General features: G+C 42.5%; 6 protein-coding genes and 1 long non-coding RNA gene across 10 annotated transcripts; 5 read left to right on the top strand and 2 right to left on the bottom strand.

Moving 5' to 3' along the window:
* Nucleotides 1–11004: 11004 nt before the first annotated feature.
* Nucleotides 11005–15930, top strand: LOC124046421 (GTP cyclohydrolase 1 feedback regulatory protein-like). Its single transcript, XM_046366768.1, has 3 exons — nucleotides 11005–11164; nucleotides 14528–14622; nucleotides 15061–15930. Exons 1-3 carry the CDS (start codon nucleotides 11129–11131, stop codon nucleotides 15197–15199), a joined length of 270 nt encoding a protein of 89 aa, XP_046222724.1. The 5' UTR covers nucleotides 11005–11128; the 3' UTR covers nucleotides 15200–15930.
* A 2465-nt stretch (nucleotides 15931–18395) lies between these two features.
* On the bottom strand, nucleotides 18396–68331 carry LOC124046418 (dnaJ homolog subfamily C member 17-like). The gene is made up of 11 exons (XM_046366766.1): nucleotides 68111–68331; nucleotides 58556–58625; nucleotides 56927–56985; nucleotides 56722–56809; nucleotides 56526–56602; nucleotides 55133–55259; nucleotides 50701–50750; nucleotides 45356–45433; nucleotides 43127–43207; nucleotides 42415–42552; nucleotides 18396–18829 (listed from the first exon to the last, which is right to left on the bottom strand). Exons 1-11 carry the CDS (start codon nucleotides 68192–68194, stop codon nucleotides 18710–18712), a joined length of 972 nt encoding a protein of 323 aa, XP_046222722.1. The 5' UTR covers nucleotides 68195–68331; the 3' UTR covers nucleotides 18396–18709.
* Nucleotides 31391–37718, top strand: LOC124046420 (cdc42 effector protein 2-like). The gene is made up of 2 exons (XM_046366767.1): nucleotides 31391–33668; nucleotides 35738–37718. Exon 2 carries the CDS (start codon nucleotides 35786–35788, stop codon nucleotides 36398–36400), a length of 615 nt encoding a protein of 204 aa, XP_046222723.1. The 5' UTR covers nucleotides 31391–33668; nucleotides 35738–35785; the 3' UTR covers nucleotides 36401–37718.
* A 1779-nt stretch (nucleotides 68332–70110) lies between the features above and the next one.
* Nucleotides 70111–92252, top strand: LOC124046415 (inverted formin-2-like). 4 transcript variants are annotated; one of them, XM_046366761.1, is made up of 23 exons: nucleotides 70111–70345; nucleotides 76442–76853; nucleotides 77848–77963; nucleotides 78450–78609; nucleotides 82174–82207; nucleotides 82464–82605; nucleotides 82738–82870; nucleotides 83039–83533; nucleotides 83708–83850; nucleotides 83972–84033; nucleotides 84125–84227; nucleotides 84366–84451; nucleotides 84652–84752; nucleotides 85029–85099; nucleotides 85201–85308; nucleotides 85461–85531; nucleotides 85642–85762; nucleotides 85918–86082; nucleotides 86205–86307; nucleotides 87907–88059; nucleotides 88388–89134; nucleotides 89418–89471; nucleotides 90291–92252. In XM_046366761.1, the coding sequence occupies exons 2-22, from the start codon at nucleotides 76457–76459 to the stop codon at nucleotides 89468–89470; spliced, it is 3564 nt and encodes a 1187-aa protein (XP_046222717.1). In that variant the 5' UTR covers nucleotides 70111–70345; nucleotides 76442–76456; the 3' UTR covers nucleotide 89471; nucleotides 90291–92252. The 4 variants fall into 4 exon arrangements, with proteins under 4 accessions (XP_046222717.1, XP_046222718.1, XP_046222719.1 ...); XM_046366762.1 differs by lacking the exon at nucleotides 89418–89471; XM_046366763.1 differs by lacking the exons at nucleotides 89418–89471; nucleotides 90291–92252 and having other exon boundaries at nucleotides 87907–88003; nucleotides 88388–88584.
* On the bottom strand, nucleotides 75223–99432 carry LOC124046417. The gene is made up of 4 exons (XR_006841012.1): nucleotides 98176–99432; nucleotides 88958–89070; nucleotides 78419–78572; nucleotides 75223–76871 (listed from the first exon to the last, which is right to left on the bottom strand). It is a non-coding gene; the product is annotated as an uncharacterized LOC124046417 (long non-coding RNA).
* On the top strand, nucleotides 92375–102937 carry LOC124046416 (adenylosuccinate synthetase isozyme 1 C-like). The gene is made up of 13 exons (XM_046366765.1): nucleotides 92375–92651; nucleotides 94208–94310; nucleotides 94411–94473; nucleotides 94569–94619; nucleotides 94765–94831; nucleotides 95243–95350; nucleotides 95471–95552; nucleotides 95641–95767; nucleotides 95891–96045; nucleotides 99294–99418; nucleotides 99578–99675; nucleotides 99835–99984; nucleotides 100392–102937. The coding sequence occupies exons 1-13, from the start codon at nucleotides 92454–92456 to the stop codon at nucleotides 100442–100444; spliced, it is 1380 nt and encodes a 459-aa protein (XP_046222721.1). The 5' UTR covers nucleotides 92375–92453; the 3' UTR covers nucleotides 100445–102937.
* A 7544-nt stretch (nucleotides 102938–110481) lies between these two features.
* LOC124046414 (apoptosis regulatory protein Siva-like) lies at nucleotides 110482–122858 on the top strand. The gene is made up of 4 exons (XM_046366760.1): nucleotides 110482–110679; nucleotides 118189–118371; nucleotides 121606–121759; nucleotides 122627–122858. Exons 1-4 carry the CDS (start codon nucleotides 110529–110531, stop codon nucleotides 122673–122675), a joined length of 537 nt encoding a protein of 178 aa, XP_046222716.1. The 5' UTR covers nucleotides 110482–110528; the 3' UTR covers nucleotides 122676–122858.
* Nucleotides 122859–127488: the final 4630 nt, after the last annotated feature.

Below are 127488 nucleotides of genomic sequence, written 5' to 3'. Positions count from 1 at the left end.
ATTTAACGTCTCATAGTCAAATCATAGTGTGAAAGCAGGTGAGCTGGTTCTACTCTTTTTGGCCTTTTTCTGGTGTTTTGTGGTGGAAAACTGAACGGGTCGAGCATAACACCTCAAACCTATTAACCCAAAGATAGACAGACTCCTCACAAGGGGATTTATGTTTCATTTATGATGAAATCATCAACCCTGTTACTGTCAACCCTGTTACTTTATTTGTAACTTAATAGGCACTATAGTGTTTGTTTTTCATTTAACCTCTTGAGACGTTTTTTTTATGAAGCTGAAACTATGCTCTTAATGACACGTTTTTTTTATTAGGTGAAATCAAATGTTTTTTGGACCCAAGTTACACTTCTCAAAAGCCACCGAATTGGTGGAACGACCAAAATACAGTTTTGGGCCCCTGCAAAAGAGAGAAGAGGAGGAGACAAAGAGGAGAATAGACATGAGTAGATAGCAGTTTAGGGCTCAGTTTAGGGATCACGGGAGACAGTTATATAATCCATAACAGTGACCAATCCAAATATTCTTGCAACAAAGGCTCCTTCAAAAGTGGAAGGTGCTCAGTCATCTCATTATCTAGACTGATGGCCTTCTCTCCGTTAGTTCTGGAGACGTTTCCAACTGAATGACATGAGAAACGCTCTTCACGAGGACTGATTCCCGGATAAAGAGAGATCTTAGAGTGAAAAGTAGTGGAATATGGGCAAGAGGACAGTCAATCAAAGAAAAACACAGAGATTTAGGATAACTGCGTGTGTGTTGGCCAGAGAATGAGCTGGGTTCAACATGTCAGAGAGAACGAGAGCGAGAGAGAGAGAGAGAGAGAGAGAGAGAGAGAGAGAGAGAGAGAGAGAGAGAGAGAGAGAGAGAGAGAGAGAGAGAGAGAGAGAGAGAGACAGTCAGCACAATCCTCAGCTGTGTCTGCATCCAGAAATGATACGCCCTAGCTACTAGGCAGGCCTGGGATTGGGCAACATGCAGACCCTCGTTTATAACAAAGTTGGAGTAAGGAAAGCTATCTGTCAGCTGTGCCAGCCCCCATGGCAACTGGTACACACAGATTGAGGAAATGGCCCTGTTATTGATGGGAATCCATGTGTGCTGAGGACATGTATTATTGGAGGTGGCCAGACTGAATACAAGGAAGGTTCGCTGCCAAAACCACTAATTTCCTAGGCAAGTTATTGTGGCATAGTGCATTGGAAGAAAACTCGCATGCAGGGGGGAAATAAAAGAAACTTAAAGCACACTGAACGTTGGCAGATCTTCATATTGGTAATGTAAGAATGCTCAAAAAGCTGAAGAATTGTGCAGTGCTCTTGAGTAGCTGGCAGTTAAGCCAACAATTGCACGGCAAATTCCAGGAGAGATTGCGCTGGTCTGCTGTTGTGTTTGGATTTAAATCCAAAAAGCTTTGAATACAACCCTATACTTGCTTTCAAGCTTTTAGTCAAAAACACTATTATTTTGATAGAGTCAAACAAATGTAGAGGAAAATATTGTATTTTTTCTACTGAAACAGATACATGAATCTGTGTTTGTGACTTGAGAGGGTTACGTTATCTGGTTGGTTTAAAATAAAAAAATGTTTTCATGTTGGGAGAAGAGCGATAACTGCAGGCCCATTACAGGGCAATTTTCCAGGTGGACCATGACACTGACTCTCCGATTGGAGCAGTGGGGTCCAGGTCCAGGCTGTGGAAAGCAACAGGACATCAGGGTTAAGCAAAGCTCTTGTTGTGGGATTCAGTTTCACTATTGCCTCATCCTTGGGCCCAGCTGCCTGCCATGGACCACAATGACACTGAGTTAGAAGAGTGGGCTGGGGATTGTAAATGAGGGGTTCCAAGGCATCAACATAATACATGCATGAAAATAGTCCTAAAACTGTACCGTGACGACTGGGACATGAGTCTGGACAGATCAGGGCAGGCTGCCAAGCCACACAGACCAGTGGGGCAGAGGACAAGGCCCCTATAAGGGACTGTGTGTGGGGAAGCCATACATAGCTGTGGAGGGGAGTTAACATGAACAGCAGGGGAACAGGGACCATTACAGCATCAATGAGAATCTGAGGAGGGAATCAGTGTTCAGGAATATTCCCCCAGTGTGGGGAGTTTGAGTCTAGTTACACAGTAATATACAGTATACCTGTGTCACGGAGCTGTGCTGTAGCATGTAACCCCACCATATCTCTCTCTCTCTCTCTCTCTCTCTCTCTCTCTCTCTCTCTCTCTCTCTCTCTCTCTCACACACACACGCACACGCACACGCACACGCACACACAGTGACCTCCCGGGTGCTGTGTACTGTGCTGTGGAGAGAGAGCTGCCAAGTCACACAGCTTGAGAAGCAGGGAGGTCCAGGAACCCAGGGGGAGATGGTACGTGACAGAGAGCAAGCTGCCGCCGTATGTGTGTGGGGGGGGGGGTGTGTTTGTAGGGGGTAAGGAGGGTGACCTGGGCCGCGTGATCCTCTGTAGCCCCCAGGGGTGTAGAAGGGGGGGGCACACCATTAGAGAGGACCAAGCATAAACATTTTAAGTCACATCTGATTTCCACACTCACATGCTCATTTGGTTCTTGAGTATCGTATTTAACAAATTTGTGGCATCAAAGAAACAACACAGCACAAGAAAATACATTATACAACCTTCTCTGCTTTGCTGGCTCTGTACTGCAATTCACCACATGATTGGCTGATTGGCTCATTCCCACAGAAGGAGAGGAGAGGAGAGGAGAGGAGAGGAGAGGAGAGGAGAGGAGAGGAGAGGAGAGGAGAGGAGAGGAGAGGCGAGGCGAGGCGAGGCGAGGCGTGGCGAGGAGAGGAGAGGAGAGGAGAGAGGGAGAGGAGAGGAGAGGAGAGGAGAGGAGAGGAGAGGAGAGGAGAGGAGAGAACGCTCCACACTGAATCAGTCCCCTACCCCAAAACTCTGAAAGTGATTTTCTCACAGTATGTTGGAGGAAGTGATTCATTAGGCTGTGGCCCAGTTTGGATGGCCATTACCCAGAATCAGAAGCAGCCGCTCACCCCAGGCTGGTGCATGTGTTCTGTGATGAGTGGATGGAGGAAGCGAGGGATGAGGAAAGAAGGAATGGAGAAGAGGAGCGGGGGCCCGCTATGGTGCTGAGTCAACTACATAACAGCAGTCTCCAAACTCAGGGACACACTCCTCTTTCCTGGAAAGCCACAGAAATACTCTGCATGCTACAGGGACAGGAGTCTTACTTCACCAGAACAACAGAACTTCAGGTCCTAAAGTCTTAAAACGTGCGCCCACTGTTGTTGCTGGTCAGGATAGCAGATAGACCAGACCTCATGGGCAGAAAAATAATCTCTGGCTCTATGCTTGGTGGAGGCATGGCAGAGTTATTTTATCACCCTTTGGTTCCTGTTATAAAGGTTGTGGGGGGGGTGTGAATACTTTAAATGGAGCAAGGACAAGATGGAATGGAATGCATTGCTGTCTGACGTAACAATGGGAGTTTTATGCATGTGGTACCTCTCCCATGAGTGAGAGATGGAGAAAAGAGGAGGGAAGGTCGAGAATATAAATGGAGCCTATGTATTGTGGCCCTCGTTACTCAACCTCCCCAGTCCCTCTGCACACTTATTACAATACGTGTGTGTGTGCGTATGTGTGTTTTCCATGACCTTGCACCTCAGAGCTTGTAAAATGGGAGCAAATAATGAACTAGATAAGTGTCTGTGAGGTATTGGTCTTGGACCAGTTGGGACAGTGCAGCCCTCCCAACACAGTGAAGAATGTGACTCTTACCTCAACAGCATGAATCATGTTGTGAAACCACATAGAAAATACACATTTTCCTGGAAGTGAAACGAGTTACAGTACTAACTCATGGGTTACGTACTTCCCAAGTATTCCAATGTGTTAATGGTGAGTTCGCAGAAGTCTTTTTGCAACGATACAATTGCAACAATAAATCACATCTACCTACCACAAAAACGTAGTGAAACAGAATTGTTGACAGATTGTCAGTAATCCCAGCCTATACTGTATACATGTGGTGCAATGCAGAATGGAACCTCTATTCTACACACCGTAGCTGTTCAATCTAAACATCTCATGTCTCTGAAACTCTACAATAAATCCCATTCAGGAGTTATAACTATTACAGTACCTCCTGCACATTCTATCCTAATTTCATAAAGACATGTATAATGCTGAGAGGTCATAGGTCTTGGTAATGGTCAGTTCTCTCCAGCGGTGCTGTGGTCACGTTCTCTGGGTTTTCTTTCTAGGGGGGGGGGGGGGGGGTACAGCGTATGGTTCCTCATTTGAAAGGTACCAGAGAGAACTTGTTCCATTTGAACCCCCCAGACATATGGACTTCATCAAAGCCAGTAGTCCAATGACATCATTGTCACATAATTTACTCATTTTATCCTCTACGCCTCTAAATCGAGAGCTGAAGCTACAGTAAGGCTGCAACCCTTCAAGCCTTTTTTTCACCTCATAATACAGTATGCTGTTGTGAGCCTCTCTCTCTCTAGCCCTGTTTACACCCGGTGCTAACATGGGTCCTTTGTCCTGATCTTGTCCACATTCTGATTGTGCCACATTTTCAAGGGACCACATTTTCAATGTGTCTACACATGGTATTACAACGTGTCTCTTATCCACCCACTGTGTCTGCATTGTGACCAGATTTTCATGTCCCTTCCTTTAAGGAAATTATTTCACTGCTATTTTTCCAAATAATATTTACTTATTTAGTTTAAGACACATATTGATGGCATAAGTGAATGGTGACATTTGTCAACGGGCGGGATAATGAGGATTTAAATGGTTTCACTGCCAAGATCTGTCTACACTTGTAAGTTATACAGACACAATGCGTGTCTGACTACCTCCATAGGTGGTCAGGAAGATCGGATCACAATCAGATCACAATGCATCTTTTCATTGTTAGTAAAAATGTGGGCACAATCAGAAAGTGGACAGGAACAGGACAAAGGATGCATGTTAGAACCAGGTATAAACAGGTCTTCTCTCTCTGTGGTCTGATATGTCACACAGTGCAGGGCCACAGCTATCTGGGTTCACCAACCACCACTGTTTTTCCACTTGGTCACTCTTAGACTGAGTGGTGTCTTGTTAAGTGGAGATGAACCAGAGGCCATTTGTTATAATGGGCTCCAGAACACAATGATTTATTAAAGGAAAATAAAGGCAGGCTATGTTGAGAAGAACCATTTTATGTCAGCCTCTGTAGCTGGCAAATCAGTTATTGGTTTATCAGTCTTAATAAATCACAAACACTTACATGGCTTTCACAAGGGGAAGCAAGACATTATCACAGACATTAGTATCTGGAGTATGACAATATTTGGTCAGGTGACGTCACCAGACCAGACCTGAAGAGGTTTCCCACAAAGATAGAATGTGTTTTCATCTCAATGTGCCTGTATCCCCTCTTTATTCTGTCCTCTGTTAAAACTACTGTTCCTCTTCTCACGCTCTGTTTGGAGCGAAGCTGCTCCAGCTGTTGTCCAAAATGGCGTCATGCAAAAACACCTCACATAACCTTAAGTGTGGAACATGGTGGCCAGCCAGACATATTTTCACTGTAAACCAGGGGACCTCTCCCTGCTTCCTGCGATGTGGAAGGCCAGGTGTCTGGACAACTAATTTGCCGTCTTGTTGTTATAGGTTTAACAAAATCAATCTGTCCCTTTGGGTTTTTCTGCAGATTGTTGTTGCTGTTTTTTAAGAGCGTCCATGTTCTATCCCGAGACGATCCACGGAACAGATTAACTCTGCAGGCTGGTTAATAAACAACAACCACATGCTGCACCATAATAAAAAGCATGATGTCAACGCCAGCGCTTTATGGGAATCAGCACTCATGGCATTATGCATGGGTCCAGGTTGTCCTGCTTCATCCTCTGTCCCTCAGTCTCATCTGCTCCTTGATGGAGGAGAAGCTAAACTAGATCGCTACGGGGTCAAAACTTCACAAAGGGGCTGAGAGACCTGGATGTTTCCCACTATCAACACACACTTGTCAAACGGTCATGTGCTCCCTGGTATTTCCTTGATTCAAAGGCTTCCTCTGAGATGCTCGTTTTCCTCTTCAACAAACTGAAGTCTAATGCCAATATCCTGTGGTGGTTAGATAACTTGGAATAAAGGCTTCAACCACTTGTGGCACTTGTTTTTTATCTAGTTTTGGGCATGCTGAGGTGTTGAAGAGACAATATAGTCTAATCGGCTTGTTAAATGTATCATAGGGCAATTCCACAGTGAGGGAATTACACGGAGACTTTTCATTTTTAAAGGTATGCCAAACAAAAACATTGATTTCAAAGTTTAACAAACTATACAACTCTATGCATAATGAGTACTTTGAACAATTTACATGATACATTTGAAAAATTCCTGGAAAAATCTCCTGGTAAAATCTCCCTCAAATAAATTCTGTTACCAAACTTTGTATCTGCATAGTTCTTCCTGTAAATGTGTTTTTGTAAAATGTTAAGGGGAAATTGTTAAAAGTAGTCATTTGTTAAACTTTGAAATTAATGTTTTTTGTTTGGTATACATTTTAAGAGTCTCAACGTAATTCCTTGATCATGTAATTGCCCTATACTAAAACCCACTCACAATCATCAATTGACAGATGTGGAGGACATGCTGTATAGTCCACTTCCTAGCCTTCAATGAAACCAACTGCTCCCAATAAAGCCTTTAACTGGACTTTTCCTGCATTTTTAAGGCATTAAAGCAAAAGGAAATGTTACTTGTACATAATTACTTGAACTAATTTTTGTTTCATTTCCCCCTTTTTCAAACTATCATGTCAAAATATGTATTTAAAAAATATATATTCTTTCTGTTTTATGATTGCCTTCAGCAAAACAACTCCCTCATTCTGTATTTTTGAGGGGAGATTTTTATTAAATGAATTACTAGCAAGTGGCTGCCAGGACTGTTGTGTTGAAATAACACAGAGGATCAGAAGAGTGTTCTGTGCTCTCAGAAGCATCCAGAACCACCTCAAGCCAGCAGACTGTTGATAATTAACCCTGCTGAATGCAGACCAGACCCGAGGTCAGACTCAGGCCCAGAATATTGAGGGAACAGATACTGAAGGAGGAGAATGATACTATAAATTGCCCGTTCTCCAAAAAGCTATATGCCAGCCATTATTCCCAATACCATAACAGTATAGCAATGGAGGAGGATAGTAAAAAAAATGACGTTATTTTGTTGTCCAGTGCAAAACAAATCACAGTCTATGGATAGTACACAAAAACCAGGTAGGATACATTGAACAGCCACAGGAGAGAGAGCACAGTGGTCTGTAGGAGACAGGAGTCCCCAAGAGTGTTACTAGACTGCTGGGTAATATTTATGGCAGAGGGCTACTTTATGTAAGCTGTTGAGCATAATTAGGAAAGTTACTGAGCAGAAATTAGGTCAAGGATAAATCTCCTTTCAGAGCCTCTCCACATGTCAGATAGGAGGAAACACCGGGCTGCACAGGGATTGTGGCGCAGGCCTTAGGGGAACCACACACACTTATACACACACGCATTGGTTATTGGTCTGCTTTTATTAAAGACCCAATGCAACAAAAAGTATAAAGTTCACCACACCTTTCTCTTTCTTATATCTCCACCTCAGTCTGGTTCGATTTAAAGCTGTTGGACACTCACTCGCGGAGGCTTTGCGAAGCGAGCAGACGCATGTCTCAATAAAGAGATTTTCCCATGTTCATTTCTACTCCAGCTACAATAAACGTGCTTTTAGATATGAATTATGACAAACACTGAATCGAGCTGGCGCTAATGTCATGTGGGGTTTAAGGAGAGACTGTAGCTTTGTCTACACCATGATCTTTCGCTGTACAAGTGGAGGTTTGCCTGCTTATGTTGTCTCATAATTGAATCTCTTATCTTGCAGCTGGATGCTTATTGCTGACTATTTGATTTCTCTTTCAGTGAGCACTTAGTGTACATCTTTCATGTCCTTAGCCGTCTCGTATAATTCATCCCAGCCCACAAAAAAACGGCCATGATTTAAACAGATCACTTTAGCATCTAGGTCTAGTATGGTAGCTTCGTCTCTGGTCCCCACCCACTGATCCTCACAGCAAATAAATCCCTCAGCCATTGGCTTCCTGCATTGCTCCATGGGAAGCTGGGGCCTCATAAGTATCATGTGAAGTGTTCTCCCTCTGTCCAAAGGTACGTCTTGTGAGATGTCAGGGTGAAGCCAATCAATTAAAGAGAATTGTTCAACTCATCCAAAAGAGGACTACTCCTCCATGTCTCATTGACTTGTGAACAATGAACAGTGAAAGCTGCTGAAAGAAGCAACAAATCAAATCAAGTATATTTAAAAAGCCATTTTGACATGAGCAGATGTCACAAAGTGTTATATATAAACCCAGCCTATGCAGATGTAGAATCATTCATTTGGGTTTGGTCCATTATAAGGGTAGGTTATTAAAAAAAACTATATAGAAAGTGCTTCCTATATCCAACATTTGTGACTTTTCATTTGGAGACGTCATATGGTTCAAGGCAAAGCATTCTAATACTAATGTATTGCAATCGATTTACATATCAATAACAATGTCATGATAAATACAATGCCATTATCAAAAACAAGTAAACAACCGCACACCAGAAACGGCAGGCGACCAACTATCGACCGATTATCAGTGCAATGCCTTGTGCACCAATCATACTTCTGCAAAGGACAAGCACGTGTATTTTAGATTTTGTTTTGTGGCAGGAAACATAAATGTGTCTTTTGCAACCATAGAGGAAGCAAACATCTAGACATTGGCATTGTAGGTGGCAGGACGTAGCAAGCCAAAAAGTTGTGAAATATGGGCTTCCTCTGCATTCAGCAAAGAAACATGATTGAGTGTGTGAGAGTGAGAATGTGTGTGTGAGTTTGTGGTATTCGCAAAGATGGACTGAGCTACTGCTGTTTTGGGGCCAAGGGGAGCCTCACATTTACTCATCATGTGACAGTATTCTCTTCTTACTGCCGTCTGTGGGGAAATACTCCTCAGGCAGTAATTCATATCTCTCCCCTCATCACTGCTTCTCCGTGGTGAGAAGGTGAAGAAGAGATCCTTGTCAAAGAAGTAGACTGCTCCCTACGGCTGGGTAGGTTGTTCTTAGAATGAGCCCTGCTGTCCCTCCAAGTCACAGTAAAGGTGACCCTGGGCTCTAACAACGCACAACAGAAGAGCTAGATCAGGAAGTCCCTCAGAGAACCACAGGATGTTCAGAGGGCCCCAGGAACACATTCTAGGAGAGTTTTTTTTGGCAGGAGGAGTCGTTCATTTGTTTTTGGACAACAGCAGCGACATCCCCACTGGTTTCCAGTTTTCCTTTGTGAATCAAGTCTCCTCTGCTCTTCAGGGGGCTATAAAAATACAAAAAAGACATTCTGGGAAACCACCTTTCCCTTTTAACACTACTACTAATACTATAATAAGCCTATTGATGGCATTGGTCTACAAAGCCAGCAGGTGGCAATCTTCTCAACAAACCTCCCACCTGTGTGAATGGGAATGCATAGCCTGTATTCATCAGCCTGGGTTAGGGTTAGTATGCACTGTGTAATGCAGTGTAGAAAACACTCTTTGATAAAGACATCAACTACATTTGAGACAGCATGGTTCTAATTAGTCAGTGATATATCATACGTGCTGTTCAAATTGAGTTCCAGGAAATGTATAAAATCGCAAATCAACATGTTACGTCTTTTTAATAACGTGTTTTTCACAATAACAATAACAGCCTAAATCACATGTAAGCCCGGTTCACTGCCATTCATCTCTTCCCATCAGAGCAATACCAAGCTGTGATCACACTATAAATGACCAGCCCTGCTGAGCATGACATGCAAAGCCAAACTGATTGTCAAGTCCTCTTGTCGTCAAAAGGACAATACATTCATATTGCTGATTTGATCAATGTCCCCATCCATTGTTCTTTGGCTATTAGGTTGTCTTTCATTTCCCCCACAGCCTTAGAAGACTAATGCAAATGAGTTGTTGCTGCTCTTAAAAGAGAAATGAATACATCTCAGAACAGGAAATGAGAGTTCTAGACAGTAAAAATATGGTTGAGTACTGCACGCAGACAAAATCACAGTGCAGGCTGTGTACTAAAACATGTCGATGAGGACTGTGTAGTAGCAGCACCTTGATGTATATTGGATCGAAATGTATTTTGTGACAAAACTTTAAAAAAACAATATAATAGCCTAATATTTAGGACCTGTAAATACTGTCACCATTCATCATTACAGTGAGGATATTGAAAGGAGCTAAATATATATTTGGAGTAGGCTATAGATAAAAATAATTAGTGTTTGACTATGGAAAGTCGAAAGTTCATATTTCACAATTTAAAAAAAACAGGAGACATGCCACAGAGACAGAAGAACTCGGTCCACCTCTTAGAACTTTGACAGACAGGGTTTCTATTTTAGTTGTGAGAGCCAATGTATTTGTTGCCTAAAGAAGCTCTTCACATACGAAACCACTACGATTGCTACACATGCATGTCTTGGCTGAAGCCACATAATTAAAATAAACCACTTTAGTCGAACTGAGAGAAAAAAAATGAACATGGCATTATGTTCAGAGTCAGACGGGAAGCATTGCTACTCTGATTGCAACATGACCAGAGTTCACTTCCCAGATAGCATCTCCATGAAATGTAAACAAACCTATATATGTAAACAAATAGTCGTGCTACATTTATGATTGCCGCTGATTTAATAGGTCTAACAAAAATCGTTAAACATGATCAGATATTATTTTAATGTATAGCATGTTCACATTAAGTCCAGATTGTCATGTAAATTGGTTTCATTGCGTGTCAAATGTAATAGCTTTTACACTTTATTTTGCTCTTATATTGGACACGCGAGCACACTGTGCATACACCAGCTGTGTTGACAGCTGTTGAGAGTGAGAGTTGTGATTTGTCCATTGCGATGGGTGTTTCCGCATTCGCTGTCAGTGCGAGCGCAACTTGGAAAGGGGACTGTCGTGTCTCTGAAGTAACCGTCTAAAAATCATCCTTTCCCGGGGGACTACCCGTTAAACGGTTGAGATCCACGATGCCCTATGTACTCGTTAGTACTCAGATCCGTCTGGTTAGTATTCCTCTTCTCGTCATGTCATACAGTATGCATGCTTGTAGTTGACGCACGCGATATTAGACTCAAAATATGTTGTGAAGGCAGGCAATGGCTCTGCAACAATGTAGCCGATTTGACATTTTTCGCTTAGTACATTGCAACATATGTTCTGTTATGCAACATTGTAACATTTGCAAACTTGGAAGCAAAACAAATAAGTCTAACTACAGGACAATGTTGTGCACCAAATTAAAAACACATGTTCGCTGTTCAGTCAAATATTTTGGCCAATTTGTGTGCATATTGGGTCAATTGATTTTGAGATTGTGGATGGCCTGCCATGCAATCCGCGATGCGGACATAATCTCAATCACAGAATCCAGACATTAAAACTGAATTCAACAATATTCAAAAATGTATTGAAATGTAATTAATCTGCACAAGTTTATTATAAGAAAGACGTCAACAGAACGCATCAGTGATTCGTATTTCTTGCAACTTTTGGACGAGACAATGGCATGAAAATGCCCCGTCTGTGGGCGCGTTCGAGTGGATCACTCTTATTATTTAGTCACGCCTGTCAAAGTGTATTGAAGGTTTTCAAAATTGTCCGAATTGTGACTGATGGTCATCGACTGCATGAACACGTGATAAAAATAATGTGATCAAAGGTCATGTAGTTTTTGATGAAGTCGCTGCACTGTCTTTATTTGACATCATTTATCAGATGCTCTTATCCAGAGTGACACAGTAGTCAGTGCATACATTTTCATACTTGTCGCCCTTGGGAGCCAGACCTGTATAGCCGTAACAGACATGTTGGTGAGCACAACCCTGGCGTTGCAAGCGCCATGCTCTACCAACTGAGCTACACGGGACTGCTTCTCACCAACTGCACCTTGCAGCCATCACCTGCATTGTGGGAGGCACTATATGTCAACACACTTTGCACATTCTAAAACTACAGGGGGATACAAATGAAAGTGATATTTCAGACCTCTCTAACCAATTAATTGTGTTCATTTTGTGAGTGTGTGGTATAGAAAAGTCTAGTTCTTGCTTTTTGATTGCATGTTACTGTTGGCCTATCGGGAAGATAGGCCATGGAGATGTCAAAACATATTTTATTAAAGTTATCTTTCATAAGATTAGCACAGATATTCTCAGGGGACCCCACATGGGGCACTGACACAAAGTTTGGGAGCCACATACTAACCTCTCTGTCTCCTATGCCTTTCACCTGAATGTATTGCAGCCTGCCTCAGCACTGAACGCCACATCATTGATAGAATATAATAGCACACTGTATTCCATTTAGCATACACTTTTATCCAAATGTCTACTCTCTGTAAAGCAAAGTTGAGAACTTCGTAGCGTATTTCTTGCTCCGGCTGAGGTAGACCCCGTTTAACGTTAGCTTCTTACTTTATCCTTTTAGCTGCCCAGAGTCTTTCAACTTTACGACAATTAAAGTCTCTGCCGACAGATAGCCACCTGACTGACTCATTCTCCGAGGATCGTTTTGTTTGTTAGTACGGCAGTCGGCAGGAGTCGCAGGACGGTTTTAAAATGGCCTTTTGTCCAGCACCTCGCAAACACTGCCAGTAGCGTCTCTATTTGTCTACTTGATCCGCCTCCGAGTTGGGGTAGTTCGTTTCATGTCTCCGGCCCTCGGCCTGTACCGCGAGTCCGGAGGACGCAGGCGAACATAACGAGCTACCCACTGTTAATGATTCTAGTCGTTCGAAGAGGCTGGCACAATTCAGATCAGTCAGATCAAGAATATAAGCGTCCTGAGCTTGGGAGCAATATTTAAAATGTTGACCCGTAATTGATTTTCGTTATTGTGTACAAAATCTATTTGTATTCTTTTTTGGGGGGGGGACGAGGTTTCAAAAAATTACCCAGGTCCGAACCTCGGTGTCCTCATATGTAGTTACGGCCATGGTCATAAATATCTAATTAATGAACGAAATTGCATGAAAATGTATCGAGGCTGATGCAGGTGAGCTGGGGTACAAAGGAATCCTCAGGCCAGCAAGGACATCTCTCTTTAGTATGTCTGCCACACTGAATGCTGTAAAAAGAAGAGACAGTGGCAATAATGTACAGTTGAAGTCAGAAGTTTACCAAACACCGTAGCCAAATGCATTTAAACTCAGTTTTTCACAATTCCTGACATTTAATCAATGTAAAAATTCCCTGTTTTAAGTCAGTTAGGATCACCACTTTATTTTAAGAATGTAAAATGTCAGAATAATAGTAAAGACAATGATTTCAGCTTTTATTTCTTTCATCACATTCCCAGTGGGTCAGAAGTTTACATACACTCAATTAGTATTTTGTAGCACTGCTTTTATATTGTTTAACATGGGTCGAACGTTTCAGGTAACCTTCCAACAATAAGTTGGGTGAGTGGCCCATTCCTCCTGACAGAGCTGGTGTAATAGAGTCAGGTTTGTAGGCCTCCTTGCTCACACACACTTTTTCAGTTCTGCCCACAATTTTCTATAGGATTGAGATCAGGGCTTTGTGATGGCCACTCCAATACCTTGACTTTGTTGTCCTTAAGCCATTTTGCCACAACTTTAGAAGTATGCTTGGGGTCATTGTCCATTTGGAAGACCCAGTTGCGACCAAGCTTTAACTTCCTGAATGATGTGTTGAGATGTTGCTTCAATATATCCACATCATTTTCCTGCCTCATGATTCTATTTATTTCGTGAAGTGCACCAGTCCTTCCTGCAGCAAAGTAAAGCACCCCGACAACATGATGCTGTCCCCATGTGCAGTTGCAAATTGTAGTCTGGCTTTTTTATGGCTGTTTTGGAGCAGTGGTTTCTTCCTTGCTGAGCGGCCTTTCAGGTTATGTCGATATAGGACTCGTTTTACTGTGGATATAGATATTCCAACATCGTCACAAGGTCCTTTGCTGTTGTTCTAGGATTGATTTGCACTTTTCACACAAAGTATGTTCATCTCTAGGAGCCAGAACGCGTCTCCTTCCTGAGCGGTATGACGGCTGCATGGTCCCATGTGTTCATACTTGCGTACTATTGTTTTGTACAGATGAACGTGGTACCGTCAGGCGTTTGGAAAATGCTCCCAAGGATGAACCAGACTTTTGTAGATCTACAATACAAAAAAATACAAAAACAGACCCATTGGAATTGTCATATAATGAATTATAAGTGAAAACAATTCTGTAAAGAATTGTTGGAAAAATTACTTGTCATGCACAAAGTAGATGTCCTAACCGACTTGCCAAAACTATAGTTTGTTAACAAGAAAATGTGGAATAGTTGAAAAATGAGTTTTAATGACTCCAACCGAAGTGTATGTAAACTTCCAACTTCAACTGTAGGTGTTGTTTTTCAGGAGACTGGGCCAACCATGGTAGGAGATGAATACTCTGACCCAGCCATAATGAACTACCTGGGAGCCAGGAAAACCACCATGCTGGGGAACAATTTGTGAGTGTTCAGTGTGTCACAAGTGACATCAAATCAAATCTTATTGGTCACATACACTTATTTAGCAGATGTTATTGCGGGTGTAGCGAAATCCATCCTTATTGTTGTCAGGAAATGGTTCTTACTTTCATAGTCACAGAGCCATGGAACAATGGTGTAGCAGTGAAAGATAAGTTGTACCAGAGCAGAAAGGAGACTGCTGTTCTTTAGTTTGGGAGCAGACCAGCAGAGCTGATGGAACGCAGAACAGGGAAGTGTTGTCGTTGTGGATCTGCCACGGGTTGCTTTTGTGAAATTAACCAAAAGGTGTTGAGGGACTAATCACAAAAGCAAAATCCTGACTCATTGAGTCCTCCTGCGTGTGTTAGCACTCCAGACGACAGAGTTTACAATGGGTTTTACAGGTCGCGAAAAAACAACGCTTTGTGCCTCTTGCAGCTCGGAGTACCACGTGGACGACACTCCGCGGTTGGTGTTGGACAAGCTGGAGAAGATTGGCTTCCGTGTGGTGACCATGACTGGCGTGGGACAGACGCTGGTGTGGTGCATGTACAAGGAGACAGGCTACATAACCTGACCGGGGGTCAGTGTGAGTGTGTCCTCCTGGGCGATGAGGTTGTGATTGTAGTGTCCTCCGTCCAATGAGGGGCCACAGAGAAAACCTATACTATACATTTAACATTACAAATCAAGGCAGAGAATTCTATTCATTCATCCTGCTACTGTTTTCTCAGTGATGTAATGGTTCTCTCTACCTTCTAGTCATTTTTGAGCAAAGGGAGCAAAGTACAGAATTTGACATAAAGGACCTTAAATTAGTTAATTTATATAATGACGCTACTTGTCAAACATTTGTACTTCCGTTCAGACGCACTCCAATGTTTTGGAGAAGCTACCAAATAGATATGCGAGTAGTGGCTTGTTCATAATCTATCATACCAATTGGTAAACAGACTTCAGGGAAATAGATGACAATGTACATTCCAGAAAGAATTACAGCTCAAATGACCAAGATTAATTTTACCTGAGTAGAGAGTATAGTTCATGTCATTTCAACTATCTGTAACTGAACCTGAATGTCAACTGTGAGATTAATCAGTTTCAAAGTTTATTTTACTTTGTCTTTAGGCCAAACAAATATTTACCTTTTAATTTTACCAATCGACAAACATTCCTTTATCCTGACTCCATCATGGCACAACAATCTATTCCATTACATTAGAGCTATTGATGTAGTTTTCTTGTAATTAGTGATATAAATTAATGAGAAGCACGTGAGGCAATTATAATAAAAGGTGACTTATTTGATGTCATTTGTATCCGATTTGTTCCAAGGCACGTCTCAACTCTCAAGGAGGTACAGTTTAGTAAAAGGACAGGTTGGAAGTCTGATCTCCCCATCTGCCAGTAGAATATGGTTAGCATTACATTTGTTGGATAAATCAGATACTGTTTTCTTAGGAAAGAGAGTAAGAACAGTGCCTTCTCGCCTCAGGCCCAGGAGAAATATGGTGTCTCTGCAGCGTTTAGGTGATTTCTGAGACTCAAAGTGGGCCGGTCACAGCTCAGTACACAGGGCGAGGTCAGAGTCAGGTTGTGTCCTGTGAGTGTGACGAGTGCTGCAGGAGGCCTGTCCGAGGCCCGGCCGGAGAGAGACCGTGTGAGGCAGCCCTTTTGCTGCTGGGTGGTTTCATTAGAGGCTCATTTGCAGCTCCTGGGTTGCCAGCGCGTGTCTGAGGCTAACCCCAGATCACTGAGCCTTCACCAGGCCTGCCCCCTCTGCCGTGACTTTGCCACCATTTAGCTATCAAAAGGGTCCCTAATTTATCCATGCAGGTGTAACTGTGACAGTTCCAGGTTCCGCTCGTGTCCGAGGAGCTGCCAGTTTCCACACGGACAGAAAATCCTAGGAAGAGGAGGAGAGAATGCTGTGAAGATGCCGCCGGGGGCTTCTCCTGTTGATTGGATGGACTTTGTTGGGACGCTGTGTCTTCCCGTTTAATTTGCATGCAGCACAGTCTGCTGGCACAGGGCACAGTCAGGATGTGTTTCTGGAAGGGGAATTGTAATTGTATTTCCTCTGCTGTAATTTGGACAATGAATGTTTGGCCTTTTTTTCTCTCCGGGATATGAAAAGGCGGGATATGAAAGGCAGACCGTCAAATGCATAAACAGAACCATCTGATGAGCGTATATTGCAGTAGGAGAGGAGGGGGAGAAGAGCAGCGTAGGGACCAGATGGCTCACACCACACCGTGCCACACCACAGCTGGTTGTTGTGTAAGAGTTGCGGCAGGCCGGGAGTGCCGGGAAGCTAGATCACTGGGATGGACCGCCTGGCTCCTAAATAACACAATGACAGGAGGAAACGCCACAACCCCACAAATTGAGACACCATTACGCCATAGTTCCCCGAAGGACAAAATATATATATATATATATATATTTTGAATTTGGGATGTTCCACAGAGAGAGGAGACTGTTACAAAAGCCTGTTTCCCCATCAGACTGACCACAGTCTGGCTCAGTGTGACAGGTCCTGACCACAGCAGTAGCCTGTCAAATCAGGAGACCTCTTCCTCCATGAGCAACTCCTTTAGTAGCCTCTATTGGGAAACTCATCTGAAATTGGAACCTCAACAAACCGGAAGAGAGCAACTTAGTGCAATGGTCATGACACTGTATGAGCATATGGTTCATGAATGCCATTGATGTACAGAAATGACATATTATTGATTTTGGGGACTGAAGTTGGTTTCACTGCCTTCGGTGGGCCAACCAGTCATCCAATGACCTCTTCAGTGTTCAGGTACTTTCAAGGTCCAGTGTAGCTCAGTTGGTAGAGCATGGCGCTTGTAACGCCAGGGTAGTGGGTTTGATCCCCGGGACCACCCATACGTAGAATGTATGCACACATGACTGTAAGTCGCTTTGGATAAAAGCGTCTGCTAAATGGCATATATTATATATTAAGGGAACTTATGTATTTACTATAACACAACCTCTAAACATGTGACAAAGGAGACATAAGGGTGAATCAAACTTAAGAGTAAGCATTTTTTAAATACTAAATACAACAGTACAGTTTACAGCCTTGAAGTTGTACAGCACTGTACAGTACTGCCTCTGTAAATTGGTACAAAGCCTTAGATATAGAAAATCCCAGGAACAATCATAACCAGCGCTGCGATAAGGGCCTCCATACTATATTCCCTTTATCACGTGAGCCCACAAGCATTCCCTTAAAACCTGCCTACAGTACTACCACTCCAGGCTAATTGCCGATTAAACATGGAACAGCCATGACTTTCCCATCTTCTGATCACACGGTCGTGGTTTGGACTGTTGGAAGACTCAACTAGTTTCTCTCACACACACACACACACCAAAAATTGCATTCAAGGGAAACGACTCAGTCTCTTGGCTGCAAAGATATGGTAATGAAAGAACGTTTCACAGTTAGAGCGAGGGTGACAGACGCAAATCACATGGTTGCAGCATTTAGATCTGGTGTCGTTGTGTTGGATGGCCCAACTCTTTGGGTTCTTTTGAAATATAAATCTTGTTCCCCTGTTTTGTCTTAGAAGAGGTTTGGATGAAAAAGTACATTGGTTGAGATTACATTACAGTAGTAGCTGGAAACATATAAACTATGTCATTTAGCAGATGCTTTTAATCAAACCCCCCCCCAACCCTGGCAGTGCAAGCACCATGCTCTACCAGCGGAGCCGTACCGGTAGTAATTCAGTGAATGACAAACAAGAAAACACACATTCTGTAAAGGAGATGTTTATTCAATAGATAATTCATAATAAAACTACGAGATGTGCTTTATGAAACTAAAGCATCGGGTGTGTAGTAGAGTTAGGGTTGTGGCTGGACTGGGGCCAGGATTCATAGAACGGCTTGTTAAAGCGCTGTGCCCTGCACTACTGACAACGTGTCTTTTAAAAGGCAATTTCCCAGACGTTCGCAGAGGTCGCAGATGTCGGCTCAAATGGAAATTACCTTTAAAATGTCAAGCACTGTGCACTTATAGACCTTATAGACAACACAACTTGGATTGAATCCCGGCCTGGGCCTGGTACTAAGCAGCATTCTCCTCGTCCTCCCTCTGCATCTCCTCTATAAGTCTCTGTCTCTCTGCTGCCTGTCTCATCTTCATCAGCACCACACTCTCGTAGTCCCGCTCGCTGCTCAGGGCGCCCTGCAGGGAAAGACAGACACAGACACAGGCAGGTAGATGAAGGACAGGTACAAAGATATAACAACCAGTGATCCTTACCATGGTCTTTTAAAAAGGCTTTACTTCAGTTACCAGTGTAAAACATTCAAAAGGAAGAAGAAACCATCTGCTAAGCCGTTGCATTAATAATGGGATAACACGGGTAAAGAGTGCAAATGCAAAAATACAATGTTACATAGGTGGAACAAATGATAACACTGTCTGTCACTGCTGCCGTCTGTGTATCTGTCTGACCAGAGAGAGGAGAGAACCGCTTCAGATGCACACAGAGTACAAAACATTAAGAACGCCTTCCTAATATTAATGTCCCCTTTTGCCCTCAGAACAGCCTCAATTTGTCGGGGCATGGACTCTACAAGGTGTCGAAAGTGTTCAACAGGGATGGTGGCCCATGTGGACTCCAATGCCTCCTACATTTGTGTCAAGTTGGCTGGATGTCCATTGGGTGGTGGACCATTCTTGATATACATGGGAAACTGTTGAGCGTGAAAAACCCAGCAGGGTTTCAGTTCTTGACACAAACTGGTGCGCCTGGCACCTACTACCATACCCCTTTCAAAAGGCACTGAAATATTTTGTCTTGCCCATACGCCTTATGAACAGCGCACAGATACACAATCCATGTCTCAATAATCTCAAGGCTTAAAAATCCTTATTAAACCTGTCTCCTCCCCTTCATCTACACTGATTGAAGTGGATTGAACAAGTGACATTAATAAGGGATCATAGTTTACACCTGGTCAGTCAATGTCATGGAAAGAGCAGGTGTTCCTAATCTTTTGTACACTCAGTTTACATCCGAGTCTCAGTTACAAATAGGATGACAGCGGGTTAGCATGCATTAGACGGGCCGGAGGAACTATGACAAAATAATTCACTGCCCGAGGTCAGTAAGCTGGGATGCTGCCTGCCTGCGTGGTCGTCCTTGTGTGATTGCTTTGAAGGGCTGGGGTGGGAGAGCTGTACAGGGATTCCCTTACTGAGGGAAATTAGAGAGGCCAGAGTGAGCCAGCCACCGGCTAATGGCTAATCAGCCGGGCTGGAACAGACGCAGGCTAGCCTCAGCTCAGCCTGTACTCCAGCCCTCTACGGTCACACACACACATACACACACACACGGTACTGGTATTCCTTGTATACAGTCTCATTGTTGTTTTATTGTGCTACTATTTACTTTTGTTGTTAATTTTGTCCATTTTTAACTCAGCATTTTTGGGAAAGGGCTTGTCAGTAAGCATTTCATGGTCAAGTCTACACCTGTTGTATTCGGCGCATGTGACAAATACCATTTGATTTGATTTTTGGATTTGACACACACACACACACACACACACACACACACACACACACACACACACACACACAGATAAGCTTAGGCTGCACAGTCAGCACTAGGTGCCGAGACACTTTAAAAAAAAAAGCATGCAAAGACACATTCTTATGCATGTATACACAGTCAGTCACACACACTGCCCGTAATCCTGACATGGAGGGGGAAGGAGGCTCAGTGTCCACGGAATAAACCTTTTGTTTTATAGGATTAGATCGAGGAAGTCTGCTGTGCCAAGGAAGTATCTCCTTAAGACCGCGAGGGGAGAGAAGAGAGGGAGTGTGTGTGGATGTGTGAGAGAGTGAGACAGAAGAGAAAGTGGGAGACAGAAGAGAAAGAAAGGGGGAGAGAGACAAAGTGAAATGAGAAGAAGAGAATGAGGGAGGTTCAGAGAGTGGCTCGGCGAGGTAAACCATCTGGAAGAGATCACTGGGACTCCAGCATCCACCCATGTGTGCGAGAGAGAGGAAAGAAGATAGGAGAGAAGGAGGGATGGTGTGCGGATGCAGGCTCCCTCGCCCTGCTGTTGGATAGAGGGCTGTGATTATCATTCCAGTAATGTGAGCTCAAGTCCTTGACTAACATGTAACTATGAAATACCACGCAAGCTCAATTAAGTGTTGCATCTTCAATTAAACAAAACAAATGGTGTAACTGTGGGCCGGAGGAAATGCAGTCCCCCTTTTCCACCTCTACTCCACACTGACCTCTACTGGCCACTCTCTGAAATGCTCATTAAAAAAAACAGCCTATATGACAGAGTGGTCTCCATTGATTTCCCATGTATGGTCAATAGAAACTCTAGTGGTTCACTGCCCATGGCTCAGAACACAAACAGGTGTCTATGAGTGGTGTGGTGCACTTCTCTGGCTGAGAGCTGTTTCCTTTCTTGGGGACTTGGGCACTCAACGTACATGTTTAGCCTGTGCATCACACTAACCAAACACTTGGGGAGATGTGTTTGTATGTACAAGTCTGTGTGTGTGTGGGCCGGAGGGAGTCTAGGGAAACCGCAGAACACAAACAATAGGACCCACAACAAAGCCAGGAGAAGAAGACAGGGCCAGCACAGAGACAGGATGACAAACACACACTGCCCCGGTCCTCGCTTGCTTGCTTACAGCACTGATATCACTCACGGGCCAGGCCTCCCAACAGCACGCAACAAATTGACCCCAGGCCAGCCGTGACATCACCATACACCAGGCAGAGCTGTGAGTTAGGGTGCTCCCCTGGAAGAGGCAGGCCATGTTGCAGATGGCCAGGCACTGTGTTCCCCACACAGACAGATGGGATCAAGAGATCGGCTCTACATTAGACCCACCGGTCTCTGTGTGTGTGTGTGTTCGCATCTTGAGTTACACATATTACACACTTTTGTTGATGAGAAAGGAGAACAAAAAGTGGTATCTGATCTGGCAGATGATCACAGAAGGACTGATCTGAAAACATAGCAGTATCGTCTAAGGGTATTCATTCCTTCAACCTACTGCAGGGTAGAAATTAGAGTCATCAAGAGAAAGAGACTAATTTTCTCCCCCTCCTAAATCTCTCTCTCTCTCCAGCTCATGACAGATGTGTGCTTCTCGGGCTGTGATGGCCTGATGATGTCATTAAAGGCCCAATGCAGCCTTTTCTATACCAAATCATTTCTAGGTATCAATTAAATACCTTATTGTAATAGATTTCCATTAAAAAGGGAAACATTGCTTTTTAGCAAACAATTCTCAAGCAAGAACTTTCCTAGGACTGTCTTGGGAGTAGTCTGAGTGGGGTGGGTAAAACTACTATAGCTGGAGCATATCAGCCAATGAAAAGTGTCAAATTTACTTGCATGTGACAATGCTAAATTATTGCTGGCCCCATCAGATAACATGGCACACATTATGCTAACCTCATCAGGTGGAACTGATTATATGCTTGCACGAGAGGGATATTTTGAACCTACAAATTCAAGGTTTAGTTGTTCCATTGATCTGTAATAAAATGGTGTGTGCCAATATTGCGCCGAATCATCCTTGACTTGGCTACTTACTACGTTAGACAACATTTTCTCATATATAACAAAATCCCATGTTTTTGTTTATGAGTTTCACACACATCCATGTGCTTTTATTGAAAAATATAAGTTAGGTCCTTACAACATGCAAGTTTATCATACATAAAATATACATAATATATATATATATATTTTTTTTTTTTAAAGAGACTCACGGATTTGTCAAATAGCAGTCATATAGGCGATCATTGTCATCATCGCTTCTTGGTGGCACCAATGCTAAAGCGGTTAACTCACAATTGATAGTGCACTTTAACCCTGTGGCTTTTTTGTTGAGGAACAAACCTTCACTGCCGCTCCTTGACGCTCAATTAAAAACATGTGCGACAAAGTGGATGATTATAATAATGCATAGCCTATAAACCGTTGTAGCCCTACATTTAGGTGTACACGTCCATGTATTATAGCCTGTGCATTATGATTATTAGGAAATAGCAGTGCGTTTGTGTGAATATCAAAAGGTGGGGGGAAAAAAAACTAAAAATGAACATGTGGCAATTACGTGGACTAGGCACTTTACACAGAGAGCAATTTGACCAGTCAATCAAATATACTTTGATGATAGTTGCTTTGATGATCAGAACATGCTGTTGGACATCATTAAAAAGTGTTGGAACACATCCAATTCTTTGAATTGGTTGATGCACTTGTGCCAGGATATAACCTGTTGAAGTTAGCATAGGGCTAACTTGTACCATGTTATCTGATGGGAACAGCTACAATTTAGCGTTCAGTCACATGCAAGTAAATCAACGCTTTTCATTGGATGATATGCATTTTGTGCGGGAGAACCCATTTGACTTTAAATGTTTGCTTATGTTCACAAGTACAGCCCCGCTGTCACTGGGAGAGGTTTGGAACTCATTGTTATTGGTCTATTCACCAATTTACCACATATTGGATGTCCCCATGGAAAGCTGAAACTCCCAGGTATGCAAACCTTCTGATTAGAAGGTCATTTGTAGACTGTATTTTCAAAATTAGCAACTAACTGATACAATTATTATTTGAAAAAAATTAATCACACTTTTACAGTGTTAGTTTCATCAGCTGTTGTACGATATGATATAAAACACAGGGAAATTGAATTTTGACAGCACTGCGTCATGGACATGAGACGGAGCTTGTCTGCCTCCTTAACTGGCAGTCCAGAAACAGACTGGAAGCCATCAGCCCTCATTAGCCTAAAGAGAGAGATCACGAGGAGAGATGTGTGTTTGTGTACAGCGTTGATAAACATAGAAGTCTTTGAATGATTTGGACAAGACTGAAAAGACTTGAAGCCATCACCTCCTTTCAGAACATTCTGATCAACATCTCTTCAGTTTGCTTTGATTTCCTGCTCTCCAAGATCCACTGTAAACAATGACACACATCCCGCTCCAAGGTGTCTGAGACAAATAGGTCAGACAGCTCCTCCTATAGACTACTTTACTTCTACCACAGAACTACCACACCATAGTGGTTGTACAGGTAAATTACTGCTAGGTCTAGATGTGGATTTCATCCTTGACAATAAAAACTGTACAGTACATATGGCATTTCAAAAAATGTCATTAAATGAACACAAGGGGTTAAGATTTGTTGAATATCTGCCAAGTTGGTCTCTTTCTGGCCATGCTGTGGTTCAAGATAAAATGTTCTACTTGCACTGCAGTCTGGTGAAACTAATCAAGGGGCCATTTCTCTGCAGTGCATGTGTGTGCGTGAGTGTATGCATGTGTGTCAGTGGGCTATGGACCCAGTGATTTATGAGAGCCAAATACTTATGTAGAGATCATTAGGGGTGTGTGTGATATGTGCGAGAGTGTGCCCAGGCGCTCCCGCATAGTCAAACAAACACACACTGGGCAGGAGGATCGCATATGCCACAGTCAAACTGTGATTCCTCATAAGAGTAAATTCACACTTTATAAATGGGAGAAGATCAATCATCATCATCATTATTTTTTGAGAACAGACATAACACAAAAGGAATCCAGGTCTATAGACAGACTTTGTAATGAAGGAGCAAATATTAGATCATAATACTGCAGTAAGCGCTACAGAAATGGGCCCCAAGTCAACTTCCTGTGTTATTCAGTTAAGGCCACAATCAGAATTGAACACCTAGTTTCTTAATGTCATTCAGAGTTTGGGGAAAGGCACGTTTCCCTCTAAAGAAAAGCTAAGCTATAGAAATAAAAACATACTGTATGTATGTACGCTGAAGCAAAATATTAAACACAACATGTAACATTTTCAAAGATTTTACTGAGTTACAGTTCATATAAGAAAATCTGAAATGAAATACATTTCATTAGGCCCTAATCTATGGAAAACTGGAAAACGCATATCCTGGGACTATATTTATTGTAGCTGGGGACTTTAACAAAGCAAATCTGAGGAAAACGCTATTGAAGTTTTACCAACACATGCTACTCACACATAAAAAAATTCTCGACCATTGCTACTCTCCCTTCCGGGCTGGCTACAAGGGCTTCACCCGCCCTCCCTTCGACAAATCAGATCACGCCTCCATTCTGCTCCTCCCTTCCTATAGATTGAAACTCAAACAGGAAATACCTGTGATAAGGACTGTTCAACGCTGGTCTGACCAATCGGAATCAATGCTTCAAGATTGCATGATCAAAACAGACTGGGATATGTTCCGGGTTGCCTCTAGAAATATCCGCTTCCGAGGACTGTGAGCTCTCGTTCTCCGTGGCCGACATGAGTAAGACATTTAAGCGTGTTAAACCTCACAAGGCTGCCAGCCCAGACGGCATCCCTAGCCATGTCTTCAGAGCATGCGCAGACCAGCTGGCTGGAGTGTTAACAGACATTCAATCTCTCCCAATCCCAGTTTGCTGTCCCCACTTGCTTCAAGATGTCCACCATCGTTCCTGCACACAAGAAAGCGACGGTAACTGAACTAAATGACTATCGTCCCGTAGCACTCAAATATGTCATCATGAAGTGCTTTGAGAGGCTCGCTAAGGATCGTATCACCTCCACCTTACCCAATACCCTAGACTCACTGCAATTTGCATACGGCCCCAATAGATCCATGGATGACAATCACCATCGCACTGCACACTGCCCCATCACATTTGATCAAGAGAAATACCTACACTACATGACCAGAAGTATGTGGACACCTGCTCGTCAAACATCTCATTCCAAAATCATCATCAATAAAATATGGAGATGGAGTTGGTCCTCTCCCTTTGCTGCTATAACAGCCACCATTCTTTTGTGAAGGCGTTCCACAAGATGCTGGAACATTGCTGCCACAAAAGCATTAGTGAGGTCGGGCACTGATGTTGGGCGAATAGACCTGACTCGCAGTCAGCAATCCAATTCATCCCAAAGGTGTTCAATGGGGTTGAGGTCAGGGCTCTGTGCAGGCCAGTGAAGTTCTTCCACACCGATCTTGACAAGCCATTTTTGTATGGACCTTGCTTTGTGCATGGGGGCATTATCATGCTTAAACAGGAAAGGGCCTTCCTCAAACTGTTGCCACAAAGTTGGAAGCACAGAATATTCTAGAATGACATTGTATGCTGTAGCGTTAATATTTCCCTTCCCTGGAACTATGTGGCCTAGCTCAAACAATGAAAAACAGCACCAGACTATTATTCCTACTCAATCAAACCTTACAGTTGACACTATGCATTCGGGCAGGTAGCGTTCTCCTGGCATCCGCCAAACCCAGATTTGTCCGTCAGACTGCCAGATGATGAAGTGTGATTCATCACTCCAGAGAACCCGTTTCCACTGCTCCAGAGTCCAATGGCGGCAAGCTTTACACCACTCCAGCAGTCGCTTGGCATTGGCATGGTGATCTTAGGCTTCTGTGCGACTGCTTGTCCATGGAAATTAAGTTCCCGACAAACAGTTCTTGTGCTGATGTTACTTCGGTAGTGAGTGTTGCAACCGAGAACAGACCATGTTTTTAGTGCTTCAGCACTCGGTGGCCCCATTCTGCGAGCTTGTGTGGCCTGCCACTTCGCGGCTGAGCCGTTTCCACTTCACAACAACAGCACTTACAGTTGCCTGGGGCAGCTCTAGCAGGGCAGAAATTTGACGAACTGACTAGTTGGAAAAGGTGGCATCCTATGACGGTGCCACGTTGAAAGTCACTGAGCGCTTCAATAAGGCCATTCTATTGCCAATGTTAGTCTTTGGAGATTGCATGGCTGTGTGCTCAATTTCATACACTTGTCAGCAACGGGTGTGGCTGAAATAGCCAAATCCACTCATTTAAAAAGGGCCCACATACTTTTGAATATATAGTGTATGTAAGAATGCTGTTCATTGACTACAGCTCAGCCTTCAACACAATAGTACCCTCCAAATTCATCATTAAGCTTGGGGCCCTGGGCCGGAACCCCGCCCTGTGCAACTAGGTCTGGACTTCCTGATGGGCCGACCAAAGGTGGTGAAGGTAGGCAACAAAAACTCCACTACGCTGATCCTCAACACAAAGGCCCCACAAGAGTTAGTGCTCAGCCCCCTCCTGTACTCCCTGTTCAACAATGTCTGCATGGCCACACACACGTCTCCAACTCAGTCATCAAGTTTGCAGATGACACAACAGCGGTAGGCCTGATTACCAACAATGACGAGACAGCCTACAGGGAGGAGGTGAGGACTCTGGCAGAGTGGTGCCAGGAATATAACCTCTTCCTCAACTAAATGAAAGAGCTAATCATGGACTTCAGAAGACAGAGGGAGCACGCCCCATCCACATCAAAAAGCTTCAAGTTCCTCGGCGTACACGTCACTGAGTCTGAAATGGTCCACCAAACAGGTGAAGGCGCAATAGCGCCTCTTCATGCTCAGGAGGTTGAAGAAATTAGTCTTGGCCGCACAAGACCCCACAAACTTTTACAGATGGACCATTAAGAGCATACTGTCGGTCTGTATCACCGCCTGGTACAGTAACTGCACCATACGCAACCGCAGGGCACTCCAGAGGGTGGTGTGGTCTGCTCAGCTCATCACCTGGGGCAAATGTCTGCCCTCCAGGACATCTACAGCACCCGGTGTCGCAGGAAAGCCAAAAAGATCATCAAGGACCTCAGACACGGCCTGTTAACCCCGTTACCATCCACAAGGCGAGATCAGAACAGGTGCATCAAAGCTGGGACAGAGCCACTGAAAAACAGCTTCTATCTCGGCGATCAGACTGTTAAATAGTCACCACAAGCCAGCCTCCGCCCAGTACCCTGCCCTGAACTTTAGTCACTGCCGCTAGCTGGCTACCACCGGATTACCCAACCCTGCACCTTAGAGGCTGCTGACTATGTACATAGACATGGAACACTGGTCACTTTAATAAGGTTTACATACTTTTTTTTACCCACTTCCTATGTATATGCTGTATTCTAGTCACAAAAAGTGTACCTATACTATTGTATCCTACATATTCTTGAGATGAACTACATATTATATCCATCTACTGTCAATATACAGTACCAGTCAACAGTTTGGACACCCACTCATTCAAGGGTTCTTTATTTTTTACTATTTTCTACATTGTAGCATAATAGTGAAAACATCAAAACTATGAAATAACCCATATGGAATCATGTAGTAACCAAAAAAAGTGTTAAACAAACTATATTTTATATGAGATTCTTCAAATAGCCCCCTTTTGCCTTGATGACAGCTTTGCACACTAAATAGGGATATTGAAGTATATAGTATATGCCATTTAGCAGACGCTTTTATCCAAAGCGACTTACAGTCATGTGTGCATAAATTCTACGTATGGGTGGTCCCGGGAATCGAACCCACTACCCTGGCGTTACAAGTGCCATGCTCTACCAACTGAGCTACAGAAGGACCACTATATTGACACACACACAAAAGCATTCATAAAATATACAGACCCCTTGACTTCTCTCACGTTACAGCCTTATTCTAAAATGTCATCAATCTAAACAACACCCCATAATGGCAAAGTTTAGACATTTTTACACATTTAAAAACAAAACGACCTTATTTACATAAGTATTCAGACCCTTTGCTATGAGACTTGAAATTGAGCTCAGATGCATCCTGTTTCCATTGATCATCCTTGAGATGTTTCTACAACTTCATTGGAGTCCACCTGTGGTAAATTCAATTGATTGGACAGGATTTGGAAAGGCACACACCTGTCTATATAACATCCCACAGTTGACAGTGCATGTAAGAGCAAAAATCAAGATGTGAGGTTCAAGTAACTGTCCGTAGAGCGTCGAGACAGGATTGTGTCAAGGTACAGAACTGGGGAACTTGACCAAAAAAAGTCTGCATCATTTTAGGTCCCCAAGAACACAGTGGCCTCCATTATTCTTAAATGGAAGAAGCTTGGAACTCTTCCTAGAGCTGGCCGCCCGGCTAAACTGAGCAATCGAGGGAGAAGGGCCTTGGTAAGAGAAGTGACCAATAACCCGATGGTCACTCTGACAGAGCTCCAGAGTTCCTCAGTGGTGATGGGAGAACCTTCCAGAAGGACAACCATCTCGGCAGCACTCCACCAAATCAGGCCTTTTATTGTAGAGTGGCCAGACAGAAACCACTCCTCCATAAGAAGCACATGACAGCCCACTTGGAGTTTGCCAAAAGGTATCTAAAGGACTCTCAGACCATGAGAAACAAGATTATCTGGTCTCTTTAGCTTTAATGCCAAGCGTCATATCTGGAAGAAACCTGGCACCATCCCTACAGTGAAGCATGGTGGTGGCAGCATCATGCTGTGGGGATGTTTTTCAGCGGCAGTGAATGGGAGACTAGTCAGGATCGAGGGAAAGATGAACGGAGCAAAGTACAAAAGAGATCCTTGATGAAAACCTGCAGCACTCAGGACCTTAGACCCAGGTGGCGGTTCACCTTCCAACAGGACAACGACCCTAAGCACGCACACTGAAAATAGCTGTGCAGCGACACTCCCCATCCAACGTGACAGGGCTTGAAAGGATCTGCAGACAAGAATGGTGAGAAACTCCCAAAATACAGGTGTGCCCAGCTTTAAGCGTCATACCCAAGAAGACTTGAGGATGTATTACTGTGAGTACACACACACACACACACGGCTTATCCTAATATTTCTATACTGAACAAAAATAAAAACGCAACTATTTCAACAATTTAACTGAGTTAGAGTTCATAGAAAGGAAAAAAGTCAACTGAAATAAATTCATTAGGCCATTTTCTTTAGATTTCACATGACTGGGCAGGGGCGCAGCCATGGGTGGGCCTGGTAGTGCATAGGCCCACTGACTGGGGAGCCAAGCCAAGAAAATCAGAAGGAGCTTTTCCCCCACAAAAGGGCTTTATTACAGGCAGAAATACTCCTGTGTCATCAGCTGTCCAGGTGGCTGGTCTCACACGATCCCACAGGTGAAGAAGCTAAAATGACATTGGAGGCGGCATATGGTAGAGAAATTAACATAAAATTCAGTAAAAAAAAATATCTTTATTTAACTAGGCAAGTCAGTTAAGAACAAATTCTTATTTTCAATGATGGCCTAGGAACAGTGGGTTAACTGCCTGTTCAGGGGCAGAACGACAGATTTGTACCTTGTCAGCTCGGGGATTTGAACTTGCAACCTTCCGGTTACTAGTCCAACACTCTAACCACTAGGCTACCCTACCGCCCCAGTTCTGGTGGACATTCCTGCAGTCAGCATGGCAATTGCAAGCTCCCTCAACTTGAGACATCTGTGGCATCGTGTTGTGTGACAAAACTACACATTTTAGAGTGGCCTTTTATTGTCCCAAGCACAAGGTGCAGCTGTGTAATGATCATGCCGTTTAATCAGCTTCTTGATAATCCATTCACCTGACAGGTGTGGATTATCTTTGCAAAGGAGAAATGCTCACTATAAGGGATGCAAACAAATTTGTGCACAAAATTTGAGAGAAATAAGCTTTTTGTGCAGATGTAACATTTTTGGGATCTTTTATTTCAGCTCATGAAACATGGAACCAACACTTAACATGTTGTGTTAATATTTTTTGTTCAGTGTAATAACGTCTGGAATGTAGCGAGCAGAAAAAATGGACTTCTCTGAATGAGGTTTTACAGTTTTGACAGGGCCAAACCACACAATCACAAACATGATTGACGATGAATGTAAAAATAGCAACTAAAACTTACAGGAGCAGCAGGTGACAACTGACTGAGTAAGCTGTGTGCAGGTGTTTGTAGGCTACATGTAGAGGTCTTGGTGTCTAGTTGAAAGCTCTGGTCAGGGAGTTAGATTAGTGTAAAGGAAAAGCCAGTCAGCACTGGGTTCAGGGGGCGAGGGGAGGGGCTGTAAAAGGCTGGATTTGAGCCTGCTGGATCGAGAGAGTGCCTTTTGGAAACCCTAAACAAAATGAAAGAGAAATGGAAGTTGAGACGTGAACTCCCTGTGTTCTGGCATTTCTCTGTATGATGGATGAGTTGGGGGTTCATATAATAGATAGATGGGGAAGACGGCTGTTCAACTATATAATAATATTCAACAATACATCTTTGTAATACCAGAATTATGTATTTCATATCAGGGCCTTCTGGGAAAAGCCCTCTGATTGCAACAGATTTTCTATTAAAACACTGGGGCCACAGAACCAGCAATAATGTAGTTTAAATCCTCAATATTCCCCAAAAAGAAAGTGAACCGAAGGTTAAAGTTCAAATACACAAATGAAACAATGTGCTAATTTCTACTATGCATGCATGCGTCTGAACAAGCTGGTGTTTTGTGTGTGTGTCTGGTGTAGGGCCTGAGGAGAAGTCTGTACTGCTGCTTCAAACATGTGTAACAGTTCTTTATCTGCCTAATGTGCTGCACAAACAGCAACTGGAATGCAGCCCTCCACACACTGTTTATTTCAGAGCCCAAACGTTCAAAGAAACCAAATTATCAAACCCTTAATTTAATAATTACAAATAATTCAGTGCCAGGAGACACAAGGAAGTAAACATTCTCAGACTTCCCTGACCTCCCACGTCCAGCGAGAACACCACGCACAAATACACACACCTCTGGTCTGCTAGTCTACAAACACAGCAATTAAACATTACTTCTACAAATCACACAGTGGGGAAGAAGTCTGTGTGTTCCTTCCAATCAAAACAATATACAAGGACTTGAAATGAAACAAACGGTGTGTTTCAGAGGGCCTGACACCAGTTACCCCTCTTATCTTTTAAGATCCCCCAGGCAAAAGGTCTGGGGGGGGAGGGGAAGGGCATAGAAGGCCACACTAGAACAACAAGACAACAAGATCACTTTGTTATGTCACGCAATGAAACGTCTCCAGAGACAGAGGTATAACGATTCAGACAGGTGATTCAGACAAGGCTCATCACTGTCTGTCTGACTGACTCATCATTGTAGAGAGACAATGACGACACGGCTCTCTCACCATCGAATGACGGATTTCACTTGTTGATGGACATCCACAACACTGGTTTGCATCCAATGTTTCAGTCCTGTACAGATCATCATACACTATTAGAGTCACGACCGAACCTTTGTGTTTCCTTCCATGTGAGTGGAAATAGCTTACAACAGTGAAAAACTACTCTGTTGTCCACAAGACAAGAACACACAAAACGCCAAATGAATATTCTACAAAAACCTCCATTTGGGTTTCTAGCCAGTCAAAGAAATCAGTATCTGGAAGCACATTTTCATGCAACAAAAAACAAGCATCCTAGGATTGAAGGAGAACGTAGTCGGCCCAGACAGACCACAGTACCAGCACTGCCCTGAGACGGGAGAGGGAGGAGGAGAGAGGAAGCCAATCAGACACCTACTCTGCCCCTACAGTCAGGGTCCAGCGCCAACGTAGTCACCTCAGATTCTGGACAACATACTGTACAAACACAAACATGGGAGTAAGCCAACTCGAACCCCTGGTCAAATAGGCCATGTGTGACCACATCACCACAAATAACACACGCTATCCCCTATGACTGTCTGCTAGCATGAACAGATTTCTTCCCAACAAAACAAAATAGTGTGGATGGGGTGAGGTGGATAGTCTGACTGACACCAGCGCTCGAAAGCTTTTCCTTGCTGTGTAGTCATGTGGATCGAGGTGGAGGCTATGAAGTGGAGCGGTGGGGGGGGAGAAAACAATTATCGAATTGGAGTTGTTCAAAAGCTCAGTTCCAGTCTTGGATACATGTTATGAGAAGGCAATTATTACATTTGTAATTGCATCTGTTAAAAGCAGAAAGGCCTGTTCTGGTGTTGGGGAGTGAATGAGGAATGAATGGCGGCTGGCCTTTGGTTTTTGGAGCCATTTGAAAGGATCTGATCAGTAATCCTAGAGAATGAATCTAGCCAATCCCGTAGACGTTTCAGTTCAGAGACCCCGGAGCAGAGTGCTATGTTGTCTGGAGCCAGACAGACGACCACTAACGTTCTCTCCAGGTCAAAGCCATTGCTAGGAGGCACCAAAATGTTTCAGAGGATGCTGGTGTGCAGAGCGGACTGTGACTCTGCTGCGGAGACCAGATAATGTTAGGAGATGTGTACACTAGGCGTTGAGCAGAGTGGGGTGGCCACTGCTAAAACTTTAGCTCTCAGGGGAAAAGTAGGTCTGTGGGCATCATCACACAGCATATATAAACACTGATTATCGATAAGCCTAATGGTTACTACAGTAGGCCAATAAGCGTCATCCTAAATTCCATGACTGTCACAGCCCTAACGCTGAAGGCGTGAGAATTGGAACAGGTTATCTTGTGCAACTTAGCCTGCCTGTACATACATGTCTGTGTGTGAGTCAGTGGCTTTATCAGATACCACAGTCTATTGGCCTCTACTCTGCCAGAACGGCCTGCGTTGGCCCAGCGCTTTACACGCGTTAACAAAGCTCAGGAAATCAACAGAGTAGAGACAATGAAATTAAGATGACTAGCACACAGACAAGTCACTGTGGCCCTGTTTGTGTGTTGTGTGTTGTGTGTGTGTGTGTGTGTGTGTGAGGAATATGCTGTGCTCTTTCACCAGCTCAGCTTTAACTTGTTCCGTGTGTCAAGCAGTAAATCAGTGGGGACTACAACAGCTCCTGCTCTGTCCTTTCACTCAGGTAGTGGGTGCAGCAAGCAGGATTCACGCCCATGATTCAGACTCCCACGACAGGGAGAGTGACATCATCCGAGGGTAAACACACTCTCTGCCGTTAGGTAGGGAGAGGTGGAGGAAACAAAGAAGGAAACAAAACTTCACCTGGTCGTCTCTATACACTGACCTCACCTGGGTTACTTCGTCAGAGGAGACTTTCTCAAACAACACACCTGCTGGGTCCTAGAAGGAATATACTTGTACTATTGAACTGAACTTTGAGAAGATAAGAGGGAAGCACGGGATCAAATTGGCAAGGTCTACAGGACATGATAGGTACCCTTTATTGAGAAGGATTCTAAGACTCGGGTAAGAGACAGTTATTTTTAGTGCTACATTTGATATTACTGCATTGTTGGGTTTGGAGCTTGCAAGAAAGGCATTTCACTGTACTTGTGCACATGACATTAACACTTGAAACTGAGTGTTTGGGCTGTTAAATCTGGGATTTAGAGAATTTGGGGGGGTGAAGTAGCTCCAGTTCTCTCTCAGGGATGTTCACTGTGCTTCTCCCGCTGCAGTTGAACAAGCCCAATCATGTCGGGAGAAACGGTGTCAGTCTCCAGGTACCAGCCCCAGCCTGGCTTCCTGATAGAGACAGACACGTGGGTGTGGGATACAGACACCCTGTGTACACAGCAGTACAGAAAATAACTAAACAGATATCACACTACATTCTGTTATTACAAACCGTATCCATCAACTTACTCAAAATATTGGTTATGAAACACACATATGCCAACATCTAAACAACACCTGCTCTTGAGAATATATTTTAGGCATCTCCCTCAAAAAGGTGCTCAGCGAGAGGAGGTTTGGAGGAGGAAGATTATTTAGTAACTGTAAATTGTCTTGGCAAAGCGGTTTTTACTAGGCTTATTTCATTTGGACTTGGAAGAGAAGTGTTTCCTTAATGTGATCCTCACCGCTGCAATTCTAACACTCCTCCTTCGTCCAACTGACATGTTTGGAAAGGAATGCTGGTGTGTCCACACTCTCCCCATCTCCCGCTGCTACTAAAGTACCGATAAAACCTTTACGGGCCAACAAAACCCGTTTGCCGTAGTGCCTTACAAATTTACAAAGTGAGTGTTTCAAGTCACGAACGCAAATCTAATATGGGCAAAGCTGTTAGGAGCCTGTAAAAATCACAGATACCACTGAGATCGTCCATTTGACCTGCCAGAGATGAACTGCATTCTGTGTTACTCAATAAAATGATTACAACTCACAAAACACTAAATTACTGGAACCATACTCAACTAGATTAGAATAAGGTGCATTTTATTTTGCGCTTTCGGCCTAGCTCTTATACAAACTATAATGGATTTAAACTATCTTTTCAGAGCCACACGTTCTCAGTTTGTACAGTTGTTTTACGTAATATATTGTATGCCTTTGCTTTTTAAAATGGTGGTAGCTGTTCAAGGCCCATTGTTTACAGATAACAGATTGATAATGTACAGATGAACTTCTAAAATTACTATTGTACAAAGTGTGCTGTCTGAGAAGAAAACAAGACAGTTTGACACCATTTATAGCAGATGAAAGGCATATTCCAGTTCAATTCTACATAAATCACAGTCACAACAATGGCAGGTATTGCCACACATCTCTCTAATCAAGAGTTGTAGAATTTGATCTTATCTGGATCCAGCAATAAAAGGAAAGGCTGACTGTCTGTGACCAGTAAACCAGATCAACAGATCTAAAGGTGAGGAGAAATAAATAAAGACAAATACACGTACTGTGTCTCTGAGCTTTGTCTCTCAACACGTAACAAATTACACCTCATTCATAAAAGAACTACTGTTTAAGAAGTGAAAGCAAAGCCTGGAGTTGCCTGACAAAATGACAGGAAAGGGGGCCAGAGGGTATGGTGACATGGCTTATATAGATATAGAGGATGCTGTGTCTGCTTAGAATGTGCATATTTGGAGCATGGTTGCTGGAAGTCAGAATCAGGCTTAGCCATTCCTTTGGTGCATTCAGCAGACCAGACCTGCATTTATGGGAATAAACTGGATTTGAAAAGTAAACATTTGAAATCAAAACCCTTCTAAGTATGTATTGGACCCTCTCCCAGGAGACAAATGACGCCGAATCATATTAACATAAAACCAAGCAGAGCTGCTGCCTTGTCACATTAAACTTGACATAATCCAAGGTTTACATCTGGTGTTGGAAAGCAGAGGGAAACAAATAATGCCCATCCAGTAGGCTGCAGCATGATGAAAGTAAGCCTGGATAATCATATCAGAGATGTATGATGTGTTGTTGATGGGAAACCACATGATCTGACATGAACCTAACCTCGAAGTGAAACGATTTTAATATTTCTTCTATATTTTTCTTTTTTATTGTAAACTGCCTTTAAGCTTCGTCTCAGAAGTGAACCAAAGGACATCTCAACAGGACCTGGTAAGATGCCACTGACGACGTCTCTGTACCGTAAGCCAGCCTCGGCCCGCTGGTCCAGAAGGACACAGAAGCGCAGGGAGGTGCTCTCTGTCAACATGATCAGCCTCCCATTGGCCGACTTCCGCCATGTTTCCCACATCGGGAACAACGACCACAGCGACAGCTTCGGGGACCTGTCCTTTCTGAAGGGGGGCAACAGCCTGGTGCTGCAAAGCTCTCAGAGTGAGCAGAACCTCTTGCTGGCCTGCTACCCTCCACCCAAACCCTTACGCCTTAACCTGGACGAGGCCACGGAGAGCCCCGAGTGGACCAGGGCCCACATGAGCCACAGTGCCTCAGAGAGGAGGAAGAAGTGCAGCTCCTTGCCCCTGCTGGACAGCGAGGAGGGTGAGGGGAATGGAGAGATGGAGGGCAGGGTTAGCCCCAGCCACAGGGTCATGGTCAGCAGCCCCAGTCCTGCCCGTGGCAGCCTGAGTTCTGGCCGGGATGGAGACTCCACTCAGACCTGCTCTGAGGACACGCAGCAGCTGGATGAGGTAGACAATAGCTTCTCCTTCAGCCTGGACCTGGGCCCCTCCATCCTGGACGACGTGCTGCAGGTCATGGACAGGCTCCACTAGAGGAACAGCCAGACAGAGACCTTACTAACGTCATCATTGTGACTGGTATTAGAACACTCAGCTGCCATAAGACTGTGAACGGCTGACATAAAATAGAGTACGGTTACATGCACACAATAATATGATTATTGTGAATAGTCAGATTAATATAGTAGTTCAAATAAACATTTACATGCTTTGCAAGAAGAAAAATTTCCCTAATAATCCTGTTGACATAGACCCATCTGAAATCAGGCTATTTGATGGGCCTTTAATAAACACAGAAAATCACCAATCAAAACAAACGTTCTACCACAGCGACCATGTTATATTTGTGAAGCATATTAGATTCTGAGTTTACACGTGAAAACTATTTCTAATATGAATGCTTTCAGTTTTTCCGAAGGCACTTCACTCAAAAGAAGGAAGCTTACACTGCTCGTGCTGGCACAGATCAAATACACCGCTAGAACTCTGATTAAGGCATTGCATGGCCTAATATTTTGAAAGATTGCTCAGAAAACAAGGTGTTTTAATCGTCGTACATTTACTTCAATTATGACCTTACACCGATTAAGATAGTCATGTAAACACCTTACTCTGCTTAATCTGCCAATTAGTTTAATATTGAATTATTGGTGCATGTAAACACACTCCAGTGTCAGAGCATTTGAAACACCATGGAGATATAACCTACAAAGGGATCTCTTCCATTTCATACGAGGTCATCGACAAGAATAAGAGTGCACATGGACTTCTACTTTAACTTACTCCTTCTCTCATTTTACTTAGAAAATTGTTTGCTACCTATAGTAGATTATTATGACAGAACGCTTCTCATGATGGAGTTCTACGCTAATTTGAACATTTCTTGACTGTATCTGTTGTTTCTATGATACAGTAATAGAATCAGAATGAGTGTCTGTTGTCTATTGATGTTTAAGGGTTAACGTTGGAATTCTCCTCTCTCCTTTCAACCAGTCTATGGTGCAAAGTTCATGTTCTTCTAGCATTACCTGTTGCAGCGGTAAATAAAATGTTACATAGTCTAGTTAATAATTTAGCACCTTATTTATCTTAAAGGCCCAGTGCATTCAAAAACCAAATTTTCTTGTGTTTTATATATATTTTCACACTATGAGGTTGGAATAATACCTGTGAAATGCCCTTTTGGTGTAAGAGCCGGGTTTGGGCCTGCCTGGGGACATCACCAAGTGGTAAATTAGTTAATAGACCAATAAGAAAGAGTTCCAAACCTTTCTGCCAATAACAGCTAGTTTCCCCCTTCCCACTCAGACCACTCCCAGACAGTCCAAGCAAAAGTCTTGCTTGAGAAATTGCTCTTTGCTAAGAAGCTATTTTTCTTTCTTTTTGACCATTTTAATTTAAAACAAATAACAGTAAGGTACTTAATTGTTACCAAGACATTATTTGATATTGAGATAAAAACAGCTGCATTGGACCTTTAATCTGTTAAAAAAGTAAAGTAGGCATCTTCAGATGGCTGCTTTTTGTCCTTTCTCAGTTTAAAACCCAGTTCCTTTCTACAGATCTCTTGATGAGACTAATGTTAGACTTTAGAGTGTAATGTTAAATAAATAAATAAGAATGAAGGCTTAGTTTTCAAGGTCCTGAAGCTGTGAGGTATTGGCATCCTTACCATCATGTTGTGTGGGGAGGGCAATCTCTCCTCCGCACGCATCTTAGAGGCCCCACTCGAAGGTGCACGAAGGTACCCCCGTCTCTCTTTCCCAACAACACAGTGAAAACAAACACTTAGCTCTGCTTCTAATAAAGCCGGCGGTTGGGGGGCTGCAACCTCAGCCAGGCCGCAGGTCCGAGCCCCAAAACCCCAGCACTGTTTTCTTAGCTGTAAATCGGAGTCCCTCGCTCTGATGAGTGGCACGAGAGGGGAAAGTGGCGAGGGGTAATGTGATACTTCCACATGTGCTGCTAGGACCCAAGGAGGCTGGGGACCAGAGCCATCCATTACCAGCAAGGCTCCTGATGAGAGTTTAAACTATACCTGCTGAACCAACAGGGCTTGACGCACCCCTCACCACCCCCAGTCCTAGGCCCACTCACCCACCTGCCAGGGGAGCTGGGAGAGAGCCACATCCAGCACCACAGCAGGGGGTTGTCAGGAAAGGAAAGCAGTGGGGCAAAGCCAAAAGCAGTCACATTCCAGGGGTCCCTGAGGCGCTACAGAGAACTTCACTAGCCATGAGTGTCCTGCTGCTGGCAGGCAGTTAAACAGTGTTTGCACGTTAACAATCCACTGATTTTTGTGGGTACATCTGTACTTTATATCCGTTCCATGCATCTTTCAGGAAAACCAATTGTTATGGCTTTCAGTGTATTGTATGTTTTATGAGAATAATAACACATTGGGTAAGACTGGTAGACCAGTGTGTACTGTAACTTTTCTTTAACTGTGTGGAAGACCAGTGGTTTGGAATTGCTCGCATCAACATTTTAGATGGCTTGTATAATAATACTGTTTAGACACTGATGGACTGACAGAGATGTTTAGTTTTCTAACAGTGATGAGCTGCCATAGAGGCCATATTGAAGCCTTGTCTGTCACACTTTACACTATCTGTTTGAAGAGGAATTACACCTTACATTACACGAGACAACTAGAGGTAGCTAGTTCATGTCAAACACAAATTAGACAGACATTCCAAGCCAACTGAACCATCCATTCATTCAGACGGGTTTACTTTGAAAGTTACAGCTATTATATAAACTGGAACTTGAGGGAAGCACTGAATTGCTATGATGAACAGCGCGGATCACACCTACATCACAGAGAGGTTACTGAATAGCCTAAGGTGTGGCTTGACAAAGTCAACCTTTATTCTGCATCAACAGAAAACATTCATTATGAATGGATTGCTATAACTGTGACTGTTTACCTAAATGTCACATCTTGGCATTCTAGGTTAAGGACTTTGATATCATTTGCTCAGGAGAAGAATGAGCAAACCTGGTGCCCAGATCTACATGGCCGCTTACCCAGACTCTCCGCCATGGCATAACACGCCTCTGGGACAGTGGGCGTACTGTCTTCTTCCTCCTCCATCATACCATAGTAATCAGACACAAACAGAACTCCCACACAGACACACGCCACACAGACTGTCTAAAGACCGTATGACAACCCCATCGTCTGCAATGGGTTTCTCCACACGAGGAGTCACAAAGGTATTCTCAACAAAACGCCCAAACTCACACAGCTGATGTGAGAAGAGTCTGTAATTGGAAGACACATTACGTTGGCGCTGTGCATCACTGACCAAACAGTTTAAACTGAGGTACCCCATCCCATCTGGAACCACTTTTCCCCCCAAATTCCAAACTTGCCATCATACAGAATACAACAAAAGCCTGCCATCATACAGAATACAACAAAAGCCTGCCATATTCCAAAAGACAGTGGATTTTATTTATTTTTATGCTGCACATTTTTTGAGGGGGAAATATTGTTTTTGCCAACTGATACATTCCTACTCCTGTTGAAATTGCATCTGGCAGTGCAACCTAATGCTACTGAAAATATGCAACATGCTTCACTGGGGTACGCAGCGTGGAGGACCGTTTCTGAAACTGCATAGTGTCAGGACACACAACAGAGCTACCGAGTCGCACATTTCTCCCCCATTTAAAAGATCAATTAGGTCCAAGGCAGCACAATACCACAGCTTCACATGATATCCATGATACACTTGGGCATCGTAAGACCTTGGGAAGAAGACAAAACTATCAAAGATCTCAAAAGTTCAACATCCAGTGATTAAAACAAGCAAGCGATTTAATCAAGTTCACATGCAATGTCCTACAGTACGTAATGTGCAACTTTAGTCCAGAGGAAAAGCACCGAGTCAGCAACGTAGAAACATGCCCCTCTCCCATGCCTCTCTGCTCTTTTTACCTGTCCCATGAAGAACAATGCAGGCAGGGGTTTACAGTGCTCCCAGATCTCATTGAGATAGTTCTCTCGCCACCTCCTTCTCTACTCCCTGTCCAAGCTAAAGCTCAGTTAAATGAATTCATGCTGATAACAGCTGGCAACAGATGTAAATTAACCAATCTGTTACACGAGTCCTTTTGATCTCTAAACGGCCTCTTCCAGGAAGTCAGAACACTAGAAGTTGTTATCTCCGTCCGGAAAGAGCCCAGCACTACAGCCAGCTGCAGCAAGACTACATTCAGCATACCAGGGCCCAGACAGATGCAGGGCCATTTTAGGTGAGCCTGCACTTTATTCAGCAGAAGGAAGCTAGCCATTCTGATATGATGGAAAAACCATCCCAGAAAAGATGAGGTTCATGTCGTGACAGGCTCCAAGTCGGAGATTCCTCGAAAATGAAATAGAGTTGTATCAAGCACGGAAGATGATGCTTTATCAGAATAAACACTAAAAATACAATACTAAACTATTGTTCTAAATTGGGGACACAATGACTTCAAAAACACATGACGATGCTACAAGTCCTTCTGATAGGGAATAGGATACAGATGGTTGAATGTGGACAGCAAACTCCAGAGATTCTTGGAGGGAAGGGCTGAACTATGAATCATATTGACACTTTGTGAATCCCTGTAGTCTGACAGCAGATGTGAGGAGTTCTGGAGGACAGCTCCAACACTTAATTTACCATAATTTAACTCTGTGTACTTTCCATTGTCATGTAAACCACCATTAACACACATCCCACAGTTGTCCCTGCCATTACATCCATGTAGCTACAGTATAGTTCCTTCTTTGTTTGGATCTACGTATACCACGTAGCTGTGTACATCACACTGCCATTCAGTAAAACTCAAAACGTCAGAGACCGAGAGAAGACATTGACAGTTTAAAAAAACAGCACTATACCACAGAATGATTTACTGTACATATATTTCATAAACCTACTCATTTCATAACCTCTCACTATGAGAATGTTTTATCCTGAGTGGCGCAGCGGTCTAAGTGCTAGAGGCGTCACTACGCTTCCCGGGTTTGATCCCGGGCTGTATCACAACCGGAAGTGATCGGGAGTCCCATAGGGCGGCGCACAATTGGCCCAGCATCATCCGTGCTAGGGTAGGGTTTGACCGGGGGGGCTTTACAAGTAGGCCGTCATTGTAACCAGTGTAAGCAGATTCTCTTATTAAACGGAGTGGAGCAGAGTGTGAAATCATGCGTGATGGTCCCTGGGCTCCCTACTCTGCTGGGGCTGGACTGCTAAGGTTAAAAAGCAGGTATCAGCACAGCTGCTCCTCTGTGATCGCAACTATCACAGTGAAGGAGAGGGAACAAGGAAGGGATAAAGAGGGAAAAGAAGAGGGCAAGTGAGGGGGGATTGATAGGAAGAGAGGGGAGAAAAAGAGAGACAGAGAAAGAGAGGATGAGAAATAAAGAGAGGAGGCAGAGGAAGAGCGAGAGATGTAGTGTTCTGGAACCCAGACAAACTCCTCAGGACCTCCATGGTTCTCCCCAGTCTCCAGTGACCAGGGCCAGATGGGACAACATTACTAATATTCACTGGATCCCATTATGTCATGTTGGCCTCTTTAGTGAGGAACGTTCTCACTGAGGGCTAATGGGGAAATTACACTACCATAATCATGTTTTCCTTCTCTGCCCTGAAAAGCTCTGCGAGAGATGAAGCTATCTGCGTCGGATATGCGTAAGGCGAAACCGGTTACCATAATAACATGCTACTCCGACAAATCCAAGTGCGCGGGTCAGGCTGTGAACCCTGAGCGCCGTGCTAACCCTGACGAGGGGCCTGAGTCGCTGAGCTGTGGTGGGTTGAGAGGTGAAACACAGTTTATCAGCAGCTCTGGGGAGGTATAGTCTACTGGTCCCAAACCATGCAGACCCAAACACAAATACAGCACAGCTTAAAGGAAATGTATGGAAAATGTGGGATTTTTGGTAACATACGACTTACGTTATCGTTGATGTGAGAGAAGGAGAATTAGGACTAAGCACATTGGAGAGGTTGCCCTGCTCGTGGTGAAGGTTGCCCCTGGTTACATACCTGTATAGGTGGGAAGTACTGTCCAGTTGTTTGCTGAACCTGCGACACCACTGGGGTGATGACTTCAGGTCGTCCCTCAAGCCACGAGATCTTCAGTGGGTTTGCTGTAAGGCCACTCTCGTTCTTATATGCCAGTTCCTGGAGAGCAACAACGGAGTAACGTTAGACCCAGTGCGACATGACCTGCCCCAGCACCACTTATGGAGCATCAACCTCTCTACTCCTTTCAGTTCCATCAAGTTTGTGTGGGGGTTTGTATTTGAAACACACATATGAACTTTGGATACCCCAACCAGCGCAGGGACCCTGAGATCTCCAGACAGAGAGACGGAGACCACAGGCCCCGAGTCTGGCTCCCCAGGGGACAGCAGATATGTTCTGTTGAGGGGAACCACACGGCACACCAGAGCCCACAACAAAACAGCACGCGACAACAAAGGGGCAGAGGACTCAGACGGTCTGAACAATGAGGCAGCTCAGCCGTCCTGTTCTCCTGGTTCCCATCAGAACACTCCTCTGTTCCGGCAACTCACAAAGAGACTCTTCAAAATGTCATCATGTGGGGCCTTGGGCTGGGAAGTTGGTGAGACGCATAATGCTCAGTGCAAACCAAATAGTAAAAGAATAAGCTGGTGGGTATTGATTGATTTCGGTGACTTTTCAATATAAGATGAAATTAAATGTGTGTATCATTTCTGAACCAAATACTTACAGCTGCTTTGACGGTTTCAAATTCTACCACAGCACTTCCTCGCTTCTTACTTGATATGAGAACATTTAAAACGTCGCCATACTGAAAGAAACAGAGAAACAGAGACAGAGAGAGTTGGTACACAATGTTTTCTGAAAGTGGATCACGTAAAATTTGAATAATACAATTTTTTTTAAATCAGCAATAAAAACAATAGATGACTGGACGGGACTGTAAAACCTTAAATTCTATCGTATCAGAACGCCACCTCCAATGGCAATATTAGATGTTTTAATTGCTGAGTTTAAGTTACAAATTAACTATCAAATCAAAAGTTATTTGTCACATGCGCTGAATACAACAGGTGTAGGTAGACCTTACCGTGAAATGCTTACTGACAAGCCCTTAACCAAGTGCAGTTAAGAAAATAGAGATAAGAAAATATTTACTAAATAAACTAAAGTAACAATAAAATAACAACAATGAGGCTATATACAGGGGGTAACGGTACCGGGTCAATGTGCGGGGGTACAGGTTAGTCGAGGTCATTTGTACATGTAGGTAGGGGTAAAGTGACTGACTATACATAGATAAAACAGCAAGAAGCAGCAGTGGAAAAACAAAGGGGGGACATACTGTGATTTGGCCCTTGAGGGAGAGTGGATGGGACACATTTTGTTCAAGAGAATGAAAAACATCACATTATCCTGGAATGTGGCTCTAAAATTACATGAACCCTACCCGAATGTATTGGTTTTATTATTCATTTACAGAAAAACATTCACCTCAATAACATTTTGAATACAATCAACTGGGACACTTCATCATCAACTGCTACTTTTACTTCTTCAGTTAGCCTGCTCTATATGTGGTGAGAGAACTCAATAAAAAAATCATGTTCTGGTATGAGCTGAAATTAGCTGTGGCCTTTGTCCAGCTGCCTGCCAGAACAAGTCAGAGACAGGAGAGTACAGGGTAGGAGGAGTCCAGCCTGGGTCAACCACTGACACTCACACACACCGAGGAGCTGGAGACAGGACTTGGACTGGGTCTCTGACTGCAGTAAAAGCTGATCCTTCTCAGCTGCACTAATTACAGAGAGGCTCTTGGCTGATGGAGGCTGGGATCCTCTGGGTAAAGGCATGCAGCAGAGAGAAGGCCCGATGGCTGATACAGTATGTCACCTGAAATACAGGGCTTCTCTCACTAAGCCCACTCCTAAAGAGCAGAGTCCCAGCAAGGAAGCCTCTAAGAATCCCATTCCCAGGAATCTCTGGGAAAAGGACAGGCCTGGAATGCTAATGGACACTGAGGACACTCCACAGCATGCCAAGTGACAAACAGTCTCTGTAGACCCCTATTTCATAACTCGAAATGTGTTTCCCTCCAGAGCAGACGTACGGTTGTGTGAGTCCAAAACACACACACAGACCCCATTCCCACACATGGGCGGCTACTCCTACTCAAGCATTACCTGCCACTCATAAGAGCAGCTCGCCATTTCAAATAGCATCAAGTTGTTTTTTAAATTTCACTCCCTTTATTTAAGAAAAAAAGCATAATTTGTTTTCCCACAATCCTTTGACCCAGCCTCCCACGCCTGACTGATTGCGTGCGGAGGAGAAATTGAAAGTTCAACCTTTTTTCGATCTTTTGACGTCAGTGACACTTTCCCTATCCTCATTCCTGCCCAACCTAAGCCCCACCAAAATGCTCCTTAGCTGGGTGCAGTTCGAGGTGGTACACGGTTGCATGAGAAAAGCACATTTCCTAGCGACTCCCCTGGCACTGCTAAACCTGCCCGGTAACAGGGGCACTAACAATGGCGTGCACCACTTTAAGAGGGCACTGCATTGCCCCCAGCACTTTCACTGCTACTAAACTTAAATGGGGCTTGTATAAAGTGGAAAATAAACCATCTATAACACTGATGTCATGCAGAGCTCAAACGTGAGCTGGGCACCAGGCAGGTCTCATTACAGGAGAGTTGGGGTGAGATACAGGTCTGTGATACAGCAGGGGACAAGCCTTCAGATAAATATTCTACAAGTATGATTATATAACCAGTGTCTCTTCTGCTACATTACACATTCAAATAGGAACATCTGACATGAGACATACGGTATGAGTCATAGCTCCTTCCAAACGATGCAGGTGTGAGAAACTGTTGCTCTTCGTAACTTAAAGCCGGTGGCCTTTGGAATCTCAGCCATGCGGTGGTATCTGGTGATTCACGTTCAGGGCACCCACCTTTGATAGAAGGCTAAAAATGAAGTCTTGAGAGTAGCCCCCGTTGGTGTCATCCTCTTTACTACACTTCCACTTTAACTGAAGAGAAAAATAAAAAGAGTTAGGAGAGAAAAACAGAGAGACAAATAACCCATCTTTGGTTATAGAAGTAACTTACTTAATCCTCTTGGGTCCTGGAGGAACATAGGGCCTGAACTAAAGTGTTTCAACCCTGCCAGTCTTGGGTTATTGATCACCGGATAGAATTCATGAATGTCATAAAACTTGTTGAACCCATGTGAACACATCAGCACTGAAGTTTAATTTCTTCACTATCAAAAACTGTCTAACCAGCGGATATTGGAGTAATGGGATAATGGAGTTCCAGCCTAGCTGAGAGAAGAGTGTGGCAAGAACACACTGGCACTGTCACGTTCTAATGGCATGCGTAGATTTAAGCAGGAAATAGCCTCTGCACCAGGCCAAGGAGCAGAGTGGTGCTCCAGGGGGATATTGTTCAGGTCTTGGAGCATACCCACCACCACCTGGGAGACCTGCAGTCAATTTCCATTCAGCTTTACGTGCATTCGAGAGGGCTGAAATTAACACAGGGCTGACTGGGCCCTGGACCGGAGACAGCACATTGACTCACCTGCTGCTAGCCACAACGCAACACACATCACCAGGCCTTTTAATGAGCACCTAATGCAAAACAGACGGATCCAGAGAAGTATATATGTGTGGCATGTATCTAACGTGAGGGTCACTCATTCACTCAGAAATATGTGAGATTTATTCTGAGAACCCCTTGTTAGCTCTGGACATAATTAGCAAATACAATGTAATGAAGCCATGATCTCTATAATGTTTGATTTTATTTGGATGTCTTAGTCCCCATTTGGACTAATCTTCCTAGAGTCTTTAAACATTAAAATACAATTTATAATGCAAACACATTTGCACATATAACACACTATTACAAACATACATAATATAGTAACATAATGACCCAATAAATACTCAATCTAAAAAAATATAGATTCTTCATCTACTATAGCCCCACAACAGTTCTATGTAGTATATTTAAATCATTTTAAAATAAATGTTTACATTTATATATTGAAAGGTTTCTAGTTTGCTCAGTTAATTTATTCAATTTCTTTATTCCTCCAAATTGAATCTTTTGCCTATTTCTCTTTTCTGTCTGGATAACGCATAGATGGTGGACAATCTATTCCTAGTATTTACGGAATGTCTGTCTCTTACCAACTGAATACCGCTGTGAATAGAACTTGACCGTTTTAAATTACGTATATTATGAAATAAAATAAACATGTTTTTTTTCAATTATCTTGTCGATTGATGACCAACCAAGAACATTGCACATGACTGCAACAGAAGAACCATATCTCCGCCTTAAAACAATCCTTGCTGCTTTGTTCTGTGCATTCTGCAGCCTCCTAACTTCACTTGATGATGCATTTCCCAAGACCACAGAACAGTAGTTCACCTGACTCAATTAATGCTTGTGTTATTTGCTGAAGAAGTTTTCCTGGTAAATATTTAGCTATGCATGCTGTTTAAATTCTTTTTTTTTTTACATAGATTAGTTATTTGAGACGACTATGATAAGCAGTTGTCTAGCTGCACTCCCAATAGTTTGGTTTCTGCCACTTCTTCAATTTGTACTCCTGTCCTATTCGGTGTCCTGTCTGAATTTAAGTGTGCTCTCTCTAATTCTCTCTTTCTTTCGCTCTCTCAGAGGACCTGAGCCCTAGGACCATGCCTCAGGACTACCTGACATGATGACTCCTTGCTGTCCCCAGTCCACCTGGCCGTGCTGCTGCTCCAGTTTCAACTGTTCTGCCTTATTATTATTGGACCATGCTGGTCATTTATGAACATTTGAACATCTTGGCCATGTTCTATTATAATCACCACCCGGCACAGCCAGAAGAGGACTGGCCACCCCACATAGCCTGGTTCATCTCTAGGTTTCTTCCTAGGTTTTGGCCTTTCTAAGGAGTTTTTCCTAGCCACCGTGCTTCTACACCTGCATTGCTTGCTGTTTGGGGTTTTAGGCTGGGTTTCTGTACAGCACTTTGAGATATCAGCTGATGTAAGAAGGGCTATATAAATACATTTGATTTGATTACTCCATACTTAAATGTATCCCATGCTGTTTTGGCCTTTTCTTAGTTGAACAGACCAACAAAACTTTTGTTTTCTTGGTGTTTAAAACAAGTTTGTTTTGGCAATCCCACTCCGATATTCTCCAAATCTCCTTGTAAAGCATGCTGTACCTGTTGAACTGATTGTCTTGCTGCATAAATTGTAGTATCATCTGCAAATATAGTAGCTTGAGTTTCAGCTAAGGCATAGGGAAGATCGTTGGTATATATTAAATAAAGAAGTGGCCCAAGGCAGCTGCCCTGCGGTATTCCACAGTGTAACGAGGGGAAGAAAATGAACCATTGATATAGGTGGACTGTTTCCTGTCAGTTAGATATGACTGTACCCAATTCAATGCTACCTCCTTAAAACCATAATGCGTTAATTTTGTCAAACTTATTTCATGATCCACTAAATCAAATGATGCACTAAAATCAAAAAAAATAGTACACCCACAAACTTGCCATTATCCATAGAATTGAGCCACTGGTCAGTCATGTCAACCAATGCAGTGGTAGTGGAATTGTTTTTGCGATAAGCATGCTGATTGGCTGTAATCAGATCATTCTTTTCCATGTATTCCCACATTTGTCTACTCACAATATCCTCCAATATCTTACTGAGTGTAGGGGGTATAATAATTGGTCGACTATTGGCAGGAGTAATGGGTTCTTTGCTGTCTTTCGGAATAGTACACTGTTTCGCATGCTTCCATACATTTGCAAACATCCCCTTTTCCAGTGACCAATGTATCTCAGTGGAACTGCAATCAGGGGAGCAGCACAGCGAAGCAAAAAATTGTCCATAAGACCATAACCTGTAGATTTACCATCAGGTAATGACTTCAATAGGTTTAACACCTCCTCCACTGACACTGTTTGTAGACTAAAAGAGCAGATCTTGTTGCTCATAATATGATCATCAATCCATTGGACAATAGCTTGTTTGGAAGAATGTATGTTTACATTGTTGCTCAGTAATTTAATTATTCTTTGTAAAAAAAAAATCTGCAAAATCAACTGATTTTGTCATTATTCTCCGTCAACCTCCACACTAGATGGGCATGATGAGATAGATGTACCAAGTAAGCCCTTAACTGTGTTCCATACCTTTTTAGAATCATTTTTACAATCAATAAACGCATTGTTGTAAAATAACTTTTTTCTCTCTTTTGATTCAATTTAACTGCATAATTACATAATGTTCTATAATTCTGTTCATCAATTTCTAATTTTGACTTGGCTGCTAAGACTTTTGCCATATTTCTTTGAGAAAAAGCCTCACCAGTTCATCAATCCATGGAGATGGACAAGCACCAACTGTACTCTTTCTTATAGGGGCATGATGGTCCATTACCTCAGTGAGCAAATCAATAAAACATTCCTGTAGCGTGATTTAAATCATCCTCTAGATAAATCAGCTCCCAGTGTACAGCAGCCAAATCATTTAGAAATAGCTCATGATTAAATGTTTTCAAATGCATTTTGACCACAATCCTAGGGGGTTTCTTTGGAACCTTGGTGTTCATGGTTATGGTCACAATATTATGGTCTGTCCAGCCCACTGGCATTGATCTGGCTTTTAAGCATTGCAATGGTATATTACAGAAAATCAGATCAATGCATGTGTCTGTTGGCTGGCATGTTGGCTGACAGCTAAAAGTTGACTCAGGTTTACGTACAGTAAATTATCTGAATTGTACATAATTTCAGTTGCAAATGCTTCTTCTTCCCAGTGCTTAGCTCTCTGAGTAAGATGTTATGTAACAGGCTAATTCCATTCATAACCCTGCAGGGTCAAGACTTTATCTCGCTAACTATCTGGAGCAGAATTATCAAAGGCAAGCGGCCAGAGTAGGTCCAGACCAACACTCTGTTCACTGTCAGAGGGAGCCTTTCTGGGAATTCACCATTCTACACACCATTCTTTTTCAAACAATTATTTTGAAAATGTGCTTTCTCCTTTCAAGGCAGTTCTCCCCTACCCAACGATAACCTTGTATCCCATTAATCTTCTAACAAGGCAGAGCCGATCTTGGATGATACCCAAATTTCAGACTGCTCCAGCACATTGCTGCTGTATATGTTGCTGGTAGTCTAAACAACTCTAAAGAGATTGGAGTTTCCTGGCAGTTCCCAACTGCTCTGGTACATTTGATACGCACGCTTGGAAGCCGCAAATACCTAAATATTTTAGAACAAAAACAAATACCCTCACACGAAAAATAACAGTCTTGTCAAAGAATCTGCCACAGTAGGGAGGACAACAATGGTTTATGATGAACTTCCAAATAGCACTGTTGAAATCAATGAGGAGTATTAGAAATGTAAGGGTCAATGTCCCCCAGTAGTTTTGGAATATATTCTATACCAAAATAACATCAACAAAATTATTCAATTTCTGTCAGATTGAAAGATGAAAAGACTGATAAGATACCAAAAATTGAGCCTGTTGTATTAGAATACTGAAGGAAAGAACAATGCTATAGGGCCAGGAACAATACGGCTTGAACGTTGTAATATGAAAATGATACAGATGTCATTAATTTACATCTATCAATACTGCAAAATCTGACTGACTGACTTCTTGCATGTGCCCAACTATCAGATACAACTACCCCTTAGAGCAATGTATGGAACAATATTCACACGTACAGTACGTGAATATGATATGTTTAATACCGTAGCAAGACTCAGCCCTCAACCCTGATGTTTGTTTTCCTAACACAAACGGATTCTTTAGGGGATACACCGCTCTTGATGGGTATCAGACATTTTAACAAGATGAAATATATAAAGACATTAGCTAACATCCCCCGTGTCCTTTAATAGATGTGGATTGAGTGGTTTCCAAAGGAAATATAATAACCCTCTATTTACGTAGTTACAGCTCTCCTGACGATGGACTACAGTACACTGGAGGAGAGGAACAGACAGGAACAGGGCACATACGCACTTGGGGAGGAGTGTATGTGCTCTCTACTATATCCCAAATGTCTTGGTTTCCATCATAAACCCCTTACTAATGAAATACTTTGGAGGTTCTGGCCATGGTTTAACTCCCGTCAAAGATTCCTCAGGAGGACACCAGTACGGAGACTCTTCTCCCTCTCTTCCCATGTTCCTTCTTCAAGAATCTCAACCCTAAAAACACTGACCCCTCTTCCAATCCCGACTAAAAGCAATATAACTTACTTTTAATTTGGGGGTCACGTTGCTCTTGGAATGCCTTCCAACAGCTGAGTCTGCAAGAGAGCGAGGGAAAGGGAGAGACAGAGAAAGACAAAAGAAACTATTATTTATTCAGGCAGACAAAAAAAATGTCAAAAAAAAAAAAATGAGAAGTGCGGTTGGTCGGGGAGGGCTCCGTCACAGTAGTCAAGAAATTGTTGTCCCGTCGTTGGGAGACGGACAGGACCGCTTGCCTCGCATCACTGCAGGTCATACATGATCAGCCTTTGGTTGTTCATCCCCCCCACCGTACTGTACTGGTCCCAAGCCGGCTGACCCGTTGGGCGCCTCTGGAGCCATAACAGGGCATTGTTCCAGGAAGGCCTCACCGCAGAGGCCCAATAGCATGCGAGCAGAGAGGGTCTCGGTGAAGACGTGCTGACCCTGCATGACTTAGTGAATAGCCGCAAAGGGGGGCCAGGCCAAGCCCTCATCTCCCACAACCTTGACTTCCATCACATCCCTTTATTAGACATTTAGACAACGGTTTATCATGGCTACAGCCCAGAACCCGCATATTTTCCCCCCAAATGCAAATATGATAATAAGAGTTAGAATACTAGTCGACCAGATGATGAAGCTGTATATGTTTCTGTTAGGTCTGTATTATGTAGTTAGGTCATTTCTTTGCCAAAGGACAAAAATAGGTCTTTCATACTAATATTCCAAACAGTTGTGTTCCTAAGCAACATACTGTAACAAATTCTAAGTCAAAGACAAGCCATTGTTGTTCTGTCCAGGCGGGGTGTGTACTGTATAATATATGTCCGACTGGCTGCTCACTGCCCTGTTGACTGGCCTGGTTCAGTAGACAGGATTGGCAGTGGGTCTGACAGACAGCACCAGAGGCAAAAAAAAGCATAGAATTAGAGAAGGTAGAATGAACTGTCAGAGGCGCGCTCGTATTGTTACATCACCAACATTTCAAGAATAAAGTTCTATAAGGGCACTGGAGTACCACATTGGCCTGAGCAGCTCAGACTGTTATGTGGCCTGCTGCCCGGCAGGAGACTGTTGATTAACCTGAAAAAACACAAGTGCTTGCCGGGGGGTGGACCGTGCTTGTAGCTTGGCACAAGCTTGTAACAGGGTGGTGGACCGTGAATATATATATATATATATGTGTGTGTGTTATGGACAGACGAATCTAAGTTTGAGGTGTTCGGATCGGATCACAAGGAAGAACATTCGTGAGACGCAGAAAAAAAACTAAAAATATGCTCGAGGAGTGCTTGACATCATCGGTCAAGCATGGTGGAGGTAATGTGATGGTCTGGGGGTTCTTTGGTGGTAAAGTGGGAGATTTGTACAGGGTAAAAAGGGACCTCGAAGAAGGAACGCTGTCACTCCATTTTGCAACGCCATACCATGTGGACGGCGCTTAATTGGAGCCAATTTCCTCATACAAGAGGACAATGACCCAAAGCACAGCTCCAAACTATGCAAGAACTATTCAGTTGGTATTCTGTCTATAATAGAGTGGCCAGCACAGACACCAGATCTCAACCCTATTGAGCTGTTGTGGAAACAGCTAGACCATATGGTATGTAAGAAGTGCCCATCAAGATAATCCAACTTGTGAGAGAGAGAGATATATATATATATATATATATATATAGTTGAAGTTGGAAGTTTACATACACCTTAGCAAATACATTTAAACTCAGTTTCACAATTCCTGACATTTAATCCTAGTAAAACTTCCCTGTCTTCAGTCAGTTAGGATCACCAGTTTATTTTAAGAATGTGAAATGTCAGAATAATAGTAGCGAGATTTATTTCAGCTTTTATTTCTTTCATCACATTCCCAGTGGGTCAGAATTTTACATGCAGTCAATTAGTATTTGGTAGCATTGCCTTTAAATTGTTTAACTTGGGTCAAACGTTTTGGGTAGCCCTCCACAAGCTTCCCACGATAAGTTCGGTGAATTTTGGCCCATTCCTCCTGACAGAGCTGGTGTAACTGAGTTAAGTTTGTAGGCCTTCTTGCTCACACACTTTTTCAGTTCTGCCCACAAATTGTCTATAGGATTGAGGTCAGGGCTTTGTGATGGCCACTCCAATACCTTGACTTTGTTGTCCTTAAGCCATTTTGCCACAACTTTGGAAGTATGCTTGGGGTCATTGTCCATTTGGATGACCCATTTGCGACCAAGCTTTAACTTCCTGACTGATGTCTTGAGATGTTGCCATCTTTGTCCCCATGTGCAGTCTCAAACCGTAGTCTGGCTTTTTTATGGTGGTTTTAGAGCAGTGGCTTCTTCCTTGCTGAGCAGCCTTTCAGGTTATGTCGATATAGGACTTGTTTTACTGTGGATATACAGTGCCTTGCGAAAGTATTCGGCCCCCTTGAACTTTGCGACCTTTTGCCACATTTCAGGCTTCAAACATAAAGATATAAAACTGTATTTTTTTGTGAAGAATCAACAACAAGTGGGACACAATCATGACGTGGAACGACATTTATTGGATATTTCAAACTTTTTTAACAAATCAAAAACTGAAAAATTAGGCGTGCAAAATTATTCAGCCCCTTTACTTTCAGTGCAGCAAACTCTCTCCAGAAGTTCAGTGAGGATCTCTGAATGATCCAATGTTGACCTAAATGACTAATGATGATAAATACAATCCACCTGTGTGTAATCAAGTCTCCGTATAAATGCACCTGCACTGTGATAGTCTCAGAGGTCCGTTAAAAGCGCAGAGAGCATCATGAAGAACAAGGAACACACCAGGCAGGTCTGAGATAGTTTAAAGCCGGATTTGGATACAAAAAGATTTCCCAAGCTGTAAACATCTCAAGGAGCACTGTGCAAGCGATAATATTGAAATGGAAGGAGTATCAGACCACTGCAAATCTACCAAGACCTGGCCGTCCCTCTAAACTTTCAGCTCATACAAGGAGAAGACTGATCAGAGATGCAGCCAAGAGGCCCATGATCACTCTGGATGAACTGCAGAGATCTACAGCTGACGTGGGAGACTCTGTCCATAGGACAACAATCAGTCGTATATTGCACAAATCTGGCCTTTATGGAAAAGTGGCAAGAAGAAAGCCATTTCTTAAAGATATCCATAAAAAGTGTTGTTTAAAGTTTGCCACAAGCCACCTGGGAGACACACCAAACATGTGGAAGAAGGTGCTCTGGTCAGATGAAACCGAAATTTTACTTTTTGGCAACAATGCAAAATGTTATGTTTGGCGTAAAAGCAACACAGCTCATCACCCTGAACACACCATCCCCACTGTCAAACATGGTGGTGGCAGCATCATGGTTTGGGCCTGCTTTTCTTCAGCAGGGACAGGCAAGATGGTTAAAATTGATGGGAAGATGGATGGAGCCAAATACAGGACCATTCTGGAAGAAAACCTGATGGAGTCTGCAAAAGACCTGAGACTGGGACGGAGATTTGTCTTCCAACAAGACAATGATCCAAAACATAAAGCAAAATCTACAATGGAATGGTTCAAAAATAAACATATCCAGGTGTTAGAATGGCCAAGTCAAAGTCCAGACCTGAATCCAATCGAGAATCTGTGGAAAGAACTGAAAACTGCTGTTCACAAATGCTCTCCATCCAACCTCACTGAGCTCGAGCTGTTTTGCAAGGAGGAATGGGAAAAAAATTCAGTCTCTCGATGTGCAAAACTGATAGAGACATACCCCAAGCGACTTACAGCTGTAATCGCAGCAAAAGGTGGCGCTACAAAGTATTAACTTAAGGGGGCTGAATAATTTTTCAGTTTTTGATTTGTTAAAAAAGTTTGTAATATCCAATAAATGATGTTCCACTTCATGATTGTGTCCAACTTGTTGTTGATTCTTCAAAAAAAAATACAGTTTTATATCTTTATGTTTGAAGCCTGAAATGTGGCAACAGGTCGCAAAGTTCAAGGGGGGCGAATACTTTCGCAAGGCACTGTATATACTTTTGTACCGGCTTCCTCCAGCATCTTCACAAGGTCCTCTGCTGTTGTTCTGGGATTGATTCGCACTTCTCGCACCAAAGTACGTTCATCTCTAGGAGACAGAATGAGTCTCTTTCCTGAGCGGTATGGCGGCTGCGTGGTCCAATGGAGTTTATACTTGTATACTATTGTTTGTACAGATGAACGTGGTACCTTCGGCGTTTGGAAATTGCTCCCAAGGATGAACCAGATTTGTGGAGGTCTAAAAAAACAATTCTGAGGTATTGGCTGATTTCTTTTGACTTGATGTCAAGCAAAGAGGCACTGAGTTTGAAGGTAGGCCTTGAAATACATCCACACGTACACCTCCATTTGACTCAAATTATGTCAATTAGCCTATCAGAAGCTTCTAAAGCCATGACATCCTTTTCAGGAATTTTCCAAGCTGTTTAACTTAGTGTAATAATCTGTCTGTGAGTGCAGTACCTGTAGATGTGTAGTCTGATGTGCTTGTGTGGTGGAGCTGTGTCTCTCTCTCCCTCTGGATCTGTTCCTTGATCAGCCTCTGTTCCTCCTGCAGCTGCCTGGAGCCCTCCTCCCTCAGACGGGCAATCTGACAGAACAATAACCCCAGGGTTAACAAGGAACATCATTCTCCCAAGGATGGTTTCTGGGCCGATATTCACAAAACGTCTTAAGAGTACCAGTGATAAACTAGGATAAGTTATTATTTTTTACATTATTATTATTTATTTTTTAGAAAGACCAGCTACGGTGCAGTACCAACAGCTCAATAGAACACTACCACCTACTGGTGATCACTCCCAGTCAGTCAGTCACAACACACACAGCCCATAACTACATGCATTTAACAGGCTGAGTGCAAGTCATCATGACTCACATGAAAAGCATCCCAAACCTTTTATTTACCATTGACTTTATGAGCAAAGTGTATCAAGTCATGCAATGTTGCCTAATGGAAATAATAATGATATGGCAAGGAATGAAAACGCTTCTATGGCCTCCTGAGTGGTGCAGCGGTCTAAGGCCTTGCATAGCAGTGCTAGAGGCGTCACTACAGACCCGGGTTTGATCCCGGGCGGTATCACAACCGGCCGTGATTGGGTGTCCCATAGGGCAGCGCACAATTGGCCCAGCATCGTCCGGGCTAGAGGAGGGTTTGGCCAGTGGGGCTTTACTTGGCTCATCGCACTCTAGCGACTCCTTGTGGCGGGCCGGGACCCTGCAGGCTGACCTCGGTCATCAGGTGAACAATGTTTCCCTCCAACATATTGGTATAGCTGGCTTCCGGGTTAAGCAAGGGGGTGTTAAGAAGCTCGGTTTGGCGGGTCATGTTTCAGAGGAGGCGTGACTCGACCTTCGCCTCCCGAGGCTGAGTTGCAGCGGTGAGACAAGATCGAAATTGGGGAGAGGGGAAAAAATTATAATAAATAATAGTAAACAGGTTTCGTGAGATATGGCTGCAGCTTTGTTGTTTGCCCATGTCTTTAGTGAATTTCAAGGTCAATCAAGGAAAACACGTGAAAGTGTGCATTATAATAACAGTGGTAGGCTCAACTGTTTGAGAGGGTGTGGGGGCCGAGAATAAAGATGGCTGTGTGTGTTACCTTCACTAAGCCAGTGATTGGAACAGCTGTACTCTGGGGCTGACTGTGTGCGATGCAGCATTCACGAGGTTGAGCAGGTGAGCTGAGCATGTGTTGTATATTCTGATTCATCTACCCTCCAGGATGCCGATTGTTTTAGCCACCTGACTGTGTGTAGATGAGGGATTGGCATTCAAGTGAAACGTGCCTGTATGATCTGTTCTACGGTCAGAGTAGGAAACTAGGATGCTGTGGAGTTGTATCTCTCTTACCTCCTCCTCTAGAGTTCTGGTGTTTTGGAACTGTTCTGCACTATGGGCCTCAGCCTGGCGTTCTCTGGCCTCCAAGTCTGTGAAAATCACACACACACACACACACACACACACACACACACACATCATCCTAAATAGCCAGTTTTGTGAAACTGAGAGAAGTGCTTGTTGAGATGGCACAGGTTTGAGGGCTCACCTAGCTTGATCTTCCTCCTCTTAGCATCTAGCTTGTTATTCCTCTCCTCCGCATGTTTCTTGGCAGCACAGATCTTATCGTAAGCAGCCTGACACAGAAGAGAGTAGGACAGTCTGATGTGATGAACAGTTGGAGAGAAGAGAGAAAAAGGGCCTGGAGGGGGGTATGGATGATGGGTGAGTATCAGACAGACAGAGAGTCTTACCCTGGCAGCAGCATCAGTCAGCACCTCTAGGGCCTGGGACAGCTGGTGGAAGAGATCAGCTGGGGAGGAAACACCAAGGACACTCATGTTCTAGAGATAATAAATACTGTACAGTACATCGAAACATACACTCTTTCATAGTCCTGCTCAGTGGGGACTTAAGATGTGGTTAAGGGGACCATAGTGCATGTGTAGAATGTTAGCTTTAAAAAACAGCAACCAAATGGGACAAAGGTTAACAACGCAAGGTAATGATACCTTAGTGAGCTGCTAACACGCGAGGGGAGGTTAGAGAGGAGGAGGAGGAGGAGAGAGAGAGCGTTGCGTGTGGAGGAGAGGACCGAAAATGAGGCAAGGTTCAAAAAACGAGCAGGCGTGTGCTCTGTGATGTCTCCTTGCCAACGCAGGACCCGGGGCTGACATAAACGGAGACATTTCCTGCGTTAAAATGTGCCTGGAGTCTCACGAAACCTGGTTCCCCAATGATCCACTCGCACTTTTCCCACATAAATCCACCCAGACCTCTCAATCCATCTCCCATTTGCGAGCCCTACGGGGCCACAGGGGCAATCACAAGTACCACACAAATCCCTGGCGCTCGCCTCTATCCACCCCCCCAGCACCGCAAACCCCCAGCTCATAACAGCCCCACTACTGCACGCTTAAATCACTCACTTATGGGAGTTTTTTTCTTCTATCTAACGGACCTCTACTGTTACTCCCTGTGAGAAAAGCAGCACACAAACAGAAGGCTAGAGACTGTGGTGGAAGTGGACGGGTCAAGTTACCTACGCACATGGAGCAGGGCTGGCTGAATGAAAGCCTGCTGGAGTGCCACATTGGCCGGAGCAGCTCAGACTATTACAGCACAGGGGGTGCAATATTGGGGGGTGGAACTTGACCCCCCCATCCCTTGGGGCTACAGTCTCAGGGCTCTTAACCTCTCGTGCGAGTGTGTAAATCAGTGCATGTGATGTGAAAGAGAACATTCTTCAACCTCTCCTTTTCATTTCTGGTCAATTTCATTGTTTTATTCCACTCAGCCCCCCCATTACCCCCTTGTTTCCCATTTTTGACTTAATCAGGGATAGTAAGAGGAATCCAGCAACCGCACAAACCTCACTTTTAAACATGCCTTACGACGGGCCTTTGCCACAGTGATTTTTTTTTCCCCTGACACAGAATTATACTGAAACTTCCGAAACTGGTTGTTGACGTTTGTTGGCGACAAGCCGCATAGTGCCAAAGGAGCTGACTGGAGAAATGCTAGTCATGCTGTCTGGCTGGGACCGGCCCGCATGGCTGGAGGGCTTGTGGGAAGCCTTTGCTCTGGTTAGCCATGGAGGTCCATCTGGCAGCAAGGTCAGACTCTAGAGGGTTTCGTGGAGGAGATTTCAGCATGTAATGTTGTGGGTTAGGAGAGGAGATGCAAGCTTGTTGCCTGTTGACAGGGCCACACTGCACATGAATACCCATGTTAACCTCCCAGTCATACAAGACACCAAACACACGCACACTATATTCTCTCAGCGTGTGTCAGGTCACAATGATGGACGTAGCTAGTGTCGATGGAGTTCAGGTATACGAGGTGAGGAGAAATGGACATCGTGCCATGTCATTTTCATTCACCTGCTTTTGGGTTGTCTGGGTTCTTGTCTGGATGGCATGTCAAGGCCTTCTGTCGGTAGGCTTTCTTGATCTACAGAAAAAAAGGGGATAATGAAATCAGAGTCAGAGTGTTTACTCTTTTAGTATGCATGGACTTAGGTCAGCACATTGTTATTCACATTATGTCCCAGTTCACTATGTTCAAACCAATAACCTAGAAGGGCCAGATCCTCCATCACTGTGTTGTGTTGTTGTTATTAACTGCCCCCAGAGTGGATTCATATTTTTGGAGATGCATGCAGTTAGTTCTTCATTTTGTGCACCTTGGTTGGACTTTGTGGTAGAGACTGTACTATGTTGTTGTTTCGAAAGAATGCCTTCAGGGTTGTTTTTCCAGAATATTCCAAACCGCTGTATGCATCTTGCCAATCTAGAATCTCTGAAATATATTTCCAACACGATTATTGTTTTTCATGCCATCACTGGCCCGAAAAGGGAAATGTGTATAAAAAATGATGGTCTCCTGGAAACATAACGAAAATATGAGTAGAAGTTTGATATGACGGTACAGGGGGTGGAAATGGGTTTAGTAGTTGATAGGGAGTTTAGGCTCTGTTTCACTGGGGCCACATCTTTACTGCTGTCACCTTAATGCTGACAAACCTTTTTCAAGAAAGATAAATATGGATTGACAGCAGAGGAAAGAAATGACAATAACACACAAACAGTGTAACATTGTCAGTCACTAAATTGGGATGGCAGCCATTAATTTATTGTGTCTCAAGCCAAAACATTTTAAAATATGAGTGACAAACTTAGGGGGGAAAAATACTTTGGAGCATTGTAATCTTTAAAAATCAGGTTTTAGTCCGTTACTTTTTTTTTATACTCAGTTGTTCTCTGGAATGTTAACCGCATTTCTTGGGTCCTTCTGGGCGAGTTAATGACAACGTGTTTTTCATTAGGCGATGTCTACTCCTCCAGAGAGGAAGCAGGACCCATTGAGAGAGAAAGCAGCTTTTCAAACCGCTCCTCCAAGCCCAATGAAGACCTCACGTCCTAATCAGCCCTGCCAGCATTCTGCATGCTCTCACCTCCCCCTTTCTAGTCATGCGGGAAAAATCAATAGTTACATATAGCAAATTATATTGATACTTTGACTGCAAATATTTTTTTTGTTGCTAGGTAGCATTAGTTAGTGCTAGTCAGCAGTATCTGTGCCAAAACTCTGGTATTTTTCATCTTATAGCTTGTTCTACATCTTCTTCACGTGAGCCAACATGTTTTCCCCAGGACCACCCATACGTAGAATGTATGCACACATGACTGTAAGTCGCTTTGGATAAAAGCGTCTGCTAAATGGCATATATTATTTTCAGCACTTATTTCCTTGACTGATCAAAACTAATTTTCTCATGCTCTCTCGTCTCTCTGCAGCAGACATATGGTGAGCATTATGTTTGGAACATCAAATCGCAATATAATTGCAGTATCGAATCGCAATAAATCATGAGAATCTCAATATATATTGTATCAGCAGCTAAGTATCAGGCGGCAGGTAGCCTAGTGGTTAGAGCGTTGGGCCAGATCGAATCCCCGAGCTGACAAGGTAGAAATCTGTCATTCTGCCCCTGAACAAGGCAGGTAACCCACTGTTCCGAGGCCGTCATTGTAAATAAGAATTTGTTCATAGCCGACTTGCCTAGTTAAATAAAAGTTAAATTAAAAAAACATACGGTCGTATCGTGAGGTCCCTGGCAATTCCCAGCCCCCCTTTCATCACAACCTCATCTCTTCCGTGCTGCCAATCAATCAGAACCGGTCCATTACAACTGGATAGATCAAGGGCCCCTTTCTGCTCTGTTTTGCATTGGACACCATCAACTCCGGGCAACGGTTGCATTTTTTTTGCACTATTGGATCTGAGGAATGTGCCAAAACAGACAGCGCAGACCGACTGACTGACTGGCTGTTAGTGAACTGAAGAGGATGTGGTAATGCATCAGCAGTCAGAGAAGACATTTTAACTATCTGGGGATGAGCCTATTCTGGTGTAAAGTAGTCTGGTCTGGACCTGGTGTGCTGTACAGAGAGGGATAGACAGGGTGGGATCGCTCTGTGAGGCTACACATTATTACAGCCCTTCACTCAGAGAGCTTCCTGCATAGAGTAACATTCAGGTCAGTAGAACTATTTCAAGCGGCAACGCTTCCCCCTCAGCTTCCTACCACCTCTCCTCTCTACTATCCAGTCACTTTCTGCTCTGCTGCATTTCTTGTCTCACCTCTCCTGGACCACCTAATCCTACTCAGTCTCTTCTCATAGTCCCCCCCGATCAGGTGGACCACTTCTTGACCAGCGACCCCTCTCATGTCATGAGAAGCTCCTGAGTTACGCAGCACTGCCACTGCCCAAGAGAAACACATCAGCCGGTTGAGAGGTCAGGTCGTGACCTCAACTCACATAGTGGCTTTGGCCATCATCAGACCAATCTGATAAGTTTACATGTCTCTGTCATTTTGTAAGGTCAAAGTAGGTTTCTCCAGCTGCCCGGACACCTACCGAGCTCTTGAACAAGAGCAACCTGTCATCAAGCACGCTGTGCTGAAAAACATCCACGCTAGTAATTGTAACACCATCAGTAAATCAAATCCCTCAGAGTGGTTACCTCACCTCCCTTTAACAAGCTCCACAGAGGCCCTTATTCTCATCGCCTTGAGAAGAACTGGGCTCAGGGGCTGGAGGATGGGGTGGGGGAGAGATCCCCTCTGTGTTAATAACAGCCTATTTGGTAAATGCGTGCAAGCACTCCAACAGCAGAAGGACACCCCCTTGGGGATTACTGACTGTGGGTTTCATAGTGCTGTGCTCGACACTGGGGCTCCATAAGACAAGCCAGTCTAGTGCCACCCCCCCCCCCCCCCCACTCTGCCCCATCTCCCTCATCTACTGCTGGCAAGTGAATACTGCTCCCGTAGCCCTGAATTTAGTTAAATACATCATTGGTCCCATCACTGATGTAACACGCAAGCCCCAATTGAGGTAGACCCAGTGTCATCTGTACATGCCAATGTGGCAACTTTAGAGTGAGCTAATTCAGTGATAAGGGGAAGTAGAAATCTCAGGTCGGGACAGGTCCTCTTGAGTGAGGAGAATCAATAACAGTGGCAACTACAGGTCTACTACTCATTACTGTTTTTCCAGTGCTGGATATCTTAAATAAATTATGACAATGAGACTTCTTAAAGGAGCAATTAACCATAAGACTAACAGGGCACGGTGAGGACAGCCCAGTACATCACTGGGGCCAAGCTCCCTGCCATCCAGGACCTCTATATAAGATGGTATCAGAGCAAGGCCTGAGAAGATTGCCAAAGACTCCAACCACCTAAGCCATAGACCGTTCACTGCTACCATCCAGCTCAGAGACGGCTTCTACCCCCAAGCCATGGCTGCTAAATAGCCATAAGACTGCTAACTTGTTAAGGGTAATTGCACCATGACGGATTTTTCACTTAAAATGTAGGCCAAACTAAAAACATTGATTTCATTTTACAAAAACACATTTAGTGGAAGAACTGCACAGATGCAAATTTTGATAACAGAATTTCAGTAAAATCTCCCTCCGTTTTTTGCTATTATTTTAATGAACTCTGCCCCCAAACAAAAACAAGAAGTTAAAGATGCACTAAAATGTTAATAGTTCTCCTAATTTCAAGTATAGTGTAGAAAATCATTGTACCATCTAAACTAAACTTGCAACCTTACAGTTAACTAGTCCAATGCTCTAACCACCTGATTACATTGATTGAATCCCCGAGCTGACAACGTAAAAATCTGTCATTCTGCCCCTGAACGAGGCAGTTAACCCACCATTCCTAGGCCGTCATTGAAAATAAGAATGTGTTCTTAACTGACTTGCCTAGTTAAATAAAGATTAAATAAAGGTGTAAAAAAAAATGTTTTTTTAAATACATAAAAAAAAAAAAATGGTGTCCAAAAATACAGAGTTAACTAGTCCAATGCTCTAACAACCTGATTACATTGCACTCCACGAGGAGCCTGTCTGTTACGCAAATGCAATAAGCCAAGGTAAGTTGCTAGCTAGCATTAAACTTCTTAGAAAAAAACAATCAAATCAATCATAATCACAAGTTAACTACACATGGTTGATGATATTACTAGTTTATCTAGCGTGTCCTGCGTTGCATATAATCGATGCGGTGCGTATTCGCGAAAAAGAACTGTCATTGCTCCAATGTGTACCTAACCATAAACATCAATGCCTTTCTTAAAATCAATACACAGAAGTAGATATTTTTAAACCTGCATATTTAGCTAAAAGAAATCCAGGTTAGCAGGCAATATTAACCAGGTGAAATTGTGTCACTTCTCTTGCGTTCATTGCACGCAGGTTCAGGGCATATGCAACAGTTTGGGCTACCTGGCTCGTTGCGAACTAATGTGCCAGAATTTTACATAATTATGACATAACATTGAAGGTTGTGCAATGTAATAGCAATATTTAGACTTATAGATGCCACCCACTTCCATCATCATGAGTGCTTTGAGAGACTAGTCAAGGACCATATCACCTCCACCCTACCTGACACCCTAGACCCACTCCAATTTGCTTACCGCCCAAATAGGTCCACAGACGATGCAATCTCAACCACACTGCACACTGCCCTAACCCATCTGGACAAGAGGAATACCTATGTGAGAATGCTGTTCATCGACTACAGCTCGGCATTCAACACCATAGTACCCTCCAAGCTCGTCATCAAGCTCGAGACCCTGGGTCTCGACCCCGCCCTGTGCAACTGGGTACTGGACTTCCTGACGGGCCGCCCCCAGGTGGTGAGGGTAGGCAACAACATCTCCACCCCGCTGATCCTCAACACTGGGGCCCCACAAGGGTGCGTTCTGAGCCCTCTCCTGTACTCCCTGTTCACCCACGACTGCGTGGCCACGCACGACTCCAACTCAATCATCAAGTTTGCGGACGACACAACAGTGGTAGGCTTGATTACCAACAACGACAAGACGGCCTACAGGGAGGAGGTAAGGGCCCTCGGAGTGTGGTGTCAGGAAAATAACCTCACACTCAACGTCAACAAAACTAAGGAGATGATTGTGGACTTCAGGAAACAGCAGAGGGAACACCCCCCTATCCACATCGATGGAACAGTAGTGGAGAGGGTAGTAAGTTAAGTTCCTCGGCATACACATCACAGACAAACTGAATTGGTCCACTCACACAGACAGCATCGTGAAGAAGGCGCAGCAGCGCCTCTTCAACCTCAGGAGGCTGAAGAAATTTGGCTTGTCACCAAAAGCACTCACAAACTTCTACAGATGCACAATCGAGAGCATCCTGGCGGGCTGTATCACCGCCTGGTACGGCAACTGCTCCGCCCACAACCGTAAGGCTCTCCAGAGGGTAATGAGGTCTGCACAACGCATCACCGGGGGCAAATTACCTGCCCTCCAGGACACCTACACCACCCGATGTTACAGGAAGGCCATAAAGATCATCAAGGACAACAACCACCCGAGCCACTGCCTGTTCACCCCGCTATCATCCAGAAGGCGAGGTCAGTACAGGTGCATCAAAGCTGGGACCGAGAGACTGAAAAACAGCTTCTATCTCAAGGCCATCAGACTGTTAAACAGCCACCACTAACATTGAGTGGCTGCTGCCAACACACTGACTCAACTCCAGCCACTTTAATAATGGGAATTGATGGGAAATTATGTAAAATATATCACTAGCCACTTTAAACAATGCTACCTAATATAATGTTTACATACCCTACATTATTCATCTCATATGTATACGTATATACTGTACTCTATATCATCTACTGCATCCTTACGTAATACATGTATCACTAGCCACTTTAACTATGCCACTTTGTTTACATACTCATCTCATATGTATATACTGTACTCGATACCATCTACTGTATCTTGCCTATGCTGCTCTGTACCATCACTCATTCATATATCTTTATGTACATATTCTTTATCCCCTTACACTGTGTATGCGACAGTAGTTTTGGAATTGTTAGTTAGATTACTTGTTGGTTATTACTGCATTGTCGGAACTAGAAGCACAAGCATTTCGCTACACTCGCATTAACATCTGCTAACCTTGTGTATGTGACAAATAAAATTGGATTTGATTTGATAGAAAACAATTAGCAGAAAAAGTATTATAAGACCCCTTTTCCCATCTGTTTGACCAGAAATCAAATCCTTTGTCTATTCCTTATTTTTAGGATGGCTAATGGTTCTCTTATCTTTCATTTGACACCCAATTTAACAGGCTCCTATGAACTTCATGTTGGTGCTCATGGGTCATTTTACGTGGAAATGTTTTAATTAAATGGTTATCCGGACAATCTGCACTGACCCTATCTTGCACTGACTCCATGCACACTCACAACACTATACATGACTATATAAACACTCACTACACTGACACTCTCACACAGAACCCAAACACATTCACAAACACTGCATACGCACGCACACACACACACACACAGACACACACTTTTAAACTCATATACTCCTGCCTAGTTACTTTACCCTGCCTTCATGCACATATCTACCTCAAATACCTTGTACCTCTGTACATTGATCTGGTACTGGTATTCCCTGTATATAACGCCATTTTTGTGTGACTATTTTTCGACTGCATCGTTAGGAAGGGCTCGTAAGCAAGCACTTCACAGTAACATCTACACCTGTCGTATTCGGGCATGTGACATAAATTTGAATTTGATTTGATAATCAAGCCCATCCCTCCCTCCTTAGCAGTGGGCTACTTACTTACAATACCAGCAGGCAAACAGTAGCCTAATGGTTGGTGCCTGGTGAAATCAAGCTCTCTCTGCCACCCGCTGCCTGCCACAGTCTTTACTGCATGCCCACATCTTGTACTCATTACCCGTCTGTAGTACCTATTACAGCTGACAACTGGCCCCAACACAGCCACAGCAGGACCCACATGGGTGGCTGATTAACTACCTGCTCTGTAACTGGGCCGTCCTCCTAAATTACACTGATCTGGCATTATTAGAAAATTATCCGCTGGAGAAAACACATGCAAGGAAGAAAGAGAGAGAGAAAAGGAGAGACGGAGTGAAAGAAGAAGGGAGTGGTGCAGGGGGAGAAAGAAAATGAAATTATAAAATATGTACAGAGGTCGGAGGTATAAAGCAGAACGTGTGTGTGTGTGTGTGTGTCTACTAAGATGTAATTGCGGTTCAGCTTCCAAAAATGTGCCCTGAGCTGAGCATAACTCGCCTGACAGGAACATTTGTTTGGGACAGTGATACAATTATCATGATTGGGGCCTGCCAAGGGCCAGCTGAGTTACTCACCTACCCGAGGAAAGTGTATTCTGAATGGATGCAGGCAGGCAGCAGAGTGCAACGGTAGGATGCACAGTGAAACGCAGCCAGCCTGGCAGGGGGTCACTCTATTCAGTCCCACAGCTAGCTAAGCTACAGTACCATGAGCTGTTTTAGGCACTGAGGCCTAACATTACTACAGTCAGGGAGCCAGAAACGAAGAGCAATGAGAAGGAGATGAAGGAGCTCCACGTGTAAACGCTGCGCTGTCATGATAAAGTCCATAAAGACATCTGCTGGTGAATAATGTCTGCACATAACTCAGATATATGGAGACACAATCTATCTGTCTTAAACAATCACACTATAGGTAGGCTATATTCTGCTTTATTAGCCAAAATAAATAGCACCAGGCAGCCACATTGCTGAATCTTATTGAATTTTTTGGTGCCTAAACTGTGTTCGGTCTATTCCCTTCCTCTGTAAAACAGCCACTTCTTTATCCCTGCTGATATGCAGGAGCATGTGGCTGAAAAGTGATAACTGGTCTGTTTAACTGTCAGCTACAGGAGAACTCCGTGGCAAAAATAACTCCAGATAATGATTCACTCAGTGATGTGCATGAACCACAGGTTCCAAGCCACCATCTCCCTAACTAAAATATCTGGAATCCAAAATGAGAGGAATTTCAAAACCAGAGATAACGACAGAGGTAATTCATACCAGGAGGAGTAACAGGAAGCCGAGATTCATCAGGGAATGGTTTACAAGCTGTTGCTAAGTCCACATTAACATGATCTTGAAAGAGTATTTCCTCTCTCAATGATAAAACAGCAGTCCTCCTGGTGTAACAGTGAGAGAAAACAACTGTGACATCTGACATTGTAGATTGCACCACCTGGTTCCACAAATTCTACCAGTCCCCACACACACACACTGGTGTATGCACTACTGCTCACTATCTTTCCTGACCATCAGCAAACCTCACAAAACTCAGCTCCCCATTTCAGGGACTCTTTCTGGCCAAGCCACAACCACTAACTTCCCTAAAATGCTCCTCTGGGGTGGATGAGACTTTGAAATCCAATTAAGAAATTGAATTCTTCCCACAATTTGGCAGCAATGTTAATTTCCTTCTGGCCTGCAGATTTTAGGAGCTGAAAATGTAGCACGGAGGTGGTCGTGAAAATGACTGGATTTGGGGACACACATGTAGCAGGCCTGTCACCCATGGAGCATGGGCAGGGAAAATAGGACAAGGGAAGGGGAATCTTACCAGAGCAAACCAAATACCCATGTCTGCACATAATGTCATTCAGACTATGTTTCAATTAGGTGGAGCAGCCTTTTGTTTGAGCAAGCAATCAAACATGATACTTGTTTAACATGCAGACTGCAGTACACTTTCTGATTGGCAAACAATAAGAGATATTGAGGAAGATAATTTGTTTCTTGAACTTATCCAAATGCTGGCTCAGCCGGTACTTGTTGGTATCCCTTGGGTGAATCAAACAGGACCTTCTTATAGTACTAGACAAGGAGGCAACGTGATGCATTGGCTTATGAGTCTGATTTATAATTTCAGAAGACATCTGTTCCAGGAGGTGTTGCACTTCATCTGCATGCTTCCTTCAGATACAACCCACATCTACAGAAATGGCTGGCTCTGTGTTATCTTAATAAAACTGTCATAGGACCACGAGACACATTGAATTTTGAACAGTACTATGCCGCCACTTAGTGGCAATTTGGAGATACTTTACTTATAACACACAAAACCTACAGGCTTGGTAAAAATATTTCTAATGACATTATCCATGATGTACAAATTCTGACCTAAAAAAATATTAGGTAACTAACGTTAGCTTGCTTTGTTCATAACCAACCTAGCTGGTAGCTCTGGTCCAGGGCTAAGTGCTCGTCCCTCTACTAACACAACAGAGACAACTCGTTGTTGTCGTCGGGTGACTGGATCAGAGCTAGCTGGCTTAAGTATAACAACCCACTTCCGTCTGTGCTAGCACATTTTGGAAGAGCAGAGATAGGAGGTCTTTAGCTATGTTATTATGTACCAACTTCAAAGCAACTAGCTAACTAACCTACTGCTAAGTTACACAAGGCGTCAAAGTTTGTAAGCTAGCTAGTTAACTTTAGTTGTCTAAAGTAGCTAGTTAGCAAGCTAGCTCCTTATTGCTAACTAGCCATCACTCACCTCTTTCGCTGTCGCTGTGTCTTTAATACCCAGTAGACCATATAGGTCCATCTGTAAAAGGTCTTTCGCTGTCTTTCCTGTCATGTTATCTTTCTTTCGTACAATATAATAGCTACCAAAACAAACGTTAAATCAACGTCCTAAATATGTTTGTTGTTGTAGCACGTATGGGTTGAACGTTTCGAACGTCCAATTCGGACTCATTCACTTCCTGAAAACATATTATGGGAGGTGTAGTTTAAGTGCACTACACGTAATTTATTATCGAACTTGCACGATATTGTGGATTTAAAAGTATACGTATTGAATTACAATGATATGCAAGCATGTTGATCTATTTGGTCAAGTGTGGCATATTCAAATACTTTTTGCTGACTTTAAAGTGATCCATTTGGGATATCATTGTGATATGAAAATGTTGTAAATAATTAACAAATATTAACTTTTTGGTGTCAAAGTGTAATATTTATTTACTTATGCAAACTGTACCAGACTGGCCATTATAATATGGTAATTGTTATGTATGGAACGACGTGCTGTAAATCGTACTGTATGTTGTTATGGTTTATGACAGTGTGCTGCTTTATGGATTAATTGGTTGTGAGAATGAGCGTACATGTCATTAAACAAGATTGATGTAAAATGTGAAACCGTGCAGATGTGTGTTCTCTACAGCTACGCTAGATATAACAGTAATATTAGGACATCGTTTAAAAAATAATAATAATAATATTTGAAACAAAGGTAAGAGAGGGTACATTCATGAACATTTCATATGGGTTATTATGGCATAATAAACTCTGGTTTCACTTCTGGATGTCTGGATGTGGGCTTGTGGCTTACAGAGGAAGGTAATGCAGCCAGTTTCATGGAAAGCCCGTTATTGCAGCATTCCCTGAGAGGCTGGTAGTACCCCTGGAGGTAGGTGCCCTGGGGCCCCAAATTAGTTAGTCCGGCCCTGTAAACAATGCCAGTCTGTTCAGTTCCTATAATGATTTAGAGCTTTCTGAGAAGAGAACAATCACACACCCACACAAAGACAGGGGCAGACTGGCCATCTAACATTTCGGTCAAATGCAAGATGGACTGGTCCGTTTTTGGCTTATTTGTACTGTCTACATTTATTTGCATGTGTTTTATTTTTTTCTGATCATTATCTGGTTAATAATGGGGGCCTCAAGGAAAGAAATGGGTTAGAAATGCCAAAGCCGATTTCTGGTCCCAGTCCGCAAAGCATACACATGTGTGTGTAATTAACTCTACGATTGATCATTTACCAGTTCTAAATGATGAAGTAGTCAATCAAAGAGTTACTCTATAAACTAGAAATTTACTCAAACCAATTAATAGATGTATTAGTTATGAATGAATTAACACTCAAAACAGTAACAGCATACATGGAAGACATGATACTGTCACGTCCTGACCATAGAAAGCCTATATTTTCAATGGTAAAGTAGGTCAGGGTGTGACTAGGGGTTTTAGTCTAGGTTATTATTTCTATGTGGGGTTCTAGGTTTTATTTTCTATGTTAGGGTTTGTGTATGAACTAGTTATCCTTGTGTTTTGGAGCAATGATGGATAGACTAATTAACCCTGGTTTGGCCCTTGGTTTAAGATAATTATTATCTTTAATCTTCAAACTAAGTTAGGCCTGGCCGGCTTGGGTTTACCACGTGGTCAGGGTAATCAGGCTAAAAGACTGTAATCCTGAGGCAGATAACGTTTTTGTAAGCATAGCTAAGTGACATTCCAATAAGAAACCATAGGCATGCCTGGTATTACCTTTTCCCATGGAGACTTTTGAAAGACAAGATTCCTATGCAAATAGAATACAACAAAATAGAATACAACAGAATAGTAGGCTACAAAATAGAATATGATATATTGGCTACTTTATTGCAACCTGTTGGGACATTTGTCTTCTACCTATCTCAACCCCATGCCACAATAAAGCATGCTGTCCAGCTGGGCCAGCTGAGTTCAGGGCGTGGGAGGGGCCATCCAGCTGTGCCTGCAACATCGTCACACTCATGTGTAAACTGCAAGGAGATCCAGGTCTAAACTGAAATCTTCCTAACCATCCCCATCCATTTTCCACTACATACATTGCAGAGAGGTATCCTGGTAAAGTACGAAAGAAAAAGGATCGTGGAGGCTGGAAAGGGACGTTCGTTATCTGGCCACAATCGGAGGACGCGATTCTTCAAGTGGTTATTTCTGACATAATCTCAGGTAAAGCAGCGCAACTGGAAACGGTTTAAATGTAAATGTATTTTAGCGCATCGGTAGGCTATTTATGAGAACTTCAGACAACGACCTGTTTAGATGTCTTGAAAGGGAAATTAGTGTTCTGAAGACAATTATTCCATTAGGCAATCTAAACGAGTTATCGGAATTCGCCATTATAAGCCGCGGACAGGAGCGCAAAATAAAGACGGTCCTAAAACATTGGAATCCTCCGGACTAGGGCAGGCTACTTCACATGATTATCAACCAGAAACATATTTTCACATCTGTTCCAAAGAATAATCTAAGGCTACTGACAAAACATTAACTACCTGTAAGGCCTATTGAACATTTATCCAACAGATGGTTATTGGCATCACATCCCCCATTATCTCCTATTTATCATAACATATTGTTACAACAGGAGTGAATATCCTGACATAATGCATATTCATCTTTTTGGAAATGGTCAAACATTCTCTTAGTATTTCCCATAGAATGGAGGACTGCTTGTGTGTGATGCAGGACAGGTTACATCAGTGAAGTCAGCTGGTCTCTGTTAACAGAAACACAGACAGATGTGGTCCAATAGAATATAAATGAAAGTTATTACAAATTTAATACATTTGTTAATATTCACATCCAGCTAATAACATCATTTTGGGGTGGCAGGGTAGCCTAGTGGTTAGAGTGTTGGACTAGTACCCAGAAGGTTGCAAGTTCAAATCCCTGAGCTGACAAGGTTCAAATCCGTCGTTCTGCCCCTGAACAGGCAGTTAACCCACTGTTCCTAGGCTGTCATTGAAAATAAGAATTTGTTCTTAACTGACTTGCCTAGTTAAATAAAGTAAAAAAATGTGTTTTGCATTGAACTGTTTAATAGTAACAAGGTTGGGATACACTGCCCAAATTCCATTTACATTAGGCTCTGCTTATTATATACATATGTTTTAAACATTTTAGTAAATTAGTAGTGAGTGCAGACATTTACATACTTTCTTCATACTTTACATCAGTCTCTGTGGGCCCGTTCATGCAACAAGGAGTGCAGGAGCATCACATGGATTTATTGTTCAAGGCAAGTCACGCTCAAAGTCATCATTAGAACCAGGATGAGAGGGCTCTGAAATATCACTCTGTATAATTGCCACTAAGAAAAAGCAACCCACTCAGGGCTTTGTGACTCACAGCATACCCTCATAGCTGTGGAGTGCAACAGTATTCACTGGGCTATACTGCAGCCCTCAAAATGCATTGCCATAACAACACGGTCATAATGTCTTAAAGTCCATGGCCAAATATCTGAGACTATAAAAACCAGAATCAAGACCATGAGAAATTATTCCTAATAGTTCCGTCAGACATCTGCTCTGGTGAACTCACAGGTCTGAACTTATAGGTCTTAAAACATTGTCAGTCAATAACATCAACAGGATTTAAATTCAACCACTTCAAAGAAGAAACATCAATGAAGATAGCAAATGAAGCGAGGAATTCATAACAGGCTACTAGTTCTAGAAAATGAATACCAGATGTGAAGAGAGGGACATGGCCAACACATTGGCTGTTTTGGGCAAATATGTTACAAATATGTTACAAATATGTTACAGATGCTTAATTGAATGTTTAGAAATGAATGTGAGATGTTATCAATGACAATTCAAGATTTTTACAAGAGTTCCAGGGAGCTCTGTTTTTAAATAAGCTTTTCTTATGGCTTAAGTCTGCATTATAAAAACACCACAGTCAGCTAAACTGCAGGCAACAATGTTTGTTCAGAGACAGTTCTGAGGCATCATGGGTCTCTCTCTCTCAAGTCTGGCATTCCAGTTAAAGGACAACAAATAAGATAGATTCCATAAACACTGGCTTTCATCTGGTTCAATTCTTATCCCAGCCCCGGTACATGTTACTGTTTATTTACTCTCTTCTGTTTGGCTTACACAAAATCCCCCTGCTCTCAAGGTGGTACTAATAAACTAATAGATTGTGAGACTCTTTCCATGGCAAATGCAGACATATCTACACTGTATATGTTGGCTGAGTTCTTACAAGGAAATAAATGCGGATCATCTTTCTTTATATAATAGCACTCTATTTTTACGGTAGAACAGTGGGTTGGTGGGTTGGTTTGTTTGAATGTAGGCAGCTTCCCTTGAGTACAGGAGGAGTGTATTCCTGACATGCAGTAAGTAAGCCAATGTGAGTTGTGGTATGTGGGAGCTGTCACTGAGCTCATGTTAATATTGGTTAAAGTAGAAAAATGTGCAGAAGCAACAAGCTAATAAAGAATGTAATTGTCATCCTTTTTATTCAGATGATCCACGGTTGGTCCTGCATTGAGAACCAGCAGTTTGTTTATTAACAGATGCTCTCTCTCTCTATATAACTGAGGTCAGAATTGTGTGAGAAATTACATTTTAAAAATTAACATTGTTGTGGCACCATGTTTGTCTTGTGTTTCCTGTCTCAGGAAAGTCGTCCCCTTGTTAGTTCCTACTGAAAAGCGCCTGACCCATGTTGGAAAGTCCTGCTGACTGTCCTGCTACCTAATGTGTAACGGTTTTCTAGGTGTGGTGAAGGAGAGTCGGACCAAAATGCAGCGTGTAGATTGCGATCCATGTTTAATCAAACAAACGTAAACACGAAATAACACAAACACTACAAAACAATAAACGTAACGAAAACCGAAACAACCTATACTTGTCAAACTAACACTAGCCAGTTACAAGGACACTAAGGACAATCACCCACAAAACAACCAAGGAATATGGCTGCCTAAATATGGTTCCCAATCAGAGACAACGATAAACACCTGACTCTGATTGAGAACCACTCCAGACAGCCATAGACTCTGCTAGATCACCCCACTAGCTACAATCCCACTATATACCAAAACCCCAAGACAAAACACACCACAATACAAAAACCCCATGCCACACCCTGGCCTGACCCAATACATAAAGATAAACACAAAATACTTCGACCAGGGCGTGACATAATGTTAATGTTAATGCATTTCAAATGTACTTCCCCTGTGTCCATGACTGTGTCCATGACTAATGTGGTGAAATTCACCTGGACTAAAATGTTCTATTCCCCAGTGACCCTACAGTACATCACTCTGTGCAGATGAATAGATTGTAAATCCTTGTTAGAATGTGTTCAGATGCTTGTTGAGTATAAAACCCATTAGTCGTCTGAAAGCAACCAGTGAAGCAGGAGATATTCCTCCCATTCTGTAGCTATTGAACAGAGCTCTTTTATGGGGGATGAGAAAGCCTATTGTGAAAGGAAATTGTCTTCCTGGCTTGCTCTGTACTGGCAGTCCAAGTCCGAGAGAATCAGCCCCGCCAAAGTTGAAGCCGACAAATTATTTGCCAAATGTGTCTGGAAACGGGCAGCTCCTTTTTCGGCCTGTTGAATTATCGGGAACTTGAGAACTGAATGGAAAGTTGTAGGAGTTTACAGTTTGCTACATTTTAGAGTTGACTTTAGTTCCATGTAAATTCCCACTGTGGTGGAGTCTTGTCATCAGGACCCAGTTTTGACTCACTTGACATTCTGCTCAGTGAGTTTCATGAGAGACTTTTACATAAAACACCACACAGAAACATCACTGAAATAGCCCGGATTCCTGAGCTAAGCCATGTGTTGTGTAGATATAGAGAGAAGCAGACGGGGGCTTAGAACCATCCATAGTACTGCAGTGTGTGCAGAGCTGCAGTCTTGCCAAGTGTGAAATAACTAATGTTTTTGAAATAAGTAACTCATTTTGGGAGGAGAATTATACCCCTACAGTTATTCATTAGATCAGATGTCTGCGATTATAGATGAATTATTTATATATTTTTCCCATTCCCTACCCTGTTATTTCTGAGTGAGTGTGGGAGCTTGCAGGGGATGTTGTGCGTAGGTGAGGGTGGGACAGGTTGATACAAAGAGCCGTATTCAAATCAAATCAAATCCAATTTTATTTGTCACATACACATGGTTAGCAGATGTTAATGCGAGTGTAGCGAAATGCTTGTGCTTCTAGTTCCGACAATGCAGTAATAACCAACAAGTAATCTAACTAACAATTCCAAAACTACTGTCTTATACACAGTGTAAGGGGATAAAGATTAAGTACATAAAGATATATGAATGAGTGATGGTACAGAGCAGCATAGGCAAGATACAGTAGATGGTATCGAGTACAGTATATACATATGAGATGAGTATGTAAACAAAGTGGCATAGTTAAAGTGGCTAGTGATACATGTATTACATAAGGATGCAGTAGATGATATAGAGTACAGTATATACGTATGCATATGAGATGAATAATGTAGGGTATGTAACATTATATAAGGTAGCATTGTTTAAAGTGGCTAGTGATATATTTACATCATTTCCCATCAATTCCCATTATTAAAGTGGCTGGAGTTGAGTCAGTGTCAGTGTCAGTATGTTGGCAGCAGCCACTCAATGTTAGTGGTGGCTGTTTAACAGTCTGATGGCCTTGAGATAGAAGCTGTTTTTCAGTCTCTCGGTCCCAGCTTTGATGCACCTATACTGACCTCGCCTTCTGGATGATAGCGGGGTGAACAGGCAGTGGCTCGGGTGGTTGATGTCCTTGATGATCTTTATGGCCTTCCTGTAACATCGGGTGGTGTAGGTGTCCTGGAGGGCAGGTAGTTTGCCCCCGGTGATGCGTTGTGCAGACCTCATTACCCTCTGGAGAGCCTTACGGTTGTGGGCGGAGCAGTTGCCGTACCAGGCGGTGATACAGCCCGCCAGGATGCTCTCGATTGTGCATCTGTAGAAGTTTGTGAGTGCTTTTGGTGACAAGACAAATTTCTTCAGCCTCCAGAGGTTGAAGAGGCGCTGCTGCCTCGCTTCACAATGATACTTTTGTTTTGCAGCATATTACTCAAAACTAGGTTTGCAAAGCTACTGGTAATTTGCTAAAGCTAAATCTATCGTAACTTTGGTCATTTATACTTGAAACCCTTTTAATATGGTATTCATTTTTTATATCTGTGTCCATATTGTCCACGAGTTTCTAGTAGATAGACCATATGGTTCAAGAGAAAATAGACAAATTAATGATCAAAGCTTCTAATCAACAATGGTATAATTTTCAATGAACTCTGCAACTCTTCCAACTATTTACTTTTTTTCTCAGCCCCCACCAGTTTGATGCCAAAACATTTACAACAAATACATATTGACATAGTAAAATTCTGAAACCTTCACATTAAACACCAATGGTATTCACTAAGGTGAGGGTTTATATTTGGGATCATGTTTTACAGCTTTGTCATTCCATTTTTTATTTTAATTTAATATATTTTACACATGATGAGTCCCAACAAAGGGCCAGAGATAATTACAGACACCTGTAATAATCCCAATAGGGCCGCCAGATGTCTTACAGATAGATCACATACAAAGATACCAAAAAGATACCAAAAATGCTGGTGGTTTACTGGTAAACTTCTCAAGTCTCCAGTAATATACCCTCCCTTTGCAACTCTACTCAAAATCTTGTTCACAGTTGGATGTAATTGAAAATAAAGTATATACACAGAATATAATATATCTCCCATAAAGATACACTGAGCGTCATGTGCCTGTCTTTGTGTTTGATGTTGATTAGCTGACAGCGAGTCCCTTCCCTTTTACTACAGGATTATGTTTGAATGTTTGGCAGGACTAGTAATGACAGGACTGCTGACATATCTTTCACTTGTCCCCCAATGTGCAGAGCTGTCATTTCCTATGAATGTGCTATGTTGTGATAAAGGCATGAATCCTTTAGCCAGGATATATTTATGCAAAGGCCCATCTGCAGGTCAAATAGTATATGGTTTGTTTGCAAAAAAAACATCCCAATAACATTTTGACCATCAAAATATATTGAACTCTCCACCACTTTCAGCACTTTATAGAAAACAGATGTATGTTTACATTAGACTCTATCAAACAAAACTGCAGTCCAGCAAACCAAAAGTCTCACCACGACACTGAATTGAACCTCGTTCCCTTCCCTCCACAAACCCTCTGCCCATCACCATGTCAATTCATTAATTAAACTACCTTAACTTCCCTCCACAGACCCTTTCCATCGCCATGTCAGTGAAGTCGGATGGGAAGAGGAAGTGGGCGACAGTGAGGGGCCATCTGGGCTCCTCCCAGGACTCAGACACCCAGCTGGAGGCCAACCTGGAGAGTGCAGACCCAGAGCTGTGCATCCTCATGCTCCAGGTGCCCAGTGTGGTCAACTACTCTGGGCTGAAGCGTCGTCTGGAGGGCAGCGAGGAGTCCTGGATGGTCCAGTTCCTGGAGCTGAGTGGGCTGGACCTGCTGCTGGAGGCCCTGGACAGTCTGTCTGGGAGGGGCTGCTCCCGCATCGCAGATGCCCTCCTGCAGCTCACCTGTGTCAGCTGTGTCCGGGCCGTCATGAACTCCTCGTCTGGGATCAACTTTATCGTGGAGAATGAGGGCTACATCCGCAAACTCTCCCAAGGTTCGACAGCACCTAGGACTGAGGAGATATACAGTGTTTAAAGCTATGGCATCACACACACACACCTTCCACGAGAGGTTCCACGAATTAGCCTTTTATATACATACACAGTATATATAGACACTCAGTGGCCAGTTTATTAGGTACTTTGAGGCATGGAAACGTTGCTTAATTGGTATCAAGGGACCTAACATGTGCAAGGAAAACATTCCCCACACCATTACACCACCGCCACCAGGCAGGATGGGGCCATAGGCTCATGCTGCTTACGCCAAATCCTAACTCTGCCATCAGCATGACACAACAGGAACTGGGATTCGTCGGACCAAGTGATGCTTTTCCACTCCTCAGTTGTCCAGTGTTTGGGATCGCGAGCCCACAAGAGTTTTTAGCTAATAGGAGTAGAACCTGGTGTGGTCGTCTGCTGTAGTAGCCCATCTATAACAAGGACAAAAGAATAGTGTTTTCCGAGATGCCGTTCTGCACACCACTGTTGTACTGCGTCGTTATTTGCCTGTTTGTGGTCCACCTGTTAGCTTGCACGATTCTTGCCATTCTCCTTCGACCTATCATCAACGAGTTGTTTTTGCCTACAGGTGTGTGAGAATAATACTTAATAATTAGTATTCAGTTGTACATAATTGTAATCCAATATAAAATCAACCCCACAAAATACCTAAGTAGATTTAGGAATTTCAAAGAAGTACCATGGCAACAGAATTCAGGTCAGATATAGGCCATTGTTTCAGACACAGTGTATGGAGGGGGACATTGTGTGGAGGTTACAGTGCATTGCAACATCTTCCCACACACTGACAAACTTATCACAAACAAAACACTTTTTTGTAAAGGTAAGTTCACTTTACATTGTCTTAAGATGAGCCATAACATCCTAGAGGACACCAGACAAGGGAGAAGGATAAAGGTAGGAGGGAATATGAGGACAATGACCATGTGTACACTGACTGATGTCTGTGACTTTGTCTTATCACAGCCTTGGACACGTCCAACACCATGGTGAAGAAGCAGGTGTTTGAGCTGCTTTCTGCCCTGAGCATGTACTCCTCTGATGGGTACCGTCTGGCCATGGATGCCTTGGACCACTACAAGGCAAGTGTCATACAGCCAGACAAGCTGTCACTGATTGACAGAGGCTATATACCATGCACCTACAGAATAAGTGGCCAAGTTCTGATTTAGGAAGGATCATGAGAGAAAATTAACAATGCTAGAGGAAAATTATAAATAACAATCTGTGTGCTTTTGATGAAAATGTACTGAAATCAGATATGACGGGTTTTTTGTAACATGCTATTTCAGTTCAAAGGAATCTCATTAAATAGGCAAATTAAAGTCATTTTTAATCAACCCAGACATTACTGAAACAACCATATGCACCTAGTAATGCCCTCGAGTGTACATGTGTTGAAATGCTGAAGTGACCGCTTTGGGTTTTCTAGCAATGTCCGTAGTTGTCAATACTTTGATAAACGTTACTCACTGATCAATATTAAAGCATTATGGGGATAGAAGCTGTCCTCACACAGCAGGAGTGAATGACATACAGAATGACTCATGCGTTACTTTGGCTCCCAGGGTGTGAAGACCCAGCAGTATCGCTTCAGTGTGATCATGAACGAGCTGCAGGCCACAGACAACGTGCCCTACATGGTCACCCTCCTCAGTGTCATCAACGCCATCATCTTTGGGACAGATGACCTGCAACAGAGAGATAAGATGCGCAAGGAGTTTATTGGTACAGCGCATTGTTTATCTTCACTACTCAGCCACTCAGTTCATCTGCAAGGTCACACAGTGTCACATTGTTAATAACAAAAAGGTAGTTTCCCTATTGAGAAACACCAGACAAATGGGAATGAAAATAGGCCATTTGGCAACACTTCCATTACTAATGTATGTCACTGTGTCATTTTAGCTATATGCCTGCTTGCAATCTGTCCCCTCCCAGTGAGCGTTGGGAGAAATGACGGTGAAAATTAGGTCAATTTACGGTTCTGATTGAAAGTTGAAAATATGTATTTTCCGGACGTTGAAATACATATTTTACAGACTTTGAAAAGACGTCATTAACATATGTTAAAAATACTTATTTTACGGACGTTGAGAATACTTATTTTTCCGGTCATTGTTTCTATGGCCAAATTTCAACCATACATAAATTCACATACAGTACCAGTCAAAAGTTTGGACACACCTTCTCATTCAAGGGTTATTCTTTATTTTTAGTATTTTCTACATTGTAGAATAATAGTGAAGACATCAAAACTATGAAATAACACATATGGAATCATGTAGTAACCATAAAAGTGTTAAACAAATATTGTTTATATTATATTTGAGATTATTCAAAGTAGCTACCCTTTGCCTTGATGACAGCTTTGCACACTTTTGGCATTCTCTCAACCAGCTTCATGAGGTAGTGAAAGACCATATTATGGCAAGAACAGTTCAAATAAGCAAAGAGAAACAACAGTCCATCATTACTTTAACCTCTATGGGATCGGTGTGCCCCCCCCCCCCTCAGGATGGTTGTGCAAATGTAGGCTAATGTGATTAGCATGAGGTTGTAAGTAACAAGAAAATTTCCCAGGACATTGACACATCTGATATGGGCAGAAAGCTTAAATTCTTGTTAATCTAACAGCACTGTCCAATTTACAGTAGCTATTAAGGTGAAATAATGTCATGCTATTGTTTGAGGAGAGTGCACAGTTATGAACTTGAAAATGTATTAATAAACCAATTAGGCACATTTGGGCAGTCTTGATACAACATTTTGAACAGAAATGCAATGGTTCATTGAATCAGTCTAAAACTTTGCACATACACTGCTGCCATCAGGTGGCCAAAATCAAAATTGTGCCTAACCTGTAATAGTACATTATGGCCTTTCTCTTGCTTTTAAAATAACACGTTTTTTTGTCTTTGTATAATATTTTACCAGATCTAATGTCTTAAATTCTCCTACATTAATTTCCCATTTCCACAAACTTCAAAGTTTTCCTTTCAAATGGTATCAAGAATATGCATATCCTTGATTCAGGTCCTAAGCTACAGGCAGTTAGATTTGGGTATGTCATTTTCGGCGAAAATTGAAAAAAAGGGTCCGATCCTTAAGAGGACATGAAGGTCAGTCAAACCTGAAAATGTCAAGAACTTTGAAAGTGTATGCAAGTGCATTCGCAAAAACCATCAAGTTCTATGATGAAACTGGCTCTCACGAGGACCGCCTAAGGAAAGTAAGACCCAGAGTTACCTCTGCTGCAGAGGATAAGTTCATTAGAGTTACCAGCCTCAGAAATTGCAGCCTAAATAAATGCTTCAATAAGTTCAAGTAACAGACACATCTTAACATCAACTGTTTAGAGGATACTGCGTGAATCAGGCCTTCTTGTTCAAATTGCTGCAAAGAAACCACTAGTAAAGGACACCGATAAGAAGAAGAGACTTGGTTGGGCCAAGAGACACGAGCAGTGGACATTAGACAGCTGGAAATCTGTCCTTTGGTCTGATGAGTCCAAATTTTAGATTTTTGGTTTGAAGCGTCATGTCTTTCTGAGACGCACGGTAGGCAAAAGTATGATCTCCGCATGTATGGTTCCCACGGTGAAGCATGGAGGAGGAGGTGTGATGGGGTGGGGGTGCTTTGCTGGTGACCCTGTCAGTGATTTATTTAGAATTCAAGGCACACTTAACAAGCATGTCTACCACAGCATTCTGCAGCGATACACCATCCGATCTGGTTTGCGCTTAGTGGGACTATCATTTGTTTATCAACAGGACAATGACCCAACACAGGCTGTGTATGGGCTATTTGACCAAGAAGGAGAGTGATGGAGTGCTGCATCAGATGACTTGGCCTCCACAATCAACCCAACCTCAATCCAATTGAGATGGTTTGGAATAAGTTGGACCACAGCGTGAAGGAAAAGCAGCCAACAAGTGCTCAGCATATGTGGGAACTTCTTCAAAACTGTTTTAAAAGAATTCCAGGTGATTCTGGTTGAGAGAATACCGAGAGTGTGCAAAGCTGTCATCAAGGCAAAGGGTGGCTACTTTAAAGAACCTCAAATATAAAATATATTTTGATCTGTTTAACACGTTTTTGGCTACTACATGATTCCATATGTGTTATTTCATAGTTTTGATGTCTTCACTATTATTCTACAATGTAAAAAGTATATATATATTTAACCTTGAATGAGTAGGTGTGTCCAAACTTTTGACTGGTACTGTGTATCTACATGTCAATGAAGAAAGCATTCTATCACATTCAACATTTTGAACTACAATTAAAATAGGAAACTGGAGCAAACCAAAGAGTGCAGAATGGAATGTTTATTTTTCCTCCCATCTATCACATTAGCTTTTTCTATTTTAGCTGTTTCAAAAGCTTTAGAACTGGCAGTGATCATGTTCAGAGATTTCAGACACAATTCAAAAAAACAACAACAGAACACTTCAACTACAATAATATTCTCAATAACGGTTACAGACACATTTTTCTTGCTATGACTGTGAATAGGGGTTGTTTATTATTTTTAACATCCACAGACCAAAAAACGATCTGTCTGGCCAGGACGGACGACATCTGTCTGGCCAGGACGGACAGACCAAATTTCAAGATCTTTTCAACTGCACAGACTTCGGTGTCGAAATGGTGCTCACTGGGCTATCTCGTCCCTAAACACTTGAATATTGGGCAAACCTCAAATATTTAGGTTTGAAAGTAGGCCTATTCATTTGTATTTGACATAGATGGTGGTACCGGAATCATTTTTTGTTTTGGGAAAATCTGTGTTTTATCTGGGAAATCAAGATTAGGTCTATAGAGATGTGTGCTGAATTTGTTGAAGAAATATGGGCATAGTAGTCCTATCAACCATTGTATGTACAATATTATGGTTCTTGACAGGTTACAGTATTGTCCAGGAACTGGCTTCGATGTAGGCCTACCTTTTTATGATGGCAAATTAGCTGCAATCGGAAGCCAACAACAGAAGCTCATCTGAAGTCTGTCAGGTTGCCATTCACATCCTTTTGTGAATTTGGCATTCACGGAAAATGTGTCATTTGTTAGAAGTCGTTCCACATCCCCACTCCACTGCGGATTGATTCATTATATCCTAAATCACTCACCTGTGATCAAAATCACACGCTGATTCCCATCACGCAAATTCATGTTTACATTCCGTGGTGTTCCAACTTTTTCATAGCACAAAGTACGAAACGGATCAATTTGAAAGTGGATCGTTGTCTTTATCACTGCCTTATTAAGTGCACTGTTTCTTTTTTCCAGGATTACAGTTACTTGATATACTGCCCAAATTGAGGTGAGTGCCTTGACTGACTTCCTCAATTTCATTGTGACTTTTTTGTTGTGTGCAGATAAATGAAATGCCCATGCATTGGTCAAGCACATGAGCACATAACGTGAGTGAAATGTTCAACAAAACATGTGTTTATTTTAACATTTGTTAATTTACTTGTTGATTTGATGTGCAAGTGGGAAGTACACATGTAAACGTAGCCTACTTGCTCATTAGGCCCTTTTGAATAAATTACTGTGTGTGTGTGTGTGACCTCCAGAGATGAGGAGGATGAGGACTTGATCATTCAGTGTGAAGCGTTTGAAGAGGCTATGGTTGAGGATGAGGAGGAGCTGTTGAGGGTCTATGGAGGCATCGACATGAGCAGTCACCAGGAGGTGTTCACCACCCTCTTCAACAAAGTGAGCATAGCCGTCCGCTGCACGACCATAACACTGCAGGTCACCTTCTCTTAACATCAAGGCAAGTCTAGTAAACAATTGAATTACAAATGCACTTTAATAAGGTTTGGTTGTGTGTTGGTCCCCCTCCAGGTGAGCAGGTCTCCGTCATCCCTCCAGCTGCTGTCCATCCTACAGGCCCTGCTGCTGCTGGGACCCGACAGGGCTGACATCTGGCAGACCCTGGAGGCCCTCACTAACAGGGCCATACTGCTGGATCAAGACTGTGAGTCCTCTGAGGCAATTATTTGTCTCCTAAGAGAGTTTTGGGCAAAGGACTGGAGTCTGGGTGAATGTAGACGAAGAGCAAAAGTGCATAGAATATTTTTTTGGGGGGTTACATGTAGGCAAAATTCTGTAGATTTCAGTGTTTGTGTATGATTCTGTGCTCCAGCTCCAATGGACTCCTGTGAGACGATTATGCAACGCCTGGTGTTCTCCAAGCGCAAGACTGCTGGTGTCCATGCTGTGGATGGTCTGCCACCCAAGAAGATTGATAAGGCTGTTCAGACTGATAAGGTGGACAATGACCAAGAAAGACTGACCAAATGCCCCACAACCTCCCAAGTGTCTTCTGTTCCACCACCCTCACACCCTTCCCTTCCTCCTCCCCCCGCTCCGACACTACCACACACAGGAGGTGGAGTACCCCCACCACCTCCACCTTTACCAGGGATGGGGGTGCCCCCAGGGTGCCCACCCCCACCCTTGCCCGCTATGTCAGGCATGCCTCCAACACCACCACCACCTCCTCCTGGCATGGGTGAGATGGGGGTGGCCCAAAGAAGCCAATCCCTGGGGTGTGCCTGTTCTGCCTCCTCCAAGGCAGGCCGCTGCCCCACCCTGAGGATGAAGAAGCTCAACTGGCAGAAGCTCAGAGCTGTCACTGGTGAGTGAATAACCATGGCATCTCTCTTTAATGAACCTCCCCTTCGTTTACAGAGGCAGTCTTCTCTATTTCAGAGGGGAAAAGATTGTCTGATAGCACAGCATAGAGAATAATTGTATTAGATCATTCCAGATGTCTTGCGGTTATTCTCTCCCTCCTTTCACAAACACACAGATGGTCATTCCATGTGGACCTCTGCTCAGAAAGACGCTCCTCGGGAGCCCAACTACTCCAGCATTGAGCAGCTGTTCTGTCTCCCGGTGACCGAACACAAAGGCAAGGGGGCAGCTGCTCCTGTCAAGAAGGAGCCTAAAGAGGTGCACTGGTCAACACTCACTACAGCTCTCATATCTGGAGCACACCAAAAACATGGCTCATTATGAATCCTAAAACAACAACCTCCCTAACAAAATATTTGTTCCCCTCTTCTCTCTACAGATCTCCTTTATTGGCGTAAAGAAGAACTTGAACTTGAACATATTTCTCAAGCAATTCAAATGGTAATGTAATTGATCATTTAAGTTGGTATTGATTTCAGTGTTGTTTTTACCCCATTGAGCTGATGTTTTTTCTCCATGCTCCTCTTTCTAGCTCACATGATGAGTTTGTGTCCTTGATTCAGAATGGGGATCGGACTAAGTTTGATGTGGAGGTGTTGAAGCAACTTGTTAAACTCTTACCTGAGAAACATGAGGTTGGTATAAGGAGTACTTTCCTAATTTATCTTCATATATAAAACAGGGTAATGTTTTATTTTTTTGTATAAGTTAAGCATTGAACAATATGAGGGTAATGACTGAGCTGAAGTACTCTCTTTTCTTTCTCTATCTAGATAGAAAACCTGAAATTCTTCCAGGGTGAAAAAGACAAGTTGGCCAATGTTGACCGATTCTACATCTCTATCCTGGCTGTGCCATGGTAACTGCTATTCCTCTCCTCGCTTTCAATATTTCTGGCACCTCACAGGATACTTTATGTGGAGATGATTCTGGTGTATGTTTTCGTTTGGCACTTCCTTGAATTGTCTTGCTTAATTCCCTATGGCATCTCTCTCCCCTCCCTGTACCATCCCTACTTCGTATCCCCTCTCCCTCTCTTTCTCTCGTGTCTCCCCACAGTTACCAGCTGAGGATAGACTGCATGTTGCTGTGTGAGGAGACGGCCTCAGTACTGGACATGCTCAAGCCCAAAGCAGAGGTGGTTGAATCAGCATGCCAGTGTAAGACAACACCAACTTCCATGTATAAACACTCATGTTACATTGACTGCCCTATTCATCAATTAAATATTTGTGAAAACTATCAGAGGACACTGTAAGGCTCATTGTGAAAATATCAACAGAGCGAGACTAACTATGCAGTTTTATGTAGACCAAATTGTTGCTTGTGCTGGAAAGGTTGTATCTATTCCAGTTGGAGATGCAGGTCCATTGCATCATTGTTTTAACAAACGTTTTGCGTCGAACATTTCAACATTAAAAAAATGTCCCCCCCAGGTCTCAGAGTGAGCACTCTCATGCCCAGTTTCTGCAGGCTCATCCTTGATGTGGGAAACTTCCTCAACTACGTAAGTAAGGACTCTCCAAAGGATGACATTCTACTCACCCAAAAACATGCAGCACTTATGCAGTCTGAAGAGCTCGAACTCCTGATTATGTTTGTTCACAGGGATGTCACACAGGAAACGCTGAGGGCTTTAAGATCAGCTCCCTGCTGATGCTAACTGAGACTAAGGCCAACAAGAGCCGCATTACCCTGCTCCATCACATTCTGGAGGTAACACTAATCTAAATAAGGATGTGCTTTTCTGAGAAGAAAAACAACTGTGTGGTCAGTGCTCCTCACAGAAACCAAACGGACTTCACATGGACAATCAAATCAAAGTTGGAAATCATAAATAAAGTCATGACTGACCATTCTGTTTACAGGAAGTAGAGCTGAACCACCCAGAGCTGTTGTACCTCCCTGACGACATTGAGATTTGTGAAAAAGCAGCTGGGTATAACACCCTTTTTATTTAAAAAAGACATGTATTATAAGCCCTGAAATTGATACATAAATGATACAATTACATACCAAAACATTTGTATATTTATTTTTATCCTTCAGAATCAACCTGGACTCCATTCAGGCAGAGGCCAGTGCCTTACTCAATCGACTGAAAGAAGCATCAAAGAAAGTCTCTAACTCTGTGGACGATGTAAAGCAGCAGTTCACAGAGGTGTTTGAGGTATGAAACCAGTGAATTAGATTCTATTGTGGTTCAATGCATCACAATATTGACAAGTTTGTGGTTGTTTTAAAACTCTTTGGAGGAGGTCAATCAACTATACAAATGTGTTCTTTAATAAGGCAATTGTTCAACTGTTTGTTTCCCTCCCCAAGAAAAACCTGGAGGCCTGCCGAGATTTGGAGGAATTTTTTTGGGAGATTGTGAGGAAGAAGGGTGACCTGGCCCTCTACCTGTGTGAGGATATCAACAATCTTTCCCTGGAGGAGCTTTTTGGCACCATCAAGACCTTTAGGGGACTTTTCATCAAAGCCTTAAAAGTCAGAGGAACAAGTTTAGATGACTGCAAATAATGAATACTGATTTCCATCACTAGAAAACTGAATATAAACATTTGTGGCTTGGCGTAATCGCTTTCTCAATTTTCTATTTATACCCACAGGAAAACAAAACCAGAAAAGAGCAGGCTGTGAAGGTGGAGAAAAGGAAGAAGCAGCTTGAGGAGGAGGAATCCAAAAGACAGAAGGGGGAGAACGGAAAAATAAGTGAGTTCTTCTGATATACAGTGGCTTGCGAAAGTGTTCACCCCCTTGGCATTTTTCCTATTTTTTTGCCTTACAACCTGGAATTAAAATAGAAATTTAAAATTTGGTTGGGGTTGTATCATTTGATTTAAACAACATGCCTACCACTTTGAAGATTTTTTTTGTGTGAAACAAACAAAGAAATACGATTTTAAAAAACAAAAAACTGCTCCAGCTCCTTCACGTTGGATGGGTTCCGCTGGTGTACAGCAATCTTTAAGTCATACCACAGATTCTTAATTGGATTGAGGTCTGGGCTTTGACTAGGCCATTCCAATATATTTAAATGTTTCACCTTAAGCCACTTGAGTGTTGCTTTAGCAGTATTCTTAGGGTCACTGTCCTGCTGGAAGGTGAACCTCCATCCCAGTCTCAAATCTCTGGAAGAGTGAAACAGGTTTCCGTCAAGAATTTCCCCATATTTAGTTCCATCCATCATCCCTTAAATTCTGACCAGTTCTCCAGTCCCTGACGATGAAAAACATCCCCACAGCATGATGCTGTCACCAGCATTATGCTGGTGTTCACAGGGTCATGAGTGGTGTTGGGTTTGCACCAGACATAGCGTTTTGCTTGATGGCCAAAAAGTTAAATTTCATCTGACCAGAATACCTTCTTCCATATGTTTGGGGAGTCTCCCACATGCCTTTTGGCGAACACCAAATGTGTTCGCTTATTTTTTTCTTCAAGCAATGGCTTTTTTTCTGGACACTCTTCCGTAAAGCCAAGCTCTGTGGAGTGTACGGCTTAAAATGGTACCTATGGACAGATACTCCAATCTCCGCTGTGGAGCGTTGCACCTCCTTCAGGGTTATCTTTGGTCTCTTTGTTGCCTCTCTGATTAATGTCCTCCTTGCCTGGTCTGTGAGTTTTGATGGGCGGCCCTCTCTTGGCAGGTTTGTTGTGGTGCCATATTCTTTACATTTTTTATCATGTATTTAATGGTGCTCCGTAGGATGTTCAAAGTTTTGGATATTTTTTTATAACCCAACTGTGATCTGTTCTCCACAACTTTGTCCTTGACCTGTTTGGAGAGCTCCTTGTTCTTCTTAGTGCCACTTGCTTGGTGGTGCCCCTTGCTTAGTGGTGTTGCAGACTTTGGGGCCTTTCAGAACAGGTGTGTATATTCTGAGATCATGTGACAGATCATTTGACACTTAGATTGCACACAGGTGGACTTTATTTAACTAATTATGTGACTTCTGAAGGTAATTGGTTGCACCAGATATTATTTGGGGGCTTCATAGCAAAGGGGCTGAATACATATGCACCTACCACTTTTCATTTTTTTTCAGAAATTTTTGAAATTTCATTTCACCAATTTGGACTATTTTGTGTATGTCCATTAAATGAAATCCAAATAAAAATCCATTTAAATTACAGGTTGTAATGCAAAAATGCAAAAATAGGAAAAATGCCAAGGGGGTGAATACTTTTGCAAGGCACTGTATCTCCTCTGTCATATGAGTCCAACTATGTTTTGTATTCACACTAAGATTATACAGCATAACGAGCCATGTGGTATCTTGATATGCCTCTTTCTCTATCCTCTATCACCAGTCCGGAAAGGACCCTCGCCACAGGACGATGGCTGTATTATCGACCACCTTCTTGCTGACATCCGGAAAGGCTTCCATCTCAGGAAGATGCGGCCCAGGTGCGAAATGGAAAGCCCCCCCTCTAGTGAAATGAATAGGAAAATGGGCCAGCCTGGTAAGGACAAGATGCCTCTGACCCCGTCCCGTCTCCAACTCCACTCCTACTCTCCTGCACTGAACCAGAAACAGGCTTTGCCGCTCCATCTTTGTGCTTCCGTTTGTGATTTTGTGCAGCCACTACAACTACCAATTACACTTGCTTAATTTCATCAAGAATGTGTGCTTGGTCATGCTTCTTTGTGTCTTTTCTTGAGAAACACCACTTGCTAGATTCAAACATTGCCTGCTTTTAAGGATGATGACATGTTTGGAATGCCTGGTACAGTAGACGTGCTCTTCCTACCTGTCTTCATGCATTAACAGAACCGCCTTCTTCACTGCAGGATCAAGTGTCAAGCATGTAATAGAAGAAGCCAAAGCCTCTGTCTCAGAAGCCTCTAGCACTCCCAGTCAAACTCAACCCCAGGCAGAGGAGAGGGCCCCAAGAGAAGGAATGAACGAATGCCCCAGCAAACCCCAAGAAAAAACAGTTTTTTCCAGCCTTCCCACAACCAATTCACCAACACAGGAGATTCCGGGAATGGGTGTCCTAAATAACACTCCAAGCATCTCTACCTTCACAGATGCAGACCTGCCTGAAATCAACCTGATGGTAACAGAGGACTTGATGCCTGAATGTCCACAGAGCAATGGAGAGAGTCACCTTAATGGAGCCCGCACACTTCCTGTCACTGATATGGACATGATGATAGAGAGTAATGGTGAAAGCAACCTGATAGGAAAAACCATTGGCCAAGATGAAGTTGGAGGTAAGAGCAACATTATGATGGTAAAGACTTTAGGACAAGATGAGGCTGGGGATGACATGATGGTGAAGATGGTGGCACAGGATGAGGGTATAACTAATGGACACCCGGACACCAATGGCAGCACAGACACCAACGGCAACGTACCTATGGTCAGTGCTGCAGAAAGTGGACCGGCGTACGATGTGCCCGATGGAGTGGACTCTGAAGATCTGCTCTCATCAGTGTCCAAAGCTCTGCCTGCCTCTGCATCTGAAACCCTAAAACCAGAGGGTAAAAAACAGCAGAAGCTCTTTAGAAGAAACAAAAAGAAGAGTAATGAAGGTAATGTATTCATTCATTCTAATAAAGATCATGTTTGGAACTGTGGTCTCCTGAAGTGTCTGAGAGTCCAGTTTTTTTGGTATATGGTTTTATTGCATTTTACATTACATGTTCATTTTGTACTGTTGTTTTAGCTGTGAACTTGAACATTTTAGCATAAATGTACAATTTTTGGATAACCGATCTTAAAAGCCTCCAATTTACAACACCTTGAGTCCTGTCATGATCATCAAGTAGTTTGTTTTTGGTGTTGTCTTTTTTCTTTGACTCTCTAAAACACCAGGTAACACTGGAAATGGACACCCTAAATGTAAAAAGGGGTGTGTGTTGCAGTGAGGTAGGTCAAACAACTGGTTTGAAAACTAACTGGTGCAAGCAGGAACATTTTAATCAACCCATCAGCACCAAGCCATGATTTTAATTAACAGACGTGTGTTGGCCTAAACAGGGTCTGGTTTGACCTGATTTGTGTCCTGTCCTGCTTTTAACACTCTCTTATTCAGTAAAAAAATCTATCAAATCCCTGCTAATCAAATTGTAAGCCTGTCATCATGACTCAAGATGAACCACTTTGTGTGAGACCTCTCTTGGCCACTACTTTATGCACTCTTTATCAGCCTGAATCATAGAGTTTTATCTTATAAAGACATACAGTACTTAACCTCGAACTGACACCTCTTAAGTGCCACAATTGAAAAATCATTATCATATCCAAGTTAACTTCACTGTCATACTGAGCTTTTCAACTTGTGACGGCCTCACCGGGAAGACCTTCCTCATCACATTTTTTTTTTGTGGAATTTTGCTGTCATGTTTTCTGTGCCTCCATACCCCTGTGTTACTAAACTGTCCACCCTCACAACAACCGAGTTAAACTACTAATGCAATGCCTTTTTTTGTGCTTCCTGTAAACTGTCCTTTGTAAGTTTGACTTTGCTGAAAGCTTTAATGATCTTGAAATTGATGGAACCAACAGCACTGAATTTAATTTCCAAAATAATTGTATTCATCACTGTCCATTCTCTTCAATACCAAGATCCACCAAATGCAGTCTTTGGTATCCCACTTTGTTTGATATTATCTGCATACTATTTTAAGTAATTGGTATGTCATTTGATTTGTTCAATCTATTAATTTCACTATTTAATCTCTCTAGGCAATTCCCGGAAATGGAAGTCAAGAGGGAAAAGAAAATGTTGATTTTTCCATACATGGTTTCTGCACATTGTAATGGACTACATCAGGGGTCGGCAACCCTGTTCCTGGAGTGCCGCAGGTGTTCCAACTAGGCACCATAACAGGGGTGCGTTCAGTTCGCTCAAACGTTTGCTACATTGTGAACGGTTTGTATTGAACCACACGTTTTCCCAAAATGTTATTGTACTTTCTTGAACAGACTTTGAGATACGTTTGCTCCGTTCTGTGAGTGTGCGGGGGTGTGGCTTGACGCAACAAGTGATGTATTTAAAGGGACGCTGTGCGTTTGAACCCACAACCCAACTTCTCCCCGTTTGTCAACTGGTTGTTCAGTACAGCATCGTTTCCATTCAATTTAATGTTCTGTTACGTTTTTATGTACTGAACACAGCCCTGACCAACTGAGCTAATTGATCAATTTAGCGATTGCCCCCAATTTATCACACCTGGTCTTCCAGGTCGGTTAGATTTGTGGCACACCAGGACCAGGATTTCCTACCCCTGGATAACATTATATTGAACTACATTGATTCATCCAGGAAGATATTAGCATGGTCTTCCTTCCTTTGATAATTTTGAGTTCTTGAAACATTTGTGAAATAAACAGGAAAAACTGCTATGGTTCCCTGGCCAGGTTGATTTGTATTCTACCAAGAGGCTGTTGTGTTCCACAAGGCTACTGTTTTTAGTCTCTGCACAGCCTCAATCCCAGCAAATTTACTCTGTCGCTGAAACCTGGTCTCAGAGCATTTCGTATTTTTCTGTACGTAAATCCGAGGCACCATTTATTATTGTATGTTTCGTATGGTATGTATTAATTTATGGATGTCCATTACCCATTTTGTATGATATTTTACAAATTACAATTTGTATTATATGTTACAAATTTACAAAATGTACAATATGTTGCGAATCTGCGAAAGGTATGATATGTTACAAATTCTGTCTAGGTGGCTAACGTTAGCTAGCTGGCTTACATTAGCTAGGCTAGGTGTTAAGGTAAAGTTGAGGTTTAGGAGTTAGGTTAAAGGGATATGGTAAGGGTTAGCTAAAATGGTTAGGGGGAGGGCTAGCTAACATGTAAAGTAGCTAAAAATGTAGTAAGTAGTTGAAAAGTTGCTAAAATACTAAAGTTGTCCGTGATGGGATTAGAACTCAAAACCTCTTGGGTTTCTAGACGTTTGCGTTATGCCACCCTGTTTTTGACCAAAGTAACCGTCTGTCTTATGTAACAATACCTAACATATCATACTAATTTGACTGTCCTGGATTTACAAGTACTATGTTACGTCTAGTCTATGAGACCAGGCTGGGTCAACATTCTGTCACTTTAGGTGTTCTATACTGAAGAATAAAAAGTGTATGTACTTTTTGTTATTGTTTTGTATTTGTTGGAATATAAAAACACAGGCTACATTTCCAAAGCTATAAATAACCTCCAGCACAGTTGGAACCAAATTCGTGTCTATTTCACAATAAACTTTGATAGTGTGTTGGTTGGAACAGTTGTGCTGAAAATAGTATTCCAGTCTTTTGTGAATGTCGTGAACATGTTTTAAACGTTTTGATTCCACACATGGCATATAGGAAAAAAAAATCAGCTTTCTTCCTGCTGTTATCAATAACTAACTTATTTCTACAATTATAATTTACAATACAATACACGTGTATTAAACCCCGAGGGGCAATTCGTTCAGGACGGACAGGGTTCTTCAGTAGGACAAACACACAGACAGTATAAAATATGAACACTTAAGGCATCTATTAAAAATGTATAGTGCAATTTTAGGTAAGTTAATTAAGCCCTGGAAGTTTACTATCTCTAGAAATGTGATAGCTTAGACGGTGCCATGTTAGCAAATAGACTAACAGAATTAGTATCGAATATTGATTCTGGAGTATAATAAAAGATGAATTCACATTATGAGATTGCCTTTCTCTTTATTGATATCAAACAAGTATTTATGGAAACGTGGACTTGGGCGACAGTGCTGCCAGGCGCGGTTTGAGATCTGCCTACTGCGTTCGTGCGTCCTGCTCTGACATCATGGAGACACTGATATGGCAATGCTACTGTTAGAAACATTCTAGTCTGTTTCAGACAGACAGCCGAAGCAACATCATGTCGTTGAGCTGGTCAGCAAAAGACCACAAGAGTTCTACAAATTCCCCCTCCAACCCTACCCAAGGGCTGAAGCGGCCACGGAATGACACAGGGAACAAAGTGACTGTGGTGCTCGGTGCGCAATGGGGAGATGAAGGCAAAGGAAAAGTCGTCGATTTACTGGCGACTCAGTCTGACCTTGTTTGCAGATGTCAGGTAATATCGTGTGCATATAATGCGATATTAATGTAACCTTGACATGCTTGAACTGACAACTTAGAACGCATTTTGATTGTGTGAAATTCATGACGTGTCTTTAGAAAAGTAATGTCTCAACATACCTGAATCGGTGACTGTCAGTGTACTTTACAACCGTATGACAGGTGTGTGGCAGGCATTGGAAAAACCTTGAAATAGCTTACTGTTGTTATTATTTTGTTCAGTGGAGTGATGTTTCAGAACGTTTTTTGGCACGTAAATGTTTCATGTGATGTCCTCAGTAGGCTATAATGGAATTTAGGATACATCTTGTTTTCTATTTTATCAATACAGGATATTAGTTTAAATGTAATTTTGAATAATTCAAACATGTATTTAGAAAACAGGGTGATATCTGACCTATAGTAAACTGCTCAAATTGACCAAAGTACAAACAATATGGAAAAACTATAACTATTTCTTACAAATTAAAGTCTAAAATCACACAGTAATGACAGGGAAAGGTAGCATAAGATCACAATTGGATCAATACTCATATTATTACAAAGGTGTATTAACATAAAAAGTGTGTTATAACTAGGTCACCCTACACTCTTAGTAAAAAGGGATACAAAAGGATTCTGCGGCTGTCCCCATAGAAGAACCCTTTTTGATTCCAGGTAGAACTATTTTGAGTTCCATGTAGAACCTTCTGTGGAAAGGGTTCTACCTGGAACCAAAATTGGTTCTTCAAAGGGTGCTCCTATATTGGGACAGCCGAAGAACCCTTTTTGGTTCTAGATAGCACCTTTTCTCCTATGAGACTAACCTGAATGAAAATTATGTCAATAATCAATCAAATGTATTTTATAAAGCAGTTTTTACCTCAGCAGTCACAAAGTGCTTATACGTAAAGCCAGCCTAAAACCCCATAGAGTATGCAATGCAGATGTAGAAGCAGAGTGGCTAGGAAAAACTCCATAGAAAGGCAGGAACCTAAGAAGAAAACTTGAGGAGCCAGGTTTCAAGGGGTGGTGTGAGAGAGAGAGACTCATAGGCAAAGTTTCTCGTTGGCCAGCAAGGAAAAACTAAACTTGCTCAGAAGTAAGATTTTGGGACACTTGCAGTGTAAAGGCCATTACACAGTTGTGTTGTACTCTCCATTGACAGCAAGTCACATCACTGAGCACTCTGTGTACTCAGCCAGCCCCACCCACTGCTGGTGAAGGGTCACATTCCCAGGGTGACTTGACATGTGAGAAGGCCAGGTCTTAGCCAGGGGGCAAGGAGTGGAGAGTCTGGCAGCCAAGTATGTTAAAATAGTTGGTAGGGGGGTAGCTTGGTGACAGGGAAGGGGGCTTAGACTCTATTATCCACTGATTCAGATAGGATGATGAATTTGCTCTGGATGTATGGCCAGTGGATGTCCTGGCTGTTTTATGTCCACATTTTGCTATCCCATTACAAGTAACAGCCATTAATCAACTCAATAACTGTCCTTTTGTGATATCATGCCACTAGACTTTGTTGAAAGTGCCTGAATTTCCAAACACAATCTTGTTTTGATCTTCCAGGGTGGTAACAATGCAGGCCACACAGTGGTAGTAGAAGGCACAGAGTATGACTTCCACCTTCTCCCCAGTGGCATTATCAACCCCAAAAGCATATGTGTCATTGGTGAGTGTTTCTATCTTTATTACCATTTCCACTGGGAATGGTGACCCCAATGGGAAACTGTCTATATGTGCTTATTTATCCAGCATATGGTCCATTGTAGGTAATGGCGTAGTCATACACCTACCAGGCTTGTTTGAGGAAGCGGAGAAGAATGAGAAGAAAGGTAAATCAAGTATTTTTAGAAAAACAGTCAATACTGTAATTGTCAAGTTCGAGGAAACCATTACAGTCATGTTTTATTCTCCTTTCTCTGACCAGGTCTCAAAGGTTGGGAGAAGAGACTAATTGTCTCTGACAGAGCTCACCTCGGTATGTTTGTATTTTTCTGCTTTCACAAATGAAGCAAAGATTATATGTGCTATTTTGGTAGCGTGTGTTTATCTGCATAATGTATATATTTTTTTATTGTGCTTAGAGAAAGGATGACATTGATTTTGCTTTGATTTTTCGACAGTGTTTGATTTCCACCAGGTTGTGGATGGAATTCAGGAGACCCAGCGACAAGCGACAGAGGGAAAGATGTAAGGGTAGGGAAGGCAATGGTTGCTTACATAGGGGATGGGAATACAATGAGTCACTGTCAATGGAGACTTCAGTCAAGTGGAAGGTCATCTAGCGGTTAGAGTGTTGGGCCAGTAACCGAAAGGTCGCTAGTTGAATCTCGAGCCGTCAAGGTTAACAATCTGTCGATGTGCCCTTGAGCATTGATAATGGCTGACTCTGGCCTTGACCCCACTTTCAGGGGGAGATGGGATATGCAAAAACACATTTCCAATTCACTCGTGCATATTAATACACACTTGTACATGCGTGAAATAGGACAAATAAGCACCCACCAAATTATTATTATAATCCCTTCCACAGCTGATGAAAAATTGCAGATTCTATTTTGTAATCCCCTCAGCTAAAACAGGTGTTTTTCCTCATGACAGTATTGGAACGACCAAGAAAGGCATTGGACCCACCTATACCAGCAAAGCATCTCGCATTGGACTGCGTGTCTGTGACCTTCTGGGAGACTTTAAAGAGTTCTCTACCAAGTATGCTTACTGACTGACAGGACACAGTATAAACATCTAAACCTCACATACAACAAACATTTTGAGAGTCCAACAAGTGAGCAGTAATAGACATTGAGATGATTTGGGGATTTCTTTCAGATTCAAGAACCTTGTCGCACAGTACCAGTCCATGTACTCATCCCTGACAGTTGATACTGATACTCAGCTGAAAAAACTGAAGGTATGTGGTAAATCCCCTCTGAATGAATAGTCATGGACTACAGATATATTAGATCTATGAGACTGTTGTTTTGTCTTGTATTGTGCAGGAGTATGGAGAGAGGTTGCGGCCGATGGTGCGGGATGGAGTCTACTACATGTATGAGGCTCTTCATGGACCCCCAAAGAAAATTCTGGTGGAAGGGGCCAATGCTGCCCTCCTCGACATTGACTTTGGTAAGACGTGTCATAGTCCCATTGAGGATCGTACCAATGATGAGATGGACAGGGAAGTTTGATGGTTAAATGGACAACTCATCTCTATGTAAGTTTAAGTCCCTCTTTCTCTCTTCCCTTTAGGCACATATCCTTTTGTGACCTCATCAAACTGCACTGTTGGTGGGGCATGCACTGGTCTTGGCATCCCTCCCCTGAATATTGGTGAAGTGTATGGTGTATCAAAGGCCTACACCACCAGGGTAGGAATTGGTGCCTTCCCCACAGAACAGCTCAATGTAAGATCTCTTTCATCTACCTGGACATTTCTGACTCTTGCCTTACAGTAGCATCTCCTGACTGAGAGTAACGATTCAAGGGGAACAGCCAGAGCAAGACTTGAACCAGTGACCTTGAGTGAGAGTGTCCACTATCACCTATGCCATAAAGGTGAAGGCCTCTTAGCAGAGGTTATACTGCATTTTGCAGTTTGATATTTACCGACTAAGTCACTCTCTTGCAGTTTCTTTAGACATGTTGTTTTCTTTTGAGGTACAAGTAGAGTTGGATATGTATAGTAAGCCTAGTGTTTAAGGTCACATGACCCTCACAAGCCTGGTCTCAAAATGCGCTGCCTCTGTGGCCAGCTCTCAGATTGTGTGAGAGGTCTGTTAAAACACTATTTAGCTCTAATGCTGATCACATGTTCAAGGCCTAAATTTAGGCCAGAGTCAGGGTTCAAGATAGATTTACTGTCTGGTCTGGGGTTATGTTACCTAACATGAGAACTGCCCATGGAACTGCTGTTCAACATGTTTCAGCTTGATCCCTCACTCCAACTGTAAATCTATTGGTATATTAAGCATTTTATAACATTTTATTAATAAAACCATAAGGATTAGTACCCAAAAAATGACTATTGATTAACCAAGTGATCTCGACACAGTGGAGCGGGTCGAGAGTTTCAAGTTCCTTAGTGTCCACATCACCAACGAATTATCATGGTCCAAACACACCAAGACAGTCGTGAAGAGGGCATGACAAAACCTTTTCCCCCTCGGGAGACTGAAAAGATTTGTCATGGGTTCTCAGATCCTCAAAAGGTTCTTCAGCTGCACCATCGAGAGTGTCCTGACCGATTGCATCACCGCATGGTATGGCAATTGCTTGGCATCTGACCGCAAGACGCTACAGCGGGTAGTGCGTACAACCCAGTACATAACTGGGGCCAAGCTTCCTGCCATCCATGACCTATATGTTAGGTAGTGTCAGAGGAAAGCCCATAAAATTGTCAGAGACTCCAGTCACCCAAGTCATAGACTGTTTTCTCTGCTACCACACGGCAAGCGGTACCGGAGCACTACGTCTATGACCAAAAGGCTCCTTAACAGCTTCTACCCCAAGCCATAAGACTAATGAACAATTAATCAAATGGCCACCAGACTATTACACTTCACCCCTACCTACATGTATAAATTACCTCAACTAACCTGTACCCCCGCACACTGACTCGGTACCGGTACCCCCTGTATATGGCCTCATTATTTATTTATTTGGTTATTTGGTCAATATTTTCTTAACTCTTCTTGGAACTGCACTGCTGCTTAAGGGCTTGTAAGTAAGCATTTCACGGTACGCTCTACACTTGTTATATTAGGCACATGTGACAAATAAAGTTTGATTTGATTCTAGATTGTCACGGTGCTGACTTTTGCCCAATGCCTGCAGCAAAAGCCTCTACCCCGTCCTCTGGCTGGGCAGAGTACTTTGGGACTTTAGTTACTTCGGTGTAACAAGGGCCTTGCCGTGCGGCCCTACCAACCCTTCTATTTATCCGTAATGGCCCTTCGCGTGAGTTGGGTTTGTTCCTTCGTTCACGTTGTCACTCCCTTATTGTCCGGTCTAGTATGAGGCCTTGGATAGATATACTCCTATTTAAATATTATTAAGCGTTATGGATTCCTCCTATATTTCCTTGCCCTCAAGTTATCTTTACCTATGTATATATCAATACCTAATAACAACTCCTAGTAGTTATTATGCTCGTCAGCTAGTAGTCACTCGGAAACTAGTATTGGTATATGTTTTGACTTCCTTAAAAATATATTATTGTCCACACAATGAAATATTCTTTAGTGCAATCACTTTAACCTATAACCAGGGTCACTTTCTGTTCAGTGAGAGTGTCAAAGCCGTTTGCTCTCCAGATCCTTAATCTGGCCTAGTTGTCAAAGTTTCAAGCTTTTATTAAGTCACTGTTTTTTGTCTTATACACATCATTACAATTCAATGGTTATACAGTTTCTCAATACAACAATAATGCTCAATCAATCCTTAATGCTTTAAGCTATGCCAGATAATATTGCAAAACTTTAAATGCGTTAACACTTCTAACAATATTGACTAAATAGCGAAAATAGTTCAATTACCTTAAATGCTCAGTCCCTTGGTCACTTTCCCGTAATCGGTATTCTTACGGCTATGACGCTAGATTCCGAATTCCAGTATCTCTATACACTTTCAACTCTGTGTATGGACTCAATATATTGTAACTGGTATTTTGCTGTTTCCTTGTATTGCCAATCACATCTGTACCTGATGTCTCACTGAGTGACCGACACTTTGTCTTTATTCAAGAGGTGGTTAGACCTCTGTTTTTCTTAGACTCAGTCTCGGGGTCACCAAGTTCAACCAAGTATATTCAGATCGTGATCCAATAAGTATATAGGCAAAATAATCCAATTCTCTAATATTGTTCTAGTCCAACAAAAAGCGTATATCCTAATACTAGTAACTTACAACTCTGTGTATAGACTCAATATATTGTAACTGGTATTTTGCTGTTTCCTTGTATTGCCAATCACATCTGTACCTGATGTCTCACTGAGTGACCGCCACTTTGTCTGTATTCAAGAGGTGGTTAGACCTCTGTTTTTCTTAGACTCAGTCTCGGGGTCACCAAGTTCAACCAAGTATATTCAGATAGTGATCCAATAAGTACATAGACAAAATAATCCAATTTTCTAATATTGTTATAGTCTAACAAAAAGCGTATAGTGCAATAGTAAATTTACCTGTGATGATCCTCCATATGAAGTCTGTCTCACATGTTAACGAGGATCATGCTGTCTTATGATCTCTGTTCTCTTTATATATCTTTTTAAAGGGGAAGTTCCAACTGGTGCTGTAGACCTACGTAATCTTAGGCCTGTGTGTTAAACGGAAGCTTCCTATTATTACCATTTAAGGTCATGCACTACTGACTCTCATATTGCTGCTTCCGTGTTACTGTTGGCTGATTCTACTCAATCATACCAGCTGGTTGTTTCTACCACTGGAGGCGGCGTAGGGGGTATGTCAAGCGTCAGCTGGGAGAAGTCTATGATAGGTATCTCCTCTGCTTCCCCCCGTTGTCCAGTTTCTGCAGGCGCGGTCCGTGGTTCCATGAGGTCCCGTGAATGTCCTGTGTTGTGGTCCCCATTGCTTGATGGAGTGGGCAGATTCTTTTCATCTCTTGTCACAAGATAACTGAGTCTGTTTTGTGCAGCCAACAGGTGAGCTGCTGCAGACGAGAGGTCATGAGGTGGGCGTGACAACGGGCAGGAAACGTCGCTGTGGCTGGCTGGACCTGGTCATCCTGAGATACGCCCACATGATCAATGGCTTCACTGCGTGAGCGGATAGGACTAAAATATCACCCCCTATGAAGTCTTTATCTGACTGGTTCAATGTACTGTCGCTGCCTGTGAATGCTAGTCTGAATGTAATTCATGTAGTAGTTTTCCTCTCTTTTCTCAAATGTGTTAAACAAATAACATTGTTTCCTAACAGCATTGCTTTGACAAAACTTGACATCCTTGATGTGCTGGATGAGATCAAAGTAGGAGTGGCCTACAAAATCAATGGCAAAAGAATTCCCCATTTCCCAGGTATGCTCTCTACATGAAACTGTATTGATTGATTAAGAAGTAGGCCTACTTGTACCAGACTAGGCCAACACTGTAAAAGAGACATTCATTAAGTATTATCTCGACAAACATTTGATTTCTCTTCGATTTATTAATTATCGTCTACCTTCATTCACATAGCTAACATGGAGCTGTTGCACAAAGTGGAGGTAGAGTATGAGACCTTCCCAGGCTGGAAGAGTGATACGTCTGCAGCCAGGAAGTGGAATGATCTCCCCCAGAAGGCTCAGAACTACATCCGCTTTGTGGAGAACCACATTGGAGTACCCAGTAAGTTAAATGCAGAATACAGGGAGTTCCTGCTGACAACAGGCTAGTCTTCAGTAGGGCACAAACTGAAAACAAAAATAAGCCTTCTTATTGAACAAATAGGCATATAGGCCATAGTAGTATCTCCTCCATTTCACCACATTTCAAAATATTTTCTTCAGTGGAATGCCTACTGAAGGTGACCGAGTTTTACCAGCTACAACCATACCACAGTCCAGCATACTGACCACTGAATGGGAACCTGAAGAGCCTTGGTACAGGGACATGGCTTCAATGTGCCAGTGGGGGGCAGTATTGGCTATATTATAACATGTATCCAATTCTGAAAGAATGATACTAGTCTAGTGTAAAGGCTTTTGAGATTTGTGAGTGTTTTTTGACATGTCCTTTGTAATTTCTCTCTACAGTTAAGTGGGTCGGCGTCGGAAAGTCCAGAGAGTGCATGATCCAGATGTTCTAGAGACTTTTCCTTTTCTCTCCCCAAGATGGATGCACATGGATGGACAAGATGTGGCTTGATGTGACATATGTTTACAACCCTCAAACTATCTAATATTCTGTAGAACCTGTTGCCAACAGATACGTGTAGCCTTGAAACAATGTTGTGTGGAAACGTTGGTAACTTTACATCTATCTGTGTTGCATCAGTAAATTGCCTTGTCATGACGTCTGCCAGAAAGTCCTGCAGTATGACTGAGCCATGTGTAAATATTACCTTGTGCCACACAACAACCCTGAAAGAAAAAAACACACCCAATAACTTTTCCTCCTGAGTAATGTTAACTGCCTTATGTTTTTGGTCTTCTTTAGGGATGGATCAAAATCTACATAATGTGTACCTGGAGAAAATGGGGGAGGGTAATGCTTTTTCAATTTCAGTCAAGGGGAGGGCTTTGTATTTTTTTTTAAATCTAGTCCAGGGGAGGGTCATATAATTTGTAATTGATGAAATGTCTATATTTCTCAAGTGTTTTAGAATGAGTTGCTTGTTAGGCTATATATATCGATGTGTGCCCGATGTCGCCCCTCAACCCTGATTCTCCGCTTTGGGCGCAATATCAAGTGCGTCTATAGGCTATTTAGTGTGGTCTCAATCAAAAGATCCATAGCTTATTGGCTATAGGCTATGAATTGCATGCTCGGAGAAGCACAGAGCAAAGTTATATTTTTAAGAAAGCTGCTGGGATGGTGTAAATGAAACTAGGTTGCATTACACACTGCAATGGGTTTTTCCACCCTGAGCCCCGGCCTGCTCTGCTCTTGCTGATCAAAAACGTCTTTGTGTGCTGCCTAACCAATGGCTGTTCAGTGTAGGACTATGGTGGCAGTTTAAAAGGAGAGTCAAAGGTCTCTTGCAAACATAATATATATATTTTATATTAGGCCTAGTCCAAACAATGCAAACAATCTTGCGTGCAGACTAGCTTATCACCTATGTTCTGTTCAGCTTGAGAAGGAGAGCTTGAAGATGAGGAGGAGGACCGGAGGTCAACTTTGATAGCTTGCTACTACTATATATGGGGATATCATTGGTAGTTGTTTAGCTTCTTTGACGTTCAGACCCTGAGCTGTAACCTTCTATAGTCAAGGAGACAAAAAAATGACTTTGCTTGGGAAGAAATGTAATTCTGTCACTATCAATTAAGCTATTCACTTTCTGTACAATATAAGATATTTAATCCCAGACAGTTTTTAGGGAAGATTAGGCAGCAGTAAATATGACATGTTTCTGTGTCTGTAGGCTTACTCTCTCTTGGGTGGAAAGTTAGGCCTAACTTTTGAAAGTACATTGCTGCTGACCTGGTCTCGGAGCATTTCGTATTATTCTGTACGTAAATCTGAGACACTCCATTTCGTATGATCTGTTACGTTTCGTATGGTATGTATTAATTTGCTAGGCTTGCGGTTAGGCTTACGGTCTGGGTTAACTTTAGGAGTTAGGTCAAATGGTTAGGGTTAGGGGAAAGGTTAGCTAAAGGGTCAAGGGACAGGTTGGTTAACATGCTGAGTAGTTACAAAGTTGCTAATTAGGTAAAATTGTCCGTGTTGAGATTCAAACTCACAACGTTTGGATTGCTAGACGTTCGGGTTATAAGCCTACCCAACCACCCTAATTTAATTTTTGCCGTAACTAACCATCTGTTTTTTGTAACCATACCGAACATAAAATATCATACCAATTTGTGTGTCTCTGGTTTATGATTTACTATGTTATGTTTAGACTACAAGACCAGGCTGCAACTTGATGTCTCAGATTTTATTATTTGCAAACAGGGACAGTTTTGTTGTAAACATTATAAAATGATCACATAGGCTTAGCTCTCTGTCCATTCTTAGCCTGTAATTTTGGTAATTTGTGTGTATTAAAAAAAATTATGCTAATGTGTAAAATGATGTAAAATTGCATGACATTTTTTATAAAAGGCCATTTTTATTCTCTGACTTGCAAGTAAGATGACAGATTCATGCAATGTGTTCACTATGAAGGGGATCTTTCCACCCCTTCTCTTGTCTAAACGGTGGTCTGCGAACCCACAACCTTCTGGCCCGCAGCTCTGTATGCTATCAAATGTCCTGTGTTGCCATGTAAGACTTACAGGAGGAAGAACATTTTCTAATCATGGATATCTAAGTTGCTGGTCTGTCCAAGCGTGAGGGTAAATGGTAGACAAGTTTTCAGCCATCCACTTTATGTTTGAATTATTATTTGGGGTTTAGGGGAGGGTCACTTTTTTTTCAAGTGTTCAGGTAGAGTTAAGGGAGGGCCATCGATTGTCATTTCAAAGCGGTTTGATTTATTTCCATGTAACCCTTATTAAAAATAAAGTTCACTCCCTTACACATTTATTACACCTGCAGACACCATATATTTTGTATCACCAAGTTGTCTGTTTGCATAATAAACAAGTTCAGGAGTGAAAGAGTGCAATAAAAAATTGCAATCCTTGTTAAAGATGCAGTCCGGGATCTTAAGCACTGACAAATTTGGAACATATTGTATGATCTTAAGAATTGCACACAAAAAAGGATGCAACATATCATGAGAAATGGACGACATATGCTGTGTTCTTAACCAAGTGGGAAGTGGGAATTTACCGCTATACAGTAGATTAAAGACTAAATCCAATCAAATTTTATTGGTTGGGTACACATACACTACATGACCAAAGATATGTGGACACCTGCTCTTCAAACATCTCATTCCAAAATCATGGGCTTTAATTTGGGGAAGGCTTTCCACTAGATTTTGGAACATTGCTGCGGGGATTTGCTTCCATTCAGCCTCAAAAGTATTAGTGAGGTCGGCACTGATGTTGGGCAATTAGGCCTAACTCGCAGTTGGAGTTACAATTCATCCAAAGGTGTTCGACAGGGTTGAGGTCAGGGCTCTGTGCAGACCAGTCAAATTCTTCCACAACAATATTGACAAACCATTTCTGTATGGACCTTGCTTTGTGCACGGAGCATTATCATGCTGAAACAGGAAAGGGCCTTCCCAAAACTGTTGCCACAAAGTTGGAAGCACAGAATCATCTAGCATGTCATTGTATGCTGTAGCATTACGTTTTCCCTTCACTGGAACTAAGGGGCCTAGACCGAACCATGAAATACAGCCTCAGACCATTATTTATCATCCACCAAACTTTACAGTTGGCACTTTGCATTCAGGCAAATAGCGTTCTCCTGGCATCCGTCAAACCCAGATTCTGCAAGATGGTGAAGCATGATTCATCACTCCAGAGAAGCGTTTCCACTGCTCCAGAGTCCAATGGCGGCAAGCTTTACACAAGTCCAGGCGACGCTTGCCATTGCGCATGGTGACCTTAGGCTTGTGTCCGGCTTCTCGTGCATGGAGCTCCCGACGAAGTTGCTTCCAGAGGCAGTTTGGAACTCGGTAGGGAGTGTTACAACCGAGGACAGATGATTTTTATGCACTGTGTTTCTGCACTCCGTCCCATTCTGAGAGTTTATGCGGCCTACCACTTCGCGGCTGAGACGTTGTTGCTCCTAGATGTTTCCACTTCACAATGACAGCACTTAAAGTTAGCCAGGGAAGCTCTAGCAGGGCAGAAATTGGACGAACTGACTTGTTGGAAAGGTGGCATCAAATGATGGTTCCACATTGAAAGTCACTGAGCTCTTCTATAAGGCCATTCTACTGCCAATATTTGTCTATGGAGATTACACGGCTGTGTGCTCAATTTATGCACCTATCAGCAATGGGTGTGTCTGACATAGCCAAATCTACTAATTTGAAGGAGTGTCCACATACTTTTTTATATATAGTGTATTTGCAGATGTTATCGCAGGTGCAGCAAAATGCCTGTTTTTAGCTCCAACAATGCAGTAATACAGTATTAGATGGATAAAACCCATTCTGACAGTGCAGCAATGTCTAACAAGTAATATCTAACAATTTCACAACAAATACCCAATACACACAAATCTAAGTAAAGGAATGGAATTAAGAATATATAAATATATGGACGAGCAATGTCAAAGCGTCATAGACTAAGATGCAGTAGATAGTATAGAATACAGCATATACATAAGAGATGAGTAATGCAAGATATGTAAACATTATTAAAGTGACATTATTAAGGTGACTAGTGGCCAATGATTTCAAGTGTGTGTGTGTAGGCAGTAGCCTCTCTGTGCTAGTGATGACTATTCAACCGTCTGATGGCCTTGAGATAGAAGCTGTTTTTCTGTCTCTAGGTCCCAGCTTTGATGCACCTGTACTGACCTCGCCTTCTGGATGATGGCGGGGTGAACAGGCAGTGACTCGGGTGGTTGTTGTCCTTGATGATATTTTTGGCCTTCCTGTGACATCGGGTGCTGTAGGTGTCCTGGAGGGCAGGTAGTTTGCCCTCGGTGATGCGTTGTGCAGACTACACCACCCTCTGGAGAGCCATGCGGTTGTGGGCAGTGCAGTTTCTGTCCCAGGCGGTGATGCAGCCTGACAGGATGCTCTCAAGTGTGCATCTGTAAAAGTTTGTGAGGGTTTTAGGTGGCAAGCCAAATTTCACAATCATCCACAATCATCTCTTTTGTTTTGTTGACGTTGAATGAGAGGACACCACACTTTCCTGACACTACACTCCCAGTGGCCTCACCTCCTCCCTGCAGGCTGTCTAGTTGTTGTTGGTAATCAAGCCTACTACTGTTGTGTCGTCTGCAAACTTGATGATTGAGTTTGAGGCGTGCATGGCCACACAATCATGAGTGAACAGGGAGTACAGGTGGGGTTGAACACGCACCCTTGTGGGGCCACAGTTTTGAGGATCAGGGAAGTGGAGGTGTTGTTTTCTACCTTTACCACCTGGGGGCGGCCCGTCAGGAAGTCCAGGACCCAATTGCACAGGGCGGGATCCAGATCCTTGATATATGTCCTATTATTGCGTCTGTGAGCGTACTGAAACCATGTACATTTTGAGGTAGTCCATTTTCTTATTTTGCTACTTCTATGAGTTTGTAAACAAACTGAAAAACTGTTGTTTGAAGAGGTGTGAAGCCAAGCATGGTGATTTACTGCCACCTACAGTTATGGAATGTTTGCTCATGAGTATAATTCATTGGCTGAACCCTTCTTGGTAACCCGGATTGAATGACTTGATCCTTCTTTCAACAATAGGATGTCCCACCCAGTTGACTTCTTTAAAATGGTGAAACCCTTAATGGCAACATCCATAACAAAACGGGTTTTATCCAACTACAGTCCTCTAACTCTATGATGGTAAATTCCCACGTCTCTTGGTTATGAACATGGCATTAGTACACCATTGTGCACAATTTCCAGGGATTCACTTTGGCTTGTGAGCAGTACTTTCAAAACTATTGGTTGAAATTATCCAAAACCTCTGGGGCATCTTTTAACTAGACAACCAGTTCTTATATCCTTTAGCCATACCCTTATCATACTTCTCCTCTGTTCCTCTGGTGATGTAGAGGTTAACCCAGGCCCTGTAGCCCCCAGTTCCACTCCTATTCCAAAGGCGCTATCATTTGTTGACTTCTGTAACCGTAAAAGCCTTGGTTTCATGCATATGTTAACATCAGAAGCATCCTCCCTAAGTTTGTTTTGTTCACTGCTTTAGCACACACCGCCAACCCTGATGTCCTAGCCGTGTTTGTATCCTGGCATAAATAGACCACCAAAAATTCTGACATTTTCATCCCCAACTACAACATTTTCCACCAAGATAAAACTGCGAAGGGGGGTGGAGTTGCAATCTACTGCAGCGATAGCCTACAAAGTTCTGTCATGCTATCCAGGTCTGTGCCCAAACGGTTGGAGCTTCTACTTTTAAAAATCCACCTTTCCAGAAATAAGTCTCACACTGTTGCCGCTTGTTATAAACCCCCCTCAGCCCCCAGCGGTGCCCTGGACACCATATGTGAATTAATCGCCCCCCATTTATCTTCAGAGTTTGTACTGTTAGGTGACCTAAACTGGGATATGCTTAACACCCTGGCTGTCCTACAATCAAAGCTAGATGCCCTCAATCTCACACAAATTATCATGGAACCTACCAGGTACAACCCTAAATCCGTAAACATGAGCACCCTCATAGATATCATCCTGACCAACCTGCCCTCTAAGTATACCTCTGCTGTCTTCAACCAGGATCTCAGCAATCACTGCCTCATTGCCTGCGTCCGTAATGGGTCTGCGGTCAAACGACCACCCCCATCACTGTCAAATGCTTCCTAAAACACTTCAGCAAGCAGGACTTTCTAATCAACCTGGCCCGGGTATCCTGGAAGGATATTGACCTCTTTTCGTCAGTAGAGGATGCCTGGTTATTCTTTAAAAGTGCTTTGCTCACCATCTAAAATAAGCATGCCACATTAAAGAAATGTTGAACTAACAACAGATATAGCCCTTGGTACACTCCAGACCTGGCTGCCCTTGACCAGCAAACAAATATCCGTTGGCGTAATGCATGAGCATCGTAAAGCCCCACAATATGCAACTTTTCACAACTTTTCAGGGAAGTTAGGAACCAATATATACAGGCAGTTAGGAAAGCAAAGGGTAGCTTTTTCAAACAGAAATTTGCATCCTATAGCACAAACTTCAAAAAGGTCTGGGACACTGTAAAGTCCATGGGGAATAAGAGCACCTCCTCCCAACTGCCCACTCCACTGAGGCTAGGAAACACTGTCACCACCGATAAATCTTTAGAATCTCACCGCACATTCGCTATGCAATCTGGTTTCCGAGCTGGTCATGGGTGCACCTCAGCCACGCTCAAGGTCCTAAACGATATCATAACCGCCATCGATAAAAGACAATACTGTGCAGCCGTATTCATCGACCTGGCCAAGGCTTTCGACTCTGTCAATCACCACATTCTTATCGGCAGTCTCATCAGCCTTGGTTTCTCAAATGACTGCCTCGCCTGGTTCACCAACTACTTCTCAGATAGAGATCAGTGTGTCAAATTGGAGGGCCTGTTGTCTGGACCCACCTGTAATAAGCGCTCCAGCGGGTATATTTCACTAGTCACCCCCAATGCCAACTCCTCCTTTGGCTGCCTTTCCTTCCAGTTCTCAGCTGCCAAAGACTGGAACTACTTGCAAAAATCACTGAGGCTGGAGACTCATATCTCCCTCATTAACTTTAAGCATCAGCTGTCAGAGCAGCTTACTGATCATTGCACCTGTACATAGCCCATCTGTAAATAACCCACCCAACTTCCTCATCCCGATACTGTTATTTCTTATTTTTTGCTCCTTTGCACCCCAGTATCTCTACTTGCACATTCATCTCCTGCTCATCTATCACGCCAGTGTTTAATTGCTAAATTGAAATTATTTCGCCACTATGGCCTATTCATTGCCTTACCTGACTAATCTTACTACATTTGCACACACTGTATATAGACTTTTCTATTGTGTTATTGACTGTACATTTGTTTATCCCATGTGTAACTCTGTGTTGTTTGTGTCGCATTGCTTTGCTCTTGGCCAGGTCGCAGTTGTAAATGAGAACTTGTTCTCAACTGGCCTACCTGGTTAAATAAAGGTGAAATTAAAACAAATGTAAAAAAATGCAAGTAATTGTATTGTAGGCTAATATGGGATATGATTTGCTTTTACGACAATTTCATAAACAACACCTGACAAAGCATAAGTTGATGAGAAGCTACCTGTCAGAATCTCCCTAGGAGAGGTGGGTTTGAAGTCAGGCGCAGGAGAGCAAGAATTCAAAGGGCGTTTTATTACTGGTCCACCAACATAACAAGTACAAGGACCACAAAAGTAGCCACAAGAAAAAAGGAACGCAGTCTAGTTAAAAACGGAAGAACATCCTCCTCTACTAAACTAACGTGCGGGAAAAGTCGTGACACTTCCTCACTGGAACCTTTAAAATAAAACTTATATGATAGCTACATACCCCGGTTTTTAATACAAATGTAGTGCATTGATGAATTATATGTTGGATATTATGTAGCTACAAATATATGTATATTTGAAACAATGAGTAGTCTACATTTACATGCACACAAATAATTAGATATTAAACTGATGATGGCAGTAGGCAGAGTATGGAAATACTAATGTAAACCGTTCCGTGGACTTCAGGAAACAGCAGAGGGAGCAGCCCCCTACCCACATCGACGGGACAGTAGTGGAGAAGGTGGAACGTTTTAAGTTCCTCGGCGTACACATCACGGACAAACTGAAATGGTCCACCCACACGGACAGTGTGGAGAAGAAGGTGCAGCAGCGCCTCTTCAACCTCAGGAGGCTGAAGAAATTTGGCTTGTCACCAAAAGCATTCACAAACTTTTACAGATGCACAATCGAGAGCATCCTGTCGGGCTGCATCACCGTATAGCCACTATAATAATGAAAAATGTATGCAATAAATGTATCCCTAGCTACTTTAAACAATACCAGTTTATATAATGTTTACATACCCTACATTACTCATCTCATATGTATATACTGTACTCTATACCATCTACTGCATCTTGCCTATGTTTTCGGCCATTGCTCATTCATATATTTTTATGTACATATTCTTATTCATTCCTTTACACTTGTGTGTATAAGGTAGTTGTGAAATTGTTAGGTTAGATTACTTGTTAGATATTACTGCATGGTCGGAACTAGAAGCACAAGCATTTCGCTACACTCGCATTAACATCTGCTAACCATGTGTGTGACAAATAAATGTGTTTTGATTTGATTTAAACACCTTACTCTTCTAATCTTAACTGGTGAAAGGTCAAAATCTTTGTAAGCATATGCCGATTAAAACACCTGGTTTTCTGAGCAATGTTTTGAATTATTAGGACATGTAGAAAGCCTTAATCCTAACCGGAAGGTTGCAAGTTCAAACCCCCGAGCTGACAAGGTACATATCTGTCGATCTGCCCATGAACAGGCAGTTAACCCACTGTTCCTAGGCTGTCATTGAAAATAAGAATTTGGTCTTCACTGACTTGCCTAGTTAAATAAAGGTTAAAAAAATCGGTGTTTCAGCAGTGTATTATTATAATATATTTTAATTTTAAACATACAATCTACCTGTGAAGCCGCTCTTCATTTACATTATGTTCATCTAGCAGACACTCCCATCCAGAGTGACCCACAGAAACAATCATGCTCAAGCGCCCTACCCAAATATCCCAGACATCGACAGATCCCGCACCCAGTCGATTTGGAGACCTGAACCAGCGACCTCTCGTCCACCAGCCCAACGGTCCCAACCGCCAGACCACCAACCATCCAAGAACCGTAACCACAGTATTTGATCTGCGCGTGTGCTAGCCGAGCGAGCCTCTCTCTTATTATCAGTGGAGTGAGTTCGTGAAAAACGGAAAGTATTGTAACGACCCTGGGTTTATAAGCACGGAAAACAACTTTGCCGCACGAGCATGCCTTGCGGCACAGTCGATAGTGCGCCGGACCTCGGGCTCGAAGGTCGAGGGTTCAAAACCTGTTCCCCGTTGTTTCATTACACTGGTGTCAGAACTGATCGGACCTTGCATCCACGACAGTGCGTGTGCTTGGCGGGCGAGCGCGTTCCTGTAAGACGTAGAGTTGCAAGCTAGCGCGCCGGAACTCGGGCTAGAAGGTCGAGGGTTCGAGATCTGCTACTTGCTGTTTCATTACAGTATGCATCTTAGAAATAGTTTTTACATACATTTTCACAGAAAGGTTGCGCAAAAATAACATGGTCACTGCGGTAGAACGTTTATTTTGCGATTTTCTGCATTTATCAAAAGACCCATCAGTAGCCTGATTTCAGATCTGTCCATGTGAACAGGACTATAAGAGAAAACGTTCTTCTTGCAAAGCATGTAAACGTTTTAAACATACTTTTATATGAATCTGACTTTCCACAATAATCGTGCTGCAACATAAATATTCAAACACTAGCACATGACTTGCCTCGTTAAATAAAATAATAAAACACTTGGAATGAGTAATCAAAATCAAACAGTCACGTGATAAGAGATCAATGGTCGGATTGGTTAGTTCGCAGGCAAGTGAGTATTTCCCCGTCTTTGCTCCGCAAGCATTTTATGTTTGGATGCACGTTCTTCGCCAAAAAAATGCCTAAAAGATCTTATCCTTTCGCTGAATCTTTCTCATCGCAGTATAAAATTCACATTGGACAACAGGAGTTTAACGATCACGGCGTATATGGGGACAAGTACAGACAAGAAATCTACGGTAAGGTTTGCTGTCTGAAATAACTGGCTGGCTGTTAGCTAACTAACATTAGCTGGCCCTACTCCATGTGCTGTTGTTTAGCTAGCGGTAAATACTAGCTAGCTAACATTGGCTAGGTAGTTTACAACAGCTACCTACCTACACCAAATGTTAATGTCCATTTATTACTTGACAATTTAGCTAGGTGGCTATATCCACTCACGACAGGCATTACATGTAGCTTGTTTTAGCCTTTGACTATTTCCAGGTAACGTTAGCCACAAACGTTACAGAAATATACTGTACAGTTAAACTATAAACGCAACAATTACTAATCTATTTTTTTCTTCTGAGTTACAGTTCATATAAGGAATCCTATGGATTTCACATAACTGGGTAGGGGCGCAGCCTTGGGTGGTCCTGAGTGGGCAAAGGCCCACCCACTTGGGAGCCAGGCCCAACCAATCAGACTGTGGTTGTAAGGCGGATTGTACATGCTGCCAAAATCTCTAAAACGGTGTTGGAGGGGCGTATGGTAGAGAACTGAACATTCAATTCTCTGGCAACAGCTCTGTTGGACATCCCTGCAGTCAGGATGCCAATTGTATCACATTGAGAGAGCATACATCTGTGGTATTGTGATGTGTGACACAACTGCACATTTTTAGTGGTCTTTTAATTGTCCCCAGCACAAGGTGCACCTGTGTAATGATCACGCTGTTTAATCAGCTTTTTGATATGCTTCACCTGTCAGGTGGATGGATTATCTTGACAAATGATAAAATGCTAACTAACATGGATGTAAATATGTTTGTACACATCTTTAGGGAAATAAGCTTTTGTGTGTATGATACTAGGGATGTTTGATTTAGCCTAGCTATGCTTTCTGGCTAGTTACTATGTTAGGTCGTTAGGAATCAACATTTCTTTAATTTCTCATTTTTAAGCGATCGGAGGAGATCCAAAGGGTCACGGACAGGTCAATGTAATCACCTGTCAGGATTCAGCATGTTTTGTCTAATATCTTAAAAGATGGGGTGGTCATATTGTTATGACATTTTCAGGGCTGATGTAGAACACAGATTCAAATGAAAGTACAATTTTATTAAATTAATATGCAAATCAGGCAGTACGGAATACATCATTAGTCATTTAAGACCAATTTATAGTAGGGTGGTAAATGATCAGATCTTCATGCTATATGCTAAACAGAGTTTGTAACAATTTATGACAATTAGAAAACAACATTTATACTACTGTATGCAAATGAGATATTAGCATATTACCAGTCTTAAGAACTAAAAAAAAATGTACTCATTAAGTTGTCATATTGTTAATATATATTGATGTTTTATGCAGAACTGGGAGTCTACACTGAGCAGTAAGGTGCCACGCATGCACAAAAAGATGGGCTCCTATTTACCAGTTATGTTGTATTCAATAGCCCAACTGATGAGTACTAGAGTGCCAAATAAGTCTAACATGGCTTACTTCTAAGGTAGGTCTACGCCAGAGTTGGGTTAGGTTGTAATGTTATTTTTAGGGATGCACAATATATCGGTGAACTTATGGAAATCGGCCGATATTAGCTAAAAATGCTGACATCGGTATCGGCCCGACATCTAGTTTAATGCCGATGTGCAAAACCAATGTCAAAGCTGACGTGCATACCTATATAACATAGGTATACGATGTAATGACAATGCGTAGAATGTTGTGTTACTACACGTGCAATGCAGCATTCCTACCCTAGCCCACAATGTCTGCTGTGTGAATCGAGGTAAATGATTTCATTGCCATTGACAATCAACCGTTATCTGTCGTGGGTGATGTTGGCTTTCACGACTGGTCATGAACCGGTACTAAGTGCGCTATTTTTCAGATGTTGCCCTACCGGAGTTACACGGTAATAGCGTCACTGCTATTAGCTTCACAACATACTATGGAACGCCTTTTGGGTCTTTGTCAAAAAATACATGTCAATTAACACTATTTGACACGTTAAATAAGCTTTTAATTTGACACATTAAATAACACTGTTCTATTATAGAATGTTGTGTGTTTTGAATTTGCACGTGCAAGCCAAGCGCGTCAGTAGCACTGTCGAAGCTGTTCAAAACTTTTGCGAACACTGGCCACAAATGATGTTTTTGCAATACTGCGCTAGTAATTAACAATTTATTTGTTTGACTGCAACTTCCGGGGTAGCTAGCTAGCTATCACCAATACAACCAGCCTGAAAACAATGACCAGTAGTTATTTTCATTATTTTTAGCAATGATTTCAAATCAAATTCTATTTGGGACATGGTCAAATACTACAAGTGTACACTTCACCGTGAAATGCTTACTTACAAGCCCTAAACCCAACAATGCAGTTCAAGAAGAGTTAAGACTCTTCAAGTAAAATAAAAGTAATAATAAAGTAGCACAAAAAGGATAACGAGGCTATATACACGGGGCACCGGTACCAAGTCAGTGTGCGGGGTTACAGGTTAGTTGAGGTAACTTGTATATGTAGGTGGGGGTGAAGTAACTGCATGGATAATAAACATCGGGTAGCAGCTGGAATCATTGTGAGTAAGTATTAGCTAGGTAGCCACTTGTTGTTCGCCTATTAAAATTGAACATCAGTTCATGAAAATAAATGGCTAGCCAGCTACTTAAACCTGTTGCCAAAAGCTAACGTTATAAGCAGCCAGCTAGCTTCATCTGGCTAGTGAGGCTCGACCGGGTTATGTGTTGTGAAGCTAGCCACAATAAGGATTAGGCACAATTGTGGAATTTGCGGTTTGCCTTCAAAATTAAAGTTATTTTGAAAGTGTTGCAGAAGGTTACAATTGGTGGAATAATGCCATATTTAGACTATATAATATTAAACCAGGTTGGAATGTGAAGCAATGAAATGGGGTATCAATCTACTCGGTGACACCCACAGAACCCCACTGAAGAGTTTACACAAATATTTGCGTTGTAGCTCTTGTTGTGTGACTGTGAAATCACCTCCCCAGTCGGCCTATTGTGTGTTGACATTCATATTGCACTATACAGCGTTACCTAAGGATTGGTGATCAATGAAATGGGGTATCAGTCTACTCAATACCCAAGATATTTTTTTCCCCTACATCCTCAGTTTTCAGATTCTTAAATGTCCACGCAATACGATTTTTCCTCAGGATTAGTGTTTAATACACACAGGTGGACGACAAATGAGGCTCAATTCAGTTGTTTCAGAGTCTCTCAATAAGAGCTACAACGCTTATGTTCTCTGGGTGTAACTGAGTAGACTGATATCCCATGTCATTGATCCATAGTTAAGGCTGTACAGTGAAATAAGTATGCCCCCAATGCAATTCTAAAGTATAATACATCCTGTGTGATTTCAACAGATTTGTCAAATTAACAAATTGACATTTGTTTTTTTATTTATTTATATATATCCTCGTTTAGGATGATCGATTCAAATATGGCATGATTCTACTATTTGTAATTTGCATTACTGTCGATGACATACTTTTATTTTGAAAACTAACCCCACAGTCCACTATTGTGGCTAATCCTTATTGTGGCTAGCTTCACAGATGGGTCTGACCACCATTTAATCCAATAAGAACTGTCTTGTAATTTTGTATATTTTTTTAGATGACACATAACTGAAACAGATTGTTTTGCTGTTTTTGGGGAAAAACATTTGTTTGCATCCATGAGCAAGCTAGCTTTCTTTTTCTGACTAGCACCGTAGGTGCGCGAGGAAACTTTACCAGCATCATAGCATACAGTTGAGGTCGGAAGTTTACATGCACTCAATTAGTATTTGGTAGCATTGTTTAACTTTGGGTGACATGTTTTGGGTAGCCTTCCACAAGCTTCCCACAATAAGTTGGGTGAATTTTTGTCTAATTCCTCCGGACAGAGCTGGTGTAACTGAGTCAGGTTTGTCGGCCTTACTTCTCTTGCTTCTCTCTGTGTATTGATTTTAGGAAAGACATTGCTGTTTATGGTTAGGTACAGTCGTGCAATGATTGTGCTTTTTTTTCCGCAAATGCGCTTTTAAATCATCCCCTGTTTGTCGAAGTTGGCTGACTTTGTTAGGAAGAAATAGTCTTCACACAGATTGCAAAGAGCCAGGCAGCCCTAACTGCTGCATATACCCTGACTTTGGTGCAAGAAAAGTGACACAATTTCACTAGTTAAAAGAAATGCATGTTAGCAGGCAATATTAACTAAACATACAGGTTTAAAAATATATACCTGTGTATTGATTTTAAGAAAGGCATTGATGTTTATGGTTAGGTACACGTTGGAGCAACGACAGTTCTATTTCGCGAATGCGCACCGCATCGATTATATGCAATGCAGGACACGCTAGATAAACTAGTAATATCTTCAACCATGTGTAGTTATAACTAGTGATTATGATTGATTGTTTTTTATAAGATAAGTTTACTGCTAGCTAGCAACTTACCTTGGCTTCTTACTGCATTTGCATAACAGGAATGCTCCTCGTGGAGTGCAATGAGAGGCAGGTGGTTAGAGCGTTAGACTAGTTAACTGTAAGGTTGCAAGATTGAATCCCCGAGCTTGACAAGGTAAAAATCTGTCATTCTGCCCCTGAACAAGGCAGTTAACTTCTTATGGCCAGGGGGCAGTATTGAGTAGCTTGGATGAATAAGGTGCCCAGAGTGAACTGCCTGCTACTCAGGCCCAGAAGCTAAAATATGCATATTATTATTATATTTGGATAGAAAACACTCTGAAGTTTCTAAAACTGTTTGAATGATGTCTGAGTATAACAGAACTCAGATTTTCGCCTGCCATATGAGAAAAATCCAACCAGGAAGCGGGAAATCTGAGGTTTGTAGTTTTTCAACTCAGCCCCTATTGAAGATACACGGTGATAATGGTTATGTTTCACTTCCCAAGGCTTCCACTAGATGTCAACAGTATTTGGAACCAGTTTTGAGGATTCTACTCTAAAGGAGGGGCTAATAAGGGCTCTTTGAGTGAGTGGTCTGGCAGTGCCACAGCATCGGTCTGGCGCGCTCAAGTGAAAGGTAGCTATGTTCCACTACATTTGTGCAGACAAAGGAATTGTCCGGTTGGAACATTAATGAAGTTTTATGTTAACATCCTAAAGATTGATTCCATACTTAAGTTGGCATGTTTCTACAGGCTGTAACGGAACTTTTTGAACTTTTCGTTCGGCGCGACCTGAACGCGCTTTTGTATTTGTTTACCAAACGCCCTAACAAGAAGATATTTGGACAAAACTGATGGACATTATCGAACAAATCAAAACATTTATGGTGGAACTGGGATTCCTGGGAGTGCATTCTGGGGAAGATCCTCAAAGGTAAGTGAGTATTTAAAATGCTATTTCTGAGTAATGTTGACTACCCAATATGGCAGGTATCTTTTTGGCTGCTGTGTTGTCTAAAGGCTGTACTCTGATTATTGCATGGTTTGCTTTCTCCGTAAAGTAAAATAAATAAATCTGACAGTGGTTTCATTAAGGAGAAGTTTCTCTAAAGTTCCATGTATAATAGTCTTAATCAATATTTATTATGAGTATTTCTATAAATTGATGTGGTTATGCAATATCACAGCATGTTTTAGAACTAAACGTAACGCGCCAATGTAAACTCATATTTTTTAAAATATAAATGTGAACTTTATCAAACTTAACACATGAAGTCCTATGAGTGTCATCTGATGAAGATCATCAAAGGTTAGTGATTCATTTTCTCTTTGTGCTTTTTGTGACTCCCATCTTTGGCTAGGAAAATGGCTGTGTTTATTCTGTGGCTTGGTGGTGACCTAACATAATCAATTTGTGGTGCTTTTGCTGTAAAGCATAATTGAAATTGGACACTGGTGTGATTAACAACAAGATTACCTTTAAAACGGTATAAGATGCATGTATGTTTGAGGATTTTTATGAGATTTCTGTTTTGAATTTGGCGCCCTGTACTTTCACTGGCTTTTGTCATATCGAAGTTAACTGACTTGCCTTGTAAAAATAAAGGTGTAAAAAAAATCTGACCGGTGTCCAAAAATACAGATTTCCGATTGTTATGAGAACTTCAAATCGGCCCCAATTAATCGGCCATTCCGATGAATCGGTCAACCTCTACCTGTGATGGGAGGATGAACTGCACTTTTCCCAGGAAATAATTAGCCTAGTCTCAGGAGCGGGTGAGCTGCCTGTTAGCCAGATGGGACACATTTTCAGTTCACTGGTATTTATCCGTTTGTAGAACTGTAGCCACTGAATTCTGTTACTTTTCACTTGAAAGAATAAAACCATCAATCACACAGTTCGCCTCTGGCACAATGAAGCCAATGCTGCGCAGCGCTCCCCATTTCCACAGTTGCCCACACAGCTAGCAAACTAGCACTCATTCATGGAAATGGGGTTTTGCGGAAAGTGAATTTGGACCAATCCCTGACAACCCATACATCAAAATGTAGCTATGAAACTACTTTGTAACCTGCCCCCCCCACCCCCACCCGTGTCTCTGATGCAATGACTGAGCCGAAAAATGTTTTACCTTATATTTCAGTCAACGGACATCCGATGACCGTGAAACACCCTCAGGACTTTCCAGTACTTCTTAGCAATACAATGTTAAATCGATCTTACTCTGGTAGGTTGCGGAATACCTTCCGCGAAGAGCATATATGAACACACTGATTTTGCAGGTTTCACAAGAAGGGCTGTCCCAAAATGGAAAGTTCTTAGCACGGCACTTGGTTTCCATCTGGACTCATATTGTGTAAATTTGTAGACATGGGTAACAACTACCATTTTCATGTTTTCCATTGATTTATGTATTTTGACAACCCTGTTGACACTTAGTGAGAATGGATTTTGTCTACTGCTGTTTTTTTTGTAGAATTCTCTCAAAGCGTCCATTGTTTGTCGCATAAACTAACACCCCTAATTATGGTGTTTGTCACCTAGTCAGAAGACCGCTTCTGGGCATATTAAGATGTCAGCATGCTTCAGTTTTGCTGGTGCAGTGCTAGGCGACCAGAACGAGTGTGCTCGCATATCCCTGAAGACCTTCACTTGAAAAATGAGAAAGTGGCAATAGTTCTGTTTATCCATTTTGAAATGCCATAGCCAGTATACACTTCCTCAAAATAGTCACAATTAATCTAAGATAAATTTGTCAATTTTGATGTTTTTGCAGGCAAGATCTTAGTCAGGCAATCTTTCATCTGACGAGTATGTTTGGTGCAGTAAGTGGGAAAAATTGTGCATGAGGACGAGTTGTCCCTCGTTGAATGACAACAGGCAGTTTATTGAAGAATCCCTACTGTTGACCAATGGCCGACAAGGGTGCGTAGACTTCGGCTACCGATTTGGGCTTGCCTAGATTAAAACGTGTACCCGACCACCTGAAAAACCCCTTGCTGAAGTCCAAAACATCAGGATATATGCACAAACTGTTTCAGCTGGGAAACATGCGGATGCCTTTTGAAGACGGTAATCTGCTGTTTGCTTATCTCTGCCTCTCTCTTCCAGAAAAGACAAAGACCCTGCTCTTCAATGGTACTAAAGCTGTCATGGGGAAAATCTGGAATATAGATACGGAGAAGTGTTCAACAATACAGTCTTCGGGGCCAGGTGTGACACCTGACGTGAGCCGGACACTACTGAGGGGACAGACACTGATTGGACAGGATGGCAGACTTACACGTGTCCAAGGTAATAATCTTCTCAGGTGAATTGTAACTTTCACCCACATCTGAGAATGGGCTGAAGGGAAACCATTCCAGTCAGAATTTAAATCACTGTTCCGTCTTCAATTCAGAAAATGATTACTCTTTTTAGTACAGGGGTGTCAAACTGATTAAATGAAGGGCAGAGTGTCTGCTGGTTTCAGTAGTGGCCCACCCATTAGTGAGTTAGGGGCAGTGCCTCACTTGTGATTGGTCAAAAAATGTGTTATTTTTTTACACACACACACAGTTGGAAGTTTACACCTTAGCCAAATATATTTAAGCTCAGTTTCACAATTCCTGACATTTAATTATAGTACAAATTCCCTGTTTTAGGTCAGTTAGGATCACCACTTTATTTTAAGAATGTGAAATGACAGAATAATAGTAGAAAATTATTTCAGCATTTCTTTCATCACATTCCCAGTGGGTTAGAAGTTTACATACACTCAATTAGTATTTGGTAGCATTGCCTTTTTAAATTGTTTAACTTGGGTCAAAAATTTGGGGTAGCCTTCCACAAGCTTCACACAATAAGTTGGGGGAATTTTGTCCCGTTCCTCCTGACAGAGCTGGTGTAACTGAGTCAGGTTTGTAGGCCTCCTTGCTTGCACACACTTATTTTTAGTTCTGCCAATAAATTTTCTATGGGATTGAGGTCAGGGCTTTGATGGCCACTCTAATATCTTGACTTTGTTGTCCTTAAGCCATTTTGCCACAACTTTGGAAGTGTGCTTGGGGTCATTGTCCATTTGCAACCCAGCTTTAACTTCCTGACTGTCTTGAGATGTTGCTTCAATATATCCACATAATTTTCCTTCATGATGCCATCTATTTTGTGAAGTGCACCAGTCTCTCCTGCAGCAAAGCACCCCCACAACATGATGCTGCTACCTCCGTGCTTCACAGTTGGGAAGCCTTGCAAGCCTCTCCTTTCTCCTCCAAACATAATGATAGTCATTATGGCCAAACAGTTCTAGTTTTGTTTCATCAGACCAGAGGACAGTTCTCCAAAAAGTACGATCTTTGTCATGTGCAGTTGCAAACCGTAGTCTGGCTTTTTATGGCGGTTTTGGAGCAGTGGCTTCTTCCTTGCTGAGCGGCCTTTCAGGTTATGTCGATATAGGACTCGGTTTACTCTGGATATAGATATTTTTGTACCCTTTTCCTCCAGCATCTTCACAAGGTCCTTTGCTGTTGTTCTGGGATTGATTTTCACTTCTCGCACCAAAGTACGTTCATCTCTAGGAGACAGAATGCGTCTCCTTCCTGAGCGTTATGACGGCTGCATGGTCCCATGGTGTTTATACTTGCATACTAGTTTGAAGGTAGGCCTTGAAATACATCCACAGGTACACCTCCAATTGACTCATGCTAATTGACATTTATCAGAAGCTTCTAAAGCCATGACATTTTCTGGAATTTTACTAAGTCATTTAAAGGCACAGTCAACTTAGTGTATGGAAACTTCTGACCCACTGGAATTGTGGTAGTGTATTATAAGTGAAATGATCTCTGTGAAAAATTACTTGTCATGCACAAAGTAGATGGTTTGTTAACAAGACATTTGTGGAGTGGTTGAAAAACAAGTTTAATGAATCCAACCTAAGTGGATGTTAACTTCCGACTTCAACTGTAAATTCGAACAGCACAAAGTAAATGGACTGTCCTGGGGTGCTCAAATGTGCGTCCGTTCAGTCAGAACTTCTGGGTCTGCTCTCCCTCCCAATATGTCTCTTGCACCAGATGGCTTACTTACATGAGACTAGACTAGATCTGCTCTATCAGTTAGCTGGAGCTAAAGAGAATTTTAATTAACTTGTAAATAAATTGGGGCGGCAGGGTAGCCTAGTGGTTGGACTAGTAACCGGAAGGTTGCAAGTTCAAACCCCAGAGCTGACAAGGTACAAATTTGTCGTTCTGCCCCTGAACAGGCAGTTAACCCACTGTTCCTTGGCCGTCATTGAAAATAAGAATTTGTTCTTTAACTGACTTGCCTAGTTAAATAAAGATAAAATAAAATAATACAATTTTTTAAAAGCAGTTATTGTAACCTGGTACCTGATAAACCGGACAAGAGTCGAAGAACCGAGGGATACATTAGCTCGAACCATCTCGGGTCTGGTAGGACAATCATGGCTAATTTTGTTACCCCCATATTTTTCATCATGTTCTACTGTAAGTGACCTGTTGTGTGGACTAAGGCAGCATAAAATCGGGTCTATCACAAAGTATGATCAATTTAATTAGCCAGCTACAGTAATTTTGAGAGAGAGCTGGTTAATTTGACCAAAAAAAAGTAAACCAAACTATCTATTTTTTTTGATAAGCCGCTAGCTAGTTAGCTCACATGCCAATTTAAAGTCTTAGATATTAGTTTACAAACTCGGGAATATGAAGTTAGATTCTGAAATAACTGGCTAGCAGCGCGACATGCTTTGTGACATTATGAGCTAGCTATCCATTACATTACATTTAAGTCATTTAGCAGACGCTCTTATCCAGAGCGACTTACCCCAGTTGGATGTTTTCACGTATTACTTTAAAAAACATTTTTTTTAACTAGGCAATCCCGTTAAGAACAAATTCTTATTTACAGACTGCCTACCCCGGCCAAACCCTAACCCGGATGACACTGAGCCAATTGCGCCTTAGCACTGAGATGCCGTGCCTTAGACTGCTGTGAGCCACAGGTGCATCGGCAGGCTTGTTACTTTCTCCCTGGTGTGTTTGTGACGTGAGCTGGCTGCTCGTTTTCATAGTGTACTCTGCTCAAAACAGTGGCAGCATGTGCAGAAGTGGTCATTGGGTTTTTGACATGCAAAAGTGGAATGGATATATTTCTGCTGTTCAAATGCACATTTCATTTTTATATATCTTCTCAAAGAATCTAGCAGTAGTTAGAGAACTTTTAATATTTCTGTCATGCTGCTTTGTTGCAAACCCACAACCACCTCGTGCGCCGAGTATTCAGCCAATCAGTGGCCGCCACTGGCTAGTTATCTATTTTCAATTTGTGTCCAATTGAGCTAAACATCCAGGTGAGGGGAGTTTCTAACTAATCGGTGACCTTAATTTATCGATCAAGTACAAGGGAGGAGTACGAACCCAGCAGACACATGGTCCTCTGTGTAATGAGTTTGACACCTTTGCTTTATGCCACGTTCAAGATGACTGGGAACGTGGAAGTCTCTGACATCCGACTGTGTGGTTGTCTCAGGTGCTGTGTTGGTTTCAAAGGGCAGTTGTGTGTGTCAGAAGGCCCAGATGACCAGGAGACAGTGCTCCCAGTGCGACCGCCCAGCCTGCCCCTCCTGCATCCAGCAGTGCTCCAACTGCTCCAGCCCCTGTTGCTCTGTCTGCACGGTCATCGAGTAAGTGACACTCCTCGCCCTTCTCCTTTCATCCGATTTTACTCTGGTCAGAGTGAACATCTCTTCTGAGTTGGGTAAAATCAGCAAGCAGAGCATCTACTGCTATTCCACTACCATAGTGTAAGGACCTCAAAGTTCTACATTAAATCATGTACAGAATAGAAGATTGAGTTCTCGACTGAAATAAAACAGTTTTTTTCTTAACACTCACAGGATACTGTATGGCTGTAGCCTACGCCAAATAAACCTGTAATAAAATCAACAGGTAGCTCACTTTGTCAGGACATACAATAGACAGCATAGTCATATAACGGAACCTGCCATGCCCAACCCTCTGCGGCTCAACCAACCACAAGGACTCCTGGCACAAACATTTCAGGCATTCCTGTGGTTGACAGACCGCAGGTTGACTGGCAGACTGGACCTTGCTAAACCCTGTGTAACTGGGTAAATGTGCACTGACAACCTATATAACCGGCATCTAACTGTCTGAGTCTCTACAATACTGCCCAAACACGAAAAAATGCACTAACTGCTCATAGCATGGAACTGAGAAAATGGTTTTTATTTACCTTGGTTTCACAGTATCTTTATACAGTTAATTTTAACATGCCCCCCATTTTATCCGAAACACAATACGAGGTAGGATACTTGTCCACATGACTAAGCATTTTTACTACAATAAATAACTCATTTTCGGCCAAATGAGCAGCTACTGCCTTTTTGCTTGGTACGGCAGAATAGTATGCAACATATTTGATTAAGCAAGCAGTGCAGAGCACGTACATTGAGATGTCACCTGTTTAAAAAAAGTTTATTCCACTTTACTTTGCTTGTTACTCATTGTTGTCTCTGTATCCTCTTCAGTTACAGTGGCCAGTATGAGCAAGTACTGTGCTGCGGCTGCTCATCGTAATCAACTGGCCATGAAGAAAATTAAGCATTATGCTTGAATGTTGTAATTTTACATTAAATATTCTTAACTCTAAATTGTTATACATGTTTATGCTTATTTTTTTAAAATTCTAACCATGATCCAACTGTGTTTTTGTATATATGTATTTTGCTATGTTTGTGGAATAAATACTTGGACGCTTTACTTTGCTTGTTTGCTACTTTGCTTGTCATGCACAGTTTACGTGCAGCTCATATGTATGTGTTTAATTTCAATCATGAATGACTCATGCTGCCCATAAGGGAAGTGGAGGTAGTGCAAAGTTAGTGTAGCAGGCTACATAATTGAATGTTTGAAACAAGGTTGTTCTACCAAGAAGTAGTAATCTATCACAGCAGCAGGTGGCAGCATATACCATGGTTTGATTCAGACATGAGCTGGTAAAAGATTCCTGTGACTTGGCTAAATACACTGCTGTTGCAGTCATCACTTTTTCTTGGCTCATCACTTATAGATTTCGGGGTCATGTATTATGCTCCGTGGATAATTGTTCTCGGTTGTGGACATACCCGGAAGTGCAGATTACCAGTCAAACAGGATTGTCATGTCACCCAGGCCCTATCCAGAAACAACCCAGAGACCATGTGTCCAACTCAAACCACGGAGGGCCAAGTGTCTGCGGGAATGAAACGTGTACATTTGAATGGATTGGATAGGTAAGCAATATGGTGAAAATTCCATCTGGCCGATCAGAGGGCACTGATGCTACTTCCGAATGTGTTTTTACCCATCGAATCCTTTTAAGTTTACCTCAAGCGTTTCTGGAGTAGGGGACTCATTGGAGACTTGTTTTTTTCTGAATAGGTGAACACTAGGTCCTAGCCTATGACTCATATCCTTATGTATTAGCTAGAGGTATTTGTTATGAGATTATACTGGAGTCCTTTCGAAACAGGCATTTGAACATGAGTCACACCAATGCTCCACAGGTCAGTTGTGGCTCTGGTCTATGGGGATCTCTGCAGTTTGTGTCCAAGAGTAGTTCTGGTTGGGTGAGCAGGCAGACAGCTGCTGGGTGGCCAGGCGTCCATCAGTCAAAGCACATTTGTTGGAAATTAAATCTTAAACTAGCTACACATCACTGGAAATAGGCTGCTGAGGTTGTAGAGCATGTACACTCCACAGGACTTCAGAACAAGTTTAAAGTTTTTGTCATGTGCACAAGTACAGTGAAATGCCTTGCTTACGCTTTCCCCATAATATCAGTAGCAATAAAAAAAATGAATTCAAGTAGAACAAAAATACATGACTAGAAATAAGAGGAACACAAAAGTAAGCAGTTCCAGGGTCAGTGACAATACCACTTTTACAATGTGCAGGGATTCTGGAGTGGTAGGATAAGATATGTATCAAGCTACTAGGCATCAGGATATATAAACAGAGTAGTAGCAGCGTAGATTATTTTTATTTAACCATTTAACTAGGCAAGTCAGTTTAGAACATTCTTATTTACAATGATGGCTTACCCTGGCCAAACGCTAACAACGCTGGGCCAATTGTGCGCAGCCCTATGGGACTCATCACGGCCGGTTGTGATACAGCCTGGAATCAAACCAGGCTCCGTAGTGACACCTCTAGCACTGAGATGCAGTGCCTTAGACCACTGCACCACTCGGGAGCCCTGATTTTGTGTGTGTGTGTGTGTGTGTGTATAGAGTCCGTATGAATGTGGGTTTTGGAGTGTCAGTGTGTGTAGAGTTCACAGGATGCTTCTCAGTGGAGGACCATCCTCAGTGAATTCCATAAAATTTGTAAAATATATAAAAAGTTAACCTTTTTAGATAAAACTACTAAATATAATCACGGCACCAAATAATTGATTAAAGCACTATTTTGCGAAGGTCTACAGTAGCTTCAACAGCACTCTAGGGTGCCAGAGGGAAACCTAGTCAGTTGTACAACTGAATGCATTTAACCCAGCCCCTCTGAATCAGAGCGGTGCAGAGGGCTGCAATAATCAACATCCACGGCGCCTGGGGAATAGTGGGTTGACTGCCTTGCCCAGGATGACAGATTTTTTTTTTTTACCTTGTCAGCTCTGGGATTCGATCCGGAAACTCATCAGTTACTTACCCAACACTCTAACCACTAGGCTACCTACCAGTTCACTTCTGTCTTCCTCTGGGTACACTGACGTTAATACAAAATCTAGGACGCTCATGGTTCTCACCCCCTTCAATAGACTTACACAATTATGACAACCTCCGGAGGACGTCCTCCAACCTATCAGAGCTATTGCCGCATGAACTGACATGTTGTCCAACCAATCAAAGGATCAGAGAACTAATCTAGTATTTAAAGCATAAGCTACAGCTAGCTAGTACTGCAGTTCATAAAATGTGGTGAGTAGTTGACTCAAAGAGAAAGACTGTAGTTAAACCGTTTTTAACAAATTCATTTTATCCAAAATTAATGAAGTAACTTTCAGTTACACAATGTTACTTAGCTAGCAAATTAGGCTAGCTAGTTTAGCCTATTGGAACACCCTGCTCAAACAGAGAGGTGCTATGTTAGGGATGCTAGCTAATAGAAATAAGACCATGCTCATGGAAAAAAAAGAAATCCTATCATAAACGGCACTGACCGCCACTGGAAGAGCATGCATATAGTGAGTGTGCATGGTAGAGTCGGTGCAAAAAACAAAGGCTGATGCAGGTCATCCGAGTAACCTTTTTGTTAGCTAGGCTAGGGGTTAGGGTTATGTTTTGGAGTTAGGTTCAAGGGTTAAGGTTAGAGGAAGAGTTAGCTAAAAGGGTTAAGCTTAGGGGAAGGGTTAGTTAACATGCTAAGCATTTTCAAAGTAGCTAGAAAGTAGTAAGTACTTGAAAAGTTGCTAATTAGCTAAACTTATCTGATGAGATTTGAACTTGCAACCCTCGGGTTCCTAGACATTCATGTTAAATGCCTACCTATCCACCCAGACCAACCACCCCACTTTAATTGTTCCCTTAAGTAACCATCTGTCTTATTTAAACACACCAAACAATACATACACTATACCCAAAAGTGTGTGGTACACCTCTTCACATTAGTGGATTCGGCAATGTCAGCCACATCTAACAGGTGTATAAAATTGAGCACACAGCCATGCAATCACCATAGACAAACATTGTCAGTAGAATGGCCTTACTGAAGAGCTCAGTGACTTTCAACGTGGCACCGTCATGGGATGCCAACTTTCTAACAAGTCAGTTTGTCAAATTTCTGTCCTGCTAGAGCTGCCCCGGTCAACTATAAGTGCTGTTATTGTGAAGTGGAAACGTCTAGGAGCAACAACAGCTCAGCGCGTGATAGTCCACACAAGCTCACAGAACAGGACTGAGTGCTGAAGTGCATAAAGATAATCTGTCCTCGATTGCAACATTCACTACCGAGTTCCAAACTGACTCTCGGCAGCAACGTAAGCACAAGAACTCTTAATTGGAAGCTTCATGAAATGGGTTTCCATGGCCAAGCAGCCTATGCGTCGGCTGCAGTGAAGTAAAGCTCGCTGCCATTGGACTCTGGAGCAGTGGAAACGCATTCTCTGGAGTGATGAATCACACTTCACCATCTGGCAGTCCGACGGACAAATCTGGGTTTGGCGGATGCCAGGAGAACGCTACCTGCCACATTGCATAGTGACAACTGTAAAGTTTGGTGGAGCAGGAAGTAATGGTCTGGGGCTGTTTTACATGGTTTGGACTAGGCCCCATAGATCCAGTGAAGAGAAATCTTAACGCTACAGCATACATTGACATTCCAGATGATTCTGTGCTTCCAACTTTGTGGCAAAGGTTTTGGGAAGGCCCTTTCCTATTTTAGCATAACAATGCCCCCGTGTACAAAGCGAGGCCCATACAGAAATGGTTTGTTGAGATCAGTGTGGAAGAACTTGACTGGTCTGCACAGAGCCCTGACCTCAAACCCATCGAACACCTCTGGAATGAATTGGAACGCCGACTGCAAGCCAGGCCTAATCACCCAACATCAGTACAGTATTCCTCCTATCTACGTAGGTGAGGGCAGTGTGGAGTGCAATTGAGATTGCGTCGTCTATGTATCTGTTGGGTGCGGTATGCACATTGTAATAGGTCTAGCGTGTCTGGGATGATGGAGTTGGTGTGCCATAAACAGCCTTTCAAAGTAGTAGACTTGGGTCAAATCCTAGCCATCCTAGTAAACACATTGCAGAGTGTACATGTCTGTATGTCATCTAAAATAATTATTTGAAATATTCCGTTAATTAAAAGGTGGATGCCAGCGCTGGGGGTCTTCTCCCTTTGCTCTCTGAACTCTGTAATGACATTGTGTTAATGCACTCCTTAAAATGAGAACCTGCAGCTGTCAGGGTCTTGCGATGGGTGTAGAGAGATGACCAGGTTTTCATCACACCCCTACCTCTGGTACTCTAAAGAAACACATCACTGTTTTCCTTCTAAGACTGGACAGACTTGGACATCAACTGCAGTGGAAGCGTGTGGCTTTGTCTTTCACCCATTCTTTTGGGGACCAGCTGTGCTCGGAGTGCGAGCGCCGAGCCCAGTGATACTGCTGCTATAAATATGCGTCATTGAGTGTGAGTAAGTGGCAGCTGTGCAGTGGACCAAGGACACACTGTCTTGGCACTCCCTGGACGAGTCACTCCAAACAAGGGAACCCCAGCATGAACTGAAAATCAGTGATATGTTTTATGTTTACAACTAACTAATTCACTCCTTCATATATTCAACTTCTTAATGTAACTTATGTATTGTCGGGGAACTTGAATGTAACCAAGTCAATTATGTGAACA

This window comes from Oncorhynchus gorbuscha, linkage group LG10 (genome assembly GCF_021184085.1).
Source record: "Oncorhynchus gorbuscha isolate QuinsamMale2020 ecotype Even-year linkage group LG10, OgorEven_v1.0, whole genome shotgun sequence".
Taxonomy (NCBI): Eukaryota; Metazoa; Chordata; class Actinopteri; order Salmoniformes; family Salmonidae; genus Oncorhynchus; species Oncorhynchus gorbuscha.
Note: the sequence above shows the minus strand (reverse complement) of the source record. Positions and strands in the feature narration are given on the sequence as shown.

Bases quoted from the DNA above. Each gene is read 5' to 3' on its own strand.
- LOC124046421 (XM_046366768.1), top strand. From the start codon at position 11,129: ATGCCCTATGTACTCGTTAGTACTCAGATCCGTCTG. The intron at 11,165-14,527 runs GTTAGTATTCCT...GTTGTTTTTCAG, and splicing joins TTAGTACTCAGATCCGTCTG to GAGACTGGGCCAACCATGGT. The intron at 14,623-15,060 runs GTGAGTGTTCAG...TGCCTCTTGCAG, and splicing joins ACCATGCTGGGGAACAATTT to CTCGGAGTACCACGTGGACG.
- LOC124046420 (XM_046366767.1), top strand. From the start codon at position 35,786: ATGCCACTGACGACGTCTCTGTACCGTAAGCCAGCCTCGGCCCGCTGG.
- LOC124046418 (XM_046366766.1), bottom strand. From the start codon at position 68,194: ATGACAGGAAAGACAGCGAAAGACCTTTTACAGATGGACCTATATGGT. The intron at 56,810-56,926 runs GTAAGACTCTCT...CTTCTGTGTCAG, and splicing joins TGACTGATGCTGCTGCCAGG to GCTGCTTACGATAAGATCTG. The intron at 45,434-50,700 runs GTAAGTTATATT...TTTTCTCTTCAG, and splicing joins ACGTGACCCCCAAATTAAAA to TTAAAGTGGAAGTGTAGTAA.
- LOC124046415 (XM_046366761.1), top strand. From the start codon at position 76,457: ATGTCAGTGAAGTCGGATGGGAAGAGGAAGTGGGCGACAGTGAGGGGC. The intron at 85,532-85,641 runs GTATAACACCCT...TTTATCCTTCAG, and splicing joins ATTTGTGAAAAAGCAGCTGG to AATCAACCTGGACTCCATTC. The intron at 88,060-88,387 runs GTAAGGACAAGA...TCTTCACTGCAG, and splicing joins TAGGAAAATGGGCCAGCCTG to GATCAAGTGTCAAGCATGTA.
- LOC124046416 (XM_046366765.1), top strand. From the start codon at position 92,454: ATGTCGTTGAGCTGGTCAGCAAAAGACCACAAGAGTTCTACAAATTCC. The intron at 95,553-95,640 runs GTATGTGGTAAA...TGTATTGTGCAG, and splicing joins CTCAGCTGAAAAAACTGAAG to GAGTATGGAGAGAGGTTGCG. The intron at 99,985-100,391 runs GTAAGTTAAATG...TTCTCTCTACAG, and splicing joins GAACCACATTGGAGTACCCA to TTAAGTGGGTCGGCGTCGGA.
- LOC124046414 (XM_046366760.1), top strand. From the start codon at position 110,529: ATGTTTGGATGCACGTTCTTCGCCAAAAAAATGCCTAAAAGATCTTAT. The intron at 110,680-118,188 runs GTAAGGTTTGCT...TCTCTCTTCCAG, and splicing joins GTACAGACAAGAAATCTACG to AAAAGACAAAGACCCTGCTC. The intron at 118,372-121,605 runs GTAATAATCTTC...TGGTTGTCTCAG, and splicing joins CAGACTTACACGTGTCCAAG to GTGCTGTGTTGGTTTCAAAG.